Source organism: Salmo salar, chromosome ssa06 (assembly GCF_905237065.1).
Source record: "Salmo salar chromosome ssa06, Ssal_v3.1, whole genome shotgun sequence".
In the NCBI taxonomy this organism is placed as follows: domain Eukaryota; kingdom Metazoa; phylum Chordata; class Actinopteri; order Salmoniformes; family Salmonidae; genus Salmo; species Salmo salar.
Window position 1 is genome coordinate 91,000,604 of NC_059447.1, and position 144,179 is coordinate 91,144,782.

The 144,179-nt window shown below is 45.5% G+C and overlaps 4 protein-coding genes and 1 long non-coding RNA gene across 8 annotated transcripts in view; 2 read left to right on the forward strand and 3 right to left on the reverse strand.

Moving 5' to 3' along the window:
- Nucleotides 1–720: 720 nt before the first annotated feature.
- On the forward strand, nt 721–28,627 carry eif2b4 (eukaryotic translation initiation factor 2B, subunit 4 delta). The gene is made up of 13 exons (XM_045721178.1): nt 721–819; nt 1,414–1,451; nt 4,183–4,348; nt 4,748–4,972; nt 8,169–8,251; nt 11,504–11,595; nt 14,198–14,312; nt 15,458–15,534; nt 17,233–17,335; nt 17,541–17,668; nt 19,430–19,607; nt 22,143–22,323; nt 28,044–28,627. Exons 1-13 carry the CDS (start codon nt 798–800, stop codon nt 28,241–28,243), a joined length of 1,608 nt encoding a protein of 535 aa, XP_045577134.1. The 5' UTR covers nt 721–797; the 3' UTR covers nt 28,244–28,627.
- On the reverse strand, nt 11,622–12,023 carry LOC106608322 (uncharacterized). Its single transcript, XR_006770378.1, has 3 exons — nt 11,986–12,023; nt 11,755–11,894; nt 11,622–11,667 (listed from the first exon to the last, which is right to left on the reverse strand). It is a non-coding gene; the product is annotated as an uncharacterized lncRNA (long non-coding RNA).
- Nucleotides 28,628–29,321: 694 nt separating the features above from the next.
- atraid (all-trans retinoic acid-induced differentiation factor) lies at nt 29,322–32,536 on the reverse strand. The gene is made up of 7 exons (XM_014206204.2): nt 32,385–32,536; nt 31,800–31,942; nt 31,402–31,470; nt 31,244–31,315; nt 30,916–31,037; nt 30,598–30,698; nt 29,322–30,299 (listed from the first exon to the last, which is right to left on the reverse strand). The coding sequence occupies exons 1-7, from the start codon at nt 32,475–32,477 to the stop codon at nt 30,195–30,197; spliced, it is 705 nt and encodes a 234-aa protein (XP_014061679.1). The 5' UTR covers nt 32,478–32,536; the 3' UTR covers nt 29,322–30,194.
- Nucleotides 32,537–33,539: 1,003 nt separating this feature from the next.
- On the forward strand, nt 33,540–118,535 carry snx17 (sorting nexin 17). Of its 2 annotated transcripts, XM_045721180.1 has the most exons (16): nt 33,540–33,930; nt 34,288–34,383; nt 47,880–47,954; nt 57,462–57,579; nt 62,373–62,437; nt 66,787–66,897; nt 67,352–67,442; nt 90,457–90,544; nt 103,848–103,917; nt 104,758–104,850; nt 108,741–108,944; nt 115,451–115,591; nt 115,712–115,789; nt 115,878–115,952; nt 116,090–116,131; nt 117,822–118,535. In XM_045721180.1, the coding sequence occupies exons 2-16, from the start codon at nt 34,324–34,326 to the stop codon at nt 117,939–117,941; spliced, it is 1,431 nt and encodes a 476-aa protein (XP_045577136.1). In that variant the 5' UTR covers nt 33,540–33,930; nt 34,288–34,323; the 3' UTR covers nt 117,942–118,535. The 2 variants fall into 2 exon arrangements, with proteins under 2 accessions (XP_045577136.1, XP_045577135.1); XM_045721179.1 differs by having other exon boundaries at nt 33,540–34,383.
- Nucleotides 118,536–127,253: 8,718 nt separating this feature from the next.
- Nucleotides 127,254–144,179, reverse strand: part of LOC106608329 (zinc finger protein 513) — a 35,136-nt gene continuing 18,210 nt past the window's right edge. For 2 of the 3 annotated variants that reach the window (XM_014206217.2, XM_014206216.2), the window contains exons 4-5: nt 131,668–132,351; nt 127,254–131,449 (exon numbers count right to left, since the gene is read on the reverse strand). In XM_014206217.2, coding sequence (XP_014061692.1) covers nt 130,548–131,449; nt 131,668–132,351 — 1,586 coding nt within the window. In that variant the 3' untranslated portion in view covers nt 127,254–130,547. The remainder of the gene's footprint in view (nt 131,450–131,667; nt 132,352–144,179) is intronic. The other variant, XM_014206218.2, reaches the window with a different exon arrangement.

Consider the following 144,179-nt stretch of genomic DNA (forward strand, 5'->3'; position numbering starts at 1 on the left):
CAAGAAAGTGAAGATCTTGTACAACGCTGTGTACTACTCCCTTCACAGAACAGCGCAAACTGTCTCTAACCAGAATAGAAAGAGGAGTGGGAGGCCCCGGTGCACAACTAAGCAAGAGGACAAGTACATTAGAGTGTCTAGTTTGAGAAACAGACGCCTCACAAGTCCTCAACTGGCAGCTTCATTAAATAGTACCCGCAAAACACCAGTCTCAACGTCAACAGTGAAGAGGCGACTCCGGGATGCTGGCCTTCTAGGCAGAGTTGCAAAGAAAAAGCCATATCTCAGACTGGACAATAAAAAGAAAAGATTAAGATGATCAAAAGAAAGCAGACACTGGACAGAGGAGTATGTAAATTTAACCATTTTCCTGTCCTTTTAAGCATTCAAAATGTAAAGAGTACTTTTGGGTGTCAGGGAAAATGTATGGAGTAAAAAGTATATTTTCTTTAGGAATGAAGTAAAAGTAGTCAAAAATATAAATAGTAAAGTACAGATACCCCAAAAAACTACTTAAGTAGTACTTTTAAAGTAGTTTTACTTAAGTACTTTACACTACTGTCTGTGAGAACCATGAATACCGGGAAGTCAGATGAGTGACAGTTTATTAAAAAAAATATCTGTCTTGTGTAAACAAGTGATGTGACATGGAAAATGCCCTCAACAAATACTTAATTTGTAGTTGTTTGTGAGACCCGTTAAGTTCAACCGCAAGAGGCCACTGTCTATTTCTCCCCCGCACTAATTCGGACTCTTCTTTCATTCACGGGAATTTCCTGCTGAAAACTGTCGTAAACATGGCAGACTGTGGAGCACCGGGTGAGTCTGAAAAGAATGACAGCTGTCAATAATACACTTTAGATAAATCGACTATAGCTAAAGCTGAAATATCACGCAGTAACCTGACGTGTCAGCTTGTGTGCCCTTTTTTTTGTAATAGTAAATGTTAACTAGCTACACCAGTCATTGTGGCTAGGAGTTGTGGTTAGCATTGCTGGCTAACTGGCTGGCTAGCTAACTACTGGCTAGCTAACTGGCTGGCTGGCTAGCTAACTGGCTGGCTGGCTAACTAACTGGCTGGCTGACTAACTGGCTAACTGGGCTGGCTAACTGGCTAGCTAGCTAACTGGCCTGAGAAGTGACGGTAACTATCGTGTGGCTTCAGTCACCACCGTTACATATTACTTCACATTCACATTGTTTGATTCATGAGCCAACATAATAAATAAATAAAAATAAGATTTATTTTGAAACACCCTAGTAAAAGTGCTATAGCTAAGCTAGTTGCACGTTAGTTCTCCTGTAAGATATCACGGTTTAGCTAGGACATGGCTAGCTAGCAAGATGAAGATAGCGTTGTCACAGCTGGGAAGCAGGTATCCTCATCACTACACTCTATTCATTGCGTTACAGATGGCCCTGACAACAACGCTGATATCACACGCTCAAAAGTAAGTGTATTCAAATACTGAGACAATGTACCGAATTATTTTTATCATCCGAGAATCAAACGACATGATATTTCTTATACAATATGTTTTCACTTTAGGGGCGTCAAACGTTCAGACTGATGCACAGACCCTCTGGATGCCCTAGTCTAGAACGCCTGGGTTAAATTGTGCTTTGGAGTTCATACCTTTACACTGAACTGCATTGGGGTTGGAACCATTACACTTGTTTACACTGAGCTGCATTGGGGTTAGAACACAACCATGGTTACATTAAGAAACCATAGTGGCGGGCGTTTTTAAGATATGGGTCGAAAAACATACCTCAATGCAAGGATGGGATTTGCCAGTGTCCATGTTGCATTGAACAACAAAGGAGCTGATTTGGCTGACACTGCCATTCCAAAATGGCTGAGGTGGCTACTGTTAGCTAGCATGAGGGCGAAAAGGGGTAGTTTTTTTCTGGAAAAACTCGCAGTATTTTCAATCTTCTCAATGGAGCAGTGTGGATAAAGGTAAAATTTGGAGTACAGTGGTATATCCCATCCCTGCATTGAGGTACGTTTTCAGACCCATATCTTGCGCCGGCTTCACAGCGTGTAACTGTAACCGTGATTGTGTTCATACCCTAGTGCAGCTCAGTGTAAACAAGCGTAAGGGTAGGGTCGGTATTTGCTCTTGAAAACCATTCTTCTCCATATGTTGAGTTTTCAGATCTTACATTCGCACGCTGATGGCTCCATGTGAACTACAATTTCCCGACGCTGTCTTTTTTTAAACATTTCGAGAAACGTCAATTATCGCTTTCAAACCGCTTTTCAAAACATATGCTGATATATGCCCCTTATCTTTCATATCCACGATAATTTGTGGTTACATGTGGTCTGCGGTTGTGAGGCTGGTTGCACGTACTGCTAAATTCTCTAAAACATCGTTGGAGGCGGCTTATGGTAGAGAAATTAGCATTAAATTCTCTTCCAACAGCTCTGGTGGATATTCCTGCAGTCAGCATGCCAATTGCATCCTCCCTCAAAATTTGAGAGATCTGTGGCATTGTGTTGTGTGACAAAACTGCACATTTTAGAATGGCCTTTTATGATCCCCAGCACAAGGTGCACCTGTGTAATGATCATGCTGTTTAATCAGCTTCTTTATATGCCACACCTGTCAGGTGGATGGGTTATCTTGGCAAAGGAGAGATGTTAACAAATTTGTGTACAAAATTTGAGATAAATGATCTTTTTGTGCCTATGGAAAATGTCAGGGATTTTTATTTCAGCTCATGAATCATAGGACGAACACTTTACATGTTGCGGTTTGTATTTTTGTTTAGTGTAGAAATTCTGCTAGATTATTTAACACGAGATAATCTTTGGCATGATTTAGTTAGCTAGCTAAGTAGTTCATGTTTGCTGGCTAGTTAGCTATGACAGAATTTCCATGTAATTTATTAGGCTAGCTTTTTTGGATTAGCTAGCATTTTTGCATGCTAGCTAGCTAGTCATCTAACCTTTGAACTCAAGTAACGTTACTGTCTCTAGCTAGGTAGCTGGTAAATTAGCTAGCTAGCTTGCATCCTTTGTCAGCACGCTAATGGTTCCAATTTTAAGACTAGCTAGCTAGCTAATTAGCTAGTGTATTAGCATAAATTGTGATAACTAGCTAATTCATTTAATCTGTGGTTGCTAGCTATTAGTGTTAGAGAGTAATGTTAAACACTAGCTAGCTATTATTATTAGCTAGCTAGTAGTGGATAACATAACTAGTTAAGCCTAAATGGAATACATAATGATAATAGTAGAGTTATGTGTATCTAGAGTGTCTATGCTTGTCACGTCTATTCCTGCTCCTCCCCTCCGGCGTGCAACGTCGCCGGAATACTAACCATCGGTTCTGGGAATCATCATTGTGCACACCTAGCACTCACCGTTATGATTCACACTTGGACCTCATTACCTCCCCTTTATAAGTCACTTCCTTTTGTTCATTCCTCAGTTCGTATTGCACCTGTGTTTATGTTACCTCCCTTCTGTTACGCTGTCTTGTTTCATGTTTGTTGCTTTCATGAAATGTTTTACCTGCACCTGCTTCTCGACTCACGGCATCATCGTTACAGAATACCAAGTCAAACAATGGAAGCAGCAGGAAAATCGGATATCTCTCGTCAACAGTGAAGAGGTGACTCCGGGATGCTGGCCTTCTTGGCCAGAGTTCCTCTGTCCAGTGGTCTGTGTTCTTTTGCCCATCTTAATCTTTTATTTTTATTGTCCAGTCTGAGATATGGCTTTTTCTTTGCAACTTTGCTTAGAAGGCCAGCATCCCAGAGTCGCCTCTTCACTGTTGACGTTGAGACAGGTGTTTTGCGGGTACTATTTAATGAAGCTGCCAGTTGAGGACTTGAGGCGTTTGTTTCTCAAACTAGACACTAATGTTCTTGCTTTGTTGTGCACCGGGGCCTCCCACTATTTCTATTCTGGTTAGAGCTGACCCTGTATATAGCTACTGACCCTGGAACTGACCCTGTATATAGCTACTGACCCTGGAACTGACCCTGTATATAGCTACTGACCCTGGAACTGTCCCTGTATATAGCTACTGACCCTGGAACTGACCCTGTATATAGCTACTGACCCTGGCAAACATGTACAGAAAGTTTTGTTTAAATCAAAAAGGGATGGTGTCAAAAAGTGATTTTTGAATTCAACTGGATTCCCCCTTTCACATCACCTATTAGAATGAAGGCAAGGAGTTAACCAAAGAGGAGAAGCAACGGCTGAGGAAACAGAAAAAACAACAGAAGAAACAGAAGGAAAGGAAAGATGAGAAGGGCCCGACAGAAACAGAGAAGGAAAAAACACCTGTCTCCCTGTTGCCACCACGACCTGTGGCAACACAGAAAGGTGTTGTATTCTAGCCTGGTCCAGTGCTATTGATATCATTTTTTTTTTTTTTGCTCCATCAGTGTGGTCTGATTTTTAGGATTGCAAAATTCTGGGAAATGTCTAAATTCCCTGGTTTTCCTGAAATCCTAGTTGGAGGTTTCCTGGAATCAGGAGGGAATAAGCAGGAAATCTGGAATCTTCAACCAGGATTTCTGGGAAAAACAGGGAATTTATTGAACGTTCTGGGAATTTTGCAAGGTCTGATTGTATCATTTCAATGTCTTTGAAAAACAAATACCAATAGTTGTTTACTAATTTTCATAAACTGCTAGCTTTGTCATAGGTAAATAGACCAATCATTCATGTTCCTCCATCCACTTCATTGGTCCGTTCACCTAGTCTGTCTTTTTTCCCCAGCTCCCTCAGCATTGCCTGGCCCTGCCTCTGCACCAATACCTGTGCCTGCCTCAGCTCCCTTCCACTCCTCTCCCGCCCCCTCCCCGGCAGACAAGCCAGCCAAGAGCAAAGCTGAGCTGAAGGCAGAGAGGAGAGCCAGGCAGGAGACTGACAGAGCCTCTAAACAACCAGGCTCCTCGTCCTCCAGCGTCAAGACCAAAGCCCTTCTCAGTGAACTAAACCCAGGTACAACAGCTGCTGGTGGACCTCTGGAAGCACCTTGTTGATTTATCGTTTGATAAACTTTGTTTCAGAGGGGAAATTTGACTTGGACAATTAGAGTTCTGCTGCTACCACATATTGGTAAATACGTAGAGTCAATTGATACAACATACATAGAATAACCCCCCCATCTTACCCCTCCCCCCATCCCACCCACACAAAAGTGAATTAGTTCATGCCAGACCAGGCTGTGACTAGGGGGCAGTTCATTAGTTCATGCCAGACCAGGCTGTGACTAGGGGGCAGTTCATTAGTTCATGCCAGGCTGTGACTAGGGGGCAGTTCATTAGTTCATGCCAGGCTAGGCTGTGACTAGGGGGCAGTTCATTAGTTCATGCCAGGCTGTGACTAGGGGGCAGTTCATTAGTTCATGCCAGGCCAGGCTGTGACTAGGGGGCAGTTCATTAGTTCATGCCAGGCCAGGCTGTGACTAGGGGGCAGTTAATTAGTTCATGCCAGGCTGTGACTAGGGGGCAGTTCATTAGTTCATGCCAGGCTGTGACTAGGGGGCAGTTCATGCCAGGCCAGGCTGTGACTAGGGGGCAGTTCATTAGTTCATGCCAGGCCAGGCTGTGACTAGGGGGCAGTTCCACATTCCATGGAGGGCCTAATGTGTTTCCTTACCAAATAATGACCTTAATTCATCAAGTACAAAGGAGGAGCGAAAACCAGCAGAAACTCGTCCCTCCGTGGAATGAGTTTGACACGTGATGTAAGGCCTACAGGACAGGCTCCAGTCCATTATTGCATCTCCCTAATCTGCCTCTCGGACACGTCTGCCTCTCGGACACGATATCCCCTATTGAAAGACATAGTCATGACTGAAATTATTGGCACCGTTGATAAAGATGAGCAAAAAAGACTGTATAAATTATACATATTTATTTAAGTATACATGTAGTAGTTTACATGCATTAGTAGTTGTATACATGCAGTAGTTGTAGTATACATGGTGCCTCTGTAGTAGTATACATGGTACCTTTACTACTACATGGTACCTCTAGTAGTATACATGCAGTAGTTGTAGTAGTAGTATACACGGTGCCTCTGTAGTAGTATACATGGTACCTTTACTACTACATGGTACCTCTGTTGTAGTAGTATACATGTAGTAGTAGTATACATGGTGCCTCTGTAGTAGTATACATGTAGTAGTAGTATACATGCAGTAGTAGTATACATGGTGCCTCTGTAGTAGTATACATGGTACCTTTACTACTACATGATACCTCTGTAGTAGTAGTAGTAGTAGTATACATGGTGCCTCTGTAGTAGTATACATGCAGTAGTAGTAGTAGTATACATGGTGCCTCTGTAGTAGTATACATGGTACCTCTGTTGTAGTATACATGCAGTAGTTGTAGTAGTATACATGCAGTAGTTGTAGTAGTATACATGCAGTAGTAGTAGTAGTAGTATACATGGTGCCTCTGTAGTAGTATACATGGTGCCTCTGTAGTAGTAGTATACATGTAGTAGTAGTAGTATACATGTAGTAGTATACATGCAGTAGTAGTAGTATACATGGTGCCTCTGTTGTAGTAGTGTACATGTAGTATACATGTAGTAGTAGTATACATGCAGTAGTAGTATACATGGTGCCTATGTAGTAGTAGTGTACATGTCGTGTACATGTAGTATACATGTAGTAGTAGTAGTATACATGCAGTAGTAGTATACATGGTGCCTCTGTTGTAGTAGTATACATGTAGTAGTATACATGGTGCCTCTGTAGTAGTATACATGGTACCTTTACTACTACATGGTACCTCTGTTGTAGTAGTATACATGTAGTAGTAGTAGTAGTATACATGTAGTAGTAGTATACATGGTGCCTCTGTAGTAGTATACATGGTACCTTTACTACTACATGGTACCTCTGTAGTAGTAGTAGTAGTATACATGCAGTAGTAGTAGTAGTATACATGGTGCCTCTGTAGTAGTATACATGCAGTAGTTGTAGTAGTATACATGCAGTAGTTGTAGTAGTATACATGCAGTAGTAGTAGTAGTAGTATACATGGTGCCTCTGTAGTAGTATACATGGTGCCTCTGTAGTAGTAGTAGTAGTATACATGTAGTAGTAGTAGTAGTAGTAGTAGTAGTAGTAGTATACATGCAGTAGTAGTAGTATACATGGTGCCTCTGTTGTAGTAGTGTACATGTAGTAGTGTACATGTAGTATACATGTAGTAGTAGTAGTAGTAGTAGTATACATGCAGTAGTAGTATACATGGTGCCTATGTAGTAGTAGTGTACATGTCGTGTACATGTAGTGTACATGTAGTAGTAGTAGTAGTATACATGCAGTAGTAGTATACATGGTGCCTATGTAGTAGTAGTGTACATGTAGTAGTAGTATACATGTAGTAGCAGTAGTAGTGTACATGTAGTGTACATGTAGTAGTGTACATGTAGTAGTAGTAGTAGTGTACATGTAGTAGTAGTGTACATGTAGTAGTAGTAGTAGTGTACATGTAGTAGTAGTGTACATGTAGTAGTAGTAGTATACATGTAGTAGTAGTAGTATACATGCAGTAGTAGTATACATGCAGTAGTAGTATACATGGTGCCTATGTAGTAGTAGTAGTATACATGTAGTAGTAGTATACATGCAGTAGTAGTATACATGGTGCCTATGTAGTAGTAGTGTACATGTAGTAGTAGTAGTATACATGTAGTAGCAGTAGTAGTGTACATGTAGTGTACATGTAGTAGTGTACATGTAGTAGTAGTAGTAGTGTACATGTAGTAGTAGTGTACATGTAGTAGTAGTATACATGTAGTAGTAGTAGTATACATGCAGTAGTAGTATACATGGTGCCTCTGTAGTCGTGTACATGGTGGTGCTGCAGTAGTAGTAGTAGTAGTAGTAGTGTACATGTAGTAGTAGTAGTAGTAGTAGTGTACATGTAGTAGTGTACATGTAGTAGTAGTAGTGTACATGTAGTAGTAGTGTACATGTAGTAGTAGTAGTATACATGCAGTAGTAGTATACATGTAGTGTACATGTAGTAGTAGTATACATGTAGTAGTAGTAGTAATAGTAGTAGTAGTAGTAGTAGTATACATGGTGCCTCTGTAGTCGTGTACATGGTGGTGCTGCAGTAGTAGTAAGTATGTATTCAAAGATCATTTGTTGCTTCCTGTCCCTGGTTAGTGGTGAAGAGACTTCCTGAGCATGTCCAAGTGGATGACCCTGCAGTGGTGAAAAGACTGGCCAAGAAGTTGGAGAGACAACAGGTTTGTGGCATGTTATTCTCCTTCTACAATATACTGCTCTGTGTCCTCAAGGCACTGCTCGACTAATTTACCAGTACCACTGGGATTAGTCACATCAGTAGATTGTCAAGAGTGTTTCCCATGTATTATTTTTCATGCGAGGCGCACACCTCCCTAAATCAACATCCGGTGTGCCTTTCTAGCCAACATTTTGGAAGATATATATTGGTAGAGGAAACTTTGGATTAGGTGTTGATGAAGTCATAGCTAGAACACAGGGAATTGTCAGGAAACCAGCCCAACCTCACATCATTAACCTACCTACCTACCTCCATGTCTCACCACAATTGCTTCTATTCTGTACCTCACGTTTCTTTCAGACGCTACCGCACGGTGCCTCTGAAAAGGTGTTAAGTATCAAGGTCTGGCCTTTGCTTTGTGTGCCGTTGCTTTTTGTACTTAAAAAAAAGAATAATAATAACGTTTTTTGTTTTGCTCAAGGCTGTTCATGTCATTATCCCCCACCATCTGACCTACCTTCCTTGAGATAATGACAGACCCTGTCTTTCAACTGGACAGCAGAAAGAGCCATCACAACAGAGACGTACAGTGAGCTCCAACAGTACTGGGACAGTGACAACTTGTTGTTTTTGGCTCTGTACTTCAGCACTTTGGAATTGAAATGATACTATGACTATGAGGTGTAGACTGTCAGCTTTATTCTGAGGGTATTTTCATTCGTATCGGGTGAACTGTTTAGAAATTTACAGCACTTTGTGTACATAGTCCCCCCCTATTTTTAGGTGAGCAAAAGTATTGGGACAAATTCACTTAAAGTAGTAAAAAGTTTATTTGGTCCCATATTCCTAGAAGGCAACGATTACATCAAGCTTGTGACTCTACAAATGTGTTGGATACATTTGCTGTTTTGTTTTCGGTTGTGTTTCAGATTTATTTTTGTGCCCAATAGAAATGAATGTTAAATAATGTATTGTGTCAATGTTTTTGTCACATTTATTCTAAAGAAGAATAGAATGTTTTCAAAACACTTCTACATTAATGTGGATGTTACATGATTACGGATATTTCTGAATTAATTGTGAATAATGATGTGTGAGAACATTACCAACGCACAAATATCATACCCCCAAGACATGCTAACCTTTCACCATTATAATAACTCATTATTCACAAAATAATCTGAAACGCAACCAAAACAAACTAAAAATGCATCCATCAAACTTTATGTAACCATTGCATGCTATGAATATTTGGACCAAATACTTAATGTTTGACTACTTCAATACACATAAGTAAAAAAATTTTCCCCAATACTTTTGGTCCCCTAAAAGGGGGGGACCATGTAGAATGCTGTAATTTCTAAACGATTCACCCAATATGGATGAAAATACCCACAGATTAAAGATGACAGTCTGCAGTTGAATAACCTCATAGTCGTTGCATCATTTCAAATCCAAAATACTGGAGTACAGAGCCAAAACAATAAAACATGTCGCTGTCCCAATACTTTTGGAGCTCACTGTAAAATCATACATGTTGATACATGATGAAACGGTAATGTTCAGTCTGTATTGAACGGCTGTACACAATGTACTACTAGGCATTTCCTAGCTTTTCTCTCATGTTCTCTGAGCTGGCCAACAGTACAGAATATGGTTGGTGGTTGAGCTGGCCGACAGTACAGAATATGGTTGGTTGGTGAGCTGGCCGACAGTACAGAATATGGTTGGTGGTTGAGCTGGCCAACAGTACAGAATATGGTTGGTTGGTGAGCTGGCCAACAGTACAGAATATGGTTGGTTGGTGAGCTGGCTGACAGTACAGAATATGGTTGGTGGTTGAGCTGGCCGACAGTACAGAGTATGGTTGGTGGTTGAGCTGGCCAACAGTACAGAGTATGGTTGGTGGTTGAGCTGGCCGACAGTACAGAATATGGTTGGTTGGTGAGCTGGCTGACAGTACAGAATATGGTTGGTGGTTGAGCTGGCCGACAGTACAGAATATGGTTGGTTGGTGAGCTGGCCTACAGTACAGAATATGGTTGGTGGTTGAGCTGGCCAACAGTACAGAATATGGTTGGTGGTTGAGCTGGCCGACAGTACAGAATATGGTTGGTTGTTGAGCTGGCCTACAGTACAGAATATGGTTGGTTGTTGAGCTGGCCTACAGTACAGAATATGGTTGGTTGGTGAGCTGGCTGACAGTACAGAATATGGTTGGTGGTTGAGCTGGCTGACAGTACAGAATATGGTTGGTGGTTGAGCTGGCCGACAGTACAGAATATGGTTGGTTGGTGAGCTGGCCGACAGTACAGAATATGGTTGGTTGGTGAGCTGGCCTACAGTACAGAATATGGTTGGTTGGTGAGCTGGCCTACAGTACAGAATATGGTTGGTTGGTGAGCTGGCCTACAGTACAGAATATGGTTGGTTGGTGAGCTGGCCTACAGTACAGAATATGGTTGGTTGGTGAGCTGGCCGACAGTACAGAATATGGTTGGTTGGTGAGCTGGCCGACAGTACAGAATATGGTTGGTTGGTGAGCTGGCCGACAGTACAGAATATGGTTGGTTGGTGAGCTGGCCTACAGTACAGAATATGGTTGGTTGGTGAGCTGGCCTACAGTACAGAATATGGTTGGTTGGTGAGCTGGCCGACAGTACAGAATATGGTTGGTGGTTGAGCTGGCCAACAGTACAGAATATGGTTGGTTGGTGAGCTGGCTGACAGTACAGAATATGGTTGGTTGGTGAGCTGGCCTACAGTACAGAATATGGTTGGTTGGTGAGCTGGCCTACAGTACAGAATATGGTTGGTTGGTGAGCTGGCCGACAGTACAGAATATGGTTGGTGGTTGAGCTGGCCGACAGTACAGAATATGGTTGGTTGGTGAGCTGGCTGACAGTACAGAATGTGGTTGAGCTGGCCTACAGTACAGAATATGGTTGGTGGTTGAGCTGGCCGACAGTACAGAATATGGTTGGTTGGTGAGCTGGCCGACAGTACAGAATGTGGTTGAGCTGGCCTACAGTACAGAATGTGGTTGAGCTGGCCTACAGTACAGAATGTGGTTCAGCTGGCCTACAGTACAGAATATGGTTGGTGGTTGAGCTGGCCGACAGTACAGAGTTATGCTTGGTTGCTGTGGGGGTTGTCATCTATGTATGTTTGGACTTGACCTCACCCACCCACCTTTGACCACTGAACCCAAGAGGATCACGGTGAACTAAACGTGTGTGTGTGTTTATTTCAGATCCCACTGCGATCCGACTATGGCTACAAAGTCAGCCTGTTCTCTCACCTGCACCAGTATAGCCGCAAAGCCCCCCTCACCCAGCAACTCAGGTAACTACCTACCTTCCTGCCCCTACCCAGAGCCCCCCTCACCCAGCAACTCAGGTAACTACCTACCTGCCCCTACCCAGAGCCCCCTCACCCAGCAACCCAGGTAACTACCTACCTGCCCCACCAGAGCCCCCCTCACCCAGCAACTCAGGTAACTACCTACCCAGAGCCCCCCTCACCCAGCAACTCAGGTAACTACCTACCTGCCCCTACCCAGAGCCCCCCTCACCCAGCAACTCAGGTAACTACCTACCTGCCCCTACCCAGAGCCCCCCTCACCCAGCAACTCAGGTAACTACCTACCCAGAGCCCCCCTCACCCAGCAACTCGGGTAACTACCTACCTGCCCCTACCCAGAGCCCCCCCTCACCCAGCAACTCGGGTAACTACCTACCTGCCCCTACCCAGAGCCCCCCTCACCCAGCAACTCAGGTAACTACCTACCTGCACCTACCCAGAGCCCCCCTCACCCAGCAACTCAGGTAACTACCTACCCAGAGCCCCCCTCACCCAGCAACTCGGGTAACTACCTACCTTCCCCTACCCAGAGCCCCCCTCACCCAGCAACTCAGGTAACTACCTACCTGCCCCTACCCAGAGCCCCCCTCACCCAGCAACTCAGGTAACTACCTACCCAGAGCCCCCTCACCCAGCAACTCGGGTAACTACCTACCTTCCCCTACCCAGAGCCCCCTCACCCAGCAACTCAGGTAACTACCTACCCAGAGCCCCCTCACCCAGCAACTCAGGAACTACTACCCAGAGCCCCCTCACCCAGCAACTCAGGTAACTACCTACCTGCCCCTACCCAGAGCCCCCTCACCCAGCAACTCAGGTAACTACCTACCCAGAGCCCCCCTCACCCAGCAACTCAGGTAACTACCTACCTGCCCCTACCCAGAGCCCCCCTCACCCAGCAACTCAGGTAACTACCTACCTGTTCCTACCTGTAAAAAAGTTGGTTTTAAATGCTAGTTCAGGCGTAGCTACGTCCGACTTGGATCAGAATTTGCACCAATCAAAAAAATAAGACCAGTTGTAACTATTGCTTCATAATGATGGTTGCTAGGCAGCCCCCGTTACTAGGCTTGTGCCAGTTGTAAACTTTGTCCCATCACTTCACAAAGCCCACCGCTAAGCATGTACCACATCTGGATGAAACAATCAATAATTACTGTGAGAATTTTTATTTTATTTTCCCATTATTTAACTAGGCAAGTCAGTCTAGGAACAGTGGGTCAACTGCCTTGTTCAGGGGCAGTCCAACGCTCTAACCACTAGGCTACCTGCCGCCACAATGAATATCACTGAGTTAAGAAAATATTGGAATTAAGTAGGCTAATGCAATTGAAGGCCTCATAATCATATTGTTACTTATTGAAACTTCCAAAGTCATCCAACCATTTTAAATACTTTTTAAAGCAGTTTGTCGTGTGTGTGTGTTCAACTATAAATTTCAGCAACGTTATGATTGGGACAGCGTTATCGCTCTGCTTTGAGACGAGCGTGGGGGACTCATCTTGATAAATCAATCGATGTCCGATTTTTGTTAGTTTTTTCACAGTATCTCCATTTTGGATATTTGGTGACAATTAAAGCTGGCGAAATGTTAGCTGAGTTGCGTGTTCATGATGCTAATCTTTAGTCTAGTTTGCTCATCTAACAGTGTTATCAGAACATTTAGCTAGCATGTTATGTAGCATACGCTAGCCTAGTATAACAGGTGGGTTATTTCTCTCTTCACTGGCTTAGTAACCTCGGCTATATCATGACTAAAAGTCTTTGACTTCTGATAGTCAATCATTGTGATTGTTTTGTTTCACTGAATGTCTGTCTGTATACAGTATTTGGTTATTTGATCTCTGACTGGGCAAATAAATAAGTGGAGATGTCAGTTCATCTATTTGTTTGCTAATATTGATCAGACACATTTAGCGACGTAGCATAAATCAAGTGTATTATTGACTTGCGTATAGGCAACTCAAAGCCCGCGGAGGTTGTGAAATATGAACATTAGACTCGCACCCTTTTGAAAATATAGATTTTCTGTGCATATCATGAAACGAGTTAGCTCATGAAAGGGTTTATGCCCAGGTGGTGTAACAGATATCCGGCGTAGAGCACATTTTCCGTCGGACGTAGAGTTACGACTGGTGCAACCAGAGGTATTTAGAGTTTCTATGGCTCTGCCTAGGGACACTGTTCCCATCTGAACTGTTCTTTTCATTTTCAATGTTCTGGGATTGTTTTTAAGAGATTATAAACTGGGTGGTCGAGCCCTGAATGCCGATTGGCTGACAGGAATGGTATATCAGACCATAACAGTGGTTGTAGAATGAGTGTGTTTTTGCCTCTTTATTTAAATACAATTATTCTGATGGATAAGACTGTCTTCTAGCTAAATGTCTGCACATGTATTGTAATTTCTATATAATACTGAGGTATGCCTAAGTGAGTAAAATACATCTCATATTACATGGCTAACCCTTTCTACTTGTCTTTCTGTGGTCTGATTGGTGATAGATTGGTCTTGGCAAGTGGTTGTTTATTGATTTGGTTCTGTCTGTGATCTGATGGGTAATTGTTTGGTTCTGTCTGTCAGTATTCCCTCTACAGTGATCCACCCCTCCATCGTGCGGTTGGGTCTGCAGTACTCCCAGGGCATTGTGGCAGGATCCAACGCTCGCTCTGTGGCCCTGCTCCATGCCTTTAAACAGGTACAGTACTACTGACCCCCCCCCCCCAGACCTGCTCTTAGTTAACCCTGTAGAGTCGATTGATGCGCCGGTGAGTAAATCTAAGTTGCATAACAAAAAAATTCAGATCAAAATTCCTCTGTTTCAGCTAGTTTTGTTGTTGTTGCATTGGATGTGTCTCAATCCACCCATGTCGCACTTCAACATCTGCGGTGTTTGTCAGACCATGAGACGTCCCGAAAATCAGACTTCTCACGAAAACTTCTGTAGTGTTCGACCGGTTTCACCTACAAACTATTACGACCGTTTTTTCTTCTTCTCTCTAACTAATAGAATTATGAATCTAGCTTTGTGCCTACCCCCAAAAAAGGGGTTAAATATGTGTAAAATGTGTCATATCTAGGAGATATACAGACACTTCAACACCTTGTTTCTTATGGTTTATTTTGTGGACTGGCCTTTTTGCCATTTCTGAATGTGTTTCTATGGGGTATGGTGTTAAAGGCCAAATTCAATATTTTATTAAGTAATTGTGTGTATGTATGTATGTATGTATGTATGTATGTATGTATGTATGTATGTATGTATATATATATATATATATTAATTACACACACAATTACTTAATATTTTTTTGATACCTAAATGGGTCCTACAATTCTAAATCAAATAGCTATAGTATGACCATCTTAAAACAATTCCATGTCAGCCTAGACCCCCCCCTTCCCCAACGTTTTATACTCTAAGGAAATAAGTTACATTTACATTTTTACATTTAAGTCATTTAGCAGACGCTCTTATCCAGAGCGACTTACAAATTGGTGCATTCACCTTATGATATCCAGTGGAACAACCACTTTACAATAGTGCATGTAAATCTTTTAAGGGGGGGGGTTAGAAGGATTACTTTATCCTATCCTAGGTATTCCTTAAAGAGGTGGGGTTTCAGGTGTCTCCGGAAGGTGGTGATTGACTTCCAGTCCTCACTCTGTGGCCCTGCTCTAGTTTTAAACAGGTACTTCCATTTTCCCCCATACTCACTGACGTTGAAGTGTCTTACATTCCCCACATCCATCAGTCTCTTTAGAAATCTTATTTTTTTTGGGTGCTACGTATGCACACGGGTGATTGTATAACTATACATACGACTATACCTCTGCCTATAGGTGATTAGGGACTACACTACTCCACCCAATGAAGAGCTGTCCAGGGATCTGGTCAACAAACTGAAGCCCTATATCAGGTACACGGTCTTCATAAAACTTTCTGTGAAATACTATGTTTATACAGTGCATTCGGGAAAGGATCCAGACCTCTTACCCTTTTCCCACATTTTGTTACGTTACAGCCTTATTCTGAAATGGATTAAATAGTTTCCCCCCCCCCTCATTAATCTACACAAAACCCCATAATGACAAAGTGAAAACTGGTTTTTAGAAATTTTGGCAAATGTATTACTAATAAAAAAAAAAAAAGAGACCTTATTTACGTTAGTATTCAGACCCTTTGCTGTGAGACTTGAAATTGAGCTCAGGTGCATCCTGTTTCCATTGATCATCCTTGATGTTTCCTCAACTTCATTGGAGTCCACCTGTGGTAAATTCAATTGATTGGACATGATTTGGAAAAGCACACACCTGTCTATATAAGGTCTCACAGTTGACAGTACATGTCAGAGCAAAAACCAAGCCATGAGGTCGAAGGAATTGTCCGTGGAGCTCTGAGACAGGATTGTGTCGAGGCACAGATCTGGGGAAGGGTACCAAAATAATTCTGCAGCATTAAAGGTCCCCAAGAACACAGTGGCCTCCATCATTCTTAAATGGAAGAAGTTTGGAACCACCAGGACTCTTCCTAGAGCTGGCCGCCTGGCCAAACTGAGCAGTCAGGGGAGAAGGGCCTTGGTCAGGGAGGTGACCAAGAACCCGATGGTCACTCTGACAGAGGTCTAGAGTTCCTCTGTGGAGATGGTTGTCCTTCTGGAAGGTTCTCCCATCTCTGGAGCACTTCACCAATCAGGCCTCTATGGTAGAGTGACCAGACGGAAGCCACTCCTCAGTAAAAGGAACATGACAGCCCGCTTGGAGTTTGCCGGAAGGCACCTAAAGGTTCTCTGGTCTGATGAAACCAAGATTGAACTCATTGGCCTGAATGCCAAGCGTCACGTCTGGAGGAAACCTGGCACCATCCCTACGGTGAAGCATGGTGGTGGCAGCAGCATGCTGTGGGGATGTTTTTCAGCAGCAGGGACTGGAAGACTAGTCTGGATCGAGGGAAAGATGAACGGAGCAAAGTACAGAGAGATCCTTGATGAAACCTGCTCCAGAGCACTCGGGACCTCAGACTGGGGGCGAAGGTTCACCTTCCAACAGGACAACGACCCTAAGCACACAGCCAAGACAACACAGGAGTGGCTGCGGGACAACTCTCTGAATGTCCTTGAGTGGCCTAACCAAAGCCCGGGCTTGAACCCGACCGAACATCTCTTGTGAGACCTGAAAATAGCTGTGCAGCGACGCTTCCCATCCAACATGACAGAACTTGAGAGGATCTGCAGAGAGGCATGGGAGAAACTCCCCAAATACAGGTGTGCCAAGCTTGTAGCGTCATACCCAAGATGACTCAAGGCTGTAATCGCTGCCAAAGGTGCTTCAAGAAAGTACTGAGTAAAGGGTCTGAATACTTAAAAAAAAAAAAGTTTATACATTTGCAAAAATTTATAACATTTTTTCTTTGTCATTATGGGGTATTGTGTGTAGATTGAGGAGGGGGAAAAAACTATTTAATCTATTTTAGAGTAAGGCTGTAATGTAACAATGTGGAAAAAGTCAAGGTGTCTGAATACTTTCTGAATGCATTGTATGTCACATCTTACTGTGGAACTAGCATCTTGTGAATCATGTCTCAGGGTTGAGCTTTTACCACCATGTTATTGTTGCAGCTTTCTCAATCAATGTCGACCTCTGTCAGCGAGCATGGGCAACGCAATCAAGTACATCAAGAAAGAAATCTCCAATATTTCTAGTCAATGCAAAGAGGAGGAGGTAAATTCAGAATACAGTGTGTTAGAGGCCAGGTTGTGACCACTCATATCCATATTATGTCATTTTCTCTCTCTCACCCCCATATGGTCATTATGTCTCTCCCTCTCAACCCCCCACCCCCCTCACCCACCCATGTGGTCATTTTGTCTCTCTCCCCCTCCCACCCATTTGGTCATTTTGTCTCTCTTCCCCCCCCCCCCCATAGGCGAAGACCAAACTGCTGACGTGTATAGACCGTTACATAGAGGAGAAGATAGTTTTGGCAGCCAAGGCTATATCTAAATACGCTATAGAGAAGATCAGTGATGGAGATGTCATTCTAGTTTATGGATGGTAAGAAAATATAATGACTTTTAATCGAGGTCTGAGCCTCTTAGGGCTGGTCACCTGGACACTGATTAAGCCAAGTCCTGGGCAAAATAGCATGGTCAATTGAGAATGTCCATTGAAATAGCTTTTCAGTCCAGGCCTAATCTTAATCTGTGTCCGGGAATCCGCTCCAAGGTGTTAATGACTAAGTGGAATCCGCTCCGAGGTGTTTACTTCTTGCGGATCAGTCCCATTTCGACACCTTCCGGTGAAATTGCAGCGCGCCAAATTCAAATTAAATTACTATAAATATTAAACTTTCATGAAATCACAAGTGCAATACATCAAAATAAAGCTTAACTTGTTGTTAATCCAGCCGCCGTATCAGATTTCAAAAAGGCTTTACGTCGAAAGGAAACCATGCGATTATCTGAGGACAGCGTCCAGCACACAAATGCATAACAAATCATTTTCAACCAGGGGGTTGCGACACGAAAGTCAGAAATAGCGATATAATATATGCCTTACCTTTTGAAGATCTTCTGTTGGCACTCCAAAAGGTCCCAGTTACATTACAAATAGTCCTTTTGTTCGATTAAGTCCTTCTTTATATCCATAAACTCCGATTAGCTGGCGCGCTTCAGCCAATAATCCACTCGGTTTCCCTCCTTCAAAATGAATCCCAAACATTACCAATAAACTTCTCCAAACAAGTCAATCAGCGTTTATAATCAAACAATAGGTACCCTAATACACAAATAAACAAAATTGAAGACGGAGAATCGTTATTGTCTTTACCGGAGATAAACAAAAAGAACGCGCTCTCTCGGCCACGGGCTTCGAAACACTACAGCCAAAATGGGAGCCACTTAGAAAAACTACAACTTCTCCCAAATGTTTCTTTAAACCAGCCTGAAACTCTGTCTAAAGACTGACATCTAGTGGAAGCCCTAGGAACTGCAATTTGGGAGGGTTTCGCCTTATAATTAAAATGCCAGCCATTGAAATCAGTGGCAGGCTGAATTTTTTTTTTTTGGGGGGGGGGGTTTGTCCTTGGGGTTTCGCCTGCCATTTCAGTTCTGTTATACTCACAGACATTATTTTAACAGTTTTAGAAACTTTAGAGTGATTTATATCCAAATCTACCATTTATATGCATACCCTAGCTTCTGGGCCTGAGTAGCAAGCAGTTTACTTTGGGCACGCTTTTCATCCGGACGTCAAAATACCTCCCCCTATCCCTAAGAAGTTAATGACTAAATGGAATCCGCTCCAAGGTGTTAATGACTAAATGGAATCCGCTCCATTGTGTTCATGTATAAGTGTTGGACTGACAGTCACAGAGACCAGGGTTTGAGTCGCGGTTGGGATACACCCCAAATTCACTACATTACAATACATAACTGGTCTCCCACCTGTAAAGTCTATCCAATCCTCTCAACTCTACAGTAGTACCACCTTAGAGTTTAGCACAGGGGTACTCAACTCTGACCCTACGAGGTCCGAAGCCTTTTGCTTTTCTGATCTTCCTGATAAATAAATGCACCCACCTGGTGTCCCAGGTCTAAATCAGTCCCTGCTTAGAGGGGAACCGTGGGGGAAAAAATGCAGTGGAACTGGCTGTGAGGTCCAGAGTTGAGTTTGAGGGGTTAGGGTTCGGTTTACAATCCAGAAGTTATCAAGCCTGCGTCCCTTCGACCCCCTTCTTAGCAGATCTGAGACCAGGCTATCTGAGATCAGTAAGGAACTCATCAGTTGTTGATGTCATATCCTGTCCTTCCGTAGCTCGTCCCTGGTGAACCACATCCTGTGCGAGGCGTTTGAGAAGAGCAGGAAGTTTCGTGTTATTGTGGTGGACAGCCGGCCTCGTCTGGAGGGAAGGGAGGCTCTGAGACGTCTCGTACAGAGGGGCATCAGCTGCACCTACGTCCTCATTTCTGCGCTCTCATACATACTACCTGAGGTAACCTAGTCCTCATGCATACTACCTGAGGTAACCTAGTCCTCATGCATACTACCTGAGGTAACCTAGTCCTCATACATACTACCTGAGGTAACCTAGTCCTCATCTCTGCCCTCATACATACTACCTGAGGTAACCTAGTCCTCATACATACTACCTGAGGTAACCTAGTCCTCATCTCTGCCCTCATACATACTACCTGAGGTAACCTAGTCCGCATCTCTGCCCTCATACATACTACCTGAGGTAACCTAGTCCTCATACATACTACCTGAGGTAACCTAGTCCTCATACATACTACCTGATAGAGATGGGGGGAATAAATAGGTAGTTGCATATCACCATATTATTTTGGGACTATATTCTATCGATATTTGACTAAGTGTCCATTCATAAAAAATAATGTTTAGTACATTTATCCTAGCTAGTGCTAGTCAGCTGTACCTGCTCCAAAACTCTGGTATTTTTCATCCTATAGCTTGTTCTCAATCTGTTTTTAAATAGTGAGACAGCGTGTTTTCAGTACTTTTATTTCCATGAATGATCAATACTCATGACTCTCTCTTATCTCTCTGCAGCAGACACGTAGTGAGCAATATGTTTGGAACATCAAATTGCAATAAAATCACAATATTGAATTGCAACACTTACTGGACTTTATTCATACCCCTTGACTTATTCCACATTTTGTTGTCAGTCTGAATTCAAAATGGATTAAATTTATTTTTTCCTCTCACCCATCTACACACAATACCCCATAATGATGAAGTGAAAACACGTTTTCAGATTTAATGAAAATGAAATGCAGAAATATTTCATTTACATAAGTATTCATACCCCTTTGCTATGACACTTGAAATTGAGCACAGGTGCATCCAATTTTGTTTGATCATCCTTGAGACGTCACTACAACTTGATTGGAGTCCACCTGTGGCCAATTAAATTGTTTGGACATGATTTAGAAACACCTGTCTATGTAAGGTCCCACAGATGACAGTGCATGTCAGAGCAGAAACTGTATCATGAAGTTCAAGGAACTGTCCGTAGATCTCCAAGAGAATTGTGATGAGGCATATATCTGGGAAAGGGTATAAAACTATTTCTAGAGTGTTGAAAGTTTCCAAAACCATAGTGGTCTCCATCATTGGGAAATGGAAAAAATATGGAACTACCCAGACTGCCTAGAGCTGGCCGTCCGACCAAACTGAGCAACCGGGCAAGAAGGACCTTGGTCAGGGAGGTGACCAAGAACCCAATGACCAGTCTGATAAAACTACAGAGTTCCTTGGCTGAGATGGGAGAACCTGCCAGAAGGACAACAGTCTACCGCACTTCACCAAGCTGGGCTTTATGGGAGAGTGGCCAGATGGAAGCCATTCCTGAGAAAAAGGAAAATGACTGCATGCCTGGAGTTTGTAAAAAGGCATGTGAAAGACTCTGCGATCATAAGGCAAAATATTCTGTGGTCTGATGAGACAAAAATGTGACTCTTGAATGCAAAGCACTTTGTCTGGAGAAAAACACGCACAGCTCATCACCCATCTAACACCATCCCTATCGTGAAGCATGGTGGTGGCAGCATCATGCTATGGAGATGGTTTTCAGCAGCAGGGACTTGGCCACTGGTAAGGATAGAGGGAAGAATGAATGGAGCCAAATACATGCAAATCCTTGATGAGAACCTGCTTCAGAGTGCAAACAACATTAGACTGAGGTGAAGAATTATGTTTCACCAGGACAATGACCCCAAGCATCCAGCCAAATCAACACTGGAATGGCTTCAGAACAAGAATGTGAAAGTCCCTGAGTGGCCAAGACTTGAATCCCATTAAAAATCTGGAAAGACTTGAAGATTGCTGTCCACCACTGCTCTCCATCTAACTTAACAGAGTTTGAGAGAATCTGCAAGGAAGAATGGGAAAACATCCCGAAATCCAGATACAGACATACCCAAGACGACTCAAAGCTGTAATCGCCGCCAAAGGTGCTTCTACAAAGTGTTGACTCATGGGGTGTGAATACTTATGTAAATTATATATTTCTGTATTTCATTTTCAAAAAATTTGCTACAATTTTCTAAACATGTTCAGTCATTATGGGTGAGATACAAACTCTATTAAATCCGTTTAGATCTCTGCCTCTTTCTGAAGGCACTGTAGAATCGTGAGAATCGCAGTAAATATCGTATCGGCACCTAAGTATAGCAATAACTAAATAAATAAATGAGCACAAAATAGGTGATTGCCTCTTTTTAGAGGACTGTAGGTGTCATTGCACTGTGGAACTTTTATCGTTTAGGTATTTGTTGATTTAAAAAAAAAAAAATTATCACGTCGTGGACCTCTTGTTGAAAATCCAAAAGCCCAGTGAATGTTTTTTTTCCTTACAATCTTCTTTTGATTTAACTCTCTCGCTTTTCCCTGTTCTTTTAACTAACCTCCCCACAGCACATGCAACTAACTGTATGTCAGTTTTTTTATAAATGGTCTAATTTAACTCAAAATTCAATCATTAAATTTGCCCCTTTTCCCCCAGGTATCTAAGGTGTTCCTGGGTGCCCATGCCCTGCTGGCTAATGGCTACGTGATGTCTCGTGTGGGCACCTCTCAGATAGCTCTGGTGGCTAGGACCTTCAACGTGCCAGTCCTGGTCTGCTGTGAAACATACAAGTTCTGTGAGAGGGTGCAGACTGACTCCTTTGTCTCCAATGAGCTCGGTAAGGTGGCAAGCATTCATTTAGCCTCCTTGAGTTTATTATTTTAATAAGTAAGGCATGAGAACCTAAGGATTATGGTGTGATAAGTCCCGACTGAGGACTGCTCTGAGCCTAGGACCGGGGAAACTCCCTCCTAAGGGCTGTTATCACACAATAACTCGCGAGTTCAAGCACCTTGTTGCTTTTATAAAACGGTTAGCCAAATTATAAAAAAAAAAATATATGGTTTTTAAATGAAAATATATATATATATTTTCATTTAAAAACCATGAACATTTTAATGAGTAAATTAGTTTTGTCGGCCTTCCACCAGACTATATAGTCCGGGCAAAAGCCAGTTTGTTCTGAGGTTCTAAAGTTGCTAGCCAAACAGGCTGGTCATAATTCTATTGGGATGTTTTGACCCAGTCGTTCATTCCACGTTGCTATGTTAGCTAGCTAACTGACTACCTCCACTGTTTCTTAGCTAGCTAGCACCTCGCCCTGTACAAGTTGATTAAAGTTTTATCCTCGTCGCCAAAAAAAGATGTAGTAACTTGACAAGGAATGCCCTAACCCTAACCCAATAACTAAAAGGTGTACAGCCAGGTACAAATGGTACAAAAATAGCAGAACTATATAGCCCGCTCAACCGGTGGTGGAATCACATTGCACAGATCTGACTCTTAGTGATGACATCATCAAAGGGGAAAGGTCACGGTCAATGCCAATAATAACCATGTAATTATTTATATAGTGTCCACACTATAACACTATGTTAAACATATCATTGGCATGTAAGCTATATAGCTGAGGTTCAAATAGGCAACAACCAGTTGATTGTCGAGTCAATAAAATGTTTATGGAGTATAGCTAGGCTAACGTTACTTCTCCTTTGCTAGCTAAAGTTAGCTAGCCAACGAAAGCTAACACACAATCACAACAAGCAGCTGGATTGACAGCAAAACTGTGCATTTTCAATTGTTTGACCTTTGTATCTATTGCCATTTCTTTGGATATATCCATTATAATGATCCTAATAAATGAATTGGCCTGGCTCAGAGAAGCTGTCTGTCTCGTTCATATGCATGGCACGGTGGAGATCCAAAAGGAAAACCAAACTGCAACATGTTGCACAGGTCAGATAGGCTTATATTAACCCCTGCTGTACCAAACCAAATGCTAGGCAAGAAGGATGGGAAAATAAGTCTACTCTCTTTTCTCCATGGAAGATTAATTTTACGATTGCCTGGGCTGCAGAGCAGAGGATGAAGTTTCTGGATGGCTGGCTGGGCCGTGGGGCAGTTTCTGGATGGCTGGCTGGGCCGCGGGGGCAGTTTCTGGATGCCTGGCTGGGCCGCGGGGTCAGTTTCTGGATGCCTGGCTGGGCCGTGGGGTCAGTTTCTGGATGCCTGGCTGGGCCGCGGGGGCAGTTTCTGGATGCCTGGCTGGGCCGCGGGGTCAGTTTCTGGATGCCTGGCTGGGCCGCGGGGCAGTTTCTGGATGCCTGGCTGGGCCGCGGGGGCAGTTTCTGGATGACTGGCTGGGCCGCGGGGGCAGTTTCTGGATGCCTGGCTGGGCCGCGGGGGCAGTTTCTGGATGCCTGGCTGGGCCGCGGGGGCAGTTTCTGGATGCCTGGCTGGGCCGCGGGGTCAGTTTCTGGATGCCTGGCTGGGCCGCGGGGGCAGTTTCTGGATGCCTGGCTGGGCCGCGGGGTCAGTTTCTGGATGCCTGGCTGGGCCGCGGGGCAGTTTCTGGATGCCTGGCTGGGCCGCGGGGGCAGTTTCTGGATGACTGGCTGGGCCGCGGGGGCAGTTTCTGGATGACTGGCTGGGCCGCGGGGGCAGTTTCTGGATGCCTGGCTGGGCCGCGGGGGCAGTTTCTGGATGCCTGGCTGGGCCGCGGGGGCAGTTTCTGGATGCCTGGCTGGGCCGCGGGGTCAGTTTCTGGATGCCTGGCTGGGCCGCGGGGGCAGTTTCTGGATGCCTGGCTGGGCCGCGGGGGCAGTTTCTGGATGACTGGCTGGGCCGCGGGGGCAGTTTCTGGATGACTGGCTGGGCCGCGGGGACAGTTTCTGGATACTTGAAATGGAATTATAGAATTTTGCGGGGATTATCGTCACCAACCAATGGCTATTGACCAATCAGGATCCAACCTTAGAAAACGCTAACTGGAAGTAAAAAACCTACAGTATATAGTTATCGTATTAGAGCTAATAGATGAATCTACAGTATGAAGCCACAATGTGCAACAGTAATTCTGCTACCCAAGAATAGTAAAGCCCCATTTGCTCTGCTATTTGAGCCAGTCAGCCTGTTATCAACTTAGTAAACTTTTGGGAAAAAATGGTGTTTTACCAAATACAATGCTATTTTACTGTAAACAAATTGACAAGACTTTCAGCACGCTTACAGGGAAGGACGTTCAAGTACAGTACTAACACAAATGACTGATGATTGGCTGAGAGAAATTGATGATAAAAAGATTGGGGCTGTTTTTATTAGGCTTCAGTGCGGCTTTTGACATTATCGATCATAGTCTGACGCTGGAAAACTTGTGTTATGGCTTTACACCCCCTGCTATGTTATGGATGAAGAGTTACCTGTCTAACAGAACACAGAGGGTGTTCTTTAATGGAAGCCTCTCCAACATAATCCAGGTAGAATCAGGCATTCCCCATGGAAGCTGTCTAGACCCCTTACTTAAAAAAAAATCTTTACTAATAACCTGCCACTGGCTCTCAGTAAAACCGGTGTGTCTATGTATGTGGATGACTCAACACTATACACGTCAGCTACTACAGCGACTGAAATAACTAACACTTAACAAAGAGCTGAGGTTTCAGAGTGGGTAGCAAGGAATAATTTAGTCCTAAATATTTCTGAAACTTAAAGCATTGTATTTGGGACAAATCACTCACTAAACCACTGGCTCCAGGTCATCTACAAGACCCTGCTAGGTAAAGTCCCCCCTTATCTCAGCTCACTGGTCACCGTAGCAGCACCCACCTGTAGCACGCGCTCCAGCAGGTATATCTCTCTGGTCACCCCCAAAGCCAATTCCTCCTTCGGCCACCTCTCCTTCCAGTTCTCTGCTGCCAATGACTGGAATGAACTGCAAAAATCTCTAAAACTGGAAACACTTATCTCCCTCACTAGCTTTAAGCACCAGCTGTCAGAGCAGCTCACAGATCACTGCACCTGTACATAGCCCATCTATAATTTAGCCCAAACAACTACCTCTTCCCCTACTGTATTTATTTATTTATTTTGCTCCTTTGCACCCCATTATTTCTATTTCTACTTTGCACTTTCTTCCACTACAAATCTACCATTCCAGTGTTTTACTTGCTATATTGTATTTACTTTGCCACCATGGCCTTTATTGCCTTTACCTCCCTTATCTCACCTCATTTGCTCACATTGTATATAGACTTATTTTTCTACTGTATTATTGACTGTTTGTTTTACTCCATGTGTAACTCTGTGTTGTGTAACTCTGTGTTGTTGTGTGTCGAACTGCTTTGCTTTATCTTGGCCAGGTCGCAATTGTAAATGAGAACTTGTTCTCAACTTGCCTACCTGGTTAAATAAAGGTGAAATTAAATAAACTACATCTTATAAGAAATAATATGGAAATTGAGCAAGTTGAGATGACTAAACAGCTTGGAGTAACCCTGGATTATAAACTGTCATGGTCAAAACATATTGATACAACAGTAGCTAAGAAGTCTGTCCATAATAAAGCGCTGCTCTACTTTCTTAACAGCACTATCAACAAGGCAGGTCTTACAGGCCTTAGTTTTGTCGCACCTGGACTACTGTTCAGTCGTGTGGTCAGGTGCCACAGAGGGACCTCGGAAAATTACAATTGTCTCAGAACAGGACAGCACGACTGGCTCTTGGATGTACATAGAGAGCTAACAATATCCATGCCAATCTCTCATGGCTCAAAGTAGAGGAGAGATTGACTTCATCACTACTTCTTTTTGTAAGCAGTGTTGACATCCTGAATGCACTGAGCTGTCTGTTTAAACAACTAGCACACAGCTCAGACACCCATCCATACCACACAAGACATGCCACCAGAGGTCTCTTCCCAATCCCCAAGTCCAGAACAGAATATGGGAGGCGCACAGTACAACATAGAGCCATGACTACATGGAACTCTATTCCACATCATGTAACTGATGCAAGCAGTAGAATCAGATTTAAATAACAGATAAAAATACACCTTATGGAACAGCAGGGACTGTGAAGAGACACAGACACCGGTACATACACATAATCACATGATAATACACACACGTTGTATTGTATATATGTGGTAGTAGTGTAGTGGCCTGAAGGAACACACTAAATGTATTGGATAAAGTGTAATGTCATGTAATATTTTAAACTGTATATAACTGCCTTGATGTTGCTGGACCCCAGGAAGAGTAGCTGCTGCCTTGGCAGGAACTAATGGGGATCCATAATACACCCCCAGGAAGAGTAGCTGCTGCCTTGGCAGGAACTAATGGGGATCCATAATAAACCCCAGGAAGAGTAGCTGCTGCCTTGGCAGGAACTAATGAAGATCCATAATAAACCCCAGGAAGAGTAGCTGCTGCCTTGGCAGGAACTAATGGGGATCCATAATAAACCCCAGGAAGAGTAGCTGCTGCCTTGGCAGGAACTAATGGGGATCCATAATAAACCCCCAGGAAGAGTAGCTGCTGCCTTGGCAGGAAGTAATGGGGATCCATAATAAACCCCAGGAAGAGTAGCTGCTGCCTTGGCAGGAACTAATGAGGATCCATAATAAACCCCAGGAAGAGTAGCTTCTGCCTTGGCAGGAACTAATGGGGATCCATAATAAACCCCAGGAAGAGTAGCTGCTGCCTTGGCAGGAACTAATGGGGATCCATAATAAACCCCAGGAAGAGTAGCTGCTGCCTTGGCAGGAACTAATGGGGATCCATAATAAACCCCCAGGAAGAGTAGCTGCTGCCTTGGCAGGAACTAATGGGGATCCATAATAAACCCCAGGAAGAGTAGCTGCTGCCTTGGCAGGAACTAATGGGGATCCATAATAAACCCCAGGAAGAGTAGCTGCTGCCTTGGCAGGAACTAATGGGGATCCATAATAAACCCCCAGGAAGAGTAGCTGCTGCCTTGGCAGGAACTAATGGGGATCCATAATAAACCCCAGGAAGAGTAGCTGCTGCCTTGGCAGGAACTAATGGGGATCCATAATAAACCCCAGGAAGAGTAGCTGCTGCCTTGGCAGGAAGTAATGGGGATCCATAATAAACCCCAGGAAGAGTAGCTACTGCCTTGCCAGGAACTAATGGGGATCTTTAATAAATACAATAGATTGAAAGGTTTTAGTTGCTGAGTTTGGGTCGTTTCCATTCTACTTCCTGGTAACCTACATATGGATCTTGGTCATTGTTTTATTTAAACTCGGCAAGTCAGTTAAGAACAAATTCTTATTTACAATGAGGTAACCCGGATGACGCTGGGACAATTGTGCGCCACCCTATGGGACTCCGAATCACTGCTGTTTGTGATACAGCCTGGAATCGAACCAGGGTCTGTAGTGACGCCTCTAGCGCTGAGATGTAACCTAGATAGTGATCTGTAATATAGACTTTGATAGACACAATTATCCAGATATTAAAAATTCTCTTCCTGACTTGAACAGAAACATTAGTAGCAGTGCAACACTCACAAACCCTCCTTTTTCCTTTCCCTCAGATGACCCCGATGACCTGATGGTGACCCGGAAGGGGAAGACCCAGCTGGAGAACTGGCAGGACGTCAGCTACTTGGGTCTGCTGAACCTGGTCTACGACGTCACACCACCAGACTTTGTGGATCTGGTCATCACAGACCTGGGCATGATCCCCTGCACCTCAGTTCCTGTTGTTCTCAGGGTCAAAAACCTGGACCAGTAAGAGGTTGGAAGGGGAATGACGCAGAGTCGCAGACTGATGATGCATCCGACTTGATGTGGTGTTCTATAAGAAGCACTTGTGTTTGAGAGTTGTAAGCTATGGGAACCCTGTGTTCTGTATTAGGTCATAGGGTTCCAAATGGGTGTACACTTATGTTCCGATGACCATTCTAGAATGCATGGACCTACCAAATAGATTGTTTTAATTGTTAGTAGCGTGCTAGTGTTGATATTGGACCAGGGCTTTAGACTCCATTTGCTCAATCTTTCTACATGCTAGGCTATATCCACTGTAACAGCTGACCCCAGGAAAGACTACAGAAGTGTTCTACTCTGAGCAGGCATGTAATAAATATCTTGACATGGCACATTTTATTTTTTAAAACAGTTTCCTGTGTGTTCTTTGGACAGGGTTGACGATGAGGATTTGGCCGGGGGGGGTAGAATGTATAGGGAACAGGTTCCGTATCCACATGGCATCTCAGAGTAGGAGTCGACCTGGGATCTGTCCATATAATTGTATTCATAATCTAAAAGACAGAACTGATCCTAGATCAGCACTCATACTGCAGATACGGGCTTGATCAAAGGAAAATCTCAAATGGCAGACATGGCAATGAAGTCCAAGATTTCTGTTTTGAATGTTTTTCAATCAAACCTATTACGTTATTTCAAATGTATTTTTTTGCTGTAGTTGTGTATCCTAATTCAAACTACAGCATAACATTTTCACTGTTCTGATTTAATTTTAGATACTGCTGTGGCTTAAAAACACCTATTATGGAGTGTTAAACTTAAACCATGATTGGAACATAAATTGAGTTCCAATTTATGATTAACATAATGTCATCAGTGTGTAATAGAATCCACTGTTGGAAGGAGAGAGAATGTTTCCTTTAGTGTTACATCGCAGAGGTTTTATTAGAGAGAGAGGAAACAACACAACTAGTTTTTAATGAACTGCTCAATGGCGCAGAGGAAATTGGACAGATTGAGGTTTCTGGTCAGTACATAAATCACCTGTGTGCCATTCAGAATGGCTCTTCAGGTCGAGAGACACACACAGCAAATCACTTGAGTCCGTGTATGACATCTTTTTTTTTAATACAAGGTAAAATACAAAAAGGCAACCCATTTCAGTTTATAAACATCAATTGATCTGTAACCATGTATGAACAAGTCAACATTAGCAGTACTGTCTGCAAGCAATGCGTTTTTGCTCATGTCGCCCTAAATGTGATTTATCAAATCGATATCTTGTCAGTTTTCCCAAACAATTATAATATTGCAAATTATAGCTCCTACTACAATTGACTTATTCACATGCAAAGTAGATGCCGAGTGTTAGTCTTAATTAACCATGATTGGAACATAAATTGAGTTCCAGCTTATGTTGAACATGATGCCATGTTGATCGAGATAAATGGCTGCTAGCTGTACAACGTTTATAAAATTTGTGGCGATTACACACCGAGCATCCGCACTGTCAATTTTGACAGCGTGCCTTTCAAAGTTTAGTCTTAAAACATGTCATATGGGCCTAGAGATCATCTCCTCTATCAACAGTCCACTGTCAGCATTATAACATTAACCCCTGATACCATTTCAATCAAAAGTCCACTGTCAGCATTATAACATTAACCCCTGATACCATTTCAATCAACAGTCCACTGTCAGCATTATAACATTAACCCCTGATACCATTTCAATCATAAGTCCACTGTCAGCATTATAACATTAATCCCTGATACCATCTCCTCTATCAACAGTCCACTGTCAGCATTATAACATTAACCCCTGATACCATTTCAATCAACAGTCCACTGTCAGCATTATAACATTAACCCCTGATACCATTTCAATCAACAGTCCACTCAGCATTTCCCCTGCCATTTCAGGTCAGTACGACTTGAAAATGTCCTAGGACAAGGCCTCAGACCTTGGGCACAACCTCAGACTGATGTGGCCTTGCGTCTTTGGGTGACCCATAGCAGGATGGAGACGAGGACCGTGGAGCCCGCTAGAGGGCCGAACACCTGGATTATAGGAAACTCTCCCTGCCAACAACACACAGACAACAACCATTTAATTTTGTGCATAGCAGTTATTTTTCTCTTTTGAAGGGTTTCATTTGACCATAGCAGTTATTAAGTTTGAACAGGCTGTGAGTTTGTTTCCTTTGGCAGTTCATACTTGCGTTGTCTTCAACAAATCAGTGACGGAATATGGATATTAATGAATAAGCTATTGTTTTTTTTTGTGATGCAACTTATCGCCATTGTCCCAAAATAATAATACAACATTTTGTAAGAATATTTTCCAATAAATGACAGGGAGGCTGTTGTTGTAACTGACCTCTCGGCGACACTTGTATCCACGGAAGTCATCCACACAGCTACATTGAAAGAAGCCCGGACCGTATGGTACACAGAGGGAGTTCTCAGGGCAGTTCAACGCTGTAGAAGCAAAGTTATGGGGTGAGAAGAAGCATATAAGCTACTGTCAGTTATAAGACTGATGGCAGTTCACTGTAATATAGAATCACAGCTAAAGGTGGCACCCATTTTTTTTTAATAGTTTCATAAATTAAGTTCAACTAGAAATAAGGAATGCTTGTTTACTCAAAACAATGTCACATAGCAGAAAACCATAATGGTAAAGTGACTGACTTACACAAATAACCAGTCTGGTTACAGATGTCTTTCTGTCCTTCACAAAAATTAGTTTCCCCTTTGACCTTCACCTTATCCCATGATGCATTGCCTCCTGGACAGACCAGGTTGGCAGGCAGAATCCTTACAGGTCGAAAGAAGAAAACAATACTATTTTTAGAACCCCCCCAAGACCATATTGCTTGCACCAGAGCTACTTGAGTGCTCAGTCCCTGAGAGTACAGTACAGGAGAGATTTAGCAATGGTGTTAATTGGCAAACATTGAAGGACAGTAAATTGTGTATTGTAAGTTACAGCTCAGTTATAATAATTATGGCGTTGTGCTTACAGGTTAGTTAACTGAATAAAGCCTTCAAACAGTGAATCGTCCAGATTTACAATGGGGTTCAGTGAGAGATCTCTGCAAAGTCAAGAGAGAAAACAGAAGTTAAACGCAGCACATAGTAACACACTGGTAATGCATGTTGAATGGTCTGTTTTCCATACATTGTTGTAGCGCTGAAGGCATCTTGGAGGTCTTCAACATGGCTTAGGGAACAGTTTGATAGGTCCAACCTGAGGGAAACGTATAGAGTGTGATTAATACATGTTGATAAGGGCACAGACAGAAAAATAAAATAAAAAGTAAAAAAAAATATGACAGATACTGGCTACACGACAAGTCATCAATTGGTATATTTTTTAATTTTACCTTTATTTATACAGGTTTTTCTCATTGAGAGAACATCTCTTTTCCAAGTCCCATAGTTGTTGGATGTTACTAAATGTTATTACACCAAGTATTTGTCCTGTATGTGCAATTCAGTAGGACCACCAGATTATCAACTGCAAAAAAAAAATTCACTAAATAAAATCATTTTCAAAACACAAAATCTAATTTCTACCCGATGACGTAGTCAGCATCCCTGGTGGTTTCTTTCCGCAGCAGGCAGCAGCGGCCATCAATCAAACCCGCAGCCGCGGAACACAACTGGCTAACAGCAGTGCCGTTTTGGACTGTCCCGTTGCACAGATGGCACAGGCCCACCTGTTGTTGTTGTGGACCACAAATACACAACACGGAGCTATTCACAACAAGACTGTAGCCTAGCAACAATAGCTTTCTACAACAAATGCTTCAGAAAAAAAAAACTATTTTACAGGCAACTATTGACCAATACTATAGCTTCAAGCGACAAACCAAATTGTATTTGTCACATGCGCCGAATACAATGCAGTGAAATGCTTACTCACAAACCCTTAACCAACAATGCAGTTCAATCTCAGTGTGTGTGTAGCATGCAGGCTAGCAGCAGACAGTTACAATGTAACACATCCGAGTGTGTAAACAACGTAACAACTCTAGTCTTGACTATAGAAGCAGTCACAATGTAACAACAACGAGTGTAGCCTAGCATCAGCAGTAACAATTGAACGTATCTGATATAAAACGGAACAGCATTGCCTATAGACCTCAAGCAGACCCTTACCTGTAACTCAGTCAGTTGATAACTACTAGAGAAACATAAATGAATGAACAACAAGACCACTGCTGAATTCTGCTGGCTGTGTACACCGGTCATTTTATCACGGCGCAAATCACATGACCGGAACCTATAGGCATGTGACTGAGGGCGAGTGAATCACGGCCGGGTCCCCGATAGGATCTCGTCTCCTTGTCTCGTTTCCTTTTCACACATTGATTGGTGCTCGATTTGAATAGATTTTTAAAAAACACTATGGTAGACTACTGTTAGAGCAAATGCCGTTCAGAAAGATCGTATGTTTTTACTTATAGACGTATTATTCTTTCTGTTCACATTAAATATCATTAAGAGACAGAGAATATAAAAGGAAACCATAACTGTGTTTGAACGCAGCCAGTGCTTCATGACGTTACAATTTGCGCAACATTTTTTTTTGCATACCTAAAATGCAGCCTATAGATTAAAGCATTTGTATTTAACCTTTATCTAACTAGGCAAGTCAGTTAAGAACAAATTCTTATTTACTATGACAGCCTACCGGGAAACAGTGGGTTAAACTGTCTTGTTCAGGGGCAGAACGACAGATTGTCACCTTGTCAGCTCAGAGAATTCAAAATAGCAATCTTTCGGTTAGTGGCCCAAACGCTATAACCACTAGACTACCTAAAGCCCCATGCATCTCAAAGAGAGAGCCTATTAGACTGTAGTAGTCTATTAAATATGTTGTATTATTAATAGCCTATATTTCTTTGTTCCTTGCCTTTCAAGACAAACAAAAATGCACAGGCTTACATGGCCAAAATCACACATTTTGGAAATTCACAAAATAATTAAAAAATGTTTTTATCATGCTGATATTAAGGAAGACATTTCAATTGGTTTTGGAAGTTGTCTGGACTGCTCAAACGCACAGTCATCTGACCATCCCGACTTTCAGGAAAGCACCATCACAGAACAGGGGGCAGAATACAAGAGCAAATCATTTACCTAAGGAAAAAAAAAAATGGCATGCTGTTAGAAAATATTACACATTTTATGTATGTGTGGCTTAACCCCCAAAATAAGCTAATACTTATTATTTTTTTTTACGTGAATTCATTTAAAAGTAGAAATACAATTGTTTTGCAACGTTTGAAATAAATGTGGTCCCCCTCTCTCTCGGGAATGGTTTGGACCGGAGGACTGTTGCAACGCTTCTTAATTTCTTAATGATCGACCTGATGCCCATCAGATACATTATTGTTGGACGGCTACAATGCATCCAGTTTTCGTGGATTAGTATCAAGTTTGTTTTCTAGAACCGTTTGCTAGCCAAAACAACCTATTTAGGAGAACTTCAAGACACAAGAAAGAGTTACAAAAAAATCTATAGGCTACAACACATCTGTGCTTGTTTTCTCTCTCGCTCAGTCGTTTGTACCATTTTAGGGCAGTGACCGGGGTTTGCAGGAGCAAACTGCGTCTTTTCATCAGAAAGTTCTAATGATTACGCAAGTGAAGGGAATTGTCGGCACGATTTGGACAACGGATTGCTGTAACAGGGCCAACGGTGAATGTTTTATTTACCTCTTCACACAGAGTCGACGAATAAGTTGAATTGTACTGCCAACAATGAAGGTGGAATGACCTAAATCTGCAACATGGCTGCTACGGGGATGCTAGTGGGAAAAGTTTAGAGTACTGACGTGGGAGAAGTTGTCTACTAATCCAGTACAGTACAGCAGGAATTGTTGGATAAAGAAAATCCCCCCAAAAATATTCGTCGCCTCTGATTGAACAACGCACATAAACACTGTGCGTTGCCCGAGTAAGAGCGGAGGAGTGCAAGACTACTTTCTTCTTCAAATGATTGTAGACTTTCTCTTCAAGATTTTGTGTTTATTTTTTATTTTTTCATCCAAAATAGTGCATCTCTCGTCCAGTGGGCCATCTGAAATCTAAAATGCATTTCTCCATTCCCGAAACGGAGGTTCGTTCGGGAGAAAATGGATCAACATATGTGGTGAGTTCCTGGACTGATTTTGTTTGTCTGTTTACGGCGTACAGTTATTTTACTGCAGATTCCTAGAATGTGAAATCCATTGCAGATGATTTCCCCTCCAGCCCAGCCACTTTACATCACAGGAGGTTGGTGGCACCTTAATTGGGGAGGACTGGCTCGTGGTAATGGCAGGAGCAGAATAGGTGGAATGGTTGCCCCAGGTCTACCCCATTCATACAGCTAAGCCAATTGATGATAGTGTCTTCTGACTGGGGGAGTTTTAAGTGCGGGATGCTTGCTCTAAACATTAACATGCACCGCTTGACATACTCCTTTTGGAAACATAAGAAATTTGATCTTTCATATCAGCAATAAATAATTTTCAAAAAACAAAAGGGGAAATTCCTACACCTTTTTAAAATATTTTTTTTATAGGGTTAGGGTTTGTGTTCCCACACGGCCATATGTCCATGCTACAGAGCTTGTTTACAGAAGACAGACAGAATACAGACTGAGAACAGAGGCCACTACCTGTGCTATTAGTTATCTAGCATGCTCTGAAAACCTGTCAGTTAACTGGGGAGGAAGTGTAGTTGGTAAACTGGAGGCTCACACAGCTTGTTGATCTGTGCAAAACTGCTACAGTAAGTATATATATTTTTAAGATTCTATATATATATATATATATATATATAATCTTAAAAAAATATTTCTCACTGACATGAAAGATAAGAAAGCGATGATTATTGATGTTTATAAACGTTAAAACACAGCATTGGAATTGTAGTTTACACTGAACCAAATGTAGGAGAATGGAATGGCTGAAAACCCTACAAATGGAGAATACAATACGGGTCTGAAGCCCACCAGCGGCTGGCCCGGGTCTGAAGCCCACCAGCGGCTGGCCCGGGTCTGAAGCCCACCAGCGGCTGGCCCGGGTCTGAAGCCCACCAGCGGCTGGCCCGGGTCTGAAGCCCACCAGCGGCTGGCCCGGGTCTGAAGCCCACCAGCGGATGCCCCGGGTCTGAAGCCCACCAGCGGCTGGCCCGGGTGTGAAGCCCACCAGCGGCTGGCCCGGGTGTGAAGCCCACCAGCGGATGCCCCGGGTCTGAAGCCCACCAGCGGCCTCTGTATGTTTAAGAAACATTGCCTTGTGCCTTGAAATTAGCTCAAAGGCCGGCAGATGGCGATATCGTGTCCTCATCTTACCGTCCAAAGGCATTGTATTGCCGGTTGCATACAATCGTATCCCACGTGGACCGGTTCGTACCTAAAACATTCTCCATTCAGGCTGCAAAGGTGTCGATTTTTATGGGGAGAAGGTGGGGAAAATATGCGTACTTTATTTATGAAATCATTTTCCACCACCATGCTAGAGTGGATCCTTGGAATGCTATTCCCGGATGTTGTGTATCGTGTTCAGCCAATCAGGTTGCAGCAGTCTGTTTACCCATGGCTGAAAGCAGGGCGCCACATCAGGAAGTAGCATTAGCCACGCTAGCATTGTGGTGGAAAATGGTGTTCCATAAAGAAAGTACACATAGATATTTTTTTTTATTTATCTATCTATCCTGTGTGCGTGTGTTTTTATTTTTTCAATTATAAAAGTTATATATTGGAAAGACAAATACAATTTACATCATTCATATTATTTTATATGTATGTGTTACCTTTTGCTCAACTTATTTTCTGCTGTGCTGTTGTTGGCTGATTGGATGCCTTCCCCTTTTGAAGTGAAGGGGGAAAATTGATGGCATACAGTAGCTTCACCTTTTTTTGTTAACAATCATCGTCCTGGCAACCCCATCAGTTGAGACTTCAGGTCTGTTTTGAAATCCTCTGCCTGAAAGTGCTGACTACAAACATGGACATTTCTCCACTGGAGTATTCACATCATAGGCAGCATCTTTATTGCCGCCTAGCCACTGTCGGCTAATCGCCGGCAGCTAACTGATGAAATGTTTCCCCAGCAGCCTGTGTGTTTGCTTGTAGTTTACACATCCAGGTACTGAGCACCACACCAAGAGTAACTTTACAGAAAAATGAATAGTTATTCGCAAGCTGATATTCTATGAACCAGTGGCAGGTCCAGTGAGTAATGTTGGCTATTCTCAACTGAATGGACCTCGACAAATCGCTATCTACTTCCCCAGAGTCAGATGAACTTGTGCATACCATTTGTTATTTTTATTTTGTCTCTGCGTGCAGTCTGAAGGACGTTGCTAGCAAGCGCAATTGCTAACTAGCATTAGCGCAATGAGATACCCATAGACTTCCAGTCATTGTGCTAACGCCAGTTAGCACTGGCTTGCGAAACTACCTCTAACTTCCTTCATACTGGACACAGAGCCATAAAGTATATCCACGAGTTCATCTGACTCTGGGGGAAGCAGATAAAAAAAGGCATCATTGGCCAAAATCCCGAAGTATCCCTTTAAGATAGCTAAGTGACACAACCACATCAGAGTCATAGTAACACTTAATAGTACTTGGCACAAAATAGTACTTGGCATCATATGGATATGTATTTAACAGTTCAACATTCACCTTCTGCTACCATTTCTGTCAAGCCGTCTACATGTACAGTTTAACACATACGTTTTGATAAATCCTAATGTACGCACCACACAGAACGCACTGCAACTGCCTCCACAACGCAATGCTGCAAGGACAAACGCAGCGTTTTCATTGGAAATGAATGTAATTCTGGTGTACCAAAATGCAATGACGCTGTTGGTGTGATCGAAGCGTAAGAAAATGTTCCCTCAAGGTTATCAGTAAAGTCGGTGCTAGTAGGAAAATACACAGTCACTGTCTCAGATGTAGCCTGAAGCAAAACGTCTGTCTGTTGACAGCTTAGGGAACGGAGCAACACTGGAGTAAAGATTGATGATTTATAAAGGTCATTAAAGGTCTCCAGCTGCTGATGATGCACGGACAGACCGATTTCAACCATTAACCGTGAGTGAGTAGTGTAGCGGAGAGCGAGAGAGGGCAAAGTACAAGGGGTAACGCTAACTGTCGTTAAGGAAACGCACCAACAGAGTTCTTACCAACATCTCAAGGAAAGGAAGTGTCTTTTTTGTTTTGTTTTTTTTAATGTTTTTTTTAAGAATGGGTACTTTTTCAACAACTCTGTGTTTGAGTGGAGGGGGTGTAGAGAACAGCAGATGGTGCAAAATTCAGGCAGTGTTTTGGGGGGTTGGGAGGCGTTAAAGGTGTCTGTCTTACTGTAACTGTTTCCTTGTAGAGAGGCCTATCTGTAGTCTGACTACAGTGAGTTTTGTGTCACTGTGACACTGACTGTAGCGTGTTTAACGGGGCAACAGGAATAGACTGGCCTGGGTCCCCAATGGCATCCTATTCCCTTTTATAGTGCACTACTTTTGTTGACCAGGGCCCATAGGGCTCCAGATTTTTAAAAGTAGTAACACTGTAGGGAATAGGGTGCTTATGGGCCCTGGTCTAAAGTAGTGCGCTATAAAGGGAATAGGGTGCCATTGGGGACTCAACTCAGTCCACTATATATTCAATGAACTATTGATGCACTTCCAAAACACATCATACTGTGACACTTTCTGGATTTTGAAAGTTCTAAATCTCGAACTTGATAGCTGACGTGTAAAACATTTTGGGACTGTATCAACAGTGGACTTATGAAACAAAGACCAAAATACATTTTTTTAAATATTATTCCTTTAATACTGAGGGATTGTCTGTGTACCTTGGAACCAGCAGAATGTGCAGCGTCCGCACCACACATAACACAGCACAGTACAGGGGCTTTAGGAAAACAAAGACTGCATTTTATAATGGCGGAATTCCTTTGTGAGCAAAAAAACCTTTCTTTGACAGTTCTCACTTCCTGTGGTTTGGGAACGGACAACAGTTTTCCTGTGTAGTTAATATGGTCTCTACTGAACTATGGTTAAAACAGTGCGTTTGGAAAGTATTCAGACCCCTTCACTTTTTCCACATTTTGTTACGTTACAGCCTTATTCTAAAATTGATTATATTTTTTCTCCTAAAAATCTACACCCAATATCCCCTAATGACCAAGCCAAAACATTTTTTTATTTTTTTAAAAACATTTTAAAAAATGTATTAAAAATAAAAAACATAGTTATTCAGACCTTTTGGAGTTGGAGTCCACCTGTGGTAAATTCAATTGATTGGACATGATTTGGAAAGGCACACACCTGTCTATATAAGGTCCCGCAGTGCATGTCAGAGCAAAACCAAGCCATGAGGTCGAAGGAATTGTCCGTAGAGCTCAGAGACAGGTTTGTGTCGAGGCACAGATTTGGGGCAGGGTACTAAAACATGTCTGCTGCAGCGTTGAAGGTTCCCCAAGAACACAGTGCCCTCTGTCATTCTTAAATGGAAGAAGTTTGGAACCACCAAGACTCTTCCTAGAGCTGGCCGCCCGGCCAAACTGAGCAATCGGGGAGAAGGGCCATGGTCAGCGAAGGACAACCATCTCTGCAGCACTTCACCAATCAGGCCTTTATGGTAGAGTGGCCAGACGGAAACCAATCCTCAGTAAAAGGTACATGACAGCCCGTTTGGAGTTTGCCAAAAGGCACCTAAAGACTCAGACCATGAGAAACAAGATTCCCTGGTCTGATGAAACCAAGATTGAACTCTTTGGCCTGAAAACAAAGGGTCCCGTCTGGAGGAAACCAGGCACCATCCCTACGGTGAAGCATGGTGGTGGCAGCAGAATCATGCTGTGGGGATGTTTTTCAGCACCAGGGACTGGAAGACTAGTCAGGATCGAGGGAAAGATGAACGGAGCAAAGTACAGAGAGATCCATGATGAAAACCTGCTCAGGACCTCAGACTGGGGCGAAGGTTCACCTTCCAACAGGACAAAGACCCTAAGCACACAACCAAGACAACGCAGGTGTGGCTTCGGTACAAGTCTCTGAATGTCCTTTAGTAACCAAGCCAGAGCCCGGACTTGAACCCGATCGAACATCTCTGGAGAGACCTGAAAATAGCTGTTCAGCGACCCTCCTCATCCTACCTGACAGAGCTTGAGAGCATCTGTGAAGAAGAATAGGAGAAACTCCCCAAATACAGGTGTTCCACACTTGTAGTGCCAAGAAGACTCTGCTGTAATCACTGCTAAAGCTGTTTAAAAAAAGTACCGGGTCAAGGGTCTGAATACTTATGTAAATGTAATTCGTTTTTTTTACTGAAATATCTAAACATCTTTTCCCTTCCTCACTATGGGGTATTGTGTGTAGATTGGGGGGAGCGATGTGATCAATTTTAGAATAAGGTTGTAACGTAACAAAGTGGAAAAAGTCAAGGGGTCTGAATACTTTCCAAGCGCTCCGTATATCTATACTGAACTAGGGCAGTGTGGAAAGGAGACTGTGTGTACAGTAATTGATAGTGTGTGTGTGTATTGTTTAGTTGGTGGCAGATTGAAACATGTCTTATAGAAAATGCTTTGATATCATCTGTTGGGTATAATTACTGTGAGTTTCCAGTTTTATATGTAGATAAATACCTTGTCCCCATGCGTCTTCTTTCTTTAGACATACATCACATTCCAATGTGAATACCTAGTAATATCCTTTACAGACAGGGTATAGGCTAGTTCACTAAACACATTCTGCTTGTGACCTTGTTCCCGAAAAGCATAAAGTGAATTGGGTGTGGACTTCAATGTGCTGTTATTGCCACAATAAGCTTGCATGTGTTGAGTAACTTTTTCAAGACTGCAATTCCTATGAACGTCTAGTTCTGGACCTCTCTTGGTCCATATTGGTGGTGGGGTGGGGGGGGGGAGTGGATTGCTTAATGTTCAGACCTCAATTTCATACAAAGGGGATTTACTGCATTAGAAAAAAATCGTTCCACCTCAAAAAGCACAACAGGATTTTACCACCCACCATCTCCGACTGTTCTGAAATGAGTTCTGCCGTTCGAAACAGGAGAAGATAAACATTCCTGAAACATGTCTTTGTTGAAAGATCATTTGAACTCTGAGAATTTTAAGATGCAATCAGTTATTTTCAATTTGTTGACTTTTATTTTTTTAATATTCAATAAATTATAGTACCCAACATCCGACTTGAACAAAACCTCTGTTTAACAATGATTTGAGGGATCCACAAATAGTAAAAAGCCGCCTACAGACCCCTCCCCCCACCCCACCACAGTAAGGAGAATCAGTTCTCTGTTTGGCAAGTAGTATGAAGCTGCGACTTTGAGTATTGTTCATTCATACGATGTTATGTATTCGCAGTAAATTTGGTAATAGTCGCCCCCCCCCTCCCCCCTTTGGGTGGTGGATCATTCTTGATACACGGAAACGGTTGAGCGTGAAAAACCCAGCAGTGTTGCAGTTCTTGACTCAAACCGGTACGCCTGGCACCTACTATCATATCCTGTTCAAAGACACTTAAAACCTTTCTTGCCCATCCACTCTCTGAATGGCACACATACACAATCCATGTCGCAAGGCTTAAAAATCCTTCTTTAACATGTCTCCTTCTCTTCATCTACACTGATTTTTGAAGTGGATTTAACTAGTGACCTAAGTTATCATAGGAAGAGTGCTGAGGAGTATTTCTGTCTGTAATAAAGCACTTTTGTGAGGGGGAAAAACTCATTCTGATTGGCTGGGCCTAGTTCCCCAGTGGGTGGGCCTACGCTCTCCCCAAGCCCACCCATGGCTGCGCACCTGCCCCTTAATGCGAAATCCATAGATTAGGTCCTAATTTTATTTATTTAAATTGACCGATTTTTCCTTCTATGAACTGTAACTCAGAAAAATCTTTGAAATTGTTGCGTTTTTATATTTTTGTTCTGTATAGCTGGCTAGCTGAACTATGCTAGTTTTCATCCTCATTGCCAAACTTAATACCGCACCCTCAACTTCAAAACTCCTCTGCTACAATCATGTAACTAATACATCTGCTGGAAAGAAACTTGTAAAAAATGATTTTATTGTTTTGTTGAATAATCATGACTGGTTGGAGATATGTGGTAAGACAATGGTGGAGTTGGATATCATCACAACTTAACGTGGATCCAACTTATTATGCTGAATGTATACAACCCTTAACCTTTTTTTTTTTTTTTAACTGACTCACATATTTGTTAATCAAATCTTACTTTTTATATAATGAGTCATCCAGGAATGTCACGAGTTTAATTTACTCAAGAAAATAGCAACTCTACAGAGCTCAATGAATGGCTAAATTACTTTCGGACACGACTGTGGAGCTCTTCCTCCCTACTATTGAAGTCGCTTGAATTTTCGCCCATAAAGTAGTGTGGAAAGTACTTAAGGTTTTCCCACTAGATTCCGCTGTTATCAATTGTTCAGTGTTTTATAAAATTGGATCGCAAAGTTCTTTTTCTTTTACAACTTTGGTTAGAAAACCAATAACCCATGATGAAAATAAATTGCCAGTCCTCCAGCTGAAAGCGGTTCACTTTGTCCTTCTCTTAGGCTTAATCTGTGTACAGGAAACAGCCCCCCCCCCCTTGTGTGGTTTATTCCCTTCAGAAAAAGTCTGGATTAGTTAGATCATTCCTGGTGAACAAGCAAACCATTAGGCTACAGCAGTTCTAATGGGGTCAATGTTATGGTCTCTAAGGTTCAAACTAATCCAGACACACTATATATATATATATATATATATATATACACACACAGATGTTTTCTAATAATTTGATTGAAAAACACAACTGCCATGCAATGGTCTATAATTGTATTATTTTATTAGGGTTATCACAACATTTTTAGTCATTAGTCCAATTTCTGCATCAAATCGTTGGGTTTATGAGAATTGCACCATAAGGGTAGTCCTCTCAGAGAGCTGCCACTTGTTGGACTATTAAAGGAGAGTTGGGTTGAAGCATTAGTTTGCTAAGAGAAATGAAAATCTTCATTGGCTAATTTTAGCATGCTAGCAGATGCCTATAGACTGTTTGTCAATGCGCTAATGCTAGTTAGCATTAGCTTGCTAAACTGCTTTTCATACGAGGCATACAAATCCTATCCGCTAATTCATCTGACTCTTGTGAAGTAGATTAAAGTGCTTCGTTGCCTAAATCCTGAAGTATCCCTTTTTTAAGGAAATGTTTTGCATTAAATTAAATCAATCCCTTCTATCCACATATTTACCGAGTGACCTAGTTCTCCTTGTTACATGTCATGTTTTTTTCTTGGCGGTGTCATAAATGGCACCCTGTCCCCTTAATAGTGCACTACTTTTAACCAAAACCCTATGGACCCTGGTCAAACACAGGCCACTACATAGGGAATAGGCTGCCATTTGGGGCAACACTGTCTTTTTGTCTTGTCATCCTTCCTGCATGGACATTTTTAGTTCTGGCTACATGTGCATATTTTGCTATTCTTTCATTCTACAGTATGCTTCTGTGTTTTTAGATTTGTTTATGTTCTAGTTGACCGACTGTAGCCTGGAGAAAGCAACCACCAGCATCATTTAACACAGGAGTCATCTTTAGACACGGGTTTTTCTTTTTGTTTCTACAGATGACATGGCATCTTGTTGACTGTAACTATTCATGCTAGTGAGTGAACACACTGGCAGATAAACAGATTGACAGAGTCTTATGGTAATTAGTTTGCAGGCTATAGTTTTATAATTTAGTCTAGTTTACAGTCTATAGTTTAGTCTGGTTTATAGTTTGGTTTACAGTCTGTGGTCTATAGTTTAGTCTATATTTTAAAGTTTATAGTCTGCAGTCTATAGTTTAGTCTAAAGTATAGTTTACAGTCTATACTGTAGTTTACAGTGTAGTCTATAGTTCAAAGTGTTAACTTAGCCTTCTTGTCTTTGACTTTCAAACAGGAAACTCCTTCTGCCAATGAATGTATGTTCTTCCTCTTATCCCTGGCCACACACTGCCTTTCACCACACACTGCTCTTCACCACACGCTGCCCTTCACCACACGCTGCCCTTCACCACACGCTGCCCTTCACCACACACTGCCCTTCACCACACACTGCCCTTCACCACACACTGCTCTTCACCACACGCTGCTCTTCACCACACACTGCCCTTCACCACACACTGCTCTTCACCACACACTGCCCTTCACCACACACTGCTCTTCACCACACGCTGCTCTTCACCACACGCTGCCCTTCACCACACATGCCTTCACCACACGCTGCCCTTCACCACACGCTGCCCTTCACCACACGCTGCTCTTCACCACGCTGCCCTTCACCACACGCTGCTGCTCTTCACCACACGCTGCTGCTCTTCACCACACGCTGCTGCTCTTCACCACACACTGCTCTTCACCACGGCTGCCCTTCACCACACGCTGCTCTCTTCACCACACGCTGCCCTTCACCACACGCTGCTCTTCACCACACGCTGCTCTTCACCACACGCTGCTCTTCACCACACGCTGCTCTTCACCACACGCTGCTCTTCACCACACGCTGCTCTTCACCACACGCTGCTCTTCACCACACGCTGCTGCTCTTCACCACACGCTGCTCTTCACCACACGCTGCTCTTCACCACACGCTGCTCTTCACCACACGCTGCCCTTCACCACACGCTGCCCTTCACCACACACTGCTGCTCTTCACCACACGCTGCTCTTCACCACACGCTGCTCTTCACCACACGCTGCCCTTCACCACACGCTGCTCTTCACCACACGCTGCCCTTCACCACACGCTGCTCTTCACCACACGCTGCTGCTCTTCACCACACGCTGCCCTTCACCACACGCTGCTCTTCACCACACGCTGCTCTTCACCACACGCAGCCCTTCACCACACGCAGCCCTTCACCACACGCTGCCCTTCACCACACGCTGCCCTTCACCACACGCTGCTGCCTTCACCACACGCTGCTGCTCTTCACCACACGCTGCTCTTCACCACACGCAGCCCTTCACCACACGCAGCCCTTCACCACACGCTGCCCTTCACCACACGCCGCTGCCCTTCACCACACGCTGCTGCCCTTCACCACACGCTGCTGCCCTTCACCACACGCTGCTGCCCTTCACCACACGCTGCTGCCCTTCACCACACGCTGCTGCCCTTCACCACACGCTGCTGCCCTTCACCACACGCTGCTCTTCACCACACGCTGCTGCCCTTCACCACACGCTGCTGCCCTTCACCACACGCTGCTCCCTTCACCACACGCTGCCCTTCACCACACGCTGCCCTTCACCACACGCTGCTGCCCTTCACCACACGCTGCTGCCCTTCACCACACGCCGCTGCCCTTCACCACACGCTGCTGCCCTTCACCACACGCCGCTGCCCTTCACCACACGCCGCTGCCCTTCACCACACGCTGCTGCTCTTCACCACACACTGCTATTCACCACACACACACTGCCCTTCACCACACACTGCTCTTCACCACACACACACACTGCTCTTCAACACAGTGTGGTTTTATATGAATAATTTCTCATAGGCCTAAATACATTTTATTTTCATTTGTTTTGACTGACAGTCAGTACCAGAGAACCATCTTTCATCATCACCAAGTTAGACAGTCTGGGCCCAGGACCGGCTGCTTTCTGTAGACAGTCTGGGCCCAGGACCGGCTGCTTTCTGTAGACAGTCTGGGCCCAGGACCGGCTGCTTTCTGTAGACAGTCTGGGCCCAGGACCGGCTGCTTTCTGTAGACAGTCTGGGCCCAGGACCGGCTGCTTTCTGTAGACAGTCTGGGCCCAGGTACCGGCTGCTTTCTGTAGACAGTCTGGGCCCAGGACCGGCTGCTTTCTGTAGACAGTCTGGGCCCAGGACCGGCTGCTTTCTGTAGACAGTCTGGGCCCAGGACCGGCTGCTTTCTGTAGACAGTCTGGGCCCAGGACCGGCTGCTTTCTGTAGACAGTCTGGGCCCAGGACCGCTTACAGTCTGGGCCCAGGACCGGCTGCTTTCTGTAGACAGTCTGGGCCCAGGACCGGCTGCTTTCTGTAGACAGTCTGGGCCCAGGACCGGCTGCTTTCTGTAGACAGTCTGGGCCCAGGACCGGCTGCTTGGCAAAATGCATAGAATTGCAGGACATTTGCCTCAAGATTTAAACATGTTTTCCGCCGCCATGTTACCCTACTAGCTAATAGGCTGTTAGAGATTACATTTACATTTCAGTCATTTAGCAGACGCTCTTATCCAGAGCGACTTACAGTAGTGAATGCATACATTTCCCCCCCTCGTACTGGTCCCCCGTGGGAATCGAACCCACAACCCTGGCGTTGCAAACACCATGCTCTACCCAACTGAGCCACACGGGAGATTACACTTCCTGTTCCAGTGAACTGTGAGAAGGTCAAAATAATAAAACTGTCAAATCTCTTTTTTTAAAGTTTAAATTCTACCTGCCATTTTCATTCACCTGATTTGACAATACATGACTTATTTATTTTTTATATATACATATGATGAGGGTCCCTGGCTCTCCAGTTGGCCTGGTCGGGGGTCCCTGGCTCTCCAGTTGGCCTGGTCGGGGGTCCCTGGCTCTCCAGTTGGCCTGGTCGGGGGTCCCTGGGTCTCCAGTTGGCCTGGTCGGGGGTCCCTGGCTCTCCAGTTGGCCTGGTCGGGGGTCCCTGGCTCTCCAGTTGGCCTGGTCGGGGGTCTCCAGTTGGCCTGGTCGGGGGTCTCCAGTTGGCCTGGTCGGGGGTCTCCAGTTGGCCTGGTCGGGGGTCTCCAGTTGGCCTGGTCGGGGGTCCCTGGGCAGACTCAAGTCACAGAACAGAAGTCTGTTCTCATTTTATACACAGTATAGTTCCGGACTGTGTTGTTGAATTGACGCACTGCCAGAGGCTCTCTGTCTACGACTCTGCATTGCATTCCTGTGATATGTTTTGGCTGAGGAGAGGGCAGGGGGTTGGCTGAGGAGAGGGCCGGGGGGTTGGCTGAGGAGAGGGCCGGGGGTTGGCTGAGGAGAGGGCCGGGGGTTGGCTGAGGAGAGGGCCGGGGGTTGGCTGAGGAGAGGGCCGGGGGTTGGCTGAGGAGAGGGCCGGGGGGTTGGCTGAGGAGAGGGCCGGGGGTTGGCTGAGGAGAGGGCCGGGGGGTTGGCTGAGGAGAGGGCCGGGGGGTGGCTCTGTGGTTTGTTATCATACCAAACAGGCGAGTGTTCCAAGAAGAAATGGTTCATATTAATGAAGCCTTCCAACAACGGAAAAATAACGGTTGGAATTAGCTTCACCTGCCGGTGATTGGACCCTACTTCTGACCTCAATCACATGACTGGCTGTTGTCGATTCCAAACTGTTGCTGTTGCGTCGGAGTAGCCAATCATGGCTCTTGTCAAAACAAACAGGGAAGTTGAGCAAACAAGTCAACTTGTGGCATTGAAACACATTTATCTTTCATTCATAACACTGTGTTATTGGCCACTGCATAATATTAACACTGCCGGTGTGGATGGAAGCTGTTGTGTGTGTGTGTGTGTGTGTGTGTGTGTGTGTGTGTGTTCGCACTTGTATCCACGATGTAATTGAAAGTGAGAAGTGTTGTGTTTTAAGCCAAAGCAGCAACACTTCATTAAGCTTAGACTGTGTCCAAAATGGCACCCCATTACATATAGAGTGCACTACTTTTGACCAGACCCCTTTACAGGCCTTAGTTAAAAGTGTGGAGGAAGTGCTGTTTGTTGTTGTGGTTTGATTAGAAGAGATGAAACGCCGACTCTCTGTCTATCAACAAGTTCTCTCTCCCTGATGTAGATGATTTACAGTGTTTGTTTCCTCCTTCAAACTACAAGTCGATGAGTCTTGTGGAGAGGTTCCAAACTCTCTCACTTAACAAATGTCTGCTTAGTTTACACCTAATTGTTGCTTTAGAACAGATCATTACTGCCCAGCAAACGTCTCCATAGTGGTGATGTACAATGATTTGATAAAAGGTAATGAAATACCAGAATGCACTACAGTATACAAGTAACTGTTCAGACATTTTTTTTCTCCACCCAGCCAAATCTATCGATCTACGACAGGCTGTCTATCTGTTCACCTGACATTTAACTATCTGTCTGCACATCGATCCTAGTCTTTGAGGCTGGGGCTCTTTGTACCGCGGCAGACCCTTTTTGGTTTCGTACCGCGGCAGACCCTTTTTGGTTTCGTACCGCGGCAGACCCTTTTTGGTTTCGTACCGCGGCAGACCCTTTTTGGTTTCGTACCGCGGCAGACCCTTTTTGGTTTCGTGCCGCGGCAGACCCTTTTTGGTTTCGTGCCGCGGCAGACCCTTTTTGGTTTCGTGCCGCGGCAGACCCTTTTTGGTTTCGTGCCGCGGCAGACCCTTTTTGGTTTCGTGCCGCGGCAGACCCTTTTTGGTTTCGTGCCGCGGCAGACCCTTTTTGGTTGTCTTTCAGCTCAGTTAGAAGCTATACTCACTACTTTCTCTCTCCTCTGTCTGTCTCTGTCTCTGTCTGTCTCTGTCTCTCTCTCTCTCTCTCTCTCTCTATGTCTCTGTCTGTCTCTATGTCTCTCTCTATGTCTCTGTCTGTCTCTGTCTCTCTATGTCTCCTTCAGGCCTACAACATCCATGTGAACGGGGTTCTCCACTGTCGGGTTCGCTACAGTCAGCTCCTGGGACTACACGAACAGGTACGCACCAATACAATATATTCCTCTGAGTGCTGTTCTAGGACCAGATCAACCCTTGGACATGTCATCTTATTGCCTGATGTCTCAGACTGAATTATTCTGACCTCTCTAGCCAGGCAAGTCATCTTATTCATTATGACCTATAAGGCAAAACTGATCTGAGATCAACAATTGTACTCTGAGAGGCTTTGACTGTGTTTACAAAGGCAGCCCAATTCTGATCTTTCCCTACGAATTCATCTTTTGACCAATCAGATCACCTCTTTTGCCAATAATTGAGCAAAAGATCAGAATTGGGCTGCCTGTGTAAACGTAGCCCATGTGAATGCAGGCCCAAGGCTTCAATTGAAACCAATTAAGGCCAAGGTCTTTTAGGTGGTGGACAAAGGGGGCCCCCACCTCCATCAAACGTCAGCAATGGACCAGGGGTACGTCAAAACATCACCTCAACAATGTCACCGGGCCATTTCCTCACCGTGGCCTGACGTCTCTAACTATTACAACTGTCCCGCTTGATGTTCAGTCTTGAAATAAAACCAACCTCGAGCCTGGGTGTTCAAGCTAGTTCATGCTAGAAGACGTAACAAAGCGGTTAGAGTTTAAAAAGTGGAAGGCGTGACATGGAAGGAATGTTCTTCTTGGCTTTGTTAATTTTCTTCTCTTTTACCTGTTGAGAAACTGTAGACTGACTCCCTACAGTCAGCCTGAAAATACTACAGACTGTAGACTGACTCCCTTACAGTCAGCCTGAAAATACTACAGAACTGTAGACTGACTCCCTACAGTCAGCCTGAAAATACTACAGAGACTGTAGACTGACTCTCTACAGTCAGCCTGAAAATACTACAGAGACTGTAGACTGACTCCCTACAGTCAGCCTGAAAATACTACAGAGACTGTAGACTGACTCTCTACAGTCAGCCTGAAAATACTACAGAGACTGTAGACTGACTCCCTTACAGTCAGCCTGAAAATACTACAGACTGTAGACTGACTCCCTACAGTCAGCCTGAAAATACTACAGAACTGTAGACTGACTCCCTACAGTCAGCCTGAAAATACTACAGACTGTAGACTGACTCCCTACAGTCAGCCTGAAAATACTACAGACTGTAGACTGACTCCCTTACAGTCAGCCTGAAAATACTACAGACTGTAGACTGACTCCCTACAGTCAGCCTGAAAATACTACAGACTGTAGACTGACTCCCTACAGTCAGCCTGAAAATACTACAGACTGTAGACTGACTCTCTACAGTCAGCCTGAAAATACTACAGAGACTGTAGACTGACTCCCTACAGTCAGCCTGAAAATACTACAGAGACTGTAGACTGACTCCCTTACAGTCAGCCTGAAAATACTACAGAGACTGTAGACTGACTCCCTACAGTCAGCCTGAAAATACTACAGAGACTGTAGACTGACTCCCTACAGTCAGCCTGAAAATACTACAGAGACTGTAGACTGACTCCCTACAGTCAGCCTGAAAATACTACAGAGACTGTAGACTGACTCCCTACAGTCAGCCTGAAAATACTACAGAGACTGTAGACTGACTCCCTTACAGTCAGCCTGAAAATACTACAGAGACTGTAGACTGACTCCCTACAGTCAGCCTGAAAATACTACAGAGACTGTAGACTGACTCCCTTACAGTCAGCCTGAAAATACTACAGAGACTGTAGACTGACTCCCTACAGTCAGCCTGAAAATACTACAGAGACTGTAGACTGACTCCCTACAGTCAGCCTGAAAATACTACAGAGACTGTAGACTGACTCCCTTACAGTCAGCCTGAAAATACTACAGAGACTGTAGACTGACTCCCTTACAGTCAGCCTGAAAATACTACAGAGACTGTAGACTGACTCCCTACAGTCAGCCTGAAAATACTACAGAGACTGTAGACTGACTCCCTTACAGTCAGCCTGAAAATACTACAGAGACTGTAGACTGACTCTCTACAGTCAGCCTGAAAATACTACAGAGACTGTAGACTGACTCTCTACAGTCAGCCTGAAAATACTACAGAGACTGTAGACTGACTCCCTTACAGTCAGCCTGAAAATACTACAGAGACTGTAGACTGACTCCCTTACAGTCAGCCTGAAAATACTACAGAGACTGTAGACTGACTCCCTTACAGTCAGCCTGAAAATACTACAGAGACTGTAGACTGACTCCCTTACAGTCAGCCTGAAAATACTACAGAGACTGTAGACTGACTCTCTACAGTCAGCCTGAAAATACTACAGAGACTGTAGACTGACTCTCTACAGTCAGCCTGAAAATACTACAGAGACTGTAGACTGACTCCCTTACAGTCAGCCTGAAAATACTACAGAGACTGTAGACTGACTCCCTTACAGTCAGCCTGAAAATACTACAGAGACTGTAGACTGACTCCCTTACAGTCAGCCTGAAAATACTACAAAGACTGTAGACTGACTCCCTTACAGTCAGCCTGAAAATACTACAGAGACTGTAGACTGACTGCCTACAGTCAGCCTGAAAATACTACAGAGGAAGTAGACTGACTCCCTACAGTCAGCCTGAAAATACTACAGAGACTGTAGACTGACTCCCTACAGTCAGCCTGAAAATACTACAGAGACTGTAGACTGACTCCCTACGGTCAGCCTGAAAATACTACAGAGACTGTAGACTGACTCCCTACAGTCAGCCTGAAAATACTACAGAGACTGTAGACTGACTCCCTACAGTCAGCCTGAAAATACTACAGAGACTGTAGACTGACTCCCTACAGTCAGCCTGAAAATACTACAGAGACTGTAGACTGACTCCCTACAGTCAGCCTGAAAATACTACAGAGACTGTAGACTGACTCCCTACAGTCAGCCTGAAAATACTACAGAGGAAGTAAAGCTTGTTAGCCCAGAAACAATGTGTAAAATAAAAAAATAACTGAAATTGAAAGGTCATTTTAGGACCTAATAAGGAAGGACTTTGTCTTAGATGTAGGTTGCTATGATAGCCTGAACAAGGGCTGACTACTACCCATTTGTCTTAGATGTAGGTTGCTATGATAGCCTGAACAAGGGCTGACTACTACCCATTTGTCTTAGATGTAGGTTGCTATGATAGCCTGAACAAGGGCTGACTACTACCCATTTGTCTTAGATGTAGGTTGCTATGATAGCCTGAACAAGGGCTGACTACTACCCATTTGTCTTAGATGTAGGTTGCTATGATAGCCTGAACAAGGGCTGACTACTACCCATTTGTCTTAGATGTAGGTTGCTATGATAGCCTGAACAAGGGCTGACTACTACCCATTTGTCTTAGATGTAGGTTGCTATGATAGCCTGAACAAGGGCTGACTACTACCCATTTGTCTTAGATGTAGGTTGCTATGATAGCCTGAACAAGGGCTGACTACTACCCATTTGTCTTAGATGTAGGTTGCTATGATAGCCTGAACAAGGGCTGACTACTACCCATTTGTCTTAGATGTAGGTTGCTATGATAGCCTGAACAAGGGCTGACTACTACCCATTTGTCTTAGATGTAGGTTGCTATGATAGCCTGAACAAGGGCTGACTACTACCCATTTGCTATCGTCCTCTGGTCTCTTCCAGTAACTGTGACATCTCATCGCTGTATGTAAAGCTGCACGTCACTGTCACTCATGGTCACGCGTCAATACACACGATCAAGGAAAGGAACAACAGGTTCTCCGTCGTCAAGGCCGTGTTCTATACACCTCCACACACTCCACAGCTGCCGTTGCTAGGTAACACTGCATGGGATGGAATACACACACCGCTTGTTCCAAACGGCACCCCGTTGCCTATTTTAGAGTGCACTACTTTTGACGACTAGATGGGGAATAGGGTGCCGTTTGGAACTGAGTCACGGTCACATCTGACTGTTATGGTATTCACGGTACTAGCCCACGGGGTTGCCATGGCGCACGTTTCCCTGTAACCACGCCGACCTCTGTTTTAATTGCGGTGCCACTCTGTCTAGTTTACATCTGAGAGAATGTGAACGTTGATGCTGCTCTTTGTAAGTAATACATCCCTGGTTACCACCCCCATCTGATCACCTGGAGCACCGCATAGCTTCTACTGAAAACACAGCTGACCATCACTAACAGGGTGAGACATCTCTTTTCAAACCAGGTTTGAACTTGCTGCGGTAAAAATGCTCTAAGTAAGAGTTGAGCACGTCTTGTTGTGCATTTTGTATAGACACTAGGAAATTACACTACAGTACAAACCCATTCCTCCTGGACACTGTCAACACTACAGTACAAACCCATTCCTCCTGGACACTGTCAACACTACAGTACAAACCCATTCCTCCTGGACACTGTCAACACTACAGTACAAACCCATTCCTCCTGGACACTGTCAACACTACAGTACAAACCCATTCCTCCTGGACACTGTCAACACTACAGTACAAACCCATTCCTCCTGGACACTGTCAACACTACAGTACAAACCCATTCCTCCTGGACACTGTCAACACTACAGTACAAACCCATTCCTCCTGGACAGTTCCTGTCAACACTACAGTACAAACCCATTCCTCCTGGACAGTTCCTGTCAACACTACAGTACAAACCCATTCCTCCTGGACATGTCCCTGTCAACACTACAGTACAAACCCATTCCTCCTGGACATCCCTGTCAACACTACAGTACAAACCCATTCCTCCTGGACATCTGTCAACACTACAGTACAAACCCATTCCTCCTGGACAGTTCCTGTCAACACTACAGTACAAACCCATTCCTCCTGGACATGTCCCTGTCAACACTACAGTACAAACCCATTCCTCCTGGACATGTCCCTGTCAACACTACAGTACAAACCCATTCCTCCTGGACATGTCCCTGTCAACACTACAGTACAAACCCATTCCTCCTGGACATCCTGTCAACACTACAGTACAAACCCATTCCTCCTGGACATGTCCCTGTCAACACTACAGTACAAACCCATTCCTCCTGGACATGTCCCTGTCAACACTACAGTACAAACCCATTCCTCCTGGACATCCCTGTCAACACTACAGTACAAACCCATTCCTCCTGGACACTGTCAACACTACAGTACAAACCCATTCCTCCTGGACATTCCTGTCAACACTACAGTACAAACCCATTCCTCCTGGACATCCTGTCAACACTACAGTACAAACCCATTCCTCCTGGACATGTCCCTGTCAACACTACAGTACAAACCCATTCCTCCTGGACATGTCCCTGTCAACACTACAGTACAAACCCATTCCTCCTGGACATGTCCCTGTCAACACTACAGTACAAACCCATTCCTCCTGGACATGTCCCTGTCAACACTACAGTACAAACCCATTCCTCCTGGACAGTTCCTGTCAACACTACAGTACAAACCCATTCCTCCTGGACATGTCCCTGTCAACACTACAGTACAAACCCATTCCTCCTGGACATGTCCCTGTCAACACTACAGTACAAACCCATTCCTCCTGGACATGTCCCTGTCAACACTACAGTACAAACCCATTCCTCCTGGACATGTCCCTGTCAACACTACAGTACAAACCCATTCCTCCTGGACATGTCCCTGTCAACACTACAGTACAAACCCATTCCTCCTGGACATGTCCCTGTCAACACTACAGTACAAACCCATTCCTCCTGGACATGTCCCTGTCAACACTACAGTACAAACCCATTCCTCCTGGACATGTCCCTGTCAACACTACAGTACAAACCCATTCCTCCTGGACATGTCCCTGTCAACACTACAGTACAAACCCATTCCTCCTGGTCCCTGTCAACACTACAGTACAAACCCATTCCTCCTGGCTCCCTGTCAACACTACAGTACAAACCCATTCCTCCTGGACATCTGTCAACACTACAGTACAAACCCATTCCTCCTGGACATGCCTGTCAACACTACAGTACAAACCCATTCCTCCTGGACATCCTGTCAACACTACAGTACAAACCCATTCCTCCTGGACATGTCCCTGTCAACACTACAGTACAAACCCATTCCTCCTGGACATGTCCCTGTCAACACTACAGTACAAACCCATTCCTCCTGGACACTGTCAACACTACAGTACAAACCCATTCCTCCTGGACACTGTCAACACTACAGTACGAACCCATTCCTCCTGGACACTGTCAACACTACAATACAAACCCATTCCTCCTGGACATCTGTCAACACTACAGTACAAACCCATTCCTCCTGGACACTTCGTCAACACTACAGTACAAACCCATTCCTCCTGGACACTACAGTCAACACTACAATACAAACCCAATCCTCCTGGACACTGTCAACACTACAGTACAAACCCATTCCTCCTGGACACTGTCAACACTACAGTACAAACCCATTCCTCCTCGACACTGTCAACACTACAATACAAACCCATTCCTCCTGGACATTTCACAGTCAACACTACAGTACAAACCCATTCCTCCTGGACACTGTCAACACTACAATACAAACCCATTCCTCCTGGACATTTCACAGTCAACACTACAATACAAACCCATTCCTCCTGGATGTGCTTACAGGTACTGGTGATGGAAGGGAATGTTAAATGGGGGTGTGAGTGTTATTCCTAGTGACAGCTGTGGTGTGGAGAGGCCCGTGGGAGTTTGTAGCCTCTTCTACATTTAGAAGAACCCATTCATCTGATCTGTCGGAGGCTGTGTCCAAAATGGCACACTATTCCCTATGGGGGTCATGCTCAAAAGTAGTGCACTATATAGGGGATAGGGTGCCCTTTCAGACGGTGTGAAGTGTCTGTGTATAGATTTACAAGACTGATCTGTATGCATGAGAAAGAGGTAGGGCAGCATATCAGTGAAAAGCACCTTGCAGTCAGGGGCGGACTAGGACAAGAATTCAGCCCTGGCATTTTATCCACAACAACCCACAGCATTGCGCACGTCACCAACTTCACCCCATTATATTTATGTTTTCCTGCAATAAATCTGGTACATTTTCAACAACAACAAAAAATTAACTTAGTCCTTATGGGGTATTGTGTGGGGATGGCTGAAACAAATCTATTTAATGTTTGATTCAGGCTGTAACACAACAAAATGTGGAATAAGTCGAGGTGTATGAATACTTCCTGAAGGCACTAATTAAAATCATAAACTAACTCTAAATATACTCTCCACTGCTAGTTGCCATGTATTCATCCAACAGTAGATGTCCCAAAAACCTTTGCAGTTCTAGGCTACTACCCATGAGACCTTTAGGCCTATGCCCTCGCAATTGCCAGTGCGCATTTCTCGCTCCACATCTCAAAGCCTTATCAAATAGCTTGGTTATAAAATAGTTTCTATTAAGCTGAATATTAAGTTGAGAAATAATATCTACAGAAAGCTGAGGCCCTCCCTTCTTCGACAGGGACAAGTCCACAAACCTTCCAAAGCTGTTTTTCCCGCAATTGCATTTTGAAATCTTATACAATAAATAGAGAAATTGCGTAAAGTAGTTTTGTTGTTGTTGTTATTACCGCCGGCCATGTCACCTTTGTTTTCATATATATATATTTTTTATATAGAAAATAGTTTGATATTGACAAATATATCAGCCCACCCAACAACAAAAAAATAGTCCAGGCCAATCCGCCCCTGCTTGAAGTTGCTACAGATGCACGCTACACCAGTTCCTTTTAGCCCATAGCTTTATTCAGATCTGAATTAGAACTTCGTTTGATCTCTGTTGATTCTCAGGGTGCCAGGCAAAGCATATAGTTTCAAAGCCAGAGATGTTCTGATGATAAAGGTCCTGACTTCAATAAGAATAAGTGAGTAATGAGCGAAGGAAACTTTGTACGGCTAGACAGTATTAAGCCAGATGTGTGCTGCCTGCATATGTTTTACATGGAAACTATCCACATCTCCACCAGACTGTCTGGCCTTGAAATAAACCTGTGATTCATCCTCAAACTGCACGCGAGACCTTCAGACCAGGTTATCCAACGGCCTTCAGAACAGGTTATCCAGCGACCTTCAGACCAGGTTATCCAGCGACCTTCAGATGAGTTAGACCAGGTTATCCAGCGGCCTTCAGATGAGTTAGACCAGGTTATCCAGCGACCTTCAGATGAGTTAGACCAGGTTATCCAGCGACCTTCAGATGAGTTAGACCAGGTTATCCAACGACCTTCAGATGAGTTAGACCAGGTTATCCAACGACCTTCAGATGAGTTAGACCAGGTTATCCAGCGGCCTTCAGATGAGTTCGACCAGGTTATCCAGCGACCTTCAGATGAGTTAGACCAGGTTATCCAGCGACCTTCAGATGAGTTAGACCAGGTTATCCAGCGACCTTCAGATGAGTTAGACCAGGTTATCCAACGACCTTCAGATGAGTTAGACCAGGTTATCCAACGACCTTCAGATGAGTTAGACCAGGTTATCCAACGACCTTCAGATGAGTTAGACCAGGTTATCCAGCGGCCTTCAGACCAGGTTATCCAGCGGCCTTCAGATGAGTTAGACCAGGTTATCCAACGACCTTCAGATGAGTTAGACCAGGTTATCCAGCGACCTTCAGACCAGGTTATCCAGCAGCCTTCAGATGAGTTAGACCAGGTTATCCAGCGACCTTCAGACCAGGTTATCCAACGACCTTCAGACCAGGTTATCCAGCGACCTTCAGATGAGTTAGACCAGGTTATCCAGCGGCCTTCAGATGAGTTAGACCAGGTTATCCAACGACCTTCAGATTAGTTAGGCCAGGTTATCCAGCGGCCTTCAGATGAGTTAGACCAGGTTATCCAGCGGCCTTCAGATGAGTTAGACCAGGTTATCCAACGACCTTCAGATGAGTTAGACCAGGTTATCCAGCGACCTTCAGATGAGTTAGACCAGGTTATCCAGCGACCTTCAGACCAGGTTATCCAGCGGCCTTCAGATGAGTTAGACCAGGTTATCCAGCGGCCTTCAGATGAGTTAGACCAGGTTATCCAGCGACCTTCAGACCAGGTTATCCAGCGGCCTTCAGATGAGTTAGACCAGGTTATCCAGCGGCCTTCAGATGAGTTAGACCAGGTTATCCAGCGACCTTCAGATGAGTTAGACCAGGTTATCCAGCGACCTTCAGATGAGTTAGACCAGGTTATCCAACGACCTTCAGATGAGTTAGACCAGGTTATCCAACGACCTTCAGATGAGTTAGACCAGGTTATCCAGCGACCTTCAGATGAGGCTAGAAAACATGATCTAACTTCAGTCTGGGGAACCACTGAACCATGAACCACTGAACCACTGAACCATGTTTTCTGGCCTGACTTCGGTTCCTCTCAACCCATTACTTTTATTAACAAGACTGAATAAAATGTTCAGAATGTAACTTTTTAAATAGTCAACTATTTTAAGATATGATCTGTAATCAGAGTACTTCAAAACATTGGTAATGCTCATTTTTATGACAAGTCCTTTCTTTCCTATTGGCTTCAGACGGTGAACAATCTTTTTTTTAATTTTAATTTTTTTTCCTCCCAGATAAAGAAGGAGTATGGCAACAACTTGGTACCTGCTTTCCCCCCAAAGAAGATCTTTACTCTGACACCGACTGATGTGGAGCAGAGACGTGAACAGTTGGAGAAATACATGCAAGCTGGTGAGAGAGGATGTTTCACTTCTGGGGTCTGTATTTCAGAGGTTGGGGTCCATTTGATTTAAAAATATATATTTTTTTATTACCTCCATTCAGAAGCAGAATTTAAATTCTAATTCAAGTATTGTTGAGAGAAAGGTTAGTTATTTACAAAGAGGGTTTTATATTATTGAATTCAAAGTCTCGAATTAATCTCTACTAAATTAAACTAGAAGTGACCTCAACCTTTCCCATGGGGAGGCAGTATAGTGGAACAGGCAGTATAGTGGAACAGGCAGTATAGTGGAACAGGCAGTATAGTGGAACAGGCAGTATAGTGGAACAGGCAGTAGCCGACTCAGTAAAAGGGCAGTATAGTGGAACAGGCAGTAGCCGACTCAATAAAAGGGCAGTATAGTGGAACGGGCAGTAGCCGACTCAGTAAAAGGGCCGTATAGTGGAACGGGCAGTAGCCGACTCAGTAAAAGGGCAGTATAGTGGAACGGGCAGTAGCCGACTCAGTAAAAGGGCAGTATAGTGGAACAGGCAGTAGCCGACTCAGTAAAAGGGCAGTATAGTGGAACAGGCAGTAGCCGACTCGGTAAAAGGGCAGTATAGTGGAACAGGCAGTAGCTGACTCATGATCTCCTGTTGGAACATTTCCTCATAGCAACCAGAATGACCAATCCGTGTATCAGAATACCTTGTTAGTTGCTGACTGTCTGCCTTTAGACTGGTGTGGTTTTAGTGTGGGCAGCAGCTTACTTTACAGGCTTTGACTCAAGGTAATACTGATCTGAGAACACATAAGTACAGGCTGAAACTGGTCTGTCTGTAGACCACACTATAGCTCTAGGTGTTTGAACTAGTGTAATACTTTTTCTGAGCAGATCCTACTAAGTACTTACTTGGGGCCAAGGCCTCTTGACTGTCCTCGTCCCCCTGACACACCTGAAACTCGAACTCCTCACTGTTCCAATAGATTCCTATAGATTCATATCCTCAGAACCAATGGGAAAGTTGTATTATGTTAGGTGCAATATGTACCCAAAAGAAACTTGCCAGGGTTGAGTGGACAGTTAAAAGTAATCCCTATTTTGCTTTTTATTCTGCCAGTTTCATCCCTCAGTGTGGGTCCTTGTCAGGAAGGTGTAAAATGTAGAACATTTTTATTTTTCTACTCATTCCTCCTCAGTTAAAGGTCCAAGAGGACGTTAGGTTATGTTGCCCCATCCAACTCGACCTCAACCTCCGCTTTGGCCAAACGCTTCCCCAAGCAGGTCATGGGTGAACTGTGGCTGAACACACACACACACACACACACACACACACACACACACACACACACACACACACACACACACTGAACTGGCAGCAGCAGTGCCCAGTATCCCTCTTCAAGAACTGGCCGTTACCTCAGAACATACCTAAGCCTTGTTGGGGCATATTTTCTCATAGTCTGGAAGCACGCACACACATGCTTCCTGGGTGGAGATAAGTGTTAGGTGTTAGGGAAAGTAAGATTTTGAATGTTGGTCCCCAAAAAGTCCTCAAGTATACTAAGAGAGTATGTGTGACGCATCTGTGGTGTCGGCCCGGCCCTGATTGGCCCCCGTTCAAACACACTGCAGGCAGGTTGCTACAGATTGAGGTCCACGTAAACCTCTCTAAATTGATGAGTCCCAATTGATGATCCCCTTCCCCATTAAGTCCACTCCCTTTGGAGAACTACTACTACTACAGATTGATGAGGTCCACGTAGAACTACTACTACAACAGATTGATGAGGTCCACTAACAATTATATCTCATTTTACTCTCTTGATGAGGTCCAGAACTACTACTACACAGATTGATGAGGTCCACGTAGAACTACTACTCCAACAGATTGATGAGGTCCACGTAGAACTACTACTACTACTACTACTACAGTTTGATGAGGTCCAGATCTAAAAGTGATCTTGCCTTTTACATTTGAGTAATTTAGCACTCTCTCTTATCCAAAGGGACTTACAGTTAGTGCCTTCTTCTTAAAGGGAATACTGCAGATTTAGGTTGCTGTTAAACATTCTGATTGGGTTCATCCTTCCAACTAAAAGTCCCAATACGACATATCACTTTCTCGACGTCAAAGCCACAACGTTTTGTCGGTATTGGAGTTTTTTGATAAATATAATTCAAATTGCGAAGAAAGTGTACGTACAATTAGATGGAATATAATCAATCTTTATTAGATTTGTGGAATATCGTACAACATTTTACGATAGCAAGGTGAGACGACCACAGCACAGTCGTAAGACATATCTTTAAGATTATCTTTGAGGTTGGGTTGCAGACGTTTTTGGAAGATGGGCAGGGACTCTTAGCATCAGGGGCAAGCTGTTTCCTCCATTGGGGTGACCGGATAGGGAAGCGCTTTGACTGGGCTGAGCAGAAGCTGACCTCCTGTCGGGGTGGAATGGCCAAGAGACCAGAGGTGGGATGAGTTGGGATGTTGGGTTTGAGCATAGCCTGAAGGTAGGGAGGGGCAGTTCCTCTTGCTATTCCATGGTCTTTCAGAGGATGCGAGCTTTGACTGAAGCCAGTGGAGTGTACGGGGGAGCAGGGTGACATGGGAGAACTTGAACACCTGATGGGCTGCAGCCTTCTGGATAAGTTGCAGTAGTCCAGATGGGATATGACGAGTACCTGGATTAGGACCTACACCGCTTCCTGTGTGAGGTAAGGTCGTACTCCACAGACGTTGTAGAGCATGAACCCCCAGGAGTGATTCACTACTATGACGTTTGCAGAGAACGACAGGGTGTGGTCCAGGGTCACGCTAAGGTTCTTTGCACCCTGGGAGGGGGACACCGAACTGTGATGGAGAGGTCTGGAGCGGGACAGGCCTTCTCGGCAGCTCTATCTTGTTAAGCTTGAGGTGGTGGGCCAACATCCAAGCTGAGATATCTGCCAAGTACGCAGAGATGCGTGTCGCCACCTGGTTATCAGAAGCGGGGAATGTGAAAAGTAGTTGTCATCCACATAGCAATGATAGCGTGTGAGGATATAACGTAGCCGAGTGACTTCGTGTAAAGAGAGGAGGGCCTAGAACCGAGCCCGGGGGGACACCAGTAGTGAGAGCACGTGGTGCAGACACAGATCCTCTCCACGCCACCTGGTAGGAGTGACCCACCAGGTTGGATGCATTCTGGGAGTGTGCAAAGCCTGAGACGCCCAGACCTGAGAGGGTGGAGAGGAGGATCTGATGGATCACGGTGTTGAAGGAAGCGGATAGAACTAGGAGGATGAGGAAAGTCAGTTTTGGCAGTGCGGCGAGCCTCCGTGGCGTAGAGAAGAGCAGTCTCTGTTGAGTGACCCCGTCTTGAAGCCTGACTGGTTAGGGTCAAAGAGATAATTCTGAGAGAAATAACGAGAGAGTTGGTAAGAGACCTCACGCTCAAGTGTTTTGGAAAGAAAAGAAAGAAGGGGTATCAGTCTGCCGTTTTTGACGTCAGAGGGGTTGAGTCTTGGTTTCTTGAGGAGGGGAGCAACTCCGGCCACCTTGAAGTGAGAGGGGACGCAGCAAGTGGTCAGGGTAGAGTTGATGAGGAATGGGAGAAGGTCTCCAGAGAAAGTCTAGAGAAGGGAAGAGGGGATGGGGTCGAGTGGGCATATTGTCCGGCGGCTGGACTCCATTAGTCGCAGGATTTCATCTGGAGAGCAAGGGTAGAAAGAGGGCAAGGCATAGGAAAGTTCCCAGTGAGTGGACTCAGTTGGCTGAGTGAATGATGTCGTTAACCTTTTTTTTTCAAAGTGGTTGACAGTCATCTGTGGGAGGGGTTGGAGGTGGAGGATTAAGGAAGGGAGAAGGTGGAGAAGTATCCCAGGGTTGGAGGCAGAGGCTTGGAATTTCGAGTGATAGGAAGTGGCTTTAGCAGCAGATAGAGAAGAAGAAAATGTAGAAAGGAGGGAGTGGAAGGATGATAGATCCTCTGGAAGTTTAGTTTTCCTCAGTTACCTGCAGCCCTGTTCTTTGATCACTCAGTGAGTCATTCAGCCATAGAACAGCAGGGGAGGGAGGAGAGTAGGGTCGACGAGGCAGAGTCAGGAGAACGTAGGGAGAAGGATTTAGGGGAAGGATGTGATGGTAGAAGAGGAGAGAGCAGTTGGGGAAAGAGAGCGAAGATTGTGACGTGCATGACCATCTGGGTAGGGGCTGAGTGGGGAGGGTTGGAAGAGCGAGGGAGAGAGAAACTAAGTAGTGATCAGAGACCTGGAGGGGGGGTTGCAGTGAGATTAGTAGGCGAATATGCCTGACCTAAAGATGAGGTCAAGTATATTGCCTGCCTTGTGAGTGGGAGGGGGACTGGAAAAAGGGTCAAAAGAGGCAAGCCGGGGTAAGAAAGAAGTGGAAAGAAATGGGTCGAAGTTATGGAAGTTGAAGTCACCCAGTACGATGAGTGGTGAGATATTGTCGGGTAATGATCTTATCAAGGTGTCAAGCTCATTGAGGAACTTTCCAAGGGCACCTAGTGGTACATCCTCGTATGATGATGCAAAATGCATCATTTGATTTCATACAGGGATGATTTCTGTATTTTGAAAGTTACATATCTTGAAAACCTGGTTTTCTGACAAGCAAAACATTTTGGGACTATGTCAACAATGGACGAATGAAACAAATACCAACATAGTTTTTGGGTGGAATTTTCTTTTAAAGTTTGAATGGACGAGTGACAGCATGGAATTCAAATGAGATGGACAGGTGAGAGAGGGGGGGAGAAAAAAGAGAGTCTCCAGTTTCTCTTTTATAATCTTCTCTCTCTCTTCCAACAGTGCGGCAGGACCCCATGCTCGGTGCCTCCGAGATGTTCAACAGCTTTCTAAGGAAAGCACAGCAGGTTGGTACTGTAGCTAGTTGTTATTACCCCTGGCTTTGTTACTGTTCTGTGTGTAGCTAGCTGTCCTTTACTCCTGGTTGTGTATTTGTTCTGTTCTATGTAGCTGATCTATGTTCAGAACGGTTCTGTTCTATGTAGGACGTCTCGTCAGGAGGCGTGTGTGTCAGTTCATCAGGAAGCTGTGGGTGTTTTCAAGTTATATCAGTCGTATGTACTGGATGCCCATGGAGTACACCGTCCAATGAAATGCTCCCTTGCAGGTTCCCTCTCGATAATGCAATAAGAGATAAGAAAAGATATGAATAAAAAGTAAATGGCTCGATAGAATATATAAACTCAGCAAAAAAAGAAACGTCCTCTCACTGTCAACTGCGTTTTATTTTCAGCAAATTTAACATGTGTAAATATTTGTATGAACATAACAAAATTCAACAACTGAGACATAAACTGAACAAGTTCCACAGACATATGACTGATAGAAATGGAATAATGTGTCCCTGAACAAAGGGGGGGTCAAAATCAAAATTAACAGTCAGTATCTGATGTGGCCACCAGCTGCATCAAGTACTGCACTGCATCTCCTCCGCATGGACTGCAGCAGATTTGCCAGTTCTTGCTGTGAGACGTAACCCCATTCTTCCACCAAGGCACCTGCAAGTTCCCGGACATTCCTGTGGGGAATGGCCCTAGCCCTCACCCTCTGATCCAACAGGTCCCAGACGTGCTCAATGGGATTGAGATCCGGGCTCTTCGCTGGCCATGGCAGAACACTGACATTCCTGTCTTGCAGGAAATCACGCACCGAACGAGCAGTATGGCTGGTGACGTTATGTCAGGATGAGCCTGCAGGAAGGGTACCACACGAGGGAGGAGGATGTCTTCCCTGTAACGCACGGCGTTGAGATTGCCTGCAATGACAACAAGCTCAGTCCGATGATGCTGTGACACACCGCCCCAGACCACGACGGACCCTCCACCTTCAAATCGATCCCGCTACAGAGTACAGGCCTCGGTGTAACGCTCATTCCTTCGACGATAAACGCGAAAACCGACCATCACCCCTGGTGAGACAAAACCGCGACTCGTCAGTGAAGAGCACTTTTTGCCAGTCCTGTCTGGTCCAGGGATGGTGGGTTTCTGCCTATAGGCGACGTTGTTGCCAGTGATGTCTGGTGAGGACCTGCCTTACAACAGGCCTACAAGCCCTCAGTCCAGTCTCTCTCAGGCTATTGCGGATAGTCTGAGCACTGATGGAGGGATTGTGCGTTCCTGGTGTAACTTGGGCAGTTGTTGTTGCCATCCTGTACCTGTCCCGCAGGTGTACCGATCCTGTGCAGGTGTTGTTACACGTGGTCTGCCACTGTGAGGACGATCAGCTGTCCGTCCTGTCTCCCTGTAGCGTTGTCTTAGGCGTCTCACAGTACGGACATTGCAATTTATTGCCCTGGACACATCTGCAGTCCTCATGCCTCCTTGCAGCATGCCTAAGGCACGTTCACGCAGATGAGCAGAGACCCTGTGCATCTTTCTGTTGGTGTTTTTCAGAGTCAGTAGAAAGGCCTCTTTAGTGTTCTAAGTTTTCATAACTGTGACCTTAATTGCCTACCGTCTGTAAGCTGTTAGTGTCTTAACAACCGTTCCACAGGTGCATGTTCATTAATTGTTTATGGTTCATTGAACAAGCATGGGGAAACAGTGTTAAAACGCTTTACAATGAAGATCTGTGAAGTAATTTGGATTTTTACGAATTATTTCAAGACAGGGTTCTTTTTTTTGCTGTGTGTGTGTGTATTTTATTTATTTATATATCTCTCTATCTCTCTATCGCTCTATTCATAAATACAGGAAGGCACTCACCAATATTTATGTTTCGGGAAGGGGGGATTGGAGAGCAAGTGTTTTAAATTGTGCAGTATTTAGCAATAATAAATGTCTAGTAGCATCAGTCGTTGTGCGTGCTAAAGGTACCGAGTCAGTCCAATTCAAGTGTTCAGCAGTGTGTATAAATGTGTGTGTCAGTTCTGTTCTACGTAAACAGAGTCCTCAGCAGGCTGTTAGCTGCTTGCTGCTCTGTTAGCCATGTGGCACAAATACACACAGACAAACAGACACACACTGCTGACTCAGTAATTGCTTCAGTCTTGGTAATAGTTTTCAGCCACAGTTTGACATTCACTCTGTTCGCCATGGTTCACACGTGTGGGAGGGTGCGTGTGGATGCGTGTGTGGGTGCATGCATGCGTGTGTGGGTGGGTGGATGCGTGTGTGCGTGGGTGGAAGGGGATAGAAAACAGCGTAGTGGAGAATGCAGGCAGGGTTTTTTGGGGAAGGCTGCTCATACTGTTCTATTCTCTGCGTGTGTGTCTGTGTGTGAACTCTTGTGTATATGTTAAACGATTCTTTCAGACATATCACTATGGTGACACAACCTCACCACCATTGGTCAGTTTGAACCACCCAGTTATACCCAGCCAGTGTAGGAGTTGAATCCTCTCCACCCAGTTATACCCAGCCAGTGTAGGAGTTGAATCCTCTCCACCCAGTTATACCCAGCCAGTGTAGGAGTTGAATCCTCTCCACCCAGTTTACACCCAGCCAGTGTAGGAGTTGAATCCTCTCCACCCAGTTTACACCCAGCCAGTGTAGGAGTTGAATCCTCTCCACCCAGTTTACACCCAGCCAGTGTAGGAGTTGAATCCTCTCCACCCAGTTTACACCCAGCCAGTGTAGGAGTTGAATCCTCTTGAACCTTTTTTAATATGCTGTAATCTGCCATACACGAATGAAGAACAGAAGTTTTAAATGTGAGAGGAGTTATGATTCATTGTGTGTACATTACTATCATACAGTATGCCAAATCATGATGTAAAAACATTCTTACGTTGAATGGTATTTTAGATTTCTTCTCTAAAACATAGAAGAACATGTTAGAGAGAGAATCTCTCCAGGGAGCGTGTGTGTGTGTGTGTGTGTGTGTGTGTGTGTGTGTGTGGTTTTGGTATACCCAGAGCTTTTTGTTTACTGCGTTCCCTTCCTAGAAAACTGCTTCCTCAGTTGCTTGTTAGCATATAGATGGAACATTGAAATTATTGATTGGAATGAATATTCATGATATGTTCACAATAAATCAATGCTAGTGATCCCATTGGCTCATAGCGGGATGCTCTAGCTGCTCAGTGAAGGCTAGTTTTCCTATTGGTTGATAGTGTGAGCATGGAACTGAGAGCCATCACTCAACCCAGGAGGTGACCTGGCTGTGCTGCTAGGCTGGATGGTGTAAATCTACTTTCATCAGATATGTCATTCAAGGTGGTGTACACCCTGTGTCTCTCTCCTCCCCCTCTCTCCTCTGCATCCCTTCATCCTCCCTCTCATCTCTCCCTCCTCTCCTACCTCATGCTGAAAGGACAACAGCAGAATAGAGAATGAGTTCTCAGCCAGCAGCCAGCCAGCCTGGCCTTGGCACTTCATCGGAGCCCCACAGCCACACACACACACACACACACACACACACACATACACATACACACACACACACACACACACACACACACACACACACACACACACACACACACACACACACTTTCCCAGCAATCCAGATACAGTCTGACACCTCCTGTCTAGCAGTGCCGGACAGGGAAAGATTAAACATTAATTTACCCAGCATGGGCACGAAAGCTGAGAGGAGGAGGAAGCAGGTAGAAGGTTAGCTGCTTAGACTTTACACATTTGTTTTTTTATTTCTTATTCATTTTTTTAAATCATTTTTAAAATTTATTATAATAAAAAAAAAAATTTGATCCCCTTTTTCTCCCAATTTCGTGACTACCATCTTGTTTCATCGCTGCAACTCCCCAACGGTCTCAGGAGAGGCGAAGGTCGAGTCATGCATCCTCCAAAACGGCGCTTCTTAACTCCCGCCCGCTTAACCCGGAAGACAGCTGCACCAACGTGTCAGAGGAAACACCGTTCAACTGACCACCGAAGTCAGCCTGCAGGCACCCGACCTGCCACAAGGAGTCGCTAGAGCTCAATGAGCCAAGTAAAGCCCCCCCGGCCAAACCCCCCCCTAACCCGGACGACGCTGGGCCAATTGTGCGAGCGGCTCTGCTTTTAAATTTATTGTCGTCTTCCTCCTGTAAATGTAGGATTGTCATACATTTTGAGGACATCTGTAACAAGACATTATATAACTATATGGTGTCATAGAAGCATAAAATCCAGATATACTGACTTTACTCTGTCTCTTACAGGAAGAGAGGGATAGATTAAAAACCTACTTCCCTGACTGGAGAGAACTCTCTCTCTCTGGTCTGTACTGACTACACTGTCTGTCTTCTTTATAGGAGACGCAGCAGATCCCAACCGAAGAGGTTCCTCTGGAGATCTACCTGTCTAACGGCCAGAAGGTCGAGGTCAACATCCTGACCTCCGACCAAACGGAGGACGTCCTCGAGGTAAACCGTCTCCACTGGGTTTCAAAACACACGGAGTCATAATCCAGATTCAGACTTCTACTGGATGTTTAGTAATCGGTGTTGAAGAATTCATAGAGTGAACACAATAGTGTAATATACTGAATGTTTTTATACAATGAATAAGCCGTACCAACACTACCAGGAACCCTGTGGAAGCTTAGGGAGAGAGAATTCACTCGGGATATTCTTCAGCCATAAGTGAATGCAGCATTCTCTCCCAGATAGATTCAGAACCATTATATTGAACAGACAGCTGTTACGAGAAGAACTTGACCGGAGATTGTATAGCTGTCAGTCAGTGGATAAAATGCTTTTAAAGCTACAGTATGTTTTTTTGTACGAGTAAGAGCAGAAAATAGGAGTTGTGGTTTCATATCTTACACACAAAAAGATGCACCAGAGATGATCCTCCTGTCTGTTTTCTGATTCGCAGGCTGTTGCATCAAAACTGGACCTTCCTGATGAGCTGGTTGGTTATTTCAGTCTCTTCCTGGTTCGAGAAGGAGTGGACGGGGGTTTAACGTGTAAGCATTCAACTCTAACCCTCCCCTAACCATTCAGAGGACTGCTATAGGAATGAAATACAGTGGTGTCTGAAAGAGCCATTTGGCCTGTCTCCTATACCAGGGATGGAGTGGGGGCCACAAAAAAGATCTGAATTCATAATGAAGGGCTGCAGTGGCTTGTGGGTCTTCGTACCCACACGTGCAGTCAGAGCCGGCCCTGGCCTTTTTGGGGACCCTTACGCTTCGATCACACCAACAGCGTCATTGCATTTTGGTACACCAGAATTACATTCATTTCCAATGAAAACGCTGCGTTTGTCCTTGCAGCATTGCGTTGCGGAGGCAGTTGCAGTGCATCTGTGTGGTGCGTACATTAGGATTTATCAAAACGTATGTGTTAAACTGTACATGTAGACGGCTTGACAGAAATGGTAGCAGAAGGTGAACGTTGAACTGTTAAATACATATCCAGATGATGCCAAGTACTATTTTGCACCATGACGATGTGATCGAAGCGTAAGTAAAATAAAAAAAATTCAAGCAATTTTATAACAAATTTAATGCAATTCTACTTATGTTGTCATGCAGTTGTCAAGCACTTTTACAGCTAATTTCCTGTAATTCTACACATTTTCCTATTGGGTGGAGAGAAATGTTTGCCGTTTTGAATATGATATCTGAGTGAGAGTGACTAACAAAATGAATGGTGGCCCCTCGGTCAGTAATTCAACCATAATTACTACAGGTTTAGATAGGTTAGTTAGTCTAGCCAGCTATCTAAAACATGTTGGCTGACCTGGCATTCTTGATACACACGGAAACTGTTGAGCGTGAAAAAACCCAGCAGCGTTGCAGTTCTTGACACAAACCGTTGCAGCTGGCACCTACTACCATTACCCCGTTCAAAGGCACTTAAATATTTTGCCTTGCCTATTCACCCCTCTGAACGACACACATACACAATCCATGTCTCTATTGTCTCAAGGCTTAAAAATCCTTCTTTAACCTGTCTCCTCCCCTTCATCTACACTGATTGAACAAGTGACGTCAATAAGGGATCATAGCTTTCACCTGGTCAGACGATGGCATGGATTGAGCAGGTGTTCTTAATATTTTGTACACTCAGTGTATATCCTCTACATACTTACACTACCCTATGGGCCCTGGTCAAAAGTAGTGCACTAAATAGGGAATAGGGTGCCATTTGGGATGCATAATTGGTTTGTCACTAGTTACCACAGCCACCAAGTCAAAATAATTGTCTGTTGTAAAAGTCATGAAAACAAAAATGAACTTATTGAACTTGTGAACTTATGAAATTAACTTGTCTTCATTCAAGTTTAGGGTCTACACTCTCTCTCTCTAGTGTCTCCTGTTGTTGACGGTCTCTCTCTAGTGTCTCCTGTTGTTGACGGTCTCTCTCTAGTGTCTCCTGTTGTTGACGGTCTCGGTCTCTCTCTAGTGTCTCCTGTTGTTGACGGTCTCTCTCTCTCTAGTGTCTCCTGTTGTTGACGGTGTCTCTCTCTCTAGTGTCTCCTGTTGTTGACGGTCTCTCTCTCTAGTGTCTCCTGTTGTTGACGGTCTCTCTCTCTCTAGTGTCTCCTGTTGTTGACGGTCTCTCTCTCTCTCTAGTGTCTCCTGTTGTTGACGGTCTCTCTCTCTAGTGTCTCCTGTTGTTGACGGTCTCTCTCTCTCTAGTGTCTCCTGTTGTTGACGGTCTCTCTCTAGTGTCTCCTGTTGTTGACGGTCTCTCTCTCTCTCTAGTGTCTCCTGTTGTTGACGGTCTCTAGTGTCTCCTGTTGTTGACGGTGTCTCTCTCTAGTGTCTCCTGTTGTTGACGGTCTCTCTCTAGTGTCTCCTGTTGTTGACGGTCTCTCTCTCTCTCTCTAGTGTCTCCTGTTGTTGACGGTCTCTCTCTCTCTAGTGTCTCCTGTTGTTGACGGTCTCTCTCTCAGTGTCTCCTGTTGTTGACGGTCTCTCTCTTCTAGTGTCTCCTGTTGTTGACGGTCTCTCTCTCTAGTGTCTCCTGTTGTTGACGGTCTCTCTCTAGTGTCTCCTGTTGTTGACGGTCTCTTAGTGTCTCCTGTTGTTGACGGTCTCTCTTAGTGTCTCCTGTTGTTGACGGTCTCTCTCTCTCTAGTGTCTCCTGTTGTTGACGGTCTCTCTCTAGTGTCTCCTGTTGTTGACGGTCTCTCTAGTGTCTCCTGTTGTTGACGGTGTCTCTCTCTAGTGTCTCCTGTTGTTGACGGTCTCTTCTCTCTAGTGTCTCCTGTTGTTGACGGTGCTCTCTAGTGTCTCCTGTTGTTGACGGTCTCTCTCTCTCTCTCTAGTTTCTCCTGTTGTTGACGGTCTCTCTCTCTCTAGTGTCCCCTGTTGTTGACGGTCTCTCTCTCTAGTGTCTCCTGTTGTTGACGGTCTCTCTCTCTCTAGTGTCTCCTGTTGTTGACGGTGTCTCTCTCTCTAGTGTCTCCTGTTGTTGACGGTCTCTCTCTCTCTAGTGTCTCCTGTTGTTGACGGTCTCTCTCTCTCTAGTGTCTCCTGTTGTTGACGGTCTCTCTCTCTCTAGTGTCTCCTGTTGTTGACGGTCTCTCTCTCTCTTAGTGTCTCCTGTTGTTGACGGTCTCTCTCTTTCTAGTGTCTCCTGTTGTTGACGGTCTCTCTCTCTAGTGTCTCCTGTTGTTGACGGTCTCTCTCTCTAGTGTCTCCTGTTGTTGACGGTCTCTCTCTCTCTAGTGTCTCCTGTTGTTGACGGTCCTCTCTCTCTAGTGTCTCCTGTTGTTGACGGTCTCTCTCTCTAGTGTCTCCTGTTGTTGACGGTCTCTCTCTCTCTAGTGTCTCCTGTTGTTGACGGTCTCTCTCTAGTGTCTCCTGTTGTTGACGGTCTCTCTCTAGTGTCTCCTGTTGTTGACGGTGTCTCTCTCTAGTGTCTCCTGTTGTTGACGGTCTCTCTCTCTAGTGTCTCCTGTTGTTGACGGTCTCGCTCTCTCTCTCTAGTGTCTCCTGTTGTTGACGGTCTCTCTCTCTCTCTCTAGTGTCTCCTGTTGTTGACGGTCTCTCTCTCTCTAGTGTCTCCTGTTGTTGACGGTCTCTCTCTCTAGTGTCTCCTGTTGTTGACGGTCTCTCTCTCTCTAGTGTCTCCTGTTGTTGACGGTGTCTCTCTCTCTAGTGTCTCCTGTTGTTGACGGTCTCTCTCTTTCTAGTGTCTCCTGTTGTTGACGGTCTCTCTCTAGTGTCTCCTGTTGTTGACGGTCTCTCTCTAGTGTCTCCTGTTGTTGACGGTCTCTCTCTAGTGTCTCCTGTTGTTGACGGTCTCTCTCTCTAGTGTCTCCTGTTGTTGACGGTCTCTCTCTCTCTCTAGTGTCTCCTGTTGTTGACGGTCTCTCTCTCTAGTGTCTCCTGTTGTTGACGGTCTCTCTCTCTAGTGTCTCCTGTTGTTGACGGTCTCTCTCTCTCTAGTGTCTCCTGTTGTTGACGGTCTCTCTCTCTCTAGTGTCTCCTGTTGTTGACGGTCTCTCTCTCTAGTGTCTCCTGTTGTTGACGGTCTCTCTCTCTAGTGTCTCCTGTTGTTGACGGTCTCTCTCTCTAGTGTCTCCTGTTGTTGACGGTCTCTCTCTCTAGTGTCTCCTGTTGTTGACGGTCTCTCTCTCTCTAGTGTCTCCTGTTGTTGACGGTCTCTCTCTCTCTCTAGTGTCTCCTGTTGTTGACGGTCTCTCTCTCTCTCTAGTGTCTCCTGTTGTTGACGGTCTCTCTCTCTCTCTCTAGTGTCTCCTGTTGTTGACGGTCTCTAGTGTCTCCTGTTGTTGACGGTCTCTAGTGTCTCCTGTTGTTGACGGTCTCTAGTGTCTCCTGTTGTTGACGGTCTCTAGTGTCTCCTGTTGTTGACGGTCTCTAGTGTCTCCTGTTGTTGACGGTCTCTCAGTGTCTCCTGTTGTTGACGGTCTCTAGTGTCTCCTGTTGTTGACGGTCTCTAGTGTCTCCTGTTGTTGACGGTCTCTAGTGTCTCCTGTTGTTGACGGTCTCTAGTGTCTCCTGTTGTTGACGGTCTCTAGTGTCTCCTGTTGTTGACGGTCTCTAGTGTCTCCTGTTGTTGACGGTCTCTCTCTCTCTCTCTAGTGTCTCCTGTTGTTGACGGTCTCTCTCTCTCTCTCTAGTGTCTCCTGTTGTTGACGGTCTCTCTCTCTCTCTCTCTAGTGTCTCCTGTTGTTGACGGTCTCTCTCTCTCTCTCTCTAGTGTCTCCTGTTGTTGACGGTCTCTCTCTCTCTCTCTAGTGTCTCCTGTTGTTGACGGTCTCTCTCTCTCTCTCTCTAGTGTCTCCTGTTGTTGACGGTCTCTCTCTCTCTCTCTAGTGTCTCCTGTTGTTGACGGTCTCTCTCTCTCTCTCTAGTGTCTCCTGTTGTTGACGGTCTCTCTCTCTCTCTCCTAGTGTCTCCTGTTGTTGACGGTCTCTCTCTCTCTCTAGTGTCTCCTGTTGTTGACGGTCTCTCTCTCTCTCTCTAGTGTCTCCTGTTGTTGACGGTCTCTCTCTCTCTCTAGTGTCTCCTGTTGTTGACGGTCTCTCTCTCTCTCTCTAGTGTCTCCTGTTGTTGACGGTCTCTCTCTCTCTCTCTAGTGTCTCCTGTTGTTGACGGTCTCTCTCTCTCTCTCTAGTGTCTCCTGTTGTTGACGGTCTCTCTCTCTCTCTAGTGTCTCCTGTTGTTGACGGTCTCTCTCTCTCTCTAGTGTCTCCTGTTGTTGACGGTCTCTAGTGTCTCCTGTTGTTGACGGTCTCTAGTGTCTCCTGTTGTTGACGGTCTCTAGTGTCTCCTGTTGTTGACGGTCTCTAGTGTCTCCTGTTGTTGACGGTCTCTCTCTCTCTCTAGTGTCTCCTGTTGTTGACGGTCTCTCTCTCTCTCTAGTGTCTCCTGTTGTTGACGGTCTCTCTCTCTAGTGTCTCCTGTTGTTGACGGTCTCTCTCTCTCTCTAGTGTCTCCTGTTGTTGACGGTCTCTCTCTCTCTAGTGTCTCCTGTTGTTGACGGTCTCTCTCTCTCTAGTGTCTCCTGTTGTTGACGGTCTCTCTCTCTCTAGTGTCTCCTGTTGTTGACGGTCTCTCTCTCTCTAGTGTCTCCTGTTGTTGACGGTCTCTCTCTCTCTCTAGTGTCTCCTGTTGTTGACGGTCTCTCTCTCTCTCTAGTGTCTCCTGTTGTTGACGGTCTCTCTCTCTCTCTAGTGTCTCCTGTTGTTGACGGTCTCTCTCTCTCTCTCTCTAGTGTCTCCTGTTGTTGACGGTCTCTCTCTCTCTCTCTAGTGTCTCCTGTTGTTGACGGTCTCTCTCTCTCTCTAGTGTCTCCTGTTGTTGACGGTCTCGGTCTCTCTCTAGTGTCTCCTGTTGTTGACGGTCTCTCTCTAGTGTCTCCTGTTGTTGACGGTCTCTCTCTAGTGTCTCCTGTTGTTGACGGTCTCTCTCGTGTCTCCTGTTGTTGACGGTCTCTCTCTAGTGTCTCCTGTTGTTGACGGTCTCTCTCTAGTGTCTCCTGTTGTTGACGGTGTCTCTCTCTAGTGTCTCCTGTTGTTGACGGTGTCTCTCTCTAGTGTCTCCTGTTGTTGACGGTCTCGCTCTCTCTCTCTAGTGTCTCCTGTTGTTGACGGTCTCTCTCTCTCTCTCTAGTTTCTCCTGTTGTTGACGGTCTCTCTCTCTCTAGTGTCCCCTGTTGTTGACGGTCTCTCTCTCTAGTGTCTCCTGTTGTTGACGGTCTCTCTCTCTCTCTAGTGTCTCCTGTTGTTGACGGTCTCTCTCTCTCTCTAGTGTCTCCTGTTGTTGACGGTCTCTCTCTCTCTCTAGTGTCTCCTGTTGTTGACGGTCTCTCTCTCTCTAGTGTCTCCTGTTGTTGACGGTCTCTCTCTCTCTAGTGTCTCCTGTTGTTGACGGTCTCTCTCTCTCTAGTGTCTCCTGTTGTTGACGGTCTCTCTCTCTAGTGTCTCCTGTTGTTGACGGTCTCTCTCTCTCTAGTGTCTCCTGTTGTTGACGGTCTCTCTAGTGTCTCCTGTTGTTGACGGTCTCTCTCTAGTGTCTCCTGTTGTTGACGGTCTCTCTCTAGTGTCTCCTGTTGTTGACGGTCTCTCTCTAGTGTCTCCTGTTGTTGACGGTCTCTCTCTAGTGTCTCCTGTTGTTGACGGTGTCTCTCTCTAGTGTCTCCTGTTGTTGACGGTGTCTCTCTCTAGTGTCTCCTGTTGTTGACGGTCTCTCTCTCTAGTGTCTCCTGTTGTTGACGGTCTCTCTCTCTCTCTCTCTAGTTTCTCCTGTTGTTGACGGTCTCTCTCTCTCTAGTGTCCCCTGTTGTTGACGGTCTCTCTCTCTAGTGTCTCCTGTTGTTGACGGTCTCTCTCTCTCTAGTGTCTCCTGTTGTTGACGGTCTCTCTCTCTCTAGTGTCTCCTGTTGTTGACGGTCTCTCTCTTTCTAGTGTCTCCTGTTGTTGACGGTCTCTCTCTCTAGTGTCTCCTGTTGTTGACGGTCTCTCTCTCTAGTGTCTCCTGTTGTTGACGGTCTCTCTTTCTAGTGTCTCCTGTTGTTGACGGTCTCTCTCTTTCTAGTGTCTCCTGTTGTTGACGGTCTCTCTCTCTTAGTGTCTCCTGTTGTTGACGGTCTCTCTCTTAGTGTCTCCTGTTGTTGACGGTCTCTCTCTCTCTAGTGTCTCCTGTTGTTGACGGTCTCTCTCTCTAGTGTCTCCTGTTGTTGACGGTCTCTCTCTCTCTAGTGTCTCCTGTTGTTGACGGTCTCTCTCTCTCTAGTGTCTCCTGTTGTTGACGGTCTCTCTCTCTCTCTAGTGTCTCCTGTTGTTGACGGTCTCTCTCTCTCTCTAGTGTCTCCTGTTGTTGACGGTCTCTCTCTCTCTAGTGTCTCCTGTTGTTGACGGTCTCTCTCTCTCTAGTGTCTCCTGTTGTTGACGGTCTCTCTCTCTCTAGTGTCTCCTGTTGTTGACGGTCTCTCTCTCTCTAGTGTCTCCTGTTGTTGACGGTCTCTCTCTCTAGTGTCTCCTGTTGTTGACGGTCTCTCTCTCTAGTGTCTCCTGTTGTTGACGGTCTCTCTCTCTAGTGTCTCCTGTTGTTGACGGTGTCTCTCTCTAGTGTCTCCTGTTGTTGACGGTGTCTCTCTCTCTCTAGTGTCTCCTGTTGTTGACGGTGTCTCTCTCTAGTGTCTCCTGTTGTTGACGGTGTCTCTCTCTAGTGTCTCCTGTTGTTGACGGTCTCTCTCTCTCTCTCTCTAGTTTCTCCTGTTGTTGACGGTCTCTCTCTCTCTAGTGTCCCCTGTTGTTGACGGTCTCTCTCTCTAGTGTCTCCTGTTGTTGACGGTGTCTCTCTCTCTAGTGTCTCCTGTTGTTGACGGTCTCTCTCTTTCTAGTGTCTCCTGTTGTTGACGGTCTCTCTCTAGTGTCTCCTGTTGTTGACGGTCTCTCTCTCTCTAGTGTCTCCTGTTGTTGACGGTCTCTCTCTCTAGTGTCTCCTGTTGTTGACGGTCTCTCTCTCTCTCTAGTGTCTCCTGTTGTTGACGGTCTCTCTCTCTAGTGTCTCCTGTTGTTGACGGTCTCTCTCTCTCTAGTGTCTCCTGTTGTTGACGGTCTCTCTCTCTAGTGTCTCCTGTTGTTGACGGTCTCTCTCTCTCTCTCTAGTGTCTCCTGTTGTTGACGGTCTCTCTCTCTCTCTCTAGTGTCTCCTGTTGTTGACGGTCTCTCTCTCTCTCTAGTGTCTCCTGTTGTTGACGGTCTCTCTCTCTCTCTAGTGTCTCCTGTTGTTGACGGTCTCTCTCTCTAGTGTCTCCTGTTGTTGACGGTCTCTCTCTCTCTCAGTGTCTCCTGTTGTTGACGGTCTCTCTCTCTCTCTAGTGTCTCCTGTTGTTGACGGTCTCTCTCTCTCTCTAGTGTCTCCTGTTGTTGACGGTCTCTCTCTCTAGTGTCTCCTGTTGTTGACGGTCTCTCTCTCTCTAGTGTCTCCTGTTGTTGACGGTCTCTCTCTCTCTAGTGTCTCCTGTTGTTGACGGTCTCTCTCTCTCTAGTGTCTCCTGTTGTTGACGGTCTCTCTCTCTAGTGTCTCCTGTTGTTGACGGTCTCTCTCTCTAGTGTCTCCTGTTGTTGACGGTCTCTCTCTCAGTGTCTCCTGTTGTTGACGGTCTCTCTCTCTAGTGTCTCCTGTTGTTGACGGTCTCTCTCTCTCTCTAGTGTCTCCTGTTGTTGACGGTCTCTCTCTCTCTAGTGTCTCCTGTTGTTGACGGTCTCTAGTGTCTCCTGTTGTTGACGGTCTCTAGTGTCTCCTGTTGTTGACGGTCTCTAGTGTCTCCTGTTGTTGACGGTCTCTAGTGTCTCCTGTTGTTGACGGTCTCTAGTGTCTCCTGTTGTTGACGGTCTCTAGTGTCTCCTGTTGTTGACGGTCTCTAGTGTCTCCTGTTGTTGACGGTCTCTAGTGTCTCCTGTTGTTGACGGTCTCTCTAGTGTCTCCTGTTGTTGACGGTCTCTCTCTCTCTCTCTAGTGTCTCCTGTTGTTGACGGTCTCTCTCTCTCTCTTAGTGTCTCCTGTTGTTGACGGTCTCTCCCTCTCTAGTGTCTCCTGTTGTTGACGGTCTCTCTCTCTCTCTAGTGTCTCCTGTTGTTGACGGTCTCTCTCTCTCTCTCTAGTGTCTCCTGTTGTTGACGGTCTCTCTCTCTCTCTTAGTGTCTCCTGTTGTTGACGGTCTCTCTCTCTCTCTCTTAGTGTCTCCTGTTGTTGACGGTCTCTCTCTCTCTCTCTAGTGTCTCCTGTTGTTGACGGTCTCTCTCTCTCTCTCTTAGTGTCTCCTGTTGTTGACGGTCTCTCTCTCTCTCTCTAGTGTCTCCTGTTGTTGACGGTCTCTCTCTCTCTCTTAGTGTCTCCTGTTGTTGACGGTCTCTCTCTCTCTCTCTAGTGTCTCCTGTTGTTGACGGTCTCTCTCTCTCTAGTGTCTCCTGTTGTTGACGGTCTCTCTCTCTCTCTCTAGTGTCTCCTGTTGTTGACGGTCTCTCTCTCTCTCTAGTGTCTCCTGTTGTTGACGGTCCTCTCTCTCTAGTGTCTCCTGTTGTTGACGGTCTCTCTCTCTCTCTAGTGTCTCCTGTTGTTGACGGTCTCTCTCTCTCTCTCTAGTGTCTCCTGTTGTTGACGGTCTCTCTCTCTAGTGTCTCCTGTTGTTGACGGTCCTCTCTCTCTAGTGTCTCCTGTTGTTGACGGTCTCTCTCTAGTGTCTCCTGTTGTTGACGGTCTCTAGTGTCTCCTGTTGTTGACGGTCTCTCTCCAGTGTCTCCTGTTGTTGACGGTCTCTCTCTCTCTAGTGTCTCCTGTTGTTGACGTCTCTCTCTCTCTCTAGTGTCTCCTGTTGTTGACGGTCTCTCTCTCTCTAGTGTCTCCTGTTGTTGACGGTCTCTCTCTCTAGTGTCTCCTGTTGTTGACGGTCTCTCTCTCTCTAGTGTCTCCTGTTGTTGACGGCTCTCTCTCTAGTGTCTCCTGTTGTTGACGGTCTCTCTCTCTAGTGTCTCCTGTTGTTGACTGTCTCTCTCTCTCTAGTGTCTCCTGTTGTTGACGGTCTCTCTCTCTCTCCTCTAGTGTCTCCTGTTGTTGACGGTCTCTCTCTCTCTAGTGTCTCCTGTTGTTGACGGTCTCTCTCTCTCTCTCTAGTGTCTCCTGTTGTTGACGGTCTCTCTCTCTCTAGTGTCTCCTGTTGTTGACGGTCTCTCTCTCTCTCTAGTGTCTCCTGTTGTTGACGGTCTCTCTCTCTCTCTCTAGTGTCTCCTGTTGTTGACGGTCTCGTCTCTCTCTAGTGTCTCCTGTTGTTGACGGTCTCTCTCTCTCTAGTGTCTCCTGTTGTTGACGGTCTCTCTCTCTCTCTAGTGTCTCCTGTTGTTGACGGTCTCTCTCTCTAGTGTCTCCTGTTGTTGACGGTCTCTCTCTCTCTCTAGTGTCTCCTGTTGTTGACGGTCTCTAGTGTCTCCTGTTGTTGACGGTCTCTCTCTCTCTCTAGTGTCTCCTGTTGTTGACGGTCTCTCTCTCTCTTAGTGTCTCCTGTTGTTGACGGTCTCTCTCTCTCTCTTAGTGTCTCCTGTTGTTGACGGTCTCTCTCTCTCTTCTAGTGTCTCCTGTTGTTGACGGTCTCTCTCTCTCTCTCTAGTGTCTCCTGTTGTTGACGGTCTCTCTCTCTCTAGTGTCTCCTGTTGTTGACGGTCTCTCTCTCTCTTAGTGTCTCCTGTTGTTGACGGTCTCGTCTCTCTCTAGTGTCTCCTGTTGTTGACGGTCTCTCTCTCTCTAGTGTCTCCTGTTGTTGACGGTCTCTCTCTCTCTAGTGTCTCCTGTTGTTGACGGTCTCTCTCTCAGTGTCTCCTGTTGTTGACGGTCTCTCCTCTAGTGTCTCCTGTTGTTGACGGTCTCTCTCTCTCTTAGTGTCTCCTGTTGTTGACGGTCTCTCTCTCTCTTAGTGTCTCCTGTTGTTGACGGTCTCCTCTCTCTCTAGTGTCTCCTGTTGTTGACGGTCTCTCTCTCTCTAGTGTCTCCTGTTGTTGACGGTCTCTCTCTCTCTAGTGTCTCCTGTTGTTGACGGTGTCTCTCTCTCTAGTGTCTCCTGTTGTTGACGGTCTCTCTCTCTCTAGTGTCTCCTGTTGTTGACGGTCTCTTAGTGTCTCCTGTTGTTGCGGTCTCTAGTGTCTCCTGTTGTTGACGGGTCTCTCTCTAGTGTCTCCTGTTGTTGACGGTCTCTCTCTCTCTAGTGTCTCCTGTTGTTGACGGTCTCTCTCTCTTCTAGTGTCTCCTGTTGTTGACGGTCTCTCTCTCTCTAGTGTCTCCTGTTGTTGACGTGTCTCTCTAGTGTCTCCTGTTGTTGACGGTCTCTCTCTCTCTAGTGTCTCCTGTTGTTGACGGTCTCTCTCTCTAGTGTCTCCTGTTGTTGCGTGTCTCTCTCTCTCTAGTGTCTCCTGTTGTTGACGGTCTCTCTCTCTCTAGTGTCTCCTGTTGTTGACGGTCTCTCTCTCTCTAGTGTCTCCTGTTGTTGACGGTCTCTCTCTCTAGTGTCTCCTGTTGTTGACGGTCTCTCTCTAGTGTCTCCTGTTGTTGACGGTCTCTCTCTCTAGTGTCTCCTGTTGTTGACGGTCTCTCTCTCTCTCTAGTGTCTCCTGTTGTTGACGGTCTCTCTCTCTCTCTAGTGTCTCCTGTTGTTGACGGTCTCTCTCTAGTGTCTCCTGTTGTTGACGGTCTCTCTCTCTCTCAGTGTCTCCTGTTGTTGACGGTCTCTCTCTCTCTAGTGTCTCCTGTTGTTGACGGTCTCTCTCTCTCTCTCCCTAGTGTCTCCTGTTGTTGACGGTCTCTCTCTCTCTCTCTAGTGTCTCCTGTTGTTGAGTCCTGTCTCTCTCTCTCTAGTGTCTCCTGTTGTTGACTGGCTCTCTCTCTAGTGTCTCCTGTTGTTGACGGTCTCTCTCTCTCTAGTGTCTCCTGTTGTTGACGGTCTCTCTCTTAGTGTCTCCTGTTGTTGACGGTCTCTCTTTAGTGTCTCCTGTTGTTGACGGTCTCTCTCTCTCTCTAGTGTCTCCTGTTGTTGACGGTCTCTCTTTAGTGTCTCCTGTTGTTGACGGTCTCTCTCTCTCTAGTGTCTCCTGTTGTTGACGGTCTCTCTCTAGTGTCTCCTGTTGTTGACGGTCTCTCCTAGTGTCTCCTGTTGTTGACGGTCCTCTCTAGTGTCTCCTGTTGTTGACGGTCTCTTTCTAGTGTCTCCTGTTGTTGACGGTCTCTCTCTCTCTAGTGTCTCCTGTTGTTGACGGTCTCTCTCTCTAGTGTCTCCTGTTGTTGACGGTCTCTCTTCTCTAGTGTCTCCTGTTGTTGAGCCTGTGTCTCTGTCTCTAGTGTCTCCTGTTGTTGACGGTCTCTGTCTCTAGTGTCTCCTGTTGTTGACGGTCTCTCTCTCTAGTGTCTCCTGTTGTTGACGGTGTCTCTGTCTCTAGTGTCTCCTGTTGTTGACGGTGTCTCTCTCTCTAGTGTCTCCTGTTGTTGACGGTGTCTCTCTCTCTAGTGTCTCCTGTTGTTGACGGTGTCTCTCTCTCTAGTGTCTCCTGTTGTTGACGGTCTCTCTCTCTCTCTAGTGTCTCCTGTTGTTGACGGTCTCTCTCTCTCTCTAGTGTCTCCTGTTGTTGACGGTGTCTCTCTCTCTCTAGTGTCTCCTGTTGTTGACGGTCTCTCTCTCTCTAGTGTCTCCTGTTGTTGATTGGTCTCTCTCTCTCTCTAGTGTCTCCTGTTGTTGACGGTCTCTCTCTCTCTAGTGTCTCCTGTTGTTGACGGTCTCTCTCTAGTGTCTCCTGTTGTTGACGGTCTCTCTCTAGTGTCTCCTGTTGTTGACGGTCTCTCTCTCTCTAGTGTCTCCTGTTGTTGACGGTCTCTCTCTCTCTAGTGTCTCCTGTTGTTGACGGTCTCTCTCTCTCTAGTGTCTCCTGTTGTTGACGGTCTCTCTCTCTCTAGTGTCTCCTGTTGTTGACGGTCTCTCTCTCTCTAGTGTCTCCTGTTGTTGACGGTCTCTCTCTCTCTCTAGTGTCTCCTGTTGTTGACGGTCTCTCCCTCTCTCTAGTGTCTCCTGTTGTTGACGGTCTCTCTCTCTCCTAGTGTCTCCTGTTGTTGACGGTCTCTCTCTCTCTAGTGTCTCCTGTTGTTGACGGTCTCTCTCTCTCTAGTGTCTCCTGTTGTTGACGGTCTCTCTCTCTCTAGTGTCTCCTGTTGTTGACGGTCTCTCTCTCTCAGTGTCTCCTGTTGTTGACGGTCTCTCTCTCTCTAGTGTCTCCTGTTGTTGACGGTCTCTCTCTCTAGTGTCTCCTGTTGTTGACGGTCTCTCTCTCTAGTGTCTCCTGTTGTTGACGGTCTCTCTCTCTCTAGTGTCTCCTGTTGTTGACGGTCTCTCTCTCTAGTGTCTCCTGTTGTTGACGGTGTCTCTCTCTCTAGTGTCTCCTGTTGTTGACGGTCTCTCTCTCTAGTGTCTCCTGTTGTTGACGGTCTCTCTCTCTCTCTAGTGTCTCCTGTTGTTGACGGTCTCTCTCTCTCTAGTGTCTCCTGTTGTTGACGGTCTCTCTCTCTCTCTAGTGTCTCCTGTTGTTGACGGTCTCTCTCTCTCTAGTGTCTCCTGTTGTTGACGGTCTCTCTCTCTCTAGTGTCTCCTGTTGTTGACGGTCTCTCTCTCTCTAGTGTCTCCTGTTGTTGACGGTCTCTCTCTCTCTAGTGTCTCCTGTTGTTGACGGTCTCTCTCTCTCTAGTGTCTCCTGTTGTTGACGGTGTCTCTCTCTCTAGTGTCTCCTGTTGTTGACGGTCTCTCTCTCTCTAGTGTCTCCTGTTGTTGACGGTCTCTCTCTCTCTAGTGTCTCCTGTTGTTGACGGTCTCTCTCTCTAGTGTCTCCTGTTGTTGACGGTCTCTCTCTCTAGTGTCTCCTGTTGTTGACGGTCTCTCTCTCTCTAGTGTCTCCTGTTGTTGACTGGTCTCTCTCTCTCTAGTGTCTCCTGTTGTTGATGGTCTCTCTCTAGTGTCTCCTGTTGTTGACGGTCTCTCTCTAGTGTCTCCTGTTGTTGACGGTCTCTCTCTCTCTAGTGTCTCCTGTTGTTGACGGTCTCTCTCTCTCTAGTGTCTCCTGTTGTTGACGGTCTCTCTCTCTAGTGTCTCCTGTTGTTGACGGTGTCTCTCTCTCTAGTGTCTCCTGTTGTTGACGGTCTCTCTCTCTCTCTAGTGTCTCCTGTTGTTGACGGTCTCTCTCTCTCTCAGTGTCTCCTGTTGTTGACTGTGTCTCTCTCTCTAGTGTCTCCTGTTGTTGACGGTCTCTCTCTCTCTCTAGTGTCTCCTGTTGTTGACGGTCTCTCTCTCTCTCTGTGTCTCCTGTTGTTGACGGTCTCTCTCTCTCTCTTAGTGTCTCCTGTTGTTGACGGTCTCTCTCTCTAGTGTCTCCTGTTGTTGACGGTCTCTCTCTCTAGTGTCTCCTGTTGTTGACGGTCTCTCTCTCCTAGTGTCTCCTGTTGTTGACGGTCTCTCTCTCTCTAGTGTCTCCTGTTGTTGACGGTCTCTCTCTCTAGTGTCTCCTGTTGTTGACGGTCTCTCTCTCTCTAGTGTCTCCTGTTGTTGACGGTCTCTCTCTCTCTAGTGTCTCCTGTTGTTGACGGTCTCTCTCTCTCTCTAGTGTCTCCTGTTGTTGACGGTCTCTCTCTCTCTAGTGTCTCCTGTTGTTGACGGTCTCTCTCTCTCTCTAGTGTCTCCTGTTGTTGACGGTCTCTCTCTCTCTCTAGTGTCTCCTGTTGTTGACGGTCTCTCTCTCTCTAGTGTCTCCTGTTGTTGACGGTCTCTCTCTCTCTAGTGTCTCCTGTTGTTGACGGTCTCTCTCTCTAGTGTCTCCTGTTGTTGACGGTCTCTCTCTCTCTAGTGTCTCCTGTTGTTGACGGTCTCTCTCTCTCTAGTGTCTCCTGTTGTTGACGGTCTCTCTCTCTAGTGTCTCCTGTTGTTGACGGTCTCTCTCTCTCTAGTGTCTCCTGTTGTTGACGGTCTCTCTCTCTCTAGTGTCTCCTGTTGTTGACGGTCTCTCTCTCTCTCTCTAGTGTCTCCTGTTGTTGACGGTCTCTCTCTCTCTCTAGTGTCTCCTGTTGTTGACGGTCTCTCTCTCTCTAGTGTCTCCTGTTGTTGACGGTCTCTCTCTCTCTAGTGTCTCCTTTTCACTCCACTTCATGGAACAGTTGTCAGTAACAGGAAAGACCCGGTCAGACAACGTCTTTGTATTGTTGCCCGTATACTGCAGGTTAGTGACTAGATGTACCTACAGACAGTTTATCAGACTTACTCAGGTTCTTTCCTTGGAAACGCACAGCAGAGCGGAAGGTCACCTGATGTGAAACAATACAACTATTAAGTGACTTAAATCATAAATGGAAAGGAAGTAGAAAAGCAATTCTACAATAACATTTTCATGCCTTAAAATATAAACTTGTGTTTTTGCTTATTTGGTTCCTAAATCTCCCACTAGGAAATGAATTGAGGAGCTGACTGCAAAATAATACAATCGGTGCAAAATATTAGCTAATCACTAGAACTGTGTCTCAAAGGGCACCCTATTCCATACAGTGCACTATGGGCCCTGGTCAAAAGTAGTGTACTACGTAAGGGATAGGGTGCTATTTGTGACGTACACTAAAACTAATTACCTTCATAACAAAGTGTAAACACTTTTTTGTATATTTAACCGATTTTTAGATTTTTGATTTGGTATTTTCATTCATGAATGAGTCAAAAATTGAGAGTGAGGCTTGGAAGGGTGTGGTATGCATACTGCCTAGTATACTACCGTAATTTCCGGACTATTAAGCGCACCTGAATATTAGCCGCACCCACTGAATTAAAAAAATATATATATTTTGAACATAAATAAGCCGCACATGTCTATAAGCCGCAGGTGCCTACCGGTACATTGAAACAAATGAACTTTACACAGGCTTTAACGAAACACGGCTTGACAAAATGCTTCACACGGCTTGTAATAAAAAGAAATAGGCTTTAACGAAACACGGCTTGTAACAAAAAATAAAAAATTAGCAGTAAGCTTTAGTTGTCTTTTTGCACTGAGTCAATTCCTCACGCTGCTGTTTCCAACGTCTTATCATCGACTCATTAAGACCAAGCTCCCGTGCAGCAGCTCTATTTCCTTTTCCAACAGCCAGATCAATCGCCTTCAACTTGAAAGCTACATCATATGCATTTCTCCGTGTCTTTGCCATGATGAGGGTGACAAAATGACTACCGTAATCAGAATAATGGGAAGTTTGAGAGCGCTCGATTTAATCTAAACAGTAACCAAAAAAAGTTGTTTGACCTTAACCCGTTCGGCAATTTCATTGGTCTAATGAAAGCTTCATGCCGCCAAAAAACTGAGCACGTCACAGAATGTTTTTTTTTTATATATTTTTTTTGAAAGCGGGTAAAACCCATATATTAGCCGCGTCATTGTTTAAGCCGCGAGGTTCAAAGCCTGGGAAAAACTCCTTGGAGGAGGAGTGACAGTCTAGATTGAACCTCTGTAAAATATAACTTTAATGTCTGTCCATCTATGTTGGATAGAAGTATAAAACACAACATGCAACAATTTCAAAGACTTTACTGAGTTAAAGTTCAAATAAGGAAATCAGTTAATTGAAATAAATTAATTAGGCCTTAATCTATGGATTTCACATGACTGGGAATACATATATATATCTGTTAGTCACAGATACCTGGATAAGAAAACCAGTCAGAATCTGGTGTGACCATTTGCCTCATGCAGCGCGACACGTCTCCTTCACATAGAGTTGATCAGGCTGTTGATTGTGGCCTGTGGAATGTTGTCCCACTCCTATTCAATGGCTGTATGAAGTTTCTGGATATTGGTGAGAACTGGAACACGCTGTCGTACACATTGATCCAGAGCATCCCAAACATGCTCAATGGGTGACATGTCTGGTGAGTATGCAGGCCATGGAAGAACTGGGACATTTTCAGCTTCCAGGAATTGTGTACAGATTCTTGCAACATGGGGCCGTGCATTATCATGCTGAAACATAAGGTGATGGTGGTGGATGAATGGCACGACAATGGGCCTCAGGATCTCGTCACGGTATCTCTCTGTGCATTAAAATTGCCATTGATAAGATGCAATTGTGTTTGTTGTCCGTAGCTTATGCCTGCCCATACCATAACCCCACCGTGGGGCACTCTGTTCACAATGTTAACATCAGCAAACCGCATGCGCGCACAAAGCACACAATTTGAGAGAAATACGTTTTTTGTGCATATGGAACATTTCTGGGATCTTATTACTTAATTGTATTTTATTTAACCTTTTTATTTAACCAGGCAAGTCAGTTAAGAACAAATTCTTATTTACAATGACGGCCTACCAAAAGGCCTCCTAAAATAAAAAGTAGGACAAACGCACTTCGAGAGACATCACAACACTACATAAAGAGAGACAACACAACACTACATAAAGAGAGACAACACAACACTACATAAAGAGAGACCTAAGACGACAACACAACATGGTAGCAACACAACATGGTAGCAACACAACATGACAACAACACAACATGACAACAACACAACATGACAACACAACATGGTAGCAACACAACATGGTAGCAACACAACATGGTAGCAACACAACATGGTAGCAACACAACATGGTAGCAACACAACATGGTAGCAACACAACATGACAACAACACAACATGGGAGTAACACAACATGACAACACTTGGCAACAACATGGTAGCAACACAACATAACATGGTAGCAACACAACATAACATGGTAGCAACACAACATAACATGGTAGCAACACATGACAACAACATGGTAGCAACACATGACAACGAACATGGTAGCAACGTAACATTGGTAGCAACGCAACATATGGTAGCAACGCAACATATGGTAGCAACATAAAACATCCATAACCTGAGTGGAAACCAGACTACATACCAGAGAGAATACTATAGACATCAAGAAAGCCAATCAGTTGATTATGGACAAGTTTTTCCAACACTTTTGATAAACAGGGCAAAATTAGAAATAGGCCTATAACAGTTGTGGTGGTTCTGTTACTGGACCCTGCTGGGTTCTGTCCAGATGGACTGTCCTCATCTCTCTCTGTTACTGGACCCTGCTGGGTTCTGTCCAGATGGACTGTCCTCATCTCTCTCTGTTACTGGACCCTGCTGGGTTCTGTCCAGATGGACTGTCCTCATCTCTCTCTGTTACTGGACCCTGCTGGGTTCTGTCCAGATGGACTGTCCTCATCTCTCTCTGTTACTGGACCCTGCTGGGTTCTGTCCAGATGGACTGTCCTCATCTCTCTCTGTTACTGGACCCTGCTGGGTTCTGTCCAGATGGACTGTCCTCATCTCTCTCTGTTACTGGACCCTGCTGGGTTCTGTCCAGATGGACTGTCCTCATCTCTCTCTGTTACTGGACCCTGCTGGGTTCTGTCCAGATGGACTGTCCTCATCTCTCTCTGTTACTGGACCCTGCTGGGTTCTGTCCAGATGGACTGTCCTCATCTCTCTCTGTTACTGGACCCTGCTGGGTTCTGTCCAGATGGACTGTCCTCATCTCTCTCTGTTACTGGACCCTGCTGGGTTCTGTCCAGATGGACTGTCCTCATCTCTCTCTGTTACTGGACCCTGCTGGGTTCTGTCCAGATGGACTGTCCTCATCTCTCTCTCTGTTACTGGACCCTGCTGGGTTCTGTCCAGATGGACTGTCCTCATCTCTCTCTCTGTTACTGGACCCTGCTGGGTTCTGTCCAGATGGACTGTCCTCATCTCTCTCTTGTTACTGGACCCTGCTGGGTTCTGTCCAGATGGACTGTCCTCATCTCTCTCTGTTACTGGACCCTGCTGGGTTCTGTCCAGATGGACTGTCCTCATCTCTCTCTGTTACTGGACCCTGCTGGGTTCTGTCCAGATGGACTGTCCTCATCTCTCTCTCGTTACTGGACCCTGCTGGGTTCTGTCCAGATGGACTGTCCTCATCTCTCTCTTGTTACTGGACCCTGCTGGGTTCTGTCCAGATGGACTGTCCTCATCTCTCTCTCTGTTACTGGACCCTGCTGGGTTCTGTCCAGATGGACTGTCCTCATCTCTCTCTCTCTGTTACTGGACCCTGCTGGGTTCTGTCCAGATGGACTGTCCTCATCTCTCTCTCTCTGTTACTGGACCCTGCTGGGTTCTGTCCAGATGGACTGTCCTCATCTCTCTCTCTGTTACTGGACCCTGCTGGGTTCTGTCCAGATGGACTGTCCTCATCTCTCTCTCTCTGTTACTGGACCCTGCTGGGTTCTGTCCAGATGGACTGTCCTCATCTCTCTCTCTCTGTTACTGGACCCTGCTGGGTTCTGTCCAGATGGACTGTCCTCATCTCTCTCTCTGTTACTGGACCCTGCTGGGTTCTGTCCAGATGGACTGTCCTCATCTCTCTCTGTTACTGGACCCTGCTGGGTTCTGTCCAGATGGACTGTCCTCATCTCTCTCTCTGTTACTGGACCCTGCTGGGTTCTGTCCAGATGGACTGTCCTCATCTCTCTCTCTGTTACTGGACCCTGCTGGGTTCTGTCCAGATGGACTGTCCTCATCTCTCTCTCCTGTTACTGGACCCTGCTGGGTTCTGTCCAGATGGACTGTCCTCATCTCTCTCTCTCTGTTACTGGACCCTGCTGGGTTCTGTCCAGATGGACTGTCCTCATCTCTCTCTCTGTTACTGGACCCTGCTGGGTTCTGTCCAGATGGACTGTCCTCATCTCTCTCTCTGTTACTGGACCCTGCTGGGTTCTGTCCAGATGGACTGTCCTCATCTCTCTCTCCTGTTACTGGACCCTGCTGGGTTCTGTCCAGATGGACTGTCCTCATCTCTCTCTCTGTTACTGGACCCTGCTGGGTTCTGTCCAGATGGACTGTCCTCATCTCTCTCTCTGTTACTGGACCCTGCTGGGTTCTGTCCAGATGGACTGTCCTCATCTCTCTCTCTGTTACTGGACCCTGCTGGGTTCTGTCCAGATGGACTGTCCTCATCTCTCTCTCTGTTACTGGACCCTGCTGGGTTCTGTCCAGATGGACTGTCCTCATCTCTCTCTCTCTGTTACTGGACCCTGCTGGGTTCTGTCCAGATGGACTGTCCTCATCTCTCTCTCTTGTTACTGGACCCTGCTGGGTTCTGTCCAGATGGACTGTCCTCATCTCTCTCTCTCTGTTACTGGACCCTGCTGGGTTCTGTCCAGATGGACTGTCCTCATCTCTCTCTCTCTGTTACTGGACCCTGCTGGGTTCTGTCCAGATGGACTGTCCTCATCTCTCTCTCTGTTACTGGACCCTGCTGGGTTCTGTCCAGATGGACTGTCCTCATCTCTCTCTCTCGTTACTGGACCCTGCTGGGTTCTGTCCAGATGGACTGTCCTCATCTCTCTCTCTGTTACTGGACCCTGCTGGGTTCTGTCCAGATGGACTGTCCTCATCTCTCTCTCTGTTACTGGACCCTGCTGGGTTCTGTCCAGATGGACTGTCCTCATCTCTCTCTCTGTTACTGGACCCTGCTGGGTTCTGTCCAGATGGACTGTCCTCATCTCTCTCTCTGTTACTGGACCCTGCTGGGTTCTGTCCAGATGGACTGTCCTCATCTCTCTCTCTCTGTTACTGGACCCTGCTGGGTTCTGTCCAGATGGACTGTCCTCATCTCTCTCTCTGTTACTGGACCCTGCTGGGTTCTGTCCAGATGGACTGTCCTCATCTCTCTCTCTCTGTTACTGGACCCTGCTGGGTTCTGTCCAGATGGACTGTCCTCATCTCTCTCTCTGTTACTGGACCCTGCTGGGTTCTGTCCAGATGGACTGTCCTCATCTCTCTCTCTTGTTACTGGACCCTGCTGGGTTCTGTCCAGATGGACTGTCCTCATCTCTCTCTCTCTGTTACTGGACCCTGCTGGGTTCTGTCCAGATGGACTGTCCTCATCTCTCTCTCTCTGTTACTGGACCCTGCTGGGTTCTGTCCAGATGGACTGTCCTCATCTCTCTCTCTGTTACTGGACCCTGCTGGGTTCTGTCCAGATGGACTGTCCTCATCTCTCTCTCTGTTACTGGACCCTGCTGGGTTCTGTCCAGATGGACTGTCCTCATCTCTCTCTCTGTTACTGGACCCTGCTGGGTTCTGTCCAGATGGACTGTCCTCATCTCTCTCTCTCTGTTACTGGACCCTGCTGGGTTCTGTCCAGATGGACTGTCCTCATCTCTCTCTCTCTGTTACTGGACCCTGCTGGGTTCTGTCCAGATGGACTGTCCTCATCTCTCTCTCTGTTACTGGACCCTGCTGGGTTCTGTCCAGATGGACTGTCCTCATCTCTCTCTCTGTTACTGGACCCTGCTGGGTTCTGTCCAGATGGACTGTCCTCATCTCTCTCTCTGTTACTGGACCCTGCTGGGTTCTGTCCAGATGGACTGTCCTCATCTCTCTCTCTGTTACTGGACCCTGCTGGGTTCTGTCCAGATGGACTGTCCTCATCTCTCTCTCTGTTACTGGACCCTGCTGGGTTCTGTCCAGATGGACTGTCCTCATCTCTCTCTCTCGTTACTGGACCCTGCTGGGTTCTGTCCAGATGGACTGTCCTCATCTCTCTCTCTCTGTTACTGGACCCTGCTGGGTTCTGTCCAGATGGACTGTCCTCATCTCTCTCTCTGTTACTGGACCCTGCTGGGTTCTGTCCAGATGGACTGTCCTCATCTCTCTCTCTCTGTTACTGGACCCTGCTGGGTTCTGTCCAGATGGACTGTCCTCATCTCTCTCTCTCTGTTACTGGACCCTGCTGGGTTCTGTCCAGATGGACTGTCCTCATCTCTCTCTCTGTTACTGGACCCTGCTGGGTTCTGTCCAGATGGACTGTCCTCATCTCTCTCTCTGTTACTGGACCCTGCTGGGTTCTGTCCAGATGGACTGTCCTCATCTCTCTCTCTCTGTTACTGGACCCTGCTGGGTTCTGTCCAGATGGACTGTCCTCATCTCTCTCTCTCTGTTACTGGACCCTGCTGGGTTCTGTCCAGATGGACTGTCCTCATCTCTCTCTCTCTGTTACTGGACCCTGCTGGGTTCTGTCCAGATGGACTGTCCTCATCTCTCTCTCTCTGTTACTGGACCCTGCTGGGTTCTGTCCAGATGGACTGTCCTCATCTCTCTCTCTCTGTTACTGGACCCTGCTGGGTTCTGTCCAGATGGACTGTCCTCATCTCTCTCTCTCTGTTACTGGACCCTGCTGGGTTCTGTCCAGATGGACTGTCCTCATCTCTCTCTCTGTTACTGGACCCTGCTGGGTTCTGTCCAGATGGACTGTCCTCATCTCTCTCTCTCTGTTACTGGACCCTGCTGGGTTCTGTCCAGATGGACTGTCCTCATCTCTCTCTCTGTTACTGGACCCTGCTGGGTTCTGTCCAGATGGACTGTCCTCATCTCTCTCTCTTGTTACTGGACCCTGCTGGGTTCTGTCCAGATGGACTGTCCTCATCTCTCTCTCTCTGTTACTGGACCCTGCTGGGTTCTGTCCAGATGGACTGTCCTCATCTCTCTCTCTCTGTTACTGGACCCTGCTGGGTTCTGTCCAGATGGACTGTCCTCATCTCTCTCTCTCTGTTACTGGACCCTGCTGGGTTCTGTCCAGATGGACTGTCCTCATCTCTCTCTCTCTGTTACTGGACCCTGCTGGGTTCTGTCCAGATGGACTGTCCTCATCTCTCTCTCTCTGTTACTGGACCCTGCTGGGTTCTGTCCAGATGGACTGTCCTCATCTCTCTCTCTCTGTTACTGGACCCTGCTGGGTTCTGTCCAGATGGACTGTCCTCATCTCTCTCTCTCTGTTACTGGACCCTGCTGGGTTCTGTCCAGATGGACTGTCCTCATCTCTCTCTCTCTGTTACTGGACCCTGCTGGGTTCTGTCCAGATGGACTGTCCTCATCTCTCTCTCTCTGTTACTGGACCCTGCTGGGTTCTGTCCAGATGGACTGTCCTCATCTCTCTCTCTCTGTTACTGGACCCTGCTGGGTTCTGTCCAGATGGACTGTCCTCATCTCTCTCTCTCTGTTACTGGACCCTGCTGGGTTCTGTCCAGATGGACTGTCCTCATCTCTCTCTCTCTGTTACTGGACCCTGCTGGGTTCTGTCCAGATGGACTGTCCTCATCTCTCTCTCTCTGTTACTGGACCCTGCTGGGTTCTGTCCAGATGGACTGTCCTCATCTCTCTCTCTCTGTTACTGGACCCTGCTGGGTTCTGTCCAGATGGACTGTCCTCATCTCTCTCTCTCTGTTACTGGACCCTGCTGGGTTCTGTCCAGATGGACTGTCCTCATCTCTCTCTCTCTGTTACTGGACCCTGCTGGGTTCTGTCCAGATGGACTGTCCTCATCTCTCTCTCTCTGTTACTGGACCCTGCTGGGTTCTGTCCAGATGGACTGTCCTCATCTCTCTCTGATCTGTTTCTATCTCCTTTCTCTCTCCAGTTGTGAGGAAGCTGCAGGAGTTTGAGTTACCATACGTATCAGTCACCAGCTTACGAAGCTCAGAGTTCCACATCATCCTGCGGAAAAGGTATGACCTCTCTACACCGTGACTGTCATTTTCTATCTACTTGTCTAGATATGCAGCTCCAATCAGAACTACAGTCACTTGGACTGAATAGCGAGCAGTTAAATACAGCAGACACTCAACAAATGTCAATCACTTGGCTCTTTTAGGAAGAAGCAACTGTTACAAGGTTTCTCTCCTTCCAAGTTCCCGACAAGTGAGGACCAGTCTGGATTCTCTAATCTAGCCACATAATATCTTCCATAGATGATCTCGTGAAACCGTTTGACTCACCAGTACTGTACTTGTGACCTCACCAGACACTTGGGTATCCTGAGTTGTCCCAGTATGAGTCCAGCTGGTTTATATAAGTGAAGCCATATGGTACAGAGAGAAGTATAACAGATTGACTGAGGAGCGAAGAGTTTATCATGGTCCTCTAGCTACCATGTGTGTTAGTGACGTGAGGTTTCTCTGACTGCAGTCTGAGGCCTGATAACTTCTCTCCCTCCTCGACTTTTAACACCGGTCTTATTTCAACTTCCTCTGTCTCTCTCTCTCTGCTTCTCTTTTATCTTCCTCTCTCCCTGTCCCCCCCTCTCGCTTCGGCTCTCTCGTTCTCTCTCGCACGCTCTCTTTCTTTCTCTCTCTCCTTGCACTGACTCATCACTATGCACACTCATAACATGAATAACGACACAACACAGACACTTTTACACACCATATACTGCTGCTACTCTGTTCTTTATTTTACTCTTATTATTATCTATCCTGATGCCTGGTCACTTTACCCTGCCTTCATGTACATATCTACCTCTAATACCTTATTATTATCTATCCTGATGTCTAGTCACTTTACCCTGCCTTCATGTACATATCTACCTCAAATACCTTATTATTATCTATCCTGATGCCTAGTCACTTTACCCTGCCTTCATGTACATATCTACCTCAAATACCTTATTATTATCTATCCTGATGCCTAGTCACTTTACCCTGCCTTCATGTACATATCTACCTCAAATACCTTATTATTATCTATCCTGATGTCTAGTCACTTTACCCTGCCTTTATGTACATATCTACCTCAAATACCTTATTATTATCTATCCTGATGCCCAGTCACTTTACCCTGCATTCATGTACATATCTACCTCAAATACCTTATTATTATCTATCCTGATGTCTAGTCACTTTACCCTGCCTTCATGTACATATCTACCTCAAATACCTTATTATTATCTATCCTGATGCCTAGTCACTTTACCCTGCCTTCATGTACATATCTACCTCAAATACCTTATTATTATCTATCCTGATGTCTAGTCACTTTACCCTGCCTTCATGTACATATCTACCTCAAATACCTTATTATTATCTATCCTGATGCCTGGTCACTTTACCCTGCCTTCATGTACATATCTACCTCAAATACCTTATTATTATCTATCCTGATGCCTAGTCACTTTACCCTGCCTTCATGTTCATATCTACCTCAAATACCTTATTATTATCTATCCTGATGCCTAGTCACTTTACCCTGCCTTCATGTACATATCTACCTCAAATACCTTATTATTATTATCCTGATGTCTAGTCACTTTACCCTGCCTTCATGTACATATCTACCTCAAATACCTTATTATTATCTATCCTGATGCCTAGTCACTTTACCCTGCCTTCATGTACATATCTACCTCAAATACCTTATTATTATCTATCCTGATGTCTAGTCACTTTACCCTGCCTTCATGTATACATATCTACCTCAAATACCTTATTATTATCTATCCTGATGCCTAGTCACTTTACCCTGCCTTCATGTACATATCTACCTCAAATACCTTATTATTATCTATCCTGATGCCTAGTCACTTTACCCTGCCTTCATGTACATATCTACCTCAAATACCTTATTATTATCTATCCTGACACCTAGTCACTTTACCCTGCCTTCATGTACATATCTACCTCAAATACCTTATTATTATCTATCCTGATGTCTAGTCACTTTACCCTGCCTTCATGTACATATCTACCTCAAATACCTTATTATTATCTATCCTGATGCCTAGTCACTTTACCCTGCCTTCATGTACATATCTACCTCAAATACCTTATTATTATCTATCCTGATGCCCAGTCACTTTACCCTGCCTTCATGTACATATCTACCTCAAATACCTTATTATTATCTATCCTGATGCCTAGTCACTTTACCCTGCCTTCATGTACATATCTACCTGAAATACCTTATTATTATCTATCCTGATGCCTAGCCACTTTACCCTGCCTTCATGTACATATCTACCTCAAATAACTTATTATTATCTATCCTGATGTCTAGTCACTTTACCCTGCCTTCATGTACATATCTACCTCAAATACCTTATTATTATCTATCCTGATGTCTAGTCACTTTACCCTGCCTTCATGTACATATCTACCTCAAATACCTTATTATTATCTATCCTGGTGCCTGGTCACTTTACCCTGCCTTCATGTACATATCTACCTCAAATACCTTATTATTATCTATCCTGATGTCTAGTCACTTTACCCTGCCTTCATGCACATATCTACCTCAAATACCTTATTATTATCTATCCTGATGCCTAGTCACTTTACCCTGCCTTCATGTACATATCTACCTCAAATACCTTATTATTATCTATCCTGATGCCTAGTCACTTTACCCTGCCTTCATGTACATATCTACCTCAAATACCTTATTATTATCTATCCTGATGCCTAGTCACTTTACCCTGCCTTCATGTACATATCTACCTCAAATACCTTATAGCTCCACATTGATCTGGTACTGATACTTCCTGTATATAGCTCTGCACATTGATCTGGTACTTCCTGTATATAGCTCCATTCCTGTGGTTTTGTTTATTCCTCTTGTGTTACTATTACATTTGTATTATTATTTTAAACTCTGCATCGTAAACAAGGTTTTCACAGTAAAGTCTACACCATTCTTTGTACCTCTCTCTCTTCCTCCAGAACAGAAAGGGGTAAACTATACAAGATGTTGTTATTTCACCCCCTCCTGTCTCCCTCAAGGAAAGTCTTAGCTGTTCTGACCTAGTTCTAACAGAGACTGAGTGTGAATGGCAACCTATTCCCTCTGTAGAGCCCTATTGGTCCTGGTCAAAAACAGTGCACTATATAGAGAATAGGGTGCCTTTTTAAGATGCAGATAGAAAACGGTGAGCAAAAGAACTAGCAGTAACCTTTTAGGAAGCAGATGGAGAACGGTGAGCAACAGAACTAGCTGCAGTCATTTAGGAAGCAGATGGGGAAACGGTGAGCAACAGAACTAGCTGCAGTCATTTAGGAAGCAGATGGGAAACGGTGAGCAACAGAACTAGCAGCAGTCATTTAGGAAGCAGATGGGGAAACGGTGAGCAACAGAACTAGCAGCAGTCATTTAGGAAGCAGATGGGAAACGGTGAGCAACAGTCATTTATGAAGCAGATGGGAAACGGTGAGCAACAGAACTAGCAGCAGTCATTTAGGAAGCAGATGGGAAAACGGTGAGCAACAGAACTAGCAGCAGTCATTTAGGAAGCAGATGGGGTAACGGTGAGCAACAGAACTAGCTGCAGTCATTTAGGAAGCAGATGGGAAACGGTGAGCAACAGAACTAGCTGCAGCCATTTAGGAAGCAGATGGGAAAACGGTCAGCAACAGAACTAGCAGCAGTCATTTAGGAAGCAGATGGGGAAAACGGTGAGCAACAGCACTAGCAGCAGTCATTTAGGAAGCAGATAGGGAAAACGGTGAGCAACAGAACTAGCTGCAGCCATTTAGGAAGCAGATGGGAAAATGGTGAGCAACAGAACTAGCAGCAGTCATTTAGGAAGCAGATGGGGAAACGGTGAGCAACAGAACTAGCAGCAGTCATTTAGGAAGCAGATGGGGAAAACGGTGAGCAACAGAACTAGCAGCAGTCATTTAGGAAGCAGATGGGGAAAACGGTGAGCAACAGCACTAGCAGCAGTCATTTAGGAAGCAGATAGGGAAAACGGTCAGCAACAGAACTAGCAGCAGTCATTTAGGAAGCAGATAGGGAAACGGTGAGCAACAGAACTAGCTGCAGCCATTTAGGAAGCAGATAGGGAAACGGTGAGCAACAGAACTAGCTGCAGCCATTTAGGAAGCAGATGGGGTAACGGTGAGCAACAGAACTAGCAGCAGTCATTTAGGAAGCAGATGGGGTAACGGTGAGCAACAGAACTAGCAGCAGTCATTTAGGAAGCAGATAGGGAAACGGTGAGCAACAGAACTAGCTGCAGCCATTTAGGAAGCAGATAGGGAAACGGTGAGCAACAGAACTAGCTGCAGCCATTTAGGAAGCAGATGGGAAAACGGTGAGCAACAGAACTAGCAGCAGTCATTTAGGAAGCAGATGGGGAAACGGTGAGCAACAGAACTAGCAGCAGTTATTTAGGAAGCAGATGGGAAACGGTGAGCAACAGAACTAGCAGCAGTCATTTAGGAAGCAGATGGGGTAACGGTGAGCAACAGAACTAGCAGCAGTCATTTAGGAAGCAGATGGGAAACGGTGAGCAACAGAACTAGCAGCAGTCATTTAGGAAGCAGATGGGGAAACGGTGAGCAACAGAACTAGCAGCAGTCATTTAGGAAGCAGATGGGAAACGGTGAGCAACAGAACTAGCAGCAGTCATTTAGGAAGCAGATGGGGAAACGGTGAGCAACAGAACTAGCAGCAGTCATTTAGGAAGCAGATGGGGCAACGGTGAGCAACAGAACTAGCAGCAGTCATTTAGGAAGCAGATGGGGAAACGGTGAGCAACAGAACTAGCAGCAGCCATTTAGGAAGCAGATGGGGAAACGGTGAGCAACAGAACTAGCAGCAGTCATTTAGGAAGCAGATGGGGAAAACGGTGAGCAACAGAACTAGCAGCAGTCATTTAGGAAGCAGATGGGGTAACGGTGAGCAACAGAACTAGCAGCAGTCATTTAGGAAGCAGATGGGGAAACGGTGAGCAACAGAACTAGCAGCAGTCATTTAGGAAGCAGATGGGGAAACGGTGAGCAACAGAACTAGCAGCAGTCATTTAGGAAGCAGATGGGGAAACGGTGAGCAACAGAACTAGCAGCAGTCATTTAGGAAGCAGATGGGGTAACGGTGAGCAACAGAACTAGCAGCAGCCACCCAGAGAGCATGAAACATTAATCCCCAGATAAACTACTGGATTAGAATGAAATGAAAGCATAATGTTCTGTTTGGTTGAAGACAGAGACTTACTTGCCAGGTCAAATAAGTAGAAATATGCAGTGGTTAGTAGAGATGTATCCCTCTCCCCTCTTCTTCCTCTCCCCCTCTCCTTCATCCCCCTCTTATTCTCCCTCTTCTCTCCCCTGCTGGTGGCTAGGAATTGCTAATGCGGCCAGAGTTACTCCTCTTGTTTTATAAACAATTTCTAATCTCTCCCCTCTAAATATCCCTGGCTTCATCCTCATTTACTAGTTAGGTTCCAGGGAGATTATGGGGTGTTTAAACTGGTTGGATTACAGATTATGGGGTGTTAAACTGGTTAGATTACAGTTGTATTAAGGGGTGTTAAACTGGTCAGATTACAGTTGTATTAAGGGGTGTTAAACTGGTCAGATTACAGTTGTATTAAGGGGTGTTAAACTGGTCAGATTACAGTTGTATTAAGGGGTGTTAAACTGGTCAGATTACAGTTGTATTAAGGGGTGTTAAACTGGTCAGATTACAGTTGTATGAAGGGGTGTTAAACTGGTCAGATTACAGTTGTATGAAGGGGTGTTAAACTGGTCAGATTACAGTTGTATTAAGGGGTGTTAAACTGGTCAGATTACAGTTGAATCGCAGGTGGATTAAGTTTGAAGTATTATTGTCAAGTGTACAGGTACAGTGAAATGCCTTTCTTGCCAGCTCCATATCCAACAATGCAGTAATCAATATCAATGTAGCACTAAAAATAACAAGGTAGAACAAAAACACACAAGGAAATATATAAGAAAGAAGAACACAAGAAAGTTAGAAGCTGTATAGAGGGTCAGTTACAGTACCATATTAACAATGTGCAGGGATACTGGAGTGATGGAGGTAGATATGTATAGGGGTAAGGTGACTATATACAGGGTCAGTTACAGTACCATATTAACAATGTGCAGGGATACTGGAGTGATGGAGGTAGATATGTATAGGTGTAAGGTGACTCTATACAGGGTCAGTTCCAGTACCATATTAACAATGTGCAGGGATACTGGAGTGATGGAGGTAGATATGTATAGGGGTAAGGTGACTATATACAGGGTCAGTTACAGTACCATATTAACAATGTGCAGGGATACTGGAGTGATGGAGGTAGATATGTATAGGGGGAAGGAGACTCTATACAGGGTCAGTTACAGTACCATATTAACAATGTGCAGGGATACTGGAGTGATGGAGGTAGATATGTATAGGGGGAAGGAGACAGGGATACTGGAGTGATGGAGGTAGATATGTATAGGGGGAAGGTGACTATATACAGGGTCAGTTACAGTACCATATTAACAATGTGCAGGGATACTGGAGTGATGGAGGTAGATATGTATAGGGGGAAGGAGACAGGGATACTGGAGTGATGGAGGTAGATATGTATAGGGGGAAGGAGACAGGGATACTGGAGTGATGGAGGTAGATATGTATAGGGGGAACGGGACAGGGATACTGGAGTGATGGAGGTAGATATGTATAGGGGTAAGGTGACTATATACAGGGTCAGTTACAGTACCATATTAACAATGTGCAGGGATACTGGAGTGATGGAGGTAGATATGTATAGGGGGAAGGAGACTCTATACAGGGTCAGTTACAGTGCCATATTAACAATGCGCAGGGATACTGGAGTGATGGAGGTAGATATGTATAGGGGACAGGGATACTGGAGTGATGGAGGTAGATATGTATAGGGGGAAGGGGACAGGGATACTGGAGTGATGGAGGTAGATATGTATAGGAGACGGGGATACTGGAGTGATGGAGGTAGATATGTATAGGGGGAAGGGGACAGGGATACTGGAGTGATGGAGGTAGATATGTATAGGTGTAAGGTGACTATATACAGGGTCAGTTACAGTGCCATATTAACAATGTGCAGGGATACTGGAGTGATGGAGGTAGATATGTATAGGGGGAAGGAGACTATATACAGGGTCAGTTACAGTACCATATTAACAATGTGCAGGGATACTGGAGTGATGGAGGTAGATATGTATAGGGGTAAGGTGACTCTATACAGGGTCAGTTCCAGTACCATATTAACAATGTGCAGGGATACTGGAGTGATGGAGGTAGATATGTATAGGGGGAAGGGGACAGGGATACTGGAGTGATGGAGGTAGATATGTATAGGGGGAAGGAGACAGGGATACTGGAGTGATGGAGGTAGATATGTATAGGGGGAACGGGACAGGGATACTGGAGTGATGGAGGTAGATATGTATAGGGGGAAGGGGACAGGGATACTGGAGTGATGGAGGTAGATATGTATAGGGGTAAGGTGACTATATACAGGGTCAGTTACAGTGCCATATTAACAATGTGCAGGGATACTGGAGTGATGGAGGTAGATATGTATAGGGGGAAGGGGACAGGGATACTGGAGTGATGGAGGTAGATATGTATAGGGGTAAGGTGACTATATACAGGGTCAGTTCCAGTACCATATTAACAATGTGCAGGGATACTGGAGTGATGGAGGTAGATATGTATAGGGGAAGGGGACAGGGATACTGGAGTGATGGAGGTAGATATGTATAGGGGGAAGGGGACAGGGATACTGGAGTGATGGAGGTAGATATGTATAGGGGACAGGGATACTGGAGTGATGGAGGTAGATATGTATAGGGGGAAGGAGACAGGGATACTGGAGTGATGGAGGTAGATATGTATAGGGGGAAGGAGACAGGGATACTGGAGTGATGGAGGTAGATATGTATAGGGGTAAGGTGACTATATACAGGGTCAGTTACAGTACCATATTAACAATGTACAGGGATACTGGAGTGATGGAGGTAGATATGTATAGGGGGAAGGTGACTATATACAGGGTCAGTTACAGTACCATATTAACAATGTGCAGGGATACTGGAGTGATGGAGGTAGATATGTATAGGGGGAAGGGGACAGGGATACTGGAGTGATGGAGGTAGATATGTATAGGAGACGGGGATACTGGAGTGATGGAGGTAGATATGTATAGGGGGAAGGGGACAGGGATACTGGAGTGATGGAGGTAGATATGTATAGGGGTAAGGTGACTATATACAGGGTCAGTTCCAGTACCATATTAACAATGTGCAGGGATACTGGAGTGATGGAGGTAGATATGTATAGGGGTAAGGTGACTATATACAGGGTCAGTTCCAGTACCATATTAACAATGTGCAGGGATACTGGAGTGATGGAGGTATATATGTATAGGGGTAAGGTGACTATATACAGGGTCAGTTACAGTGCCATATTAACAATGCGCAGGGATACTGGAGTGATGGAGGTAGATATGTATAGGGGGAAGGGGACAGGGATACTGGAGTGATGGAGGTAGATATGTATAGGAGACGGGGATACTGGAGTGATGGAGGTAGATATGTATAGGGGGAAGGGGACAGGGATACTGGAGTGATGGAGGTAGATATGTATAGGTGTAAGGTGACTATATACAGGGTCAGTTCCAGTACCATACTAACAATGTGCAGGGATACTGGAGTGATGGAGGTAGATATGTATAGGGGACAGGGATACTGGAGTGATGGAGGTAGATATGTATAGGGGGAAGGGGACAGGGATACTGGAGTGATGGAGGTAGATATGTATAGGTGTAAGGTGACTATATACAGGGTCAGTTACAGTACCATATTAACAATGTGCAGGGATACTGGAGTGATGGAGGTAGATATGTATAGGGGTAAGGTGACTATATACAGGGTCAGTTACAGTACCATATTAACAATGTGCAGGGATACTGGAGTGATGGAGGTAGATATGTATAGGGGGAAGGGGACAGGGATACTGGCGTGATGGAGGTAGATATGTATAGGGGGAAGGGGACAGGGATACTGGAGTGATGGAGGTAGATATGTATAGGGGTAAGGGGACTATATACAGGGTCAGTTACAGTGCCATATTAACAATGTGCAGGGATACTGGAGTGATGGAGGTAGATATGTATAGGGGTAAGGAGACGGGGATACTGGAGTGATGGAGGTAGATATGTATAGGGGGAAGGGGACAGGGATACTGGAGTGATGGAGGTAGATATTTATAGGGGGAAGGGATACTGGAGTGATGGAGGTAGATATGTATAGGGGACAGGGATACTGGAGTGATGGAGGTAGATATGTATAGGGGGAAGGAGACAGGGATACTGGAGTGATGGAGGTAGATATGTATAGGGGTAAGGTGACTTTACAGGGTCAGTTCAGACCATGTGCAGGGATACTGGAGTGATGGAGGTAGATATGTATAGGGGGAAGGAGACAGGGATACTGGAGTGATGGAGGTAGATATGTATAGGGGGAAGGAGACAGGGATACTGGAGTGATGGAGGTAGATATGTATAGGGGGAAGGAGACAGGGATACTGGAGTGATGGAGGTAGATATGTATAGGGGGAAGGGGACAGGGATACTGGAGTGATGGAGGTAGATATGTATAGGGGTAAGGCATCAGGATATAAGATAAACAGAGTAGCAGCAGTTTGTATAGGAGTGGGTGTGTAGTGTCAGTATAAATGCATGTTATGTGTGAGTGTGCAAAGCTGTCATCATGGAAAAAAGGTTTATTACTTTGAAGAATCTAAAATATATTTAGAGTTTTAACTTTTTTGGTTACTACATGATTCCATATGTGTTATTTCCTAGTTTTGACGTCTTCACTATTATTCTACAGTGTATAAAATAGTAAAATTAAAGAAAAACCCTTGAATGAGTAGGTGTGTCCAAACTTGACTGTGTGTTTTTCTTAATTTTATACAGCAAAGATAATAACACAGTTACGTGTATTAGTTTCCCACACCTTTATTTCCTACTCCACAACCAGTGCTGTTTTTATAGCATACCAGTCAAAACAGAGTCGACTTATGTCGTACAGAAGTCAGGAGGACTTGAGTGGAGATGTTGAGTTTCACTGTAAGGTCTGAGCTGGTCTGGATAGTATCCTCTGTGGTTCTAGTAGTATTCGTCCTCCAGGTTGGGTATGTAAGGGCTTCGGAGGTAGGGTGGCAGATGAGGGGCCATAGGCCTCGCACCATAATCGTCAAATAGGCTGATGTGGTCCTTCACAAGATGAGGGTCAGAAATCAGCTCCAGGTCAGCAGTCTCCTCCCCCCTACCTCTTTTCCTTAGGGGTGCTGCCAGACCTCCACCAATCAGAACCAAGATCAGGAGGAGAGCCATCTAATCACAGGTGCTCATCAGAACCACTATTTTTAAATGGCAACGAAGATTAGTTTGACAGACGACACTATAAAACCCTAGTGATATAGAATGAGTCTGACTGACGACACTATAAAACCCTAGTGATATAGAAAAGTCTGATAGACGACACTATAAAACCCTAGTGATATAGAATGAGTCTGACTGACGACACTATAAAACCCTAGTGATATAGAATGAGTCTGACAGACGACACTATAAAACCCTAGTGATATAGAATGAGTCTGACAGACGACACTATAAAACCCTAGTGATATAGAATGAGTCTGATAGACGACACTATAAAACCCTAGTGATATAGAATGAGTCTGATAGACGACACTATAAAACCCTAGTGATATAGAATGAGTCTGATAGACGACACTATAAAACCCTAGTGATATAGAATGAGTCTGATAGACGACACTATAAAACCCTAGTGATATAGAATGAGTCTGACAGACGACACTATAAAACCCTAGTGATATAGAATGAGTCTGATAGACGACACTATAAAACCCTAGTGATATAGAATGAGTCTGACAGACGACACTATAAAACCCTAGTGCTATAGAATGAGTCTGATAGACGACACTATAAAACCCTAGTGATATAGAATGAGTCTGATAGACGACACTATAAAACCCTAGTGATATAGAATGAGTCTGACAGACGACACTATAAAACCCTAGTGATATAGAATGAGTCTGACAGACGACACTATAAAACCCTAGTGATATAGAATGAGTCTGATAGACGACACTATAAAACCCTAGTGATATAGAATGAGTCTGATAGACGACACTATAAAACCCTAGTGATATAGAATGAGTCTGATAGACGACACTATAAAACCCTAGTGATATAGAATGAGTCTGATAGACGACACTATAAAACCCTAGTGATATAGAATGAGTCTGATAGACGACACTATAAAACCCTAGTGATATAGAATGAGTCTGATAGACGACACTATAAAACCCTAGTGATATAGAATGAGTCTGACAGACGACACTATAAAACCCTAGTGATATAGAATGAGTCTGATAGACGACACTATAAAACCCTAGTGATATAGAATGAGTCTGATAGACAACACTATAAAACCCTAGTGATATAGAATGAGTCTGATAGACGACACTATAAAACCCTAGTGATATAGAATGAGTCTGATAGACAACACTATAAAACCCTAGTGATATAGAATGAGTCTGATAGACGACACTATAAAACCCTAGTGATATAGAATGAGTCTGATAGACGACACTATAAAACCCTAGTGATATAGAATGAGTCTGACAGACGACACTATAAAACCCTAGTGATATAGAATGAGTCTGACAGACGACACTATAAAACCCTAGTGATATAGAATGAGTCTGATAGACGACACTATATAACCCTAGTGATATAGAATGAGTCTGATAGACGACACTATAAAACCCTAGTGATATAGAATGAGTCTGATAGACGACACTATATAACCCTAGTGATATAGAATGAGTCTGATAGACGACACTATAAAACCCTAGTGATATAGAATGAGTCTGACAGACGACACTATAAAACCCTAGTGATATAGAATGAGTCTGATAGACGACACTATAAAACCCTAGTGATATAGAATGAGTCTGATAGACGACACTATAAAACCCTAGTGATATAGAATGAGTCTGACAGACGACACTATAAAACCCTAGTGATATAGAATGAGTCTGATAGACGACACTATAAAACCCTAGTGATATAGAATGAGTCTGATAGACGACACTATAAAACCCTAGTGATATAGAATGAGTCTGATAGACGACACTATAAAACCCTAGTGCTATAGAATGAGTCTGACAGACAACACTATAAAAAACCTATTGAAAGTGGAAAAACTATAGTCACAAATACCTTTTTTATGCCACTTAGCACCTCCCCTCCAAGAGCACCTGTTGTTGGAATACCTTAATCACTCCTGCTACTTAAAACAAACAAACAATTTGCTTGATTGCTTAGCCAGTCGATAACGACAAACTGGAGTCAATGAAAGTATTTAACCTCGTCGCGTTCTATGATGTCATAATGAGGCGTGTCATCACAAACCATTCTCAGGATTAGTGACAGAACATTGGCTACTGTCTGCAGCCAATCATAGTAAGCCAATGGTAACGCTCCAATTTACGGACCATTAAAGCCTATGATAAAAGGCTAACATGACAATATCGATATATCTTCTCTAAGATGCTATTTTAATGGACACTCAGTCATATTCCTTCCCATGAACTGACCGAAGATGTCCAACAACATTTTGTTATTGAATATCTCAAAATCGAACACAAGACATTTACTCAATGCTTCTATGAATTTGAACAAGGCCATCCACCACACATGTATTACATGTGAAATGAAACCCTCAGAACAGTCAGCTTTCGAAGCATTCAGGGGAACACATATAATGGTGTGACTGAAGACTCAGAGCAGACACTGAAGTTGTTCTGTGTTCTCACTTACCTATACAGCCATTAGTCAGTACGCTGGCTGGCTGGCTGGCTGGCTGGCTGCATTCCAGGCACTAAGCCAGCAGGTATCAATGATCAGACTTAATGACATTTCATACCCAACAAAGATACAACAGCTCCTCATCCAACACATTAACGTTTTATTAAAAGCTCGAAATTTAAACGTGAACAGCCAAATATGATTACTTTTTTTAATTTAACTTCCATCGCAAATGTGTGTTTTTATTGAATTTTCAGGCTTCAAGTTCTTGGCTGCTATCCAAATTGTTGGTGTTCAAGCATTCTCTCTCTCTCTCTCTCTCTCTCTCTCTCTCTCTCTCTCTCTCTCTCTCTCTCTCTCTCTTCTTGTTTTTCTAGTTACTGGGACACAGCGTATGACAGTGATGTAATGGACAACCGAGTGGGACTAAATCTACTATACACTCAGGTCAGAGGTCATACCGGTTGTCTGCTGGCTATTCTTCCCCCTTCATTTGGGGTAGATGGGTATTTTGAATGATCGAGTAGGTCTAAAGATCAGGTTTGTGTTTTTAGGATTTGTGATTGAATCTCCTGTATACCTGAAACTGCTTCCTCTTAGGGCTGTGATGATACCAGTATCGCCGTGTTGTTTCCAGGGCACGAAGCAGATCAATCTCTTTGTTCCTTTTAAAAATCTTCTGGATGAAAATAAATACATGTGACTCTGGATGATAACATGATGTTTGTTTCCAACATGAAGACTGTTTTACTAAAGAAGTTAAATCTGCTTTTTGTTTTGTTCCCTTGCCACAATACTAACAAGTATCGTGATACTAGTGTCATCCCCGCCCTACTTCCTTACTGCTATGCCCCAAATGGCACCCTACTGCCTATATAGGGCCCATAGGCCTCTTGTCAAAGGTTGTGCACTATGTAGGGAATAGGGTCCTGGTCTAAAGTAGTGCACTATATAGGGAATAGGGCTCCATTTGGAAGTGTCTTTCTGTACCCAGATACAGCAGCAACATGGGAGTTTCATCTGATCTGGCTGCTGTCTTGGCTCTGTGTGGGGGCTTAGCTAATGTTATGGGCCAAAGGATGCTATATTTTATTGGAAAGAGAGAATTGGCGTGTGTGTGTGTGTCATTGACTTGTACATGTGTGTGTGCAGCTGCCAACTGTACGTTTTTGGCGGTGAATTAAACAGTGGAACAGTTAATTTTGGACTTAAACTGAGGAGCAGTAGTATCTAAAGCCTCTACGAGGATGGCTTGGAGCAGAAAGATGACCCTTCTCCTCTCTCTAGACGGTGTCGGACATAGATAGAGGCTGGATCCTCGTTAACAAGGACCAGCACAGACAGCTCAAATCACTGCAGGAGAAAGGCTCCAAGAAAGAAGTAAGCAAGACTGTCTCCTAGAACTATATCCCTCTTCTTCTACCAAGCTGGTGTAGACTGACAGTATTATAGCAGAAGAAGAAGTTAAATGGGTTGGAGGCAAACTCTCCTGTGTAGTTGTTTATATAAAGTGGAGCAATGGCTTACAATCAACTACATAGTAACTTTGTAGGTAGTCGCACAATTTAGTAGTTAACCGATTTTTATCTCCAATACTCCCTTTAGGAAGATATTTGTATTAAAAATCAAGCTGTTGTAGAAGACCTTTTGAAAAGGCTGTGGCCAGTGGTGTATCTCTCTCTCTCTCTCTCTCTCTCCAGTTCATGTCTTTCTGCCTGCTCTCTCTCTCTCTCCAGTTCATGTCTTTCTGCCTGCTCTCTCTCTCTCTCCTCCCCAGTTCATGTCTTTCTGCCTGCTCTCTCTCTCTCTCTCTCTCTCCAGTTCATGTCTTTCTGCCTGCTCTCTCTCTCTCTCCAGTTCATGTCTTTCTGCCTGCTCTCTCTCTCTCTCTCTCTCTCCAGTTCATGTCTTTCTGCCTGCTCTCTCTCTCTCTCTCTCTCTCTCTCTCTCTCTCTCTCTCTCCAGTTCATGTCTTTCTGCCTGCTCTCTCTCTCTCTCTCTCTCTCCCAGTTCATGTCTTTCTGCCTGCTCTCTCTCTCTCTCTCTCTCTCTCTCTCTCTCCAGTTCATGTCTTTCTGCCTGCTCTCTCTCTCTCTCTCTCTCTCTCTCCTCCAGTTCATGTCTTTCTGCCTGCTCTCTCTCTCTCTCTCTCTCTCTCTTTTTCAGTTCATGTCTTTCTGCCTGCTCTCTCTCTCTCTCTCTCTCTCTCTCTCTCAGTTCATGTCTTTCTGCCTGCTCTCTCTCTCTCTCTCTCTCCAGTTCATGTCTTTCTGCCTGCTCTCTCTCTCTCTCTCTCTCTCCAATTCATGTCTTTCTGCCTGCTCTCTCTCTCTCTCTCTCTCTCTCCAGTTCATGTCTTTCTGCCTGCTCTCTCTCTCTCTCTCTCTCTCTCTCTCTCAGTTCATGTCTTTCTGCCTGCTCTCTCTCTCTCTCTCTCTCTCTCTCTCTCTCTCTCTCTCTCTCTCTCTCTCTCTCTCTCCAGTTCATGTCTTTCTGCCTGCTCTCTCTCTCCAGTTCATGTCTTTCTGCCTGCTCTCTCTCTCTCTCTCTCTCCAGTTCATGTCTTTCTGCCTGCTCTCTCTCTCCAGTTCATGTCTTTCTGCCTGCTCTCTCTCTCTCTCTCTCTCCAGTTCATGTCTTTCTGCCTGCTCTCTCTCTCTCTCTCTCTCTCTCTCTCTCTCTCTCTCTCTCTCTCTCCAGTTCATGTCTTTCTGCCTGCTCTCTCTCTCTCTCTCTCTCTCTCTCTCCAGTTCATGTCTTTCTGCCTGCTCTCTCTCTCTCTCTCTCTCTCTCTCTCTCTCTCTCTCCAGTTCATGTCTTTCTGCCTGCTCTCTCTCTCTCTCTCCAGTTCATGTCTTTCTGCCTGCTCTCTCTCTCTCTCTCTCTCTCCAGTTCATGTCTTTCTGCCTGCTCTCTCTCTCTCTCTCTCTCCAGTTCATGTCTTTCTGCCTGCTCTCTCTCTCTCTCTCTCTCCAGTTCATGTCTTTCTGCCTGCTCTCTCTCTCTCTCTCTCTCCAGTTCATGTCTTTCTGCCTGCTCTCTCTCTCTCTCTCTCCAGTTCATGTCTTTCTGCCTGCTCTCTCTCTCTCTCTCTCTCTCTCTCCAGTTCATGTCTTTCTGCCTGCTCTCTCTCTCTCTCTCTCTCTCTCTCTCTCCAGTTCATGTCTTTCTGCCTGCTCTCTCTCTCTCTCTCTCTCTCTCTCTCTCCAGTTCATGTCTTTCTGCCTGCTCTCTCTCTCTCTCTCTCTCTCTCTCTCCAGTTCATGTCTTTCTGCCTGCTCTCTCTCTCTCTCCAGTTCATGTCTTTCTGCCTGCTCTCTCTCTCTCTCTCTCCAGTTCATGTCTTTCTGCCTGCTCTCTCTCTCTCTCTCTCCAGTTCATGTCTTTCTGCCTGCTCTCTCTCTCTCTCTCTCCAGTTCATGTCTTTCTGCCTGCTCTCTCTCTCTCTCTCCCAGTTCATGTCTTTCTGCCTGCTCTCTCTCTCTCTCTCTCTCTCCAGTTCATGTCTTTCTGCCTGCTCTCTCTCTCTCTCTCTCTCCTCCAGTTCATGTCTTTCTGCCTGCTCTCTCTCTCTCTCTCTCTCTCTCTCTCTCTCCAGTTCATGTCTTTCTGCCTGCTCTCTCTCTCTCTCTCTCTCTCTCCAGTTCATGTCTTTCTGCCTGCTCTCTCTCTCTCTCTCTCTCTCCAGTTCATGTCTTTCTGCCTGCTCTCTCTCTCTCTCTCTCTCTCCAGTTCATGTCTTTCTGCCTGCTCTCTCTCTCTCTCTCTCTCTCTCCAGTTCATGTCTTTCTGCCTGCTCTCTCTCTCTCTCTCTCTCTCTCTCCAGTTCATGTCTTTCTGCCTGCTCTCTCTCTCTCTCTCTCTCAGTTCATGTCTTTCTGCCTGCTCTCTCTCTCTCTCTCTCTCTCTCTCAGTTCATGTCTTTCTGCCTGCTCTCTCTCTCTCTCTCTCTCTCTCCCAGTTCATGTCTTTCTGCCTGCTCTCTCTCTCTCTCTCTCTCTCCAGTTCATGTCTTTCTGCCTGCTCTCTCTCTCTCTCTCTCTCTCTCCAGTTCATGTCTTTCTGCCTGCTCTCTCTCTCTCTCTCTCTCTCCACTTCATGTCTTTCTGCCTGCTCTCTCTCTCTCTCTCTCTCTCTCTCTCCAGTTCATGTCTTTCTGCCTGCTCTCTCTCTCTCTCTCTCTCCAGTTCATGTCTTTCTGCCTGCTCTCTCTCTCTCTCTCTCTCTCTCCAGTTCATGTCTTTCTGCCTGCTCTCTCTCTCTCTCTCTCCAGTTCATGTCTTTCTGCCTGCTCTCTCTCTCTCTCTCTCTCTCCAGTTCATGTCTTTCTGCCTGCTCTCTCTCTCTCTCTCTCTCTCCACTTCATGTCTTTCTGCCTGCTCTCTCTCTCTCTCTCTCTCTCTCCACTTCATGTCTTTCTGCCTGCTCTCTCTCTCTCTCTCTCTCTCTCCCAGTTCATGTCTTTCTGCCTGCTCTCTCTCTCTCTCTCTCTCTCTCAGTTCATGTCTTTCTGCCTGCTCTCTCTCTCTCTCTCTCTCTCTCTCAGTTCATGTCTTTCTGCCTGCTCTCTCTCTCTCTCTCTCTCTCTCCAGTTCATGTCTTTCTGCCTGCTCTCTCTCTCTCTCTCTCTCTCCAGTTCATGTCTTTCTGCCTGCTCTCTCTCTCTCTCTCTCTCTCCACTTCATGTCTTTCTGCCTGCTCTCTCTCTCTCTCTCTCTCTCTCTCTTCAGTTCATGTCTTTCTGCCTGCTCTCTCTCTCTCTCTCTCTCTCTCAGTTCATGTCTTTCTGCCTGCTCTCTCTCTCTTCTCTCTCCAGTTCATGTCTTTCTGCCTGCTCTCTCTCTCTCTCTCTCTCTCCAGTTCATGTCTTTCTGCCTGCTCTCTCTCTCTCTCTCTCTCTCTCTCTCCAGTTCATGTCTTTCTGCCTGCTCTCTCTCTCTCTCTCCAGTTCATGTCTTTCTGCCTGCTCTCTCTCTCTCTCTCTCCAGTTCATGTCTTTCTGCCTGCTCTCTCTCTCTCTCTCCAGTTCATGTCTTTCTGCCTGCTCTCTCTCTCTCTCTCTCTCTCTCCAGTTCATGTCTTTCTGCCTGCTCTCTCTCTCTCTCTCTCCTCTCCAGTTCATGTCTTTCTGCCTGCTCTCTCTCTCTCTCTCTCTCCAGTTCATGTCTTTCTGCCTGCTCTCTCTCTCTCTCTCTCTCCCAGTTCATGTCTTTCTGCCTGCTCTCTCTCTCTCCAGTTCATTCAGCTAAGATTTCTACCTGTTTCTCCAGTTCATTAGGCTAGGTCAGACGCTGAAGTACTTCGGCTACATCAAGTTTGACCCGTGCGTGACAGACTTCCCGGAGAAGGGCTGTCACGTGATCGTCTCTGCAGGCAACAACGAGCTTAACTTCCAGGTCAAGCTGCCCAATGAACAGATGAAGGAGGGGAGCTTCAAGGTCACTCGCATGCGGTGCTGGCGGGTCACGTCTTCTGTAAGTAACCCCCCCCCAAATTAAGTTGCTCTACTCTGTATTTTAAGTGTCCTCAACGCTGAATTTGGATTAGGGTGAAGTTGTTCTCTATGGTCAGTTTTACAGGGGAGGGAACAAACTTCATAATTCGGTTGGAATCCATCCAAATTATGGCCGAATTGGTGTTAGCGTGACCTCTCACCTCTCCCCTCTCATTAACACAAGTGTGGTCCTCCCGTTTGTCTCCCCCTGCAGTGTGCCACACACGTGCTTCTATTCCTCTCCTCTGGGTAAACTGCTGAGCTTTCATCAGACCACGTAAACACAACCCCACAGAGCCCCTTTATCTCCCATCCAGACAGCTGTATGCTCATTCTAAGGCATATGGTACAGGAAGCAGGAAGGGACATGTACAGTACCAATGTAGGACGAAAGAGAGGTCATTGCATGACTACAGTTTAACTGTCTTCTCCACACACCTCTATAAAGCAACTATCTAACGCACGTCAATAACCTCTCTAAAGCACGTCTATAAAGCACCTCAACCTCTCTAAAGTACCTCTATAACCTCTATAAAGCACCTCTATAACCTCTTTAAAGCACCTCTATAACCTCTTTAAAGCACCTCTATAACCTCTTTAAAGCACCTCTATAACCTCTATAAAGCACCTCTCTAAAGCACGTCTATAAAGCACCTCTCTAAAGCATCTCTATAACCTCTCTAAAGCATCTCTATAAAGCATCTCTATAACCTCTCTAAAGTACCTCTATAACCTCTCTAAAGTACCTCTATAAAGCACCTCTATAACATCTATAAAGCACCTCTATAAAGCACCTCTATAACCTCTATAAAGCACCTCTATAACCTCTCTAAAATACCTCTATAACCTCTCTAAAGTACCTCTATAACCTCTCTAAAGTACCTCTATAACCTCTATAAAGCACCTCTATAACCTCTCTAAAGCACGTCTATAAAGCATCTCTAACCTCTCTAAAGCATCGCTATAAAGCATCTCTATAACCTCTCTAAAGTACCTCTATAACCTCTATAAAGCACCTCTATAACCTCTCTAAAGCACGTCTATAAAGCATCTCTATAACCTCTCTAAAGCACCTCTAGAAAGCACCTCTATAACCTCTATAAAGCACCTCTATAACCTCTCTAAAGCACGTCTATAAAGCATCTCTATAACCTCTCTAAAGTACCTCTATAACCTCTCTAAAGCACCTCTATAACATCTATAAAGCACCTCTATAACCTCTATAAAGCACCTCTATAAAGCACCTCTATAAAGCACCTCTATAAAGCACCTCTATAACCTCTATAAAGCACCTCTATAACCTCTATAAAGCACGTCTATAAAGCACCTCTATAAAGCACCTCTATAACCTCTCTAAAGTACCTCTATAACCTCTATAAAGTACCTCAAAGCACCTCTATAACATCTATAAAGCACCTCTATAACATCTATAAAGCACCTCTATAAAGCATCTCTATAACATCTATAAAGCACCTCTATAAAGCACCTCTATAACCTCTATAAAGCACCTCTATAACCTCTATAAAGCACCTCTATAACCCTCTATAAAGCACCTCTATAACATCTATAAAGTACCTCTATAAAGCAACTCTATAACATATATAAAGCACCTCTATAACCTCTCTAAAGCACCTCTATAACCTCTATAAAGCACCTCTATAACCTCTATAAAGCACCTCTATAACCTCTCTAAAGCACCTCTATAACCTCTATAAAGCACCTCTATAACCTCTATAAAGCACGTCTATAAAGCATCTCTATAACCTCTCTAAAGCATCTCTATAACCTCTCTAAAGCATCTCTATAAAGCATCTCTATAACCTCTATAAAGCACCTCTATAACCTCTCTAAAGCACCTCTATAACCTCTATAAAGCACCTCTATAACCTCTATAAAGCACCTCTATAACCTCTCTAAAGTACCTCTATAACCTCTCTAAAGTACCTCTATAACCTCTCTAAAGCACGTCTATAAAGCATCTCTATAACCTCTCTAAAGCATCTCTATAACCTCTCTAAAGCATCTCTATAAAGCACCTCTATAACCTCTCTAAAGTACCTCTATAACCTCTCTAAAGCAACTATATAACCTCTAGAAAGCACCTCTATAACCTCTCTAAAGTACCTCTATAAACTCTCTAAAGCACCTCTATAACATCTATAAAGCACCTCTATAACCTCTATAAAGCACCTCTATAACCTCTATAAAGCACCTCTATAACCTCTATAAAGCACCTCTATAACCTCTATAAAGCACCTCTATAAAGCACCTCTATAAAGCACCTCTATAAAGCACCTCTATAACCTCTATAAAGCACCTCTATAAACTCTCTAAAGTACCTCTATAAAGCACCTCTATAACCTCTATAAAGCACCTCTATAAAGCACCTCTATAAAGCACCTCTATAAAGCACCTCTATAAAGCACCTCTATAAAGCACCTCTATAAAGCAACTCTATAACATCTATAAAGCACCTCTATAAAGCAACTCTATAACATCTATAAAGCACCTCTATAAAGCACCTCTATAACCTCTATATAGCACCTCTATAACATCTATAAAGCACCTCTATAAGCTCTATAAAGCACCTCTATAACCTCTATAAAGCCCCTCTATAAAGCACCTCTATAAAGCACCTCTATAAAGCACCTCTATAAAGCACCTCTATAAAGCACCTCTATAAAGCACCTCTATAACATATATAAAGCACCTCTATAAAGCACCTCTATAAAGCACCTCTATAACCTCTATAAAGCAACTCTATAACATATATAAAGCACCTCTATAAAGCACCTCTATAAAGCACCTCTATAACCTCTATAAAGCACCTCTATAACATATATAAAGCACCTCTATAAAGCACCTCTATAAAGCACCTCTATAAAGCACCTCTATAACCTCTATAAAGCACCTCTATAAAGCATCTATAAAGCATCTCTATAACATCTATAAAGCACCTCTATAAAGCACCTCTGTAAAGCACCTCTATAACCTCTATAAAGCACCTCTATAACCTCTATAAAGCATCTCTATAATGCACCTCTATAACCTCTATAAAGCACCTCTATAACATCTATAAAGCACATCTATAAAGTACCTCTATAACCTCTGTAAAGCACCTCTATAACCTCTATAAAGCATCTCTATAACCTCTCTAAAGCATCTCTATAACCTCTCTAAAGCATCTCTATAAAGCACCTCTATAACCTCTCTAAAGTACCTCTATAACCTCTCTAAAGCACCTCTATAACCTCTATAAAGCACCTCTATAACCTCTATAAAGCACCTCTATAAAGCACCTCTATAAAGCACCTCTATAACATCTATAAAGCACCTCTATAAAGCACCTCTATAACATCTATAAAGCACCTCTATAAAGCACCTCTATAACCTCTATATGCACCTCTATAACATCTATAAAGCACCTCTATAAGCTCTATAAAGCACCTCTATAACCTCTATAAAGCACCTCTATAAAGCACCTCTATAAAGCACCTCTATAAAGCACCTCTATAAAGCACCTCTATAACCTCTATAAAGCACCTCTATAAAGCACCTCTATAACCTCTATAAAGCACCTCTATAACATCTATAAAGCACCTCTATAAAGCACCTCTATAAAGCACCTCTATAACATCTATAAAGCACCTCTATAAAGCACCTCTATAAAGCACCTCTATAACCTCTATAAAGCACCTCTATAAAGCATCTATAAAGCATCTCTATAACATCTATAAAGCACCTCTATAAAGCACCTCTGTAAAGCAGCTCTATAACCTCTATAAAGCACCTCTATAACCTCTATAAAGCATCTCTATAATGCACCTCTATAACATCTATAAAGCACCTCTATAACCTCTATAAAGCACCTCTATAACATCTATAAAGCACATCTATAAAGCACCTCTATAACCTCTGTAAAGCACCTCTATAACCTCTATAAAGCACCTCTATAACATCTATAAAGCACCTCTATAACCTCTATAAAGCGCCTCTATAACCTCTATAAAGCGCCTCTATAAAGCACCTCTATAAAGCGCCTCTATAAAGCGCCTCTATAAAGCGCCTCTATAAAGCACCTCTATAAAGCGCCTCTATAACTTCTATAAAGCGCCTCTATAACTTCTATAAAGCACCTCTATAACTTCTATAAAGCACCTCTATAACCTCTATAAAGCACCTCTATAACCTCTATAAAGCACCTCTATTATCTCTATAAAGCACCTCTATAAAGCACCTCTATAAAGCACCTCTATAACATCTATAAAGGACCTCTATAAAGCAGCTCTATAACATCTATAAAGCACATCTATTAAGCACCTCTATAACATCTATAAAGCACCTCTATAAAGCACCTCTATAAAGCATTTCTATAACCTCTATAAAGCGCCTCTATAACCTCTATAAAGCACCTCTATAAAGCACCTCTATAACCTCTATAAAGCATCTCTATAACATTTATAAAGCACCTCTATAAAGCACCTCTATAACCTCTATAAAGCACCTCTATAACCTCTATAAAGCACCTCTATAAAGCACCTCTATAACCTCTATAAAGCACCTCTATAACATCTATAAAGCACCTCTATAAAGCACCTCTATAACATCTATAAAGCACCTCTATAAAGCACCTCTATAAAGCATCTCTATAACCTCTATAAAGCACCTCTATAACCTCTATAAAGCATCTCTATAACATTTATAAAGCACCTCTATAACATCTATAAAGCGCCTCTATAAAGCGCCTCTATAACCTCTATAAAGCACCTCTATAACATCTATAAAGCACCTCTATAACCTCTATAAAGCATCTCTATAACATTTATAAAGCACCTCTATAAAGCACTTCTATAACATCTATAAAGCACCTCTATAACCTCTATAAAGCACCTCTATAAAGCACCTCTATAACATCTATAAAGCACCTCTATAACCTCTATAAAGCATCTCTATAACATTTATAAAGCACCTCTATAACCTCTATAAAGCATCTCTATAATCTATAAAGCGCCTCTATAAAGCGCCTCTATAACCTCTGGAAGCAACGTCAGCACAATAACTTTTCGTAGTTAGATTCATGAAATGGGTTTCCGTGGCTGAGCAGCCGCACACAAACCCTAGCATCTTGGAGTGGTGTAAATACTTTCCCTGGAGTGATGAATCACGCTTCACAAACTGGCAGTCCGACGGTCAAATCTGGGTTTGGCGGATGCCAGGAGAATGCTACCTGCCCCAATGCATAGTGCCAACTGTAAAGTTTGGTGGACGAGGAATAATGGTCTGGGGCTGTTTTTCATGGTTCAGGCTTGGCCCCTTAGTTCCAGTGGAGGGAAATCTTAACGCTACATTATACAATGACTTTCTAGACTATTCTGTGCTTCCAACTTTGTGGCATCAGTTTGGGGAAAGCCCTTTCCTGTTTCAGCATGACAATGCCCCTGTGCACAAAGAAAGGTCCATACAGAAATAGTTTGTTGAGATCGGTGTGGAAGAACTTGACTGGCCTGCACAGAGCCCTGACCTCAACCCCATCGAACACTTTTTGGGATGAATTGGAACGCCGACTGCGAGCTGGGCCTAATCGCCCCCCCAACACCAGTGCCCGACCTCACTAATGCTCTCGTGGCTGAATGGAATCCAGTTGGTAACAAGGACCATGGTTTAGTTCTGTCCCACCCCCCACTACATGGACCAGTAGTTAACTGAACTACTAAACTTCCCCTCAGGGATCCTAGTCATATTTAATGAGTGTGTTCCTCTCCAAACAAACTATTTCCAAACATCCTAATGTATCAGCTGTAAAATAATAGGAGAAGCATCTGAAAAACACATCTCAACTTAGAATAGCATCTCTTGTTCCATCTCGTTACCCAGGGGGCTTGAGGAGGAAGTGGAAACAGACTGTTTCCAGAAGGAGATAAACAGTAGGGTTAGTGGGCTAGCACTATGATGAGAGACTGTGCATATCTGTCCCAAACGACCCACTGCAGACTGGAGGGCCCTTAAGTACAGACTGAACACTAATGGGAGACGAGTCCCTGTCTCCAGGGAAGTGTGTGTGTGTGTGTGTGTGTGTGTGTGTGTGTGTGTGTGTGTGTGTGTGTGTGTGTGTGTGTGTGTGTGTGTGTGTGTGTGTGTGTGTGTGTGTGTGTGTGTGTGTGTGTGAGTGAGAGAGAGACATCCTGCGAACAAGGAGTTGATAATGAAAGGGGTTTTGGAGGAGAGGACAAAGCCGGATGCAGTCTGTCTCCCAAATGGCACCCTATTCCCTACATAGTGCACTACTTTTGACCAGAGTACTATGCTCACAGCCAGGCCGAGGGTTCCATCTGGTTGTCCTTCAATCAGGGAAGCTAAACCCTCTGTCCTTTTAGCTAACGTTACATTCTCTTTAGTGTAGGCATTAACACAGACTGCTTGAGTTGGGATGGTGACGATGGTGGCGTCCAACCATAGTGTGACCCTGTCCCCTTTTCCCAACCACAGCAGGTCCCGGTAGTGAAGGGCTCATCCTCTCCAACCCCGGCCCCCTGCTCCTCAGCCCAGTGTGAGGTGAAGTTGGAGCTGGCCTTCGAGTATCTGATGAGTAAAGACCGTCTCCAGTGGGTCACCATCACCAGCCCACAGGTGAGAGGTCAGGGTTTAGAGGTCAATATGGAGTCACCCAAGAGGTAGGAGTTTGCCCTCTGCTGCTAATGAATTAAATATCTAGAGGTCGTGTGTGTGTGTGTGTGTGTGTGTTTTCAGGCAATCATGATGAGCATCTGTCTACAGTCGATGGTTGATGAACTGATGGTGAAGAAGTCAGGAGGCAGCATCAAGAAGGTGCGTGTTAGGTCTTTGGTGATGGGACAGATGCACCTTAACTAGTCTGCCATGTTCTGACTTCCTGTATTCATTATGTCTTGTTCAGATGCTAAGGAAACGTCACAATGGCTCCCTACAACGGTCTGAAAGTCAGCAAGCTGTGAAATCCCCCCCTCTACTGGTGAGAACGGGCGACTGCACAGGCCTATGATATATATGCCACTGTGATTATGCCGGAGAACATGTTTAGCCCTTTTGAATGGAAAGATCTTCTACTTGATGTTTCACCTTGTTTGTGACCTTCCTCTCCCCCTGCAGGACTCTCCTGACCCAAACCGAGACCAGATTGTCAAACTCTCAGTGAGTAACGTTTCTGTCTTGATCTCCCAAATGTCAAGTCCACAGAATTACATAGAGAATCACAATTAACAGTAAATCATAGGATCTCTATGGTTGAGTCTCTGTTTTAGGTGGCTAGGGGTCGATATGAATCTCTGTTTTAGGTGGCTAGGGGTCGATATGAATCTCTGTTTTAGGGGTCGATATGAATCTCTGTTTTAGGTGGCTAGGGGTCGATATGAACCTCTGTTTTAGGGGTCGATATGAACCTCTGTTTTAGGGGTCGATATGAACCTCTGTTTTAGGGGTCGATATGAATCTCTGTTTTAGGGGTCGATATGAATCTCTGTTTTAGGTGGCTAGGGGTCGATATGAATCTCTGTTTTAGGTGTCTAGGGGTCGATATGAGTCTCTGTTTTAGGTGGCTAGGGGTCGATATGAATCTCTGTTTTAGGTGTCTAGGGGTCGATATGAATCTCTGTTTTAGGGGTCGATATGAATCTCTGTTTTAGGTGGCTAGGGGTCGATATGAATCTCTGTTTTAGGGGTCGATATGAATCTCTGTTTTAGGGGTCGATATGAATCTCTGTTTTAGGTGGCTAGGGGTCGATATGAACCTCTGTTTTAGGGGTCGATATGAGTCTCTGTTTTAGGTGGCTAGGGGTCGATATGAGTCTCTGTTTTAGGTGGCTAGGGGTCGATATGAATCTCTGTTTTAGGTGCCTAGGGGTCGATATGAGTGTCTGTTTTAGGTGGCTAGGGGTCGATATGAGTCTCTGTTTTAGGTGGCTAGGGGTCGATATGAGTCTCTGTTTTAGGTGGCTAGGGGTCGATATGAACCTCTGTTTTAGGGGTCGATATGAGTCTCTGTTTTAGGTGGCTAGGGGTCGATATGAGTCTCTGTTTTAGGTGGCTAGGGGTCGATATGAATCTCTGTTTTAGGTGTCTAGGGGTCGATATGAGTGTCTGTTTTAGGTGGCTAGGGGTCGATATGAGTCTCTGTTTTAGGTGGCTAGGGGTCGATATGAGTCTCTGTTTTAGGTGTCTAGGGGTCGATATGAACCTCTGTTTTAGGTGGCTAGGGGTCGATATGAACCTCTGTTTTAGGGGTCGATATGAGTCTCTGTTTTAGGTGGCTAGGGGTCGATATGAATCTCTGTTTTAGGTGGCTAGGGGTCGATATGAACCTCTGTTTTAGGGGTCGATATGAGTCTCTGTTTTAGGTGGCTAGGGGTCGATATGAGTCTCTGTTTTAGGTGGCTAGGGGTCGATATGAATCTCTGTTTTAGGTGTCTAGGGGTTGATATGAGTGTCTGTTTTAGGTGGCTAGGGGTCGATATGAATCTCTGTTTTAGGTGGCTAGGGGTCGATATGAACCTCTGTTTTAGGGGTCGATATGAGTCTCTGTTTTAGGTGGCTAGGGGTCGATATGAATCTCTGTTTTAGGTGGCTAGGGGTCGATATGAACCTCTGTTTTAGGGGTCGATATGAGTCTCTGTTTTAGGTGGCTAGGGGTCGATATGAGTCTCTGTTTTAGGTGGCTAGGGGTCGATATGAATCTCTGTTTTAGGTGGCTAGGGGTCGATATGAGTCTCTGTTTTAGGTGGCTAGGGGTCGATATGAATCTCTGTTTTAGGTGGCATGGGGTCGATATGAAAATGTGTAAGTGACTGTTGCTCTAACACGATGTCTCTCTCTCTCTTGCTCTCAGACTAAGCTGAGCTCTGTGTCTCTCAGAGGGATCAGTGCCTCCAACTCAGCCAATGACATCAGCGGCAACGATTTCCATGGCAACTATGCCTTCGAGGGGATCGGGGATGATGACCTGTAATATTCACACCCTCCACCTGTCGAGCGCAACCTGCAAAGATTCCAAGCTGAGCCGAGCGGATTGTCTGATTCTGTAAGATTGTAGCCCTTCCTGGGAGTCTGCTGCCTGCCTTTTTAAGATCAGTCTTGACGTATCAGCTTCACAAAGACTGCCGTCTATCTTATGTGTTTCAGGTACAGAATCACTGACTACCCACTGCCCTCCTGTTTTACAATCCCCCATATTCAACTTAATAAAGTATCTACAACATATAGATAAATTGCAGTCTAATCCACGGGGGTCATCCTGCCCACGGGGGTCATGCTGTGAAACACTAAATTGACGTTGAAATGACTAAAACCAAGTGGAAGCTGTAGGTCCATTATCACTGATACACATCTACAGTCTCTTCAATCTGTCCAGCTAGATAAGTCATCTATAGTCTCTTCACTCTGTCCAGCTGGATAACAGTCATCTATAGTCTCTTCACTCTGTCCAGCTTGATAACAGTCATCTATAGTCTCTTCACTCTGTCCAGCTAGATAACAGTCATCTATAGTCTCTTCACTCTGTCCAGCTAGATAACAGTCATCTATAGTCTCTACACTCTGTCCAGCTAGATAAGTCATCTATAGTCTCTTCACTCTGTCCAGGTAGATAACAGTCATCTATAGTCTCTTCAATCTGTCCAGCTAGATAACAGTCATCTATAGTCTCTTCACTCTGTCCAGCTAGATAACAGTCATCTATAGTCTCTTCACTCTGTCCAGCTAGATAACAGTCATCTATAGTCTCTTCACTCTGTCCAGCTTGATAACAGTCATCTATAGTCTCTTCACTCTGTCCAGCTTGATAACAGTCATCTATGGTCTCTTCACTCTGTCCAGCTAGATAACAGTCATCTATAGTCTCTTCACTCTGTCCAGCTAGATAACAGTCATCTATAGTCTCTTCACTCTGTCCAGCTAGATAACAGTCATCTATAGTCTCTTCACTCTGTCCAGCTTGATAACAGTCATCTATAGTCTCTTCACTCTGTCCAGCTTGATAACAGTCATCTATAGTCTCTTCACTCTGTCCAGCTAGATAAGTCATCTATAGTCTCTTCACTCTGTCCAGCTAGATAAGTCATCTATAGTCTCTTCACTCTGTCCAGCTAGATAAGTCATCTATAGTCTCTTCACTCTGACCAGCTAGATAAGTCATCTATAGTCTCTTCACTCTGTCCAGCTAGATAAGTCATCTATAGTCTCTTCACTCTGACCAGCTAGATAACAGTCATCTATAGTCTCTTCACTCTGACCAGCTTGATAAGTCATCTATAGTCTCTTCACTCTGACCAGCTTGATAACAGTCATCTATAGTCTCTTCACTCTGTCATGATAGATAAGTCATCTATAGTCTCTTCAATCTGTCCAGCTAGATAACAGTCATCTATAGTCTCTTCACTCTGACCAGCTAGATAACAGTCATCTATAGTCTCTTCACTCTGTCCAGCTAGCTGACAGTCATAGAATCGAATGCTAGACAGGGATCATAGTAAATTCCAGAAGCGGTGGATATGGAACTATTGTTTGCCTATTTTGATGGCAAGGAATATAACACATATTAAGTGCGGACCTCAGTGAAGATCGAATCCAGCCCGAGGAGAACCATTTCCCCCCCCCCCCAGTTCAGTTACACTTTACCGACCAGCAAAATAAAGTCCTAAAAGTTACGTTTTATATCGTTCCTTTCTGTTCCTTTTTAAACCTCCTGAAATCAACTTTTTCCCCCTTACATTTAGCTTGACATTAAATGACCAATGGATAGAGCAGGCAAGTTAGAGTATATACATGCATTAGACATGCGTCAGAAATTTGGCGGGTGAAGAGAGCGCTGGGTATGTTGTTATGACATCATGTGAATTAGACCACTGAATTGTACCTACGGAGGAGCGGCTTCTATGAAGGAACTTTTCATCTTTGAACTTTAGAGAGTTTGCATAACTAACGTTGGACCGGAGCTAGCCCTTGACCATGACTCAGTTCCATTACATTACACATAATGCCACCTAGAGTTTTTGAGAGCTAGACCAGAGCTAGTTAACAAGCGTGTGTGTGTGCAGAGCGGCACCAGCATTAAAGTAAAAATGTCTTAACTTTTTTGTTAATAAATCCAATGTGAAACGTGATAACTATTATATCCTTACCTAGCATTGAAACAGTTAATCCATTCTAATAAATCTAGTAACATCAGTAGCTACAGTAGACTATGCTTCAGAGGGAGGGGCAGGTAGCCTACAAACACACTGGCAAAGATTTTCAGCTGGCAGGCACAGACACTGGAATAACTTCCTGAGTGATAGTGAGGGCTTTGCATAGGCGCTTTGTTGCGTTTTTTTTTGTTTTTGTGGGACTTAAAAATACCCAGAATGTAAAAGAGCGTTATCAACCGGTTCCCATGCTTTTAGAAGAACGGTTCTGTTCTGGAACAGTATTGATCACTTTCGTTCTCGGTTCTGGTTCTGTTCCTCAGAAAATGTAGTTATTTTTCTGTTCTGTTCCCTGAACCAGTTCCATCCCCTGGTTTTCATGACTTTCTACCATAGAGCATCCTGACATTCCTTCATTCTACCATAGAGCATCCTGACCTTCCTTCATTCTACCATAGAGCATCCTCACCTTCCTTCATTCTACCATAGAGCATCCTGACATTCCTTCATTCTACCATAGAGCATCCTGACCTTCCTTCATTCTACCATAGAGCATCCTGACCTTCCTTCATTCTACCATAGAGCATCCTGACCTTCCTTCATTCTACCATAGAGCATCCTGACCTTCCTTCATTCTACCATAGAGCATCCTCACCTTCCTTCATTCTACCATAGAGCATCCTCACCTTCCTTCATTCTACCATAGAGCATCCTGACCTTCCTTCATTCTACCATAGAGCATCCTCACCTTCCTTCATTCTACCATAGAGCATCCTCACCTTCCTTCATTCTACCATAGAGCATCCTCACCTTCCTTCATTCTACCATAGAGCATCCTCACCTTCCTTCATTCTACCATAGAGCATCCTGACATTCCTTCATTCTGACATTCCTTCATTCTACCATAGAGCATCCTGACATTCCTTCATTCTGACATTCCTTCATTCTACCATAGAGCATCCTCACCTTCCTTCATTCTACCATAGAGCATCCTCACCTTCCTTCATTCTACCATAGAGCATCCTGACATTCCTTCATTCTGACATTCCTTCATTCTACCATAGAGCATCCTGACATTCCTTCATTCTACCATAGAGCATCCTGACATTCCTTCATTCTACCATAGAGCATCCTGACATTCCTTCATTCTACCATAGAGCATCCCGACATTCCTTCATTCTACCATAGAGCATCCTGACATTCCTTCATTCTGACATTCCTTCATTCTACCATAGAGCATCCTGACATTCCTTCATTCTACCATAGAGCATCCTGACATTCCTTCATTCTGACATTCCTTCATTCTACCATAGAGCATCCTGACATTCCTTCATTCTACCATAGAGCATCCTGACATTCCTTCATTCTACCATAGAGCATCCTGACATTCCTTCATTCTACCATAGAGCATCCTGACATTCCTTCATTCTACCATAGAGCATCCTGACATTCCTTCATTCTGACATTCCTTCATTCTACCATAGAGCATCCTGACATTCCTTCATTCTACCATAGAGCATCCTCACCTTCCTTCATTCTACCATAGAGCATCCTGACCTTCCTTCATTCTACCATAGAGCATCCTGACCTTCCTTCATTCTACCATAGAGCATCCTGACCTTCCTTCATTCTACCATAGAGCATCCTCACCTTCCTTCATTCTACCATAGAGCATCCTCACCTTCCTTCATTCTACCATAGAGCATCCTGACATTCCTTCATTCTACCATAGAGCATCCTCACCTTCCTTCATTCTACCATAGAGCATCCTGACATTCCTTCATTCTGACATTCCTTCATTCTACCATAGAGCATCCTGACATTCCTTCATTCTGACATTCCTTCATTCTACCATAGAGCATCCTCACCTTCCTTCATTCTACCATAGAGCATCCTCACCTTCCTTCATTCTACCATAGAGCATCCTGACATTCCTTCATTCTGACATTCCTTCATTCTACCATAGAGCATCCTGACATTCCTTCATTCTACCATAGAGCATCCTGACATTCCTTCATTCTACCATAGAGCATCCTGACATTCCTTCATTCTACCATAGAGCATCCTGACATTCCTTCATTCTACCATAGAGCATCCCGACATTCCTTCATTCTACCATAGAGCATCCTGACATTCCTTCATTCTACCATAGAGCATCCTGACATTCCTTCATTCTACCATAGAGCATCCTGACATTCCTTCATTCTGACATTCCTTCATTCTACCATAGAGCATCCTGACATTCCTTCATTCTACCATAGAGCATTCTGACATTCCTTCATTCTACCATAGAGCATCCTGACATTCCTTCATTCTACCATAGAGCATCCTGACATTCCTTCATTCTACCATAGAGCATCCTGACATTCCTTCATTCTGACATTCCTTCATTCTACCATAGAGCATCCTGACATTCCTTCATTCTACCATAGAGCATCCTCACCTTCCTTCATTCTACCATAGAGCATCCTGACATTCCTTCATTCTGACATTCCTTCATTCTACCATAGAGCATCCTGACATTCCTTCATTCTGACATTCCTTCATTCTACCATAGAGCATCCTGACATTCCTTCATTCTACCATAGAGCATCCTGACATTCCTTCATTCTGACATTCCTTCATTCTACCATAGAGCATCCTGACATTCCTTCATTCTACCATAGAGCATCCTGACATTCCTTCATTCTACCATAGAGCATCCTGACATTCCTTCATTCTACCATAGAGCATCCCGACATTCCTTCATTCTACCATAGAGCATCCCGACATTCCTTCATTCTACCATAGAGCATCCCGACATTCCTTCATTCTACCATAGAGCATCCTGACATTCCTTCATTCTGACATTCCTTCATTCTACCATAGAGCATCCTGACATTCCTTCATTCTACCATAGAGCATCCTGACATTCCTTCATTCTGACATTCCTTCATTCTACCATAGAGCATCCTGACATTCCTTCATTCTACCATAGAGCATCCTGACATTCCTTCATTCTGACATTCCTTCATTCTACCATAGAGCATCCTGACATTCCTTCATTCTACCATAGAGCATCCTGACATTCCTTCATTCTACCATAGAGCATCCTGACATTCCTTCATTCTGACATTCCTTCATTCTACCATAGAGCATCCTGACATTCCTTCATTCTACCATAGAGCATCCTCACCTTCCTTCATTCTACCATAGAGCATCCTGACATTCCTTCATTCTGACATTCCTTCATTCTACCATAGAGCATCCTGACATTCCTTCATTCTGACATTCCTTCATTCTACCATAGAGCATCCTGACATTCCTTCATTCTACCATAGAGCATCCTGACATTCCTTCATTCTACCATAGAGCATCCTCACCTTCCTTCATTCTACCATAGAGCATCCTGACATTCCTTCATTCTACCATAGAGCATCCTGACATTCCTTCATTCTACCATAGAGCATCCTGACATTCCTTCATTCTGACATTCCTTCATTCTACCATAGAGCATCCTGACATTCCTTCATTCTACCATAGAGCATCCTGACATTCCTTCATTCTAAAAGGGGCCTTGTGTCTTTGTCTTCATCAGTTTCTTTTAGCCTGTAATTCTGTCACAGAAATCCAAGGTACGTTGTAACAAGGGTGTCAATTCTAGCTTTTGAAATGGGTTACTTATACGCGGAATGTAAGTGTTAATGTTGCCAATATGCCAAAATGTTTTTCACAATAACTTCCTTTGTAGGGTGTTATTGATCTTCCCCATCATTCACAACAGTGCTGTTTTAATGATGATTAGTGTGAGTTTTAATGTGAATCTCCAAGTACAGGTTTCAGACTTGGTAGTGTGGTTGTTATTAATATTGCCTGAAAGATGATTCGAACACTTCAACTTCTGGTCCTGTGGTCCACTGTGGGTTGCCATAGGTCGAAACACAAAACCCACCAACCAAGTATCAGCCTTAGCTAATGCGACCTCACCAGCTAGAATCTTGCAGGAGGAGATGTTGTTTGATTGGTCGGCTGAACTGCTTGCACTTCCTGAACCCATAATTTTGCACAGTATTACAGATGGAGACAGATATTTATTAAGTAATGTGGAGCATGAAAAACAATGGGCTGCTTCCCAAATGGCACCCTATTCCCTATATAGTGCACTACTTTAGACCAGGGCACTATAGAACCCTATTCCCTATATAGTGCACTACATAGGGAACAGGGTGCCATGGAATATTTCCAAGAGGTTCTGAAAATCCATAATTTCTTTTTTTTTTCACCGATTTTTATTTTATTTTTTTGTTGTGGTTTTTCATAAATGCCAAAATTATAGTTTACTAAAGCATTTTGCACAACAAACATTTTTTTTTTAAATCATGGTATAAAATGACTTATAGATGTACATGCAAGTAAAATATTCTGAACAATTTAGTAACATCTGTGTAGTCAATAGTTTGTAATCAAAAACAGATCAAATGTAATCAATTGTTTACAGAATTATTTTTTAGTTGGAATGAAAAGTGCAATTCAAATTCCATGTCTGATTTTGATTGTGTTAGTTTAGCAAACACAGTTTTGGGGGTTTGTAACATTTGTTCTTGAATAAACAATGTGACAATCATCTCGACGTGCTTAATTGAAAACAGACATATTTAATCTGTGATCTCATGTCAGGACACAGATGAAAGTCTGTATGGAAAAATTCATTTACACCATTTTGTTAAACTCCCGTGGAATCCAGTTTATTCAAAACATTCCCATTTTGTTAGCATCAATGTAACCTGGATTCCAGGCTTTTTCCTCGCTGATGAACAATACTTAGTATTCAAGATATGGTAACACGAGACACGGAGAAAGCTATAGGAGGATAGCCTTGTGGTCCAAGATCTGTGTTGTCTAGCCTACGGTCATTGTAGTAGCCTGAGTACCAGTCTCTGTTTAGCTAGCATTCCACGCATCACTCAGAATACAATGAGTGGCATGCTAGCTAAACAGACTAGTACCCAGGCTATGGATATTGAGCTATACAGCACAAACAGATCTGGGACCAGGCTATGAGGAGGAAGCAGATTCATGAATGTTATCTCTACCAGCATAGCTGTTTTGATCATATGTAGCACCATGGCAAGTCAAGGAAATGCAAACCCATTGACTGTGCTCTTATTAGTCAGCTAGAATGGATGTTTTCTGTAGAGAATGTTGTTTGCATCGGTATCGTCCAAAATGGTACCCTACAGTATTCCCTATATAGTGCACAACTTTTTGACCGGAGCCCATAGACGGCCACTATATATAGGGTGTAGGGTGCCATGAAAGATGCAGTTTGAGAACACTTCAAGAGAAAAGTAACAATCAGAGGCTTAGATACTCTGGATCTGTCAAATGGTGCCCTATTCCCCATGTAGTGCACTCATTTTTATTAGGACCTAATGGCACTCCTATGTAGTGCACTACTTTTGACCAGAGCCCTATGGGAAATAGGGTACCACAAGATACTCTGAATGGTGTAAATATAAAGCCTATCAGGATGATTCTGTTTTGTTTTTTTCCATCGCCGTATTATACTGTTAAACTAATAAATGGATTTAAATAAATTTATAGGTGCCAAATTATACCAACAATCTTGAGTCTGTATTTTGTATTAGCCTGGATGGACAACAAAATGTAACACTTTCTCATTCTACTGGTATAAACTAGTGAAGGGCCTGTGTGTCAGATGGGGAAAAGTCTCTTTACTTCAAATGGAAGGATTTCTGATTGGCTGCATCTCAAACCTAAAGTGATCCTTGTCTCATTAATCCACAGCCCTGTCCAGAAATCACCCCCAGCCGAACTCCTTCATAAAGAGAATAGCTATTGTAATATATCAAAAACAAATCTAAAAAAAGGCCTGATTCCATCCCGAGTTGAGCGTGTTTCAACGGAATGGAATTCCCTTTTAATGCACTCTTCTCTGCATATACTGGCCTTGACCTTTTAAGCATGATTAATAACATGCTCTTCACCTGCTATTTGTTCCGGGAGACTATAGAAATGAAGGTGTGTCTACAGATATACCGTATTCTGACCTTGACTTAATTCCACCACCTTTATGTGAGAGGAAACTATAACAGCCTTCCCTGTAGCTCAGTTGGTAGAGCATGGTGTTTGCAACGCCAGGGTTCGATTCCCACGGGGGGCCAGCACAGGAAAAAAAAAAATGTATGAAATGTATGCATTCACTACTGTAAGTCGCTCTGGATAAGAGCGTCTGCTAAATGACTAAAATGTATAAATAAGGTCTAGGGAACCTTCCTGTTCCAAGGTGGGAAAAGGATCTACTTTATTCTGATAGAAACAACACCGTTCTCCATGCACTGTAATTTACATGTTTAGGTAAGTGAGTTCCTTAACAGTTTGTATAAGTGAATTGTAAATATAAGACCTTATCGCTAGAGATGAATCTGAAACCAGTCATATGGCAGCAAACAAAGTTAAAGTTTATGAAATGTGCCATTATACAGAATTTAAATTGTATGACCTTTTAACTTGCAGGGATAGGCACTCTGTCTTAATTATAGGCTACCCTGACTTCCTGTTTCTATCATGTTAAGTATTGACAGACAGTAGGCCTAATAAACATACTGCCAATTTACTGTTGGTATCGTCTACATTGTCATTCCATTTATTTACCTTCATTTGCTTCCTCTAAACAGTCACAGCCATGTGGTTGTTGCCGAGGATCATTAGTAACCTTTTAATATATAAAATACTTATTATTATGAAGCAGAATGCAGACCAAGCCATAACCGATTGAACCTGACTCATGGCGCCATACTTGACTGTTGTCACACAGTTCCATGGTTAGTGCAGGCAATAGATGAGGTTATAGCCTACTACTCTCCTTATGATACACTAACCTTTTCAGCATATCATGGGTTGCAGAATTGAATGTGGCATATTTATAGAATGAATAAAACCAGTTATTTCATGCATAAAAGGCTCTTCAAATATGTTATATACTTTCCTAACCCTAAATAAATCTACCAGTTGGTGAAACGGGGACTAATATTCTGAACTGTTCTCTCCGTATAGTCTGTTGACCAAATTTAAAGTGATGGCTTAAGATAAATGTACTGAAAATACATAGAAACAAAGAATGCAGTCTGATCTCCCACTGAGTGAACACAAAGTGTTTATTTCAAAATACTTAAGGCAATTATGAAACCATCAGAACAAGAGAGTTACACTTGGACCGTAGATGGGTAGGGCTGGACATAGCCTTAAGCGCGCCACACACACACACACGCCTGTCTTAAAGCTTCCATACAAGACGTCTCACACACAGTGAGAAAGAAAAAGACATTCTGCCAGGGTTGGGATGAATTCCATTTCAAATTGAAAGTGAAATTCCAGTTATCCCTTTGAATCCGTTTACTTCCGAAATGACTGAAATGGACCCCAAACCCATCACACGAAATGTGGGGCACTCCAGGCTAGACTAATCAATGCATTTCAGATTATCCATTTCGTTACAACCTGATATTTGTTTTACTGCATATAGTAACAAATTGACTTGATAAGACGTAAAGTTCATGGTCATTTTGTGTATATTTCTCCCGTATAACAAGCTTAATGGCACGTCACACATGGTTCAAGATAAAGGGGGGAAATAAAGTTATAAAAAAAATAAGAATGCACTTCTATTGAGGATAGTCACATAAACAAAATAAACGCTATATATATATATATATATATATATATATATATATATTCAGTTGACACTTTACCTCACGTCGTCTTGGGTTTTACATCCCCTTTGGCACCCTATTCCAGTTATAGGGCACTACTTTAGACTAGGGCCCTATGGCACCCTATTCCTTATGTAGTGCACTACTTTAGACCAGGGCCCATAGGAAATAGGGTGCATTTGGGAAGCATACTTGCTTCTTCAAGTAGAAACAAACAGAAAGACATAACAAATGGGCTTCACAGTTAATATGAACACAGTGAGCGTTTCCACAGCAATACACTACACTAGCCTGAGGGGTATACTACAACTTTGCTTAAATATTCTGAAAATTGTGTATTTGTATTTTTTTGGAAAGTTCAACTTGAAATGGGAATAGTCTACTCTGACTCAACAACCCAAAAAATAATTATATATATATATATATATATATACATACATACATACATACATACATACATACATACATACACATACACACACATACATATATACACAAAGTATGTGGACACTCCTTCAAATGAGTGGATTCGGCTATTTCAGCCACGCTGTTGCTGACAGCTGTATAAAATCAAGCACACAGCCATGCAATCTCCATAGACAAACCGTGGCAGTAGAATGACCTGTACTGAAGAGCTCAGTGACTTTCAACGTGGCACTGTCATAGGATGCCACCTTTCCAACAAGTCAGTTCAAATTTTTGCCCTGCTAGAGCTGTCCCGGTCAACTGTAAGTGCTGTTATTGTGAACCAGAAACGTTTTGGATCAGCAACGGCTCAGCCGCAAAGTGGTAGGCCACACATGCTCACAAAACAGGACCGCCGAGTGGCGAGGCGCTTAAACATCATCTGTCCACGGTTGCAACATTCACTACCGAGTTCCAAACTTCCTCTGGAAGCAACGTCAGCACAATAACTGTTCATTGGGAGCTTCATGAAATGGGTTTCCATAGCCAAGCAGCCACGCACAAGCCTAAGATCACTATGCGCAATGCCAAGCTTCGTCAGGAGTGGACTCAGGAGCAGTGGAAATGCGTTCTCTGGGGGTGACGAATCACGCTTCACCATCTGGCAGTCCGAAGGACAAATCTGGGTTTGGTGGATGCCAGGAGAACGCTACCTGCCCTAATGTAAAGTTTGGTGGAGGAGGAATAATGGTCTGGGGCTGTTTTTCATGGTTCGGGCCCCTTCGTTCCAGTGAAGGGAAATCTTAATGCTACAGCATACAATGACATTCTACACGATTCCGTGCTTCCATCTTTGTGACAGTTTGGGGAATGCCCTTTCCTGTTTCAGCATGACAATGCCCCATGCACAAAGCGAGGTCCATACAGAAATAGTTTGTTGAGATCGATGTGGAAGAACTTGACTGGCCTGCACAGAGCCCTGACCTCAACCCTATCGAACACCTTTGGGATGAATTGGAACGCCGACTACGAGCCAGGCCTAATCGCCCAACATCAGTGCCCGACCTCACTAATGCTCTTGTGGCTGAATGGAAGCAAGTCCCCGCAGCAACATCTAGTGGAAAGCCTTCTCAGAAGCGTGGAGGCTGTTACAGCAGCAAAGGGGGGGGACCAACTCCATATTAATGCCCATGATTTGGGAATGAGATGTTCAACGAGCAGGTGTCCACATACTTTTGGTCATGTAGTATATCTAAGTTTAGTTCTCTGGCTAACTCGTTGATCCTACTTTATAGTATACCCCTCTGGTCCCAGATCTGTTTGTACAGTCTTGCCAACACCTATGGTCATTGACAGCAGTTGGTCAGCAAGAGAGTAGGAACAGATCTGGGATCAGGCTAAGTGCATACTCTCCGTCCGAGGGCCTTTCTCAACGAGGCCAGGTTCAGTAGCCAGATGTTTTGAAACGTAGCAGATAGAAATACCATGAAAAGAGCAGACATTAAATTGTTCTACATAGCATATTTCTATCTGAACGTTCCAAAACGCTGTGTCCTGCTGAACACGCCCCAGGTTGTAATGGAGATATAAGGATAAGGGGTTGAGGAGGAGAGCAGGGAGGAGCTATGGAAGATGAAGTGGACAGTAGAGAGGTTGGAATAGCAGACTAGACTGGTACAGATGTAGGATCTTAATTTGATTACTTTTGTTGCTGACAATTTTCCAAGCTAATTTGTAGTGTATGATTTTTTTTTTTTTAAGCTTCTAAAGTTTAATTTCAGACTTGATTTGCCCTGAAGAAAAATGTATAAACCCCTAGAAAAATGTCCATTCATTATAATCAACATTTCCTGTTGCAGCAGGATTATTTTCCTGCTGTAGCAAAACTGGTTCAAATGAAGGTCCTACATCTGTAAGAAGAGGTCAAATAGTGGTTGAAGTCATAATGTGCAATGATGTTTGGAGGCGCTGTAGGGCACAGTTGGTGTGTGTAAGAAAACAGCATATGATGGAGAATGCAGGCAGCGTTTTGGGCTTTAGGGGAACGTTAAAGTAGAACATTCCTCCCTAGTCCATTTGTCTGGCAACAATCTAAATAGCTTCCTCCATCCAACTCTGTGTCCAAAGGAATAGAAACATAAGAATAATCAATCATTTTATATTTTGCATGATTCTACATAGCAGCCGCCGAAGATCGTTGACAAAATAACAAAACAATCTAGGATTTATCTTTTATTTACATGTTAATGTATGTCCCAGCTCTCCCTCTCCTTATCTGGACATATACTGTATGTTAATGTACGGCCCAGCTCTTCCTCATCTGGACATATACTGCATCACCAACTCTCCTTCTTTACTCTGTGGCTGTCCCACCTCCCTCTCTTCTTCCTCCTCCTCATGGGCACCTGGCATCTGAACTTTGACCCATCCGTCGGTGGCGAGGCCGTGTTTCTTCTGGTGTCGTTTGTAGTTGTCCCAGTGTCCCGTGGTGTATCCACACTGCTGGCACTTATAAGGCTTCTCTCCCGTGTGTCTCAGCATGTGTCTCTTCAGATTCATACTCTGATTACAGCTGTAGCTACACACTGTGCACTGGAACGGCTTGGCGCCCGAGTGGACCCGCTGGTGGCGTTTTAAGTTAGCCAGGTTCCCACAGGCGTAGTCACACAGGTGGCACTTGTACGGCTTCTCGCCCGTGTGCACGCGGTGGTGGCGTTTCAGGTTGTCGAAGTGGGCGGAGGCGTAGTCGCACTGAGGGCACTTGTACGGCTTCTCTCCGCTGTGCGTCTTCATGTGTCGCGCCAGGTGGTTGGGGTAGTGGGTGAGGAAGGGACAGGCGCTGCAGGTGTAGACCTTGTCCCCACGCTCCCCGGGGCTGTTGGGGCCAGATGAGTCCTTGTTCAGCATGTCCAGGGTGCACTTGGCACAGATCTGGGTGGTGGAGCCGTCCTCGTCCTCAATGGGGATACCACAGAGACGACAGGTGAAGAGGAAAGGGAGAGGGAGCGAATCTCTGTCCTCGGACTTCACTCCCACCACAGCCCCAACCCTACCCCCGGACTCAGCCCCAGGTCCACAGCCAGGCGCCTCCAGAAGTCTTGAGGGCTGGTGCTCAGGGAGTTCTGGTGTTGGTGGGGGAACCCTCAGTCCATCAGAGCATGACAAGTAGTCTCTGTTATGGCCTCCTACATGGAGGTTCAGGTCAGGCCTTAGGGCTTCTGGAACGAGATCAGACGTGGGAGAAACAAGCAAGTTCAACTAAAAATATAATTATTGCCTAAAATATGTAAAAACAGACAATAAGTTAAGGAAAATATACATGAACACATCTTTAAAAACTATTCCAAATGGTCTAACTTGAGGAATTGTCCAGGCCTGAATCTTTAGTTCACGTTTTTCAATCAAATTAAATGACATGGAAAAGCCTCAACACTACCTTCAGCTGGAGCACTAGGCTCCTCCTCCCGGTGCCTCTTCAGACCATACCCACCTGCAGAGGGACCAATAGGAGGTCCACTAGCAGGTCTGACTGCTTCCTGTCCCACCACATGCATCCTCTGATGCCTTTTCAGGTTGCCTAGGGAACTGCAGGCGAAGGAGCAGGAGTCACAGCTGTATGGTTTCTCCCCAGTGTGAATCCTCAGGTGTCTCTGCAGATTGACCAGCTGGGCGGAGGCGTAGGTACACAGGGGACAGCGGTACGGCTTCTCCCCGTTGTGAGTCTTCATGTGCCTCTTGACGTGGTTGGCATAGCGTGAGGAGAACCCACACAACTGGCAGGAGTGGCGCTTGGAGGAAGGACCGTCGTCACCCATTATGGAGTTATCGTCCGTTCCATCAGCGCCGTCCATCCCGCCTCCCTCCTCGCTATCGTCCGCTTGTGATGGCGAACCGGAGCGAAAGCCTCTGAATTCCCCCCTTTCTCCCTTGCAGCAGCGGTGACAGTAGGGTCCCACTAGGTCCAGGCCACAGCCCCGGCAGGACAGGTAGGGGGGTTCGTGGTCAGGCTGGGACTCAGGGCCCTGCTCCTGGTCACACTGCCTCGCCATACTGAGACTGCTGAAGGCACAACTCTCCTCATCACCCAGAGGGTACACAGAGATCTCAGCTGCTACAGAGTCTACAGGAGGAGAAAACAGCAGTATGAGGAACAGGCCAAACAATAGGAACACCTTCCTCATATTGAGTTGCATCCCCATCAATTTATCAGGACATGGACTCTACAAGGTGTGGGAGAGGGAGGGAGGGAGAGAGGGGTGATGGGGGAAGGATGGGTGGAGCTAGAGATGGGAATTTGGCATTTATCTTATATGCCAACAGATCGCATTTTATCATAACCATTAGAAATAATTTCCCCATATATATAAGTGTTCCCTTTATTTTTATGATATATATATATATATATATATATACACACATACACACAGCTCATAAAAATAAAGGGAACACTTAAACAACACAATGTAACTCCAAGTCAATCACACTTCTGTGAAATCAAACTGTCCACTTAGGAAGCAACACTGATTGACAATAAATTTCACATGCTGTTGTGCAAATGGAATAGACAACAGGTGGAAATTATAGGCAATTAGCAAGACACCCCCAATAAAGGAGTGGTTCTGCAGGTGGGGACCACAGACCACTTCTCAGGTCCTATGCTTCCTGGCTGATGTTTTGGTCACTTTTGAATGCTGGCGGTGCTTTCACTCTAGTGGTAGCATGAGACGGAGTCTACAACCCACACAAGTGGCTCAGGTAGTGCAGCTCATCAAGAAGAAGGTTTGCGGTGTCTGTCAGCGTAGTGTCCAGAGCATGGAGGCGCTACCAGGAGACAGGCCAGTACATCAGGAGACGTGGAGGACGCCGTAGGAGGGCAACAACCCAGCAGCAGGACCGCTACCTCCGCCTTTGTGCAAGGAGGAGCACTGCCAGAGCCCTGCAAAATGACCTCCAGCAGGCCACAAATGTGCTATTGTCTGCTCAAACGGTCAGAAACAGACTCCATGAGGGTGGTATGAGGGCCCGACGTCCACAGGTGGGGATTGTGCTTACAGCCCAACACCGTGCAGGACGTTTGGCATTTGCCAGAGAACACCAAGATTGGCAAATTCGCCACTGGCGCCCTGTGCTCTTCACAGACGAAAGCAGGTTCACACTGAGCACATGTGACAGACGTGACAGAGTCTGGAGACGCCGTGGAGAACGTTCTGCTGCCTGCAACATCCTCCAGCATGACCGGTTTGGCGGTGGGTCAGTCATGGTGAGGGTGGCATTTCTTTGGGGGGCCGCACAGCCCTCCATGTGCTCGCCAGAGGTAGCCTGACTGCCATTAGGTACCGAGATGAGATCCTCAGACCCCTTGTGAGACCATATGCTGGTTGGCCCTGGGTTCCTCCTAATGCAAGACAGTGCTAGACCTCATGTGGCTGGAGTGTGTCAGCAGTTCCTGCAAGAGGAAGGCATTGATGCTATGGACTGGCCCGCCCGTTCCCCAGACCTGAATCCAATTGAGCACATCATGTCCAGGAGTTGGCAGCTGCTTTAGTCCAGGTCTGGGAGGAGATCCCTCAGGAGACCATCCGCCACCTCATCAGGAGCATGCCCAGGCGTTGTAGGGAGGTCATACAGGCACGTGGAGGCCACACACACTACTGAGCCTCATTTTGACTTGTTTTAAGGACATTACATCAAAGTTGGATCAGCCTGTAGTGTGGTTTTCCACTTTAATTTTGAGTGTGACTCCAAATCCAGACCACCATGGGTTGATAAATTGGATTTCCATTGATTATTTTTGTGTGATTTTGTTGTCAGCACATTCAACTATGTAAATAAAAAAGTATTTAATAAGATTATTTCATTCATTCAGATCTAGGATGTGTTATTTTAGTGTTCCCTTTATTTTTTTGAGCAGTGTGTATATATATATATATCAGTCAATAGAAAAGCAAGTGCCATTTAACATTCATTTATTCAGTCCTCCCGAGTGACGCAGAGGTCTAAGGCACTGCAACGCATGCAGTGCTAGAGGCATTACATGGCTCATCGGGACCGAGGGTGTACAGTCTGTGACACGGAGGAGATGGGGAATTTTGGGAGAAGAACGGTGTGATGCTTGGCTTGGTTTCTTTTTTGTTGTGCCCCACAAAGAAAAAAAACACTAGAGTCGAAGTAAATTAACATAATTTGACTTGCTCATTCGGGCAACCACAAAGCACATTCCACCAAATAGTTTTACAGTATTTGAAAAAAAAAAAAAAAAGATTGAGCCTTTGAAATCCATTCCAGTACTCATACTCATGGCCATCCCTGAAAGGAGATAAGGCATCAGTCCAAAACCCAACTAAGCTAACATGCAGGTGATGCAGATAACTCAGGCATAGCCTCAAGCCCTTTGACCCCAGCCATTCTAGGTTTGGTGGTCTCTGGCACATTTCAAATGGGTCTGAATTCAGTAGTTTTATTTTATTTTTTATTTCACCTTTATTTAACCAGGTAGGCTAGTTGAGAACAAGTTCTCATTTACAACTGCGACCTGGCCAAGATAAAGCAAAGCAGTTCGACACACACAACAACAACAGAGTTACACATGGAGTAAAACAAACATACAGTCAATAATACAGTACAAAAATACGTCTATATACAATGTGAGCAAATGAGGTGAGATAAGGGAGGTAAAGGCAATAAATAGGCCATGGTGGCGAAGTAAATACAATATAGCAAGTAAAACACTGGAATGGTAGATTTGACAGTAGATGAGTGTGCAAAGTAGAAATACTGGGGTGCAAAGAAGCAAAATAAATAAATACAGTAGGGGAAGAGGTAGTTGTTTGGGCTATTTATAGATGGGCTATGTACAGGTGCAGTGATCTGTGAGCTGCTCTGACAGCTGGTGCTTAAAGCTAGTGAGGGAGATAAGTGTTTCCAGTTTCAGAGATTTTTGTAGTTCGTTCCAGTCATTGGCAGCAGAGAACTGGAAGGAGAGACGGCCAAAGGAGGAGTTGGCTTTGGGGGTGACCAGTGAGATATACCTGTCGGAGCGCGTGCTACAGGTGGGTGCAGCTATGGTGACCAGCGAGCAGAGATAAGGCGGGACTTTACCTAGCAGGGTCTTGTAGATGACCTGGAGCCAGTGGGTTTGGCGACAAGTATGAAGCGAGGGCCAGACAACGAGAGCGTACAGTAACTTTTGGACCTCCATGACATGATGCTATCATGGACCTTGGACCGTTATTAATTAAAAACAAAAAAACGACTTTTTAAATTGAGAAGTAGGCATTGGTCTGAAACTGGAAAAGGAAATTCATGAGTACCTATGCCTACTTCACCCTTACTTTCCCCAGTACACAGCTTTGACCTACTGCAGTAGCTATGTTGGTCTATTGTACTCCCAACAATGTGTAGGCAGGTTGCTTAGGAGTCAAACCTTCTCAAATAGCTGTTTGTCAGCTCGACAAATTTCTTAGCTTCTCAAAATGACAAAGTGGTGCCTGAACGAGATGCATTTGTACCGTCTTCCTTGAGAGTTTGGGAACTGGTCTCTTCCCTGACTAGTGCTGACTAGTATGCGTCGTCACACTCCCTGTCCCTGCAACTCAACGATGCCCAACGAACCCAAAAGGCTCTTTAAAGAGAGACACCTAATTAATGAAAATACACACACACACACACACACACACACACACACACACACACACACACACACACACACACACACACAGTGCGCTTGTGTGCCGGGAAAGGAAGGAAGGAGGGTGTCAAAAACTATACAGGAAAGAGAATGGTCAAAATGTCCCCTCCGGTAGGCAAACCCAGGATCTTCAAGTCCCAGGTAAGCTACGATCCCTGTTACGTAAAATGTACTATTAAAAAAAAAAAATGGACACAAGTTCGCTCCAAAATGTTTGTTAATTAACTCAGTACCAATTGAACGTTTCATTATCTTGCTTGGTAAAAATGTTTTTGTAAAAAAAAAAAAAAACAGTTGATATGTGCTAAAATGAAAGTTTTCAACACATCTAACCAAGTTAGCAAGCATGATATTTTCGTTATACTACACACAGGTCCAGCAAGCAAGGAATTATCATGTTGTTGTTTCACTTGGATGCTTCGTGGACAACTCGTATGTACCCCTGCTACTTTTTACTTGTTGATGGCAACTTCAGGTTTTCGGGAACCTGTGTGGATCAGTCAGAGCACGTTTGGATTATATTGACAATAAGAAAATGTCATTGAGAAGGGAGGGAGCGTACTGAATCAATACATAAAGGGCTAGAATTTGCTCTCTGGATCTTTTAACAGCAACATTCTGGTGTGTGCATGTATTATAAATTAGCAGCATGGCTGTTTTCCCAGAGCTGGCTATAACAGCAGCCAAGGAGGGTCGCCAACTTATGCTTGTGCTCGAATTACACAGATGACTTCAGCCATATGAAAACCCTTCCATAGCTAAATATACCTAGCTAGCTTCTTTCATTTTGCATCTCATCCAACTGGCGTTAGCCAGCCTCCTGCAAGCCAGCCAGCCAGCCAGCCTCCTGCTAGCGAGCCAGCCAGCCAGCCTCCTGCTGCTAGCGAGCCAGCCAGCCAGCCTCCTGCTGCTAGCGAGCCAGCCAGCCAGCCTCCTGCTGCTAGCGAGCCAGCCAGCCAGCCTCCTGCTGCTAGCGAGCCAGCCAGCCAGCCAGCCTCCTGCTAGCGAGCCAGCCAGCCTCCTGCTAGCGAGCCAGCCAGCCACCTACTAGCCAGCTAGCCACCTACTAGCCAGCCAGCTACTAGCGAGCCAGCCAGCCAGCTTCCTACTAGCCAGCCAGCCACCTACTAGCGAGCCAGCCAGCCTCCTCCTACTAGCGAGCCAGCCAGCCTCCTCCTACTAGCGAGCCAGCCAGCCAGCCTCCTCCTACTAGCCAGCCAGCCGCCTCCTCCTCCTACTACTACTACTAGCGAGCCAGCCAGCCAGCCAGCCTCCTCCTACTACTAGCGAGCCAGCCAGCCAGCCTCCTACTACTACTACTAGCGAGCCAGCCTCCTACTACTAGCGAGCCAGCCAGCCAGCCAGCCTCCTACTACTACTACTACTACTAGCGAGCTAGCCAGCCAGCCAGCCAGCCTCCTACTACTAGCGAGCTAGCCAGCCAGCCAGCCTCCTACTACTACTAGCGAGCTAGCCAGCCAGCCAGCCAGCCTCCTACTACTACTAGCGAGCTAGCCAGCCAGCCAGCCAGCCTCCTACTACTAGCGAGCTAGCCAGCCAGCCTCCTACTACTACTAGCGAGCTAGCCAGCCAGCCTCCTACTACTACTAGCGAGCTAGCCAGCCAGCCTCCTACTACTAGATAGCTAGCCAGCCAGCCTCCTACTACTAGATAGCTAGCCAGCCAGCCTCCTACTACTAGATAGCTAGCCAGCCAGCCTCCTACTACTAGCGAGCTAGCCAGCCAGCCAGCCTCCTACTACTAGCGAGCTAGCCAGCCAGCCAGCCAGCCAGCCTCCTACTACTAGCGAGCTAGCCAGCCAGCCAGCCAGCCAGCCTCCTACTACTAGCGAGCTAGCCAGCCACACAGCCAGCCAGCCAGCCTCCTACTACTAGCGAGCCAGCCTCCTACTACTACTAGCGAGCGAGCTAGCCAGCCAGCCTCCTACTACTAGCGAGCTAGCCAGCCAGCCTCCTACTACTAGCGAGCTAGCCAGCCAGCCTCCTACTACTACTAGTGAGCTAGCCAGCCAGCCAGCCTCCTACTACTAGTGAGCTAGCCAGCCAGCCAGCCTCCTACTACTAGTGAGCTAGCCAGCCAGCCAGCCTCCTACTACTAGCGAGCTAGCCAGCCAGCCTCCTACTACTAGCGAGCTAGCCAGCCAGCCTCCTACTACTAGCGAGCTAGCCAGCCAGCCTCCTACTACTAGCGAGCTAGCCAGCCAGCCTCCTACTACTACTAGCGAGCTAGCCAGCCAGCCTCCTACTACTACTACTAGCGAGCTAGCCAGCCAGCCTCCTACTACTACTACTAGCGAGCTAGCCAGCCAGCCTCCTACTACTAGCGAGCCAGCCTCCTACTACTACTACTAGCGAGCCAGCCAGCCAGCCAGCCAGCCAGCCTCCTCCTACTACTACTACTACTAGCGAGCCAGCCAGCCAGCCTCCTACTACTACTACTACTACTACTAGCGAGCCAGCCAGCCAGCCTCCTACTACTACTACTATTACTACTAGCGAGCTAGCCAGCCATCCTCCTACTACTAGCGAGCTAGCCAGCCAGCCTCCTACTACTAGCGAGCTAGCCAGCCAGCCTCCTACTACTAGCGAGCTAGCCAGCCAGCCTCCTACTACTAGCGAGCCAGCCTCCTACTACTACTACTAGCGAGCCAGCCAGCCAGCCAGCCAGCCAGCCAGCCTCCTCCTACTACTACTACTACTACTACTAGCGAGCCAGCCAGCCAGCCTCCTACTACTACTACTACTACTACTACTAGCGAGCCAGCCAGCCAGCCTCCTACTACTACTACTACTACTACTAGCGAGCTAGCCAGCCAGCCTCCTACTACTAGCGAGCTAGCCAGCCAGCCTCCTACTACTAGCGAGCCAGCCTCCTACTACTACTACTAGCGAGCCAGCCAGCCAGCCAGCCAGCCTCCTCCTCCTACTACTACTACTACTACTACTACTACTACTACTACTACTAGCGAGCCAGCCAGCCAGCCTCCTACTACTACTACTACTACTAGCGAGCTAGCCAGCCAGCCTCCTACTACTAGCGAGCTAGCCAGCCAGCCTCCTACTACTACTACTACTAGCGAGCTAGCCAGCCAGCCTCCTACTACTAGCGAGCTAGCCAGCCAGCCTCCTACTACTAGCGAGCTAGCCAGCCAGCCTCCTACTACTACTAGCGAGCCAGCCTCCTACTACTACTAGCGAGCCAGCCAGCCAGCCAGCCAGCCAGCCTCCTCCTCCTACTACTACTACTACTACCTAGCGAGCCAGCCTCCTACTACTACTACTAGCGAGCCAGCCAGCCAGCCTCCTACTACTACTACTACTAGCGAGCCAGCCAGCCAGCCTCCTACTACTACTACTACTAGCGAGCCAGCCAGCCAGCCTCCTACTACTACTACTACTAGCGAGCCAGCCTCCTACTACTACTACTAGCGAGCCAGCCAGCCAGCCTCCTACTACTACTACTACTAGCGAGCCAGCCAGCCTCCTACTACTACTACTAGCGAGCCAGCCAGCCTCCTACTACTACTACTACTAGCGAGCCAGCCAGCCTCCTACTACTACTACTACTAGCGAGCCAGCCAGCCTCCTACTACTACTACTACTAGCGAGCCAGCCAGCCTCCTACTACTACTACTACTACTAGCGAGCCAGCCAGCCTCCTACTACTACTACTACTACTAGCGAGCCAGCCAGCCTCCTACTACTACTAGCGAGCGAGCCAGCCTCCTACTACTACTACTACTACTAGCGAGCCAGCCAGCCTCCTACTACTACTACTACTAGCGAGCCAGCCAGCCAGCCTCCTACTACTACTAGCGAGCCAGCCAGCCAGCCAGCCTCCTACTAGCGAGCCAGCCAGCCAGCCAGCCTCCTACTAGCGAGCCAGCCAGCCAGCCAGCCTCCTACTACTAGCGAGCCAGCCAGCCAGCCAGCCAGCCAGCCAGCCAGCCTCCTCCTCCTCCTCCTCCTCCTCCTACTACTACTACCCAGCCAGCCAGCCAGCCAGCCTCCTACTACTACTAGCGAGCCAGCCAGCCAGCCAGCCAGCTACTACTACTACTAGCGAGCCAGCCAGCCAGCCTCCTACTACTACTACTACTAGCGATCCAGCCAGCCAGCCAGCCTCCTACTACTACTACTAGCGAGCTAGCCAGCCTCCTACTACTAGCGAGCTAGCCAGCCAGCCAGCCTGCGAGCTAGCCAGCCAGCCAGCCTCCTACTACTACTACTAGCGAGCTAGCCAGCCAGCCAGCCTCCTACTACTAGCGAGCTAGCCAGCCATCCAGCCTCCTACTACTACATTTACATTTACATTTAAGTCATTTAGCAGACGCTCTTATCCAGAGCGACTTACAAAATGGTGCATTCACCTTATGATATCCAGTGGAACAACCACTGTACAATAGTGCATCTAAATCTTTTAAGGGGGGGGGGGGGGGAGGGGTTAGAAGGATTACTTTATCCTATCCTAGGTATTCCTTAAAGAGGTGGGGTTTCAGGTGTCTCCGGAAGGTGGTGATTGACTCCGCTGTCCTGGCGTCGTGAGGGAGCATGTTCCACCATTGGGGTGCCAGAGCAGCGAACAGTTTTGACTGGGCTGAGCGGGAACTGTGCTTCCTCAGAGGTAGGGGGGCCAGCAGGCCAGTGGTGGATGAACGCAGTGCCCTTGTTTGGGTACTACTAGCGAGCTAGCCAGCCAGCCAGCCAGCATCCTACTACTAGCGAGCTAGCCAGCCTCCTACTACTAGCGAGCCAGCCAGCCTCCTACTACTACTAGCGAGCTAGCCAGCCAGCCAGCCTCCTACTACTAGCGAGCCAGCCAGCCAGCCAGCCTCCTACTACTAGCGAGCCAGCCAGCCAGCCAGCCAGCTACTACTACTACTACTAGCGAGCCAGCCAGCCAGCCAGCCTCCTACTACTACTACTAGCGAGCCAGCCAGCCAGCCTCCTACTACTACTACTAGCGATCCAGCCAGCCAGCCAGCCTCCTACTACTAGCGAGCTAGCCAGCCTCCTACTACTAGCGAGCTAGCCAGCCAGCCAGCCTGCGAGCTAGCCAGCCAGCCAGCCTCCTACTACTAGCGAGCTAGCCAGCCAGCCAGCCTCCTACTACTAGCGAGCTAGCCAGCCAGCCAGCCAGCCAGCCTCCTACTACTAGCGAGCTAGCCAGCCAGCCAGCCAGCCAGCCAGCCAGCCAGCCAGCCAGCCTCCTACTACTAGCGAGCTAGCCAGCCAGCCAGCCAGCCTCCTACTACTAGCGAGCTAGCCAGCCAGCCAGCCAGCCTCCTACTACTAGCGAGCTAGCCAGCCAGCCAGCCAGCCTCCTACTACTAGCCAGCCAGCCAGCCAGCCAGCCAGCCAGCCAGCCAGCCAGCCAGCCTCCTACTACTACTAGCGAGCTAGCCAGCCAGCCAGCCAGCCAGCCTCCTACTACTAGCGAGCTAGCCAGCCAGCCAGCCAGCCGGCCTCCTACTACTACTAGCGAGCTAGCCAGCCTCCTACTACTACTACTACTAGCGAGCCAGCCAGCCTCCTACTAGCGAGCCAGCCAGCCAGCCTCCTACTACTACTAGCGAGCCAGCCAGCCAGCCTCCCTACTACTACTAGCGAGCTAGCCAGCCAGCCAGCCTCCTACTACTAGCGAGCCAGCCAGCCAGCCAGCCAGCCAGCCAGCCTCCTACTACTAGCGAGCCAGCCTCCTACTACTACTAGCGAGCCAGCCAGCCTCCTACTAGCGAGCTAGCCAGCCAGCCTCCTACTAGCGAGCTAGCTAGCCAGCCTCCTACTAGCGAGCTAGCCAGCCAGCCACCTACTACTAGCGAGCTAGCCAGCCAGCCTCCTACTACTAGCGAGCTAGCCAGCCAGCCTCCTACTACTAGCGAGCCAGCCAGCCAGCCTCCTACTACTACTACTAGCGAGCGAGCCAGCCAGCCAGCCTCCTACTACTACTAGCGAGCGAGCCAGCCAGCCAGCCTCCTACTACTACTAGCGAGCCAGCCAGCCAGCCTCCTACTACTACTAAGCGAGCCAGCCAGCCAGCCTCCTACTACTACTAGCGAGCCAGCCAGCCAGCCTCCTACTACTACTAGCGAGCCAGCCAGCCAGCCTCCTACTACTACTAGCGAGCCAGCCAGCCAGCCTCCTACTACTACTAGCGAGCCAGCCAGCCAGCCTCCTACTACTACTAGCGAGCCAGCCAGCCAGCCTCCTACTACTACTAGCGAGCCAGCCAGCCAGCCTCCTACTACTACTAGCGAGCCAGCCAGCCAGCCTCCTACTACTACTAGCGAGCCAGCCAGCCAGCCTCCTACTACTACTAGCGAGCCAGCCAGCCAGCCTCCTACTACTACTAGCGAGCCAGCCAGCCAGCCTCCTACTACTAGCGAGCCAGCCAGCCAGCCTCCTACTACTAGCGAGCCAGCCAGCCAGCCTCCTACTACTAGCGAGCCAGCCAGCCAGCCTCCTACTACTAACAGCGAGCCAGCCAGCCAGCCTCCTACTACTAGCGAGCCAGCCAGCCAGCCTCCTACTACTAGCGAGCCAGCCAGCCAGCCAGCCTCCTACTACTAGCGAGCTAGCCAGCCAGCCTCCTACTACTAGCGAGCTAGCCAGCCAGCCTCCTACTACTAGCGAGCTAGCCAGCCAGCCTCCCTACTAGCGAGCTAGCCAGCCAGCCAGCCTCCTACTACTAGCGAGCTAGCCAGCCAGCCAGCCTCCTACTACTAGCGAGCTAGCCAGCCAGCCAGCCTCCTACTACTACTAGCGAGCTAGCCAGCCAGCCAGCCAGCCAGCCTCCTACTTCTAGCGAGCTAGCCAGCCAGCCAGCCTCCTACTACTAGCGAGCCAGCCAGCCTCCTACTACTAGCGAGCCAGCCAGCCTCCTACTACTAGCGAGCTCGCTAGCCAGCCAGCCAGCCTCCTACTACTAGCGAGCTAGCCAGCCAGCTAGCCAGCCAGCCAGCCTCCTACTACTACTAGCGAGCTAGCCAGCCAGCCAGCCTCCTACTACTAGCGAGCTAGCCAGCCAGCCAGCCTCCTACTACTAGCGAGCTAGCCAGCCTCCTACTACTACTACTAGCGAGCCAGCCAGCCAGCATCCAACTAGCGAGCCAGCCAGCCAGCCTACTACTACTACTACTATCTCCTCCTCACTACCTACTACTACTACTACTACTACTAGCCAGCCAGCCAGCCAGCCTCCTACTACTACTACTAGCGAGCCAGCCAGCCAGCCAGCCTCGTACTACTACTACTAGCGAGCCAGCCAGCCAGCCTCCCTACTACTACTAGCGAGCTAGCCAGCCAGCCAGCCTCCTACTACTAGCGAGCCAGCCAGCCAGCCTCCTACTACTACTACTAGCGAGCCAGCCAGCCAGCCTCCTACTACTACTAGCGAGCCAGCCAGCCAGCCTCCTACTACTACTAGCGAGCTAGCCAGCCAGCCTCCTACTACTACTAGCGAGCTAGCCTCCTACTACTACTAGCGAGCCAGCCTCCTACTACTACTAGCGAGCCAGCCTCCTACTACTACTAGCGAGCTAGCCAGCCTCCTACTACTACTACTACTAGCGAGCCAGCCAGCCTCCTACTAGCGAGCCAGCCAGCCAGCCTCCTACTACTACTAGCGAGCCAGCCAGCCAGCCTCCCTACTACTACTAGCGAGCTAGCCAGCCAGCCAGCCTCCTACTACTAGCGAGCCAGCCAGCCAGCCAGCCAGCCAGCCAGCCTCCTACTACTAGCGAGCCAGCCTCCTACTACTACTAGCGAGCCAGCCAGCCTCCTACTAGCGAGCTAGCCAGCCAGCCTCCTACTAGCGAGCTAGCTAGCCAGCCACCTACTACTAGCGAGCTAGCCAGCCAGCCTCCTACTACTAGCGAGCTAGCCAGCCAGCCTCCTACTACTAGCGAGCTAGCCAGCCAGCCTCCTACTACTAGCGAGCCAGCCAGCCAGCCTCCTACTACTAGCGAGCGAGCCAGCCAGCCAGCCTCCTACTACTACTACTAGCGAGCGAGCCAGCCAGCCAGCCTCCTACTACTACTACTAGCGAGCGAGCCAGCCAGCCAGCCTCCTACTACTACTAGCGAGCCAGCCAGCCAGCCTCCTACTACTACTAGCGAGCCAGCCAGCCAGCCTCCTACTACTACTAGCGAGCCAGCCAGCCAGCCTCCTACTACTACTAGCGAGCCAGCCAGCCAGCCTCCTACTACTACTAGCGAGCCAGCCAGCCAGCCTCCTACTACT

Excerpts from the sequence above, each read along its gene's own strand:
- eif2b4 (XM_045721178.1), top strand. The coding sequence starts at position 798 with ATGGCAGACTGTGGAGCACCGG. Across the intron at positions 1,452-4,182 it reads CTGATATCACACGCTCAAAA|AATGAAGGCAAGGAGTTAAC; the intron begins GTAAGTGTATTC and ends ATCACCTATTAG. Across the intron at positions 11,596-14,197 it reads CCCCTCACCCAGCAACTCAG|TATTCCCTCTACAGTGATCC; the intron begins GTAACTACCTAC and ends TCTGTCTGTCAG.
- atraid (XM_014206204.2), bottom strand. The coding sequence starts at position 32,477 with ATGACCGGTGTACACAGCCAGCAGAATTCAGCAGTGGTCTTGTTGTTC. Across the intron at positions 31,943-32,384 it reads ATCAACTGACTGAGTTACAG|GTGGGCCTGTGCCATCTGTG; the intron begins GTAAGGGTCTGC and ends CAACAACAACAG. Across the intron at positions 30,300-30,597 it reads GATACAAGTGTCGCCGAGAG|GGAGAGTTTCCTATAATCCA; the intron begins GTCAGTTACAAC and ends TGTTGTTGGCAG.
- snx17 (XM_045721179.1), top strand. The coding sequence starts at position 34,324 with ATGCATTTCTCCATTCCCGAAACGGAGGTTCGTTCGGGAGAAAATGGA. Across the intron at positions 47,955-57,461 it reads TCCTGGGACTACACGAACAG|ATAAAGAAGGAGTATGGCAA; the intron begins GTACGCACCAAT and ends TTTTCCTCCCAG. Across the intron at positions 66,898-67,351 it reads AAACGGAGGACGTCCTCGAG|GCTGTTGCATCAAAACTGGA; the intron begins GTAAACCGTCTC and ends TCTGATTCGCAG.